We start from the raw sequence: 144,179 nt of genomic DNA, 5'->3' as shown, positions 1-144,179 counted from the left end.
TCATCTGTATATCCATACCTGCTGAGTGGCTTGTGTGTGTGTGTGTGTGTGTGTGGTTAAAGGAGTAAGGCTTTAAATGATTCTTGTGAGAACAAAAAAATTAATTGGTTTTTATTGAGCTCTACATTTTTCTCTGCTGTCCTCCCTGCCTCTCCCCTCCCCCCTTCAACCCTCCCCCAAGGCCCGCAGTTTACTTAGGAGATGTTGTCTTTTCATACTTCCCATGTGTAGGTATGTAAGCTTCTCTTAGTGTCCTCATTATTGTCTAAGTTTTCTGGGATTGTGGTTTGTAGGCTGATTTTCTGCTACGGACCAGCTCAAGGGAGCCACTCAGACCGTAAGGGAATCAGGGCGAAGGCACAGGAGAAATCAGGATACGGCAAGGAAAAGTGACACACAGACACTCTCAATGTTTTTGAGACATGCTGGTGCGATTTACTTACTTCAGTGCAGGATTATATATTATTACAAAACAAAGGACTTGGCAAAGGCATACATCATCAGATCATAAAATAGAAAAGAACGGCATAAAACAGTTTTTCAAAGAGAATCTTTAAAGATGCTTTGGCATGAGTACAAGGACTTTTGCTTTCTTACATTTGTAAAGTTACCCCTTCTTCTTTCTTGTTATTAGAGAGACCATTGTTCTTGAGTTAGCCCAACTTTATCAGCTTGTACCAGGTGGCTGACTTGGGCTCAGCTAAGTGACCTTGTGTGTCTGGGTGAGAAAGAAGAAGGCTACTATCTTCCTGGAAAACTTTCTGAGACTCATTTTGTACCATTAATCTCAACTCCTTTCCCTTCCCAACTCTCAGGGTCAGATGCTATAATTAGCCTAGGTTTTCTGGCCATAAGGAAGGTTGCATAGGCCTCCTGTTAAGTTGTACATAAATGCCTAATGCTGTTTCCCTGTAGAAGGCGTCTAAGGTTTTTTTCTGCTAAGATTAACTCCTTTTATTCTACATCATCAAGGAATCGTCCTAATGATGATTTTGGCAATTCCCAGAACTGGCTACTTTTTTAAGGCTTTAATTAATAGTGGAGCAGAATCCAAAAATGTCCTCAGCAGTCTTGTTTATATCCACAACTGCCTGGAATAGTCTGATCTGTTAGCAATATGTAAGGATCACAAAGGGAAAAGACACACATATGGCTCCAAGGACAGCCAGGTCGAGTCAGTACTAATGGCGACTCAGGTAGCATTACACCACAACTGGTTGCCAAGGGACCGCCTGGAACACACAGCTCCTTGAAGCACCAATCCCAATCCTGCCGGCAATATTTGCCCATCCAGTCAGCATTTCTGCTACACTGGCGAGACAGCCGTGGATGTAGCAGGTCCCCGTTTTTTATTTTTAAAATGCAACTCGAACACATCCTGTTTCACTTGGGCCACTGAATTGAAAAGACATTTAAGGAGACAGGGAAACAGGAAAACCAGCAACAGTATTAATAAAATCATTATTCCAATGAGGACAAAATACTGCATCCAATTTAATGGATTTAAAGCCTTAATTTTTGACTCAATTTTATTAACCAAATCTTGTAAACTTTTTATTTGTAAATGAGCTTGGCTAATAGCAGAAATATCTTTCTGTAATGTAGTTAAATATTATTATTTTGCTAGATACCTTGTAAATGTGCTTTTAACGTGTCCCATGGCTCTGAATAATTATAATTTAGTGGTGTGACACAGATTGCTTTAAAGCTTTCATGACAATGTGTGGATAGAGTAGTTTTTAAATTAGCAATGTCCTGTCCAAGAACAAGGACCACTTCTTTTGATACATTAACTTTTGCTTCCAATTCATTGTCAATTGCTGCCTGTCTCAGTAATGTAGATGTAATGTTCTTATTTAATGTATTGACATAATGAGCAATATGAATCTCTTGAATTAAAGCTGTTGTAGCTATAGCAAAAGTTATGTCTAAAATAAGTGTAGCCACAAACCTCCTAGGTTGTACCAGATAACAAAAGGTGGGCGTCTCTAACAACAAGCAAAACATTTAAATCTTTTGGTTTAGCTGAAGTAATGCAATTAGTAAGTTTACAGGAATGACAAACAACTTGATAGGACTTACTTTGGTAATATTAACAAAAGCAGGCTGAGCTAATAACAATGCATTAGGATAAGAAACACATGTCCTGAGTCCTATGGGCTCAGACTTAATATGATTAGGTTTTTTGTCCAGAAACACATATATAGGTCAGAATGTTTTTTAGTAACATTTTCTTCTTTAGCAAACCATGTAGGCTCCACAAAGCCTGGAGAAAACCATCTTTGTAAGGGCTCTCCTATTCCTACGTATTTATAGTGATGAAATTTTTCCTGATAAGTGTTTATATGATTTTTATAAAAATATTGTTGACTTGAAGATATAGAATAATCCCAATTTTTATAAGAGGAATCTTTAGGCTGATATTTAGTGGCTGCATTTGGAAAGCCACAAGTTAGCCATGTAGGGAACTTATTAATAGCTGAATCCCAAAATCGATCCTTTTTTTGATATTTTTGAATACATGGTTTAATAGGCATAGATGAGACCTGCTCATTCTCCTAAGGTCTGCATCTGAATTTTCCAAATCCATCTCTTACCAACATTTTCCTTATCTGGGCTGTCAGTAAGAAAAGTTCCATAGCCTGAACTCAAGCAAATTTTTTGGTACCTTTCCAGAGAGTGTAATGCAAATAGGCAAGGAATCAGAACGTCCCTCAAAGGTTAGTAACGAGGACGAACTAATTTTTGCGTCAGAGTCCTGAGCACCTCCCAGTCTCCTAGTATCATTAGTTAAAATCCTGATGGGCTCTTGATCTAGCCAACCAACAGGTTGTAAAACTGGGGGATTAGGAACATAGGCCCAATAAGCCATTCCCTGTACTGTAGGGGGAGCAGATATCAAAGCTAAAAAGGCAAGAAAGTACAGGCTAGGTTTTAGGGGTTATCCCTGCTGAATAAGCAGACTTTCAGCTTCCTTGACAAGGCGTTTAATTTTTGTCCAGGTGATTTTCAGAGCCTGTGACGCAGTTGCTCTCATTTTCCTCATTTGACACGTCAGATATCTCGTCTGTCTCTGTAGCTTCCTCTTTTTTCGCTGCCTCTCCTGGCGTCGGCTGGACGAGCCTGTCTGGTATCCAGATGGGGGAGTCGGCATCCTGTGGAAATACATAAGCATACCCTCGCCCCGATGTTATTAGAATGTCTGGTCCCTTCCATTGACCAGACAGAGATCTTTCCGTAGAACTTTGGCAGGACAGAGTTAAACTCACAGGTCCAATGCACCATTGCAGGTGTCAATCCTTTATCATTAGTATTTAAATGATTTAATACAAATAAGGTATGTGATAATAAATGATGAGGAGCAAAATATTCATGTGCTCTCTGAAAGTTTTCAATCTGTAATTTTAATGTTTGATGTGCTCTTTTAATAATTACTTGGCCCTGAGGGCTACATGGGATGCCTGTAGTATGTACAATGTGTCATTGTGCACAAAAAGTCTCAAAAGCTTTAGAAACATAAGTAGGACCATTATCTGTAAAGGTGTCTATAAAGAAGTTATTATTATAATTAGTTAATAATTGTTAACATTATTATGGAAAACATCCTGCTAAGAAATTTTTTCTGTCCCTTTGAGAGTAAGGGGTGAGGGTCCTATATTTCCCCAATCCTCCTGGTCCTAAGGGTCAGCTCAATCATAAGCTAGCTTTGTTAACTTTGGGCAAATTGTTTCTTATAATTACAGATTTTTAATACATCTCTTTTGACTTAGGATTTTAACCAGGGATAATTGGGCGATGTATTCTTTTAACTGCTTCCAGCTGACTTTGGGGCGACGTTGTCGAGGGTTAACAAAGGTGAAATGCTAGTAAAGAAGAGAAAATTTTAGAAACATTGGACTTTGTTGAAGAGCCAGGGGGGCATTCACATCGGCTAGACTGGTCCATATCAGTTTTTAGCAAGTCCATGGTCCACAGTCATTTAGAGCAGGTTGTAGGCAGCAATTAATGTTTGTTTGTGTCTGCCAACCAAGGAGAAACCTGTAGAGACAAATTTATACTAGGAACAGAAGTTAATACATTTAAAACTTTTAGGCCCATTATTTGTCTTTATCTGTAAAGGCATTCCTATGATTTGAAAACATAAAGTGAGATATTGAATAACATCCTTAATAGCTTCTCCTGTGTGTGCTGAGGCAACTATGGAAAAGTATCAACAGTCATATGCATATAGCATAACCTTCCAAAGGAGAGTACATGTGTTACATCCATTTGTCAGATTTTTAGAGGGAGTAGACCCCGTGGATTTATTTCAGTGCTGGGTGGATGTTGATGAGTAAGATTACCTGTCAAGCAATCTGCTCGAGAGAGATGAAATTTTTGTTATAGTGCTTTAGCATTGACATGAAAAGCTTTATGAAAAGCTCTCGCCTTCTCCAAGGTAGAACTTATTATATATATGAATATATATATTTCATTTTAGTCCATTGATCAATTATATTATTTCCTTCATTCAAAGGTCCTGGCAGAGCTGTATGGACTTTCATATGTTGAATGTAAAAACAATTTCTTCTCTGCCAAATTAAATGTTGCGATTGCTGAAATAAAAGGCACATAGGGCTGGGACTTTTAATAGGTACAGCTACTTCTAAAATTCTGAGGGTATTAACATCTGTAGAATCTGATATTAGATTAAATGTTGTCTTAGATTCGTCTGTAAATACATTTGGGGCCATGGAAATAGGCTGTGATAATGTTATTTCAGAAAATATTACAGGATGCTCCTTAAAATAACATCTAAATTAATTTATATCATCTAACAACTTTTGAAAATCCTTCAAGATCTTTAAATTATTTTTTCTCAATTTTACCTTTTGTAGAATAATTTGCTTCTCACAAATTCATGCTCCTAGATAATTTATGATTTTATCCTTTTTGTATCTATTTTCTTGCGGACTTTGAAACACTGGGTATGCTGATTGCAGCTCAGTTCTCACCTCTTTCCAAACGCTTAGATAAAATGTGCTTTCGGAGCTGCCCTGACCTCCTCCCACATAAGGTGGAGGGGTGGAGGGTGTTATGGGGCAAAGCGTCAGCGCTTTTAAACCTCCTTTCTCCTTTTTTCTCATCCTTTTTCTCAGTTTTGCCTTTTCAAATTTGCTTACAATTGCTTGCAGTTGCTTATCTGACTCTTTTAACTCAGAAAGGTCCGGGTATAACTCTCACCATTCCTGATGATTCCTTTTACTGCTTGTCTTTTCTGACTTTTTTGATCTTTCCTCTTGCAACATTTTCAGCGCTGCCTGTCCATTTTCTACTGCTTTACTGTAATATAGATCTTCCAAACAGCCTCTAATTAACTTCCAAATTGACTTGACCCCTCCCTTAAGGATCCAAACTGCCCTTGCTCTCATTTATTCCTCAAAACTTTATTAGGTAAATTAACATAAAGTAGCAGTAATAGTTGAGCAATTCTTTGTCCCTGGTTTCACCATGACCTTAATGTCATTTTCTATGTCTGCATCTATGACTCCTGACACAACCTTAGAATTCTTTTGATAGTTGAAACTTTTTCCTGTAAGTCCCACAGTTTGTGGCAACAATGTTACTTTCACTGATGTGGGTACTAAGGCAATGCCATCCTATTTAGAAGGAATCATATCCTTTGAGCTAGCCAAATCAAGGCCAGCATTACCTGGTGTTGCTCTAGGCAACTCATGTATGGTAAACTCTGGAGCCTCAGGATTTAAATTCCTGGCTCTGATTTCTTGACTGATTTTTCCTTTCCCTTAAGGATCCCTTGCTTAAATGCAAAGTCTAGGTCTCTCCCCTCCTTTCCCACAATGACATCGAGAGACTTCCTGAAACGGCGAGCCAGGGTGCAATGGCAAAAAATTTCTTTTAAGTATTTTGTCTTATCTTCCAGATTCTTTAAACATAGCAGCTCATTAAGAGCCTAAAAAAATTGAGTGCAATTGATTAGCACCCATATTTAATTGATATATATATTTTTTTTTACTTTCGTTTTGTCGACTTGCGAAACTGCTTTTTACTCATTCCTTATTTATGGAATGGGCAATAAAACTCCCGCTTTGATAGTGGCTGCTCCCCCTTCATTTCCAGGGAAAAGTAATTAACCCCCGCTTTGCCGCGGTTGCCTTCTCTCTATTTACAAAGAGAGCTCTTAATGAATTTTGCTTTAACAGCAGACGCTTTCCTTTTATTTATAGGAAAAGCAATTAATCATTCCTACTTTAGTCGTAGGATTCCCATTTATTTGAGAACTATTTTCCCCTGCTTTGGTCACAGGATCCCCAGCTTACCTGAGGACTATTTCCCCTGCTGTTTGTTCATGGTCTGGACCAGGTACTGACAGCAGGTGTTGCACTGGGGGTCATCTTACCCAGTGGTCAGCATCGTTGTTATCCAGGTGGAGACATCATGGTGTCGCATAATCTTCTTTGGAGACCTTGGGTCACTGTTAGGATCTCAGAGTCTCCGTCTAATATAAGCCTTTTAACCTTTATTTTAAATGCCATTTTGTACAGATTTTTAAAGTATTTAGGGCTATCCAGGTATCTCTGATTAGGCAAACTTTATTATTTTTATTAACTTATATTTTTAACAAACCAATAATATATACCATATCTTTGTTAAAGTAAACCTGTAAATTAATCATTTTTAGTAAAGACAATGAGGCTAAAACCTAATCATAAACAATATGAAACGTTTTATAAGTATTTGTATTGTATTTTTAAGACATAAAAATTCTCAAAAATTATATGAGTCAGAACATTTGAATATTTTACTGCAAAAAATAACTGTCAAGATATTAGAAAGTCTTTACTTAGAAAAAAGACGAATCTTAAATATAATTTCTTTGCTGAATGTGGAGAAAGCATTATTTTAGCATAAACAATTAATCAGTGATTATATTAAAGAAAACAATATATACCCAAATCAATATATGCTCAGGAAGTTTTTGGCAAGATATGGCAAAATCATATGATGTTCATAGGACAGAATTTTTGAGACCCTTACTCTGTTGAGTATACTCACCTCATATATTTTTTACTGTCATAAAGCTACACAAGCATGCATAAAAGAAATAATCATGACCTTTTCACAAGATAAATCCTTTTTAAACCAGAATTGACCATTAAACATTCAGATATAAGAAATTACAGCAAACTTCTTTTAGCCTCTTATTACCTTTTATAACATTTTATATACCTTTTGTAATTTTTAGGTTTGACTCCTTTCTTAATATTTGTTTCATTAATTAAGCCAGACACTTTTAGACAAACCCCTTTTATTATTTTTATTTATTATTATCATTATTTTAGCCCTTTTGCCCTTGGTGGTTTTTAGATAATATAGAAGCCTAATGTATCTTTAACATTTGTTTTTAAATTAATGTTTTTTAAAGTCACAAGTTGATATAATTTAAAACTTTTTATAAGCAGTATTAGGACAGGAAAGAGTTAGAAGAAACTGCTGGCCAGCGGAAGAAACCTTGAGTGTTATCACAGTGAAAAATTTAACTCAGAAAAGAGAAGAAGCATAGAAAATGTCCTTTAGCTGCTAGTGCCTTTTTAAAATTCCATATTAACTTTTCTCTGATCATAATTTTAGACTTTTTATTTTATATTTGCCTGGTTTTTATTTCTATTTTTATGTTTATTTTTATTCTTATCTAAGAGCGTTCCATCCTTATGGAACTTAGATTTACATTCATTCTTCCAGTGCTTTCCCTTTTTGCATCGGGGACAAAGTCCGGGAGTTCCCCTTTGCCCTGCTCCTTTTTGCCCTGCTCCCCTGGGCCTCCTGCAGTCTTTCTGCATGTGCCCAGGTTTCCCACAATTATAACAAGTGAGAGATGAGGTGTCTCTTACACCTCCTTCATATGTCTTTTCAATATTGGCGCTGAATTTCCAACCCTTCATTGCTGCAGCATAAGCCATTCCTTGGACTAATGCTGATAAGGCATCTCTCATAGATTGCCCCATGGTTCCTCAGGATTACTTACACTGTGACCAGCAAATCTTCCGGCGGGACTGCAGCTCCCTGGTAAGAGCCGTTCCTGAAAACTAATAAAAGGAAAAGAAAGAAAAGAGAAAGATTACCTGTCCTTCAAGTCCCTGTTCGGGCGCCACCTGCTACGGACCAGCTCAAGGGAGCCACTCAGACCGTAAGGGAATCAGGGCGAAGGCACAGGAGAAATCAGGATACGGCAAGGAAAAGTGACACACAGACACTCTCAATGTTTTTGAGACATGCTGGTGCGATTTACTTACTTCAGTGCAGGATTATATATTATTACAAAACAAAGGACTTGGCAAAGGCATACATCATCAGATCATAAAATAGAAAAGAACGGCATAAAACAGTTTTTCAAAGAGAATCTTTAAAGATGCTTTGGCATGAGTACAAGGACTTTTGCTTTCTTACATTTGTAAAGTTACCCCTTCTTCTTTCTTGTTATTAGAGAGACCATTGTTCTTGAGTTAGCCCAACTTTATCAGCTTGTACCAGGTGGCTGACTTGGGCTCAGCTAAGTGACCTTGTGTGTCTGGGTGAGAAAGAAGAAGGCTACTATCTTCCTGGAAAACTTTCTGAGACTCATTTTGTACCATTAATCTCAACTCCTTTCCCTTCCCAACTCTCAGGGTCAGATGCTATAATTAGCCTAGGTTTTCTGGCCATAAGGAAGGTTGCATAGGCCTCCTGTTAAGTTGTACATAAATGCCTAATGCTGTTTCCCTGTAGAAGGCGTCTAAGGTTTTTTTCTGCTAAGATTAACTCCTTTTATTCTACATCATCAAGGAATCGTCCTAATGATGATTTTGGCAATTCCCAGAACTGGCTACTTTTTTAAGGCTTTAATTAATAGTGGAGCAGAATCCAAAAATGTCCTCAGCAGTCTTGTTTATATCCACAACTGCCTGGAATAGTCTGATCTGTTAGCAATATGTAAGGATCACAAAGAACACACAGACAAGGGAAAAGACACACATATGGCTCCAAGGACAGCCAGGTCGAGTCAGTACTAATGGCGACTCAGGTAGCATTACACCACAACTGGTTGCCAAGGGACCGCCTGGAACACACAGCTCCTTGAAGCACCAATCCCAATCCTGCCGGCAATATTTGCCCATCCAGTCAGCATTTCTGCTACACTGGCGAGACAGCCGTGGATGTAGCAATTTTCTTTGCTTTATGTTTTAAAACCACCTATGAGTAAGTACATGTGATAATTGTCTTTCTGAGTCTGGGTTACATCACTCAAAATAATGTTTTCTAGCTCTATCCATTTTCCTGCAAAATTCAAGATGTTGATTTTTTTCTAGTGTGTATTACTCCATGGTATAAATGTACCACATTTTCCTTATCCATTCTTCGGTTGAGAGGCATTTAGGTTGTTTCCAGGTTCTGGCTATGACAAACAAAGCTGCTATGAACACAGTCTAGCACATGTCCTTGTGGGACAATTGAGCATCCTTTGGATATATACCCAATAGTGGTATTACTGGGTCTTGAGAAAAGTTGTTTCCTAATTTTCTGAGAAATCAACACACTGACATCCAAAGGGGGTGTACCAGCTTGCATTCCCACCAGAAATGTAAAAGTGAGAACAAAAATTTGTTACAATTCATTCAACTTTACACTTTTTTATTAATTACTTTCTAAGTTTTATCTTTTTCTGTTGGTACTATTAGGATTAAATATTATTTATAACAGAATTGAATGTTTCATAATTACCCAAAATATATTAATGTGTCTCTTGATACTTCCTTATAAGAAATGCTTATATTTCTATCTCTGGTTTCTGGTCAGCAACATACTATTTTCTAAACAACTAATTTCTTTATAACCTTGTTTTTGCCCCCTCTGTATTTTTCTACATAGTAGGAAATCTTTGGGGGGGCGGTTTTGAGGCAGGATTTACTCTGTAGCTTTGGAGTCTGTTCTGGAACTAGCTCTTGTAGACCAGACTGGCCTTGGACTCACAGAGATTTGACTGCCTCTGCCTCCCGAGTGCTGGGATTAAAGGTGTGTATCACCACCGCCTGACTACATAGTATGAAATCTTATTATATATAACTGACTAGAAAATATCTATATTAGGTTTAATAACATTAATAAATAAATGATTTACTTGCATGAAGGAGCCCTACAAAGGAGAAATAAAGGTCATCACATACAAATAGAATAGGGTTATTTCTAGAGACAGAAATTGAATTTATTGTTAATTTTTTTCCTCCATTTTGATCTATATTCAGTTTTCTTACATCAAACCAATACATAAATGATATTTATACATAATTTCTTCTAGATCTTTTGTTTTGATAATTTTTTGTTCATGGCACCAAATAGAAGATAACATTTTTAGAGAAATTGGAATAATTAATTATTTAAATACAAATCTATATAAGCAGATAAAACATGTTCAAATTATTTAACTAAAGAAGAATTGAAATATGAAATATACCAGAGACTGAATATTTGGCATTAAAAAACTAATTGAACAAAACATTCAAATCAATTTTCCAGAGAGAAGGAGAGTTCATATGTGGAATAAATATTTTTCAAAAGACTTACAATTGATAACAGGTTATCTGAGAAGATATTAGGCTTCACCAGCCATTGGGTATAGTGGAAAACAAAAAAATAATCCTCAATGAGGTACAATATTGTATTGATTAATATAAATATGACCCCAAAATAGTGGATCTTTATATGTTGTTTAGAACTTCTTCTGAGTTGATACTTTCCATCCTGAAGTGGGATTAGTTAAGGTCAGGATGTTATATAAGGGAGCCTCATTAAGACTAAAGAAGTAAACACCACAAAACCCTCAGGAAGTCTCTACAGCTGACAATTTTCTTGAGGATGCTTTCTCCATAAGATTATATAAGTAGTGAGACTTCTGAAAGACAGTCTCAGAGAAATTGTGCTGCCTAGAAGAAAATCGGGTCATCCATGTTTCATGGCAGACAGAGTAACCAAGCTCCCTGAAAAACAGAGACCAGTCAAGCCTCCTGAGGAGGCTCAGACCAACAGAGCAGACCAGAAGAGAAACCCTTTGACATTTTGTACTGCCTATCTTTCCTTCAGTGAACTCCAGGTTGAGATTGTATAATCACTCACACATTTAGGGTTTTGACAATGCTTTTGTCTTTGCTTCTTGCCTGGCTCTAAGGCTGATGCTTCACCCATTGTTTAATAAGTAACGATAATAAAATTACTGGTTCAATAGATAGGTTTCTGATGGTATCCATAATTTGTTCTCTAGTGTCTTTTTTAGGTTTTCTATTGCTGTGAAGAGATACTGTAACTGTGGCAACTCCTACAAAGGAAATCATTTAAAAGGGGAATGACTTACAGTATAGAGCTTTACTCTGTTATTGCTATAGTGGAAAGAATATTAGAGTTGCAGGCAGACATGGTGCTGGCACAGGTCCTACATAAGGATTCTTGGGCAGCAATGAAGAAAAATGAACTGCTGAGCCTAAGTTGAGCTTCTGAAACCTCAAAGTCCACCCCCAAGTGAGACACATGCTCTAACAAAGCTATTCCTACTCCAACAAGTAGCACCTCCCAGTAGCACCTTACCTATGAGGCTATGGGGGAGTCATTTTTATTCAACTACCCATATTCTACTTCCTGGTTTAGATATGATTATAGCCATATCATAAGAAAGCACTACATTCATTGTAGCTTCAAAACTCCCATAGTCTATAAATGTCTCAGCACTGTTCAAAAGTCCACAATTCGAAGTCTGTTCTGAGAGACTAAGAATGCCAATCTCTTAACTCTAATCCCCTGTAAAATCAAAACTAAAAATCAGATCATATACGTCTAACAAACCATGACACAAGATAGAGCTTCCACAAGGGAGGAAATGGGGAGTAGTGTGGAAATACTGGACCAAAACAAAACTGAAAACTCCAAACTCTGCATCTTGATGTCTGACATCAAAGCACTCTTTATATCTCCAAACCCTTTCAGCTTTGTTGAATGCAACACACTTCTTTCTCTTGAGCTGGTTCCACTCTCTGTTAGCAAAACTCTCTGACAGGTGTCCCACAGCTGTAGCATCTGTAACATCTTGGAGTCTCCACAGGCTGTTAGGAGCCATGAGAGTTGCAACAAATGACAACTAGTATTCAGAAGTCAAGCGACCAGACGAGTGATCCTCTGATGGGAAAGAATACAATCTAGGTAAGGCCTGTGGGACCACCAACTCCGGAAACTGTTGCTCTCATCTGAAATTTCACATGGGCAAAAGCAGCTATGGTGTCTCCTCCTGTAGTGTTTAATCTCATAAAATGTGTATATGTAATCTCATGATTGCATCTATCCTATGGGCACATATATCCATGAATGGTCAGGAAGATGACTTCTCTTTAATCTGTATAATTTTACATAGAGAAATAAACTATAATATGCTTTATAACTAAGTCTATTATCCCATAAGGACTCTACATGCTGAAAACCCTGCTTTGTTCTATCACTCAAACATAATAAACAACAATTTCTCCCCAGTCTAAGACAAGCTGTGTACAATGTCATTTTTACCTCCGATCAAGTTCCAACTAGACTAAATGTTTTTGTAAATGGATCATAAGTTAAAAACTTTACAGATATGCACAAGAACAAAGTCACAGGTGTCTAACCAACATTATTAACATAAAGTATTATAAATTACTATGCAAAATTCTCAAACTAAACTTAGATGATAACACAGGTCAGTAGCCACTCCCTACTAAATTTCTTAGCAATTATCACTCTACACAAATGTCTAATCTCAGTTTAAAATATAAAACTCAAATTTCAGCTAACTGTTTATTGTTTAGACCCCAATTAACAATTAATCAATTAACCAAGTTCAAAGAAAATTTATCTTATGCAAGGCTATTGCATGTACAATTTCACAATTAACCAGGGCTGGTCTAACCTTGTAATCAAAGTTACAAGATTTCCCCCTTTTTATGTTCTGAGGTTACATATAGGATAAGGGAGTCTTTTTTGGGGATTGAGACATGTTCATGCCACTGCCCAGACAGGTGCAAGAACTATGTCCCCACCTGTGTGTTGCCAGTGTAAATGACTTGGCTCTGCATCTTTTACCCAAGGAATGTGTTATGACCAATGAGATGTAACTCCTCTAAATTTTTTCGTATGGCCTCAAGCCTCCTACAAAAATATATTTAAGCTAGGTGAACATAGAAGCAGAGAAGAATTTGAACAGAAAATTGAAACAAAGGAGAAACTAAAAGAATTAGAACTTAGAAGAAAATGAGAAGGATGGAAAAATAAATAATAGTGCCTGAACAGCATGTGTTAGAATTTATTCCATACACCTCAGATAAAAAAAAAATTAAGTTTTTTTTTTCACTATGCAGTGGAGCCTCTCTTGTACCTGGGAGTAGCCTTGAGAGCTGGAGTTTCAGGGCTACTAATATACAGTAATTCACACTTCACCTTCACAGTTTCACTCAAGGGCTTCTCTAGGCCTCCTTTCAGGAACACCCCTGACACCTGCATGGCCCCAGTGACTTTCCTTAGTTGCAGAGAGAGATTTCACAATCCCTTTCTTGTATCCTTGAATCTAAAGCTAGAGAACCACATGGCTGAACATGCCAACTTTTAGTTAGCTTTCTGTTTTAGATTATTTTATTCACTGCCTAAACTTGACTGTCCTAGTATTCCCTCTGAAGATCAGGCTGGACATAAATTCAGAGATCCACCAGCCTCTGCCTTCAGAGTGCTGGGATTAAGAATATGCATCATCATGTATAGCCATAAGTTTTTCATTCATTCCTTTTCATTTTCTAAAAATTCTCTTTCACAAATTGCAAGATTAGCTGCGTGGGGTCTTGCTCTGAGTTCGTCATCACTCCCTTTATTTCACTTAGCATCAGTTTTTTTCTTTAATCTCCTTATATTTTCTGGTGTTACTTTTCCCTTCCAAAGGTACATATTGTAATTTTCCTTCTACAGCTTGCTCCTTTTCATCATGGATTTACATAAAACTGGCAGCTAATACCCACACAACACAGTTAATACCAGGTTGTGGTTGTGTGCTAATGTCCTTTGCAAGCCTATTAATTCACAAATCTTCAATTTAACTTCAGGCAGATTTTTTTGAACAAGAGCAGATATTAGTAATATTCTTCACGAAAATTTCAAAATAATGATCACTAGGCCACATATTAATATTCTCTTCTGAAACCTCTTGAGCTGTTGCCCCCACACACACAGTGAAAATCACCCTCACCACCACTCTCTCCCATGTTCCTAGAAATTGGCCCATTAAGGCCCTCTTAAACTGTCCATTCCCATTGCTAGTCAAAAATCCCACATTCCTTTAAACAAAAGTGTGGTCCAGTCTATTACAATAACCCAGTCCCTAGTACCAACTTCTGTGTTAGTGTTTCTATTGATAAGAAGAAATACTATGACCTTGGCAGCTTTTGTAAAAGTTCAGAGAGTTAGTCCATTGTCACCATGGCAGGAAGGTTGGTGGCATACAGGCAGACATGGTGATGGAGAGAGGCTAAGAGTTACAAACCTGGATCCTAAGGTTACAGAAGAGAACAGTGAGTCACTGGGTCTATGTTAAGCTTCTAAAATCTCACAGCCAACTCCTGGTGAGATACATCCTTCAACAAGGTCATACCTACTACAGTAAGGACAGACTTTCTAATCGTACTATTCTCTACAATCGTAAGTGTGAAGACGGACACTACAAAGAAATCCCACACTAGCTCAGAATTGAGTATAATAAAGGGTAGACTCACAGATTACAGACCTCTGCACAAAAGGGAAACAGGAACCAAATCCAGTAGCATGAACAGAGAGGGAATGCATGCCTTTCATGGGCATTTATAGTTTAAGAGTCCATGCCAAAGTGGGCAGGTAACTTAAAGGCTACTGGGTGCAGGATTTCCTACAGCATATGTGGAACATTTTCATTCAAACCACCACATGCAGTTAATTTCCTACCTGGAGATTATAGAATTTTGCTTGATTTCACATGAATAGGATCAAAGAAGAGTAAAATGGAAATAAGGAAAATTCTGGTATAACACATGTGGGGACATAAATTGATAAGATCACTATATACTGCAGTGTGAAGTTTCCTCTAAAATAGACATGGCATATAATTCATTAGTCTCTCTCTATCTCTCTGTCTGTCTCATACTCATAGTGTATCTATATGAGTAAAGTATATGCATAGTAATTATATAAATGTATATAAATCAACAAGAAATGCATTTATGAATATAGAAACTGTAAAGGAACTAGTAAAATGCATCTTCATCCTCATGGTTATTTTAGCATTATTACTCATATCAAAGTTAGGAATAAAAAATTTAGTAATTAATAGACTAATTCTGGAAAAAAGAAACAAGATATATGCTTACAAAGCCATGTTGTCATTATGACATTGGCATTTATATCACTAATTATCCACTGTAATCATATGGCTCATTAGCATAGGTGTGTTTCATTGAAGATATGATACTATTTGATTATTATCTCTCCCTACATCTTTTGAATTAAAGGTCACCTATTTAATTATTCATATTTTATTATATTATTAGTTAGTAATGACAAATATAAATCAATAATGTTTGAATAACTAAATTTTCTCCCTGGAGAATGTAGAATTTTGCTTGTCTCTACAGCAATAGTGTAAAACAATAATAAAATGGAAATAAGTAAAATGTAGAGATGAAGAAACGTGAAGTTACCACATAACACTGGTGTTCTAAGAACTTTGCAAGCAATTTGTGGAAATTTGTTTTGTTACTGATGTTTTTGCATTATCATTATTAACAATTTGCTTGTTTGTTTTCATTTTTATTTTAGTATTTTGTGTACAGGGTATTCATCCTTGCTTACTTTTTGTTTGTTTTTTATAACAGAAAATTTAGAAGAATCTAATGTTTGTTAGGTAGAAAAAGGGGCATAATCTGGAAGGAACTGGGAGAGAAACAAACCTTGCTTAAAATTCATCACATGAAAATAATTTTATGAATAAGATATATTTATTTTATAGACATAAAATAAATTCATGATTAAAATACAATTATTTTTTTAAAAAAGTTAAGTTTGAAACACTGAAATTTTTTACAGAAAGGAAGTGCATGTAAAATAGAAACAAAAAAATCATGGATGCATAAGGCATAAGAACCACTCTGAAGAGCCAAAACTTCTACAAGGACAATAGGAAGAAGGGCCCAGGGCTTCCCATGAATTAGCACAATCTGGCCAGCTCAAAGTACTTAAAGGACAGTGAAACTATAAGCAGTCTAGCTCCCTAAGATTAATTAAAAGTTTGTGTGGAATGGGCTCTATTAGGATTGGGTGAATGATAAAAGTTGAGATAAATTTGGAAAATACAGAATCACAAAATTTGTTTAAAATAAATTTAGCTGGAATACTGTCTACATTTGTAATTGATCATCTTCAAACTGAAGTGTGGATGGCTTCACATATAGTTACAAAATAATTTTAATGCAAACTAAAATATCCTTTTTCACACCACTGAAAAAATGAAAACATTGCTATTCCATATTTTTCTCTGATATAAAAATCAAATCCATTAAGAAGAAAAAAAGCACACAGGCAACATCATTAACTGCTTAAAGAAGTTGCAATAACCAGACTAGAATAGATATAAAATTACAATAAAATATAACAAAATGAATTTTTCTGAGGAAGCCAAATTTAACCTAATATTACACATTTAATAACTTTTGCAGTAACAAACTAAATAGGATAAAAACACCTTTTTTTTAATGATGCAATTAAGAGCATCCAATCTATTCCACCCATTGTAATCCAAAAGAAGGACAAACACAAAAAAATAAGAAAAGGAAATAAATAAATCTCATAAATTACATGAATAAAATTATTAATGATAATAATCTGTAAGAAACCTATTTCAGTCTTACCAATTGTTATCAACACTGATAAAGAAATAATCCATCCACTAGAAAATAAAATATTGAAAAATAGGAAAGGAGATAATAGGTGAATAAAAATAACAGAAAGTATCAGTTTTCTTGAGATATACTGTGTTTTTGAAAATAATATAATTGCCATCAACTACAAATTTGATCTTCAGGTCTTCAGGATTTCACCATTTTAATGTTAGGGACCAGATTTTCATTTGGATGTTGCTATTACATTTTACTAATGATATATCATGATGGATATCTGTCGGCTATTTGAGTATTTGCTTTGTTGAAATTCCTCCTCAAAAAACTAAAACAGCTGTTTCTTACTAATTTGACAGTCTTTTTCTGCTCTTACATAACTGAATTATGAACATTAAGAATTGCAAAGAGTTCTTTGTGTCATGCATCTGTCCTTCCATTGTTTTCGCAACAATATTCCTTTTAATCAACTTGCGGTTTGGTGGTTTATGCAAGAATGTGATTAGACAACATCAGAAAATTTTTCTCTCAGATTTTCTCCAATTGACTTTCAGCTTTACACTTATAATATATTTTTAGTGACTTATTATTACACTGACAGAATTATATTATCTTCAGGGGATTTTGAATTCTCTTTGAGTATTTTGTATATGGACTTTTCCATTTTGTCTAGAATATTGATAGACTTTTTTCTTTATTTCTGTCTTCCTTTCTGTACTTATTATTCATTTAGCATTTGTTGGTTTTTCAAGATAGGGTTTCTCTATATGTTTTACTAGCTGTCAAGAACTTTCTCCGTAGACAGGATAGCCTCAAATACAGAAATCCTCCTGCCTCTGTCTCCCGAGTGCTGGGAGTATGAAGTGTGCCGTGACTGTTCAGCTAACATTTTCCATACAGTGTATTCTAACCATATTTTCTCTTTCCCAGCTCTTCCCAGATCTTTGTACCTCTCTATCAACTAAGATTTATGGCCTTTCATTGATTTTCAAAACACAAACAAAACAAAAAATCCTAAAAAATAAAAGTAAAACAATAAGTATAAGACAAATAAGATAAATAACAAAACAAAATAAAATATTAAGAAAAACAAAAAGGGTGTGTATCTGCTTATAAGTGGATATACGTTGTGACGCAAATGACAATTGAGTTACAGTCTAGAGAAGCAGAGAGGTTAGGTAAAAAGGAGAGCTCTAGGTGAGATCCATGGATTTGTCTGAGAAGGGGAATTTAAGAGAATCTCCAGATGGAATGTGGGCTGGTAGGGACAGAAGCAGGAGGTATCAGATGTAGGATGGGGGGTTGGAGAGAGACAGTACTAGGAGACACAAGGAGTTTGGGATATTTGTGGGATGTCATAGACAACTAGTACAGTGGGGATGTTCTGGGTGGTAGAGAGGTACAAAGATCCCGGAAGAGCTGAGGTATGATAAATGTTAGCTGAGCAGTCATGAAACACTTCTGTAATCCGAGCACTTAGGAGACAGAGGCATGAGGATCTCTGTTTGAGGAGATCTTAGTGAGGAGTCCTAGTAATGGGGGACATGGAACCTCAACTGGCCGTCTCTTGCAGTGAGGCAATACTTCTAGAGGTAGGACTGGGTTACATTCAGTTGAGCTGTTGGTGGAGGGGATCCGTGGAGATCCCCCAAACAACCAAGGCTGATGCGAGCACAGAGGTGCTCTCCTGAGACAGCACCCACACAGCTCTCTTGTTTTAGTTTAACTATGTAAAAAGGTGTGTTTATTTGAATTTCACAATAATTATTTAACTACATAATGACACGTTGCATTTGTTTAACTATGTAATGATGTGTTGTTGTCTTATCTTGTCTGCCTGTTGCACCTGATTATTCTAATAACAAGCTGAATGGCCAATAACTAGGCAGAGGAAAGATGTGCAGGTGTGGCAGGCAGAGAAAAGGGGAAGCATCCAGGCATCCAAAGTCAGACAGCTGTGACCCAGGCAAACAGAATCAGGCAGCTGTGACCCAGGCAAACAGCCATGGAAACAGAAAGGATACTATGTAGATGAGGTAAATGAACCTCTCTCTGTCTCGGGAATCTTCCTCTTTTTGTGTCCAGTCTTGATATGATGTCTTGTCCTACTGTATCTTGTTTTGCTACATTGGGAAGTTTTCTCTCGGGGGGAATGTTCTTTTCTGAAGAGGAAGCTAACTGGGAATGGATTTGAGGGTGAGGGGAGGTCAGCGGAGCTAAGAGGAGTGGAGGAAGAAGAAAAAGGAAAATATGATATAAATTAACTACATCTTCACCTCACAAAAATGCCAATTTTGTTCCAAAATTATCTTTAATTTGATTTTGGTATTGTTTTTAAAATTGTAATTGTGGGTGAAAACATTGTTCTTGGGAAAAAAAACTAAACTATCCATCAAGAAACTTACTGAGTTTATTTTCTGTTGGCCAAGTATGAGTTTGCTATGGAATGTAGTTGGTTTACTCCTTGACACTACATTGGAGAATACTGAGTTTTCCCTCTGCAAATTGAAATCAATTACAAATGTTTAGTTAGGTACAGGACCCAATATTTACTCCCCTCTTCAATTTAAGGCAACTGTCTTGTTTGTCCTGTATAATTGCTCTGAGTTCATGTGAGCAACAGTCCTGCATTTCTGGAAGATACTGTTTTGTTGACATTATCTCTCACCTCTGGATTTTACAATCTTTCTTGCCTCCAAGTTTGCAAGGGTACCTGAGTATTGAGGAAAGAAGAGTGATGAATATATCCTTTATTGAACCAAGTTATCTGATCTCTCTCATTCTGTATATTTTCCAGTTGTGGGTTTGTGTCTTATTGCCGTATATTGCAAGAGGACTCTTCTTTGATGTGGGTGGAGGAGGCAACTGATCTATTTGTGTCATTAGAAATCATTTTATTGCTATGTTTCTTCTTTCGCTAAAATCATAGTATTTTGTTTTCCCCTAGGGTCCCTGACCTATTAGTCTCAACTTTTGGGCCACATTAGCAGTGTTAAGAATGGGTTCTAGCTCATGGGGTAGAGGTCAAATCAAATTTTAAAGGGTGATTTGCTACTCCCATAACATTTTGCCACTACTCCACTAGTATATCTTGCGGACAGGCCACTGTTTTAATTCACAAGCTTTGCTTGTAGATGACATTAATGATTACTTATTTTTCCTTACAGCACATAGAGTATCTTTCAGAACCATGAATGCTCATCAATGAGTAGACTCTAGCTATGTTTCAGCTCAACTTGTCTGCATTTGTTGGGATATGTAAGTGTTGTCTTCAGCAGTAGGGCATTGTCCCAGCTGGAGAGCTGTGGAGAGCAAACATTAGGCTTAGAATTAGCCCGTGCTGTTTGTGGGTTCCATAGTACCCCTTTTGTCAACAATAAGATGCAATTCTTGCTTTCCTTATATAAGGTTTTACTTGATGGCATAAGGTGTCTAGTTGGGCACTATCTTTTCCATTATTTGGTTACTTAAGATCCCTTTCAAATAGTATCCTCCACAACTAGCACTGGTCAAACTGGGTGGCCGAATGAAAACACATGCATATTTATCATCAACAACAAAATTTGACTCCAAGTGGATCAAAGACTTCAACATAAGGCCAGATACCCTGAAGATCCTAGAAAAGAAAGTGTTGAATGGACTTGAACTCATTGGTGCAGGTAAAGGACTTCCTGAACAGGACAACCATACCACAGGCATTAAGATCAACAATTAGTAAATGCTACCCCATCAAGCTGCAAAGCTTTTATATAGCAAAGAATCTCATCATTTGGACAATATAGAAACATACAAGTGGCAAAAGATCTTTATTAAGTATACATTTAAGATATTACTGGTATTGGAAATGTATAAAGAAATGAACAATGTGAATATTAAGATACCAAACAACCTAAGATTTCATGTTACCCAAGTCAGAATAGCCAAGACAATAAAACAAATGATAGCTTATACTGGTGAGATTATGGGGAAAGGGAAACATTTACTCATTATCCAAAGGCTTGTGAACTGATACGGCCACTACAGAAATTAGCATGGCACTTCTTTGACAAGTTCAGGAACTGACCAACCTCAAGATCAATTTATAGCACTCTTTGGCATATACCCAAAGCATCATAAATCCTACTACAAAGACACTTGCTCATCTACGCCCATGAATTTCTATTCGCATTAGCCAGAAACTGGAAACAGCCTAGGTGCTCATCAACTGATGAACAAATAATGAAATATAGTACATTTACACAAGATTATTATTTAGCTATTAAAATGAATTTATGATATCCACAGGTAAATGGATGGAGCTAAAAACTCATTGTGAGTGCATTAGCCAATACTTAAATAAAGACAAATATTATATGTTTTCCATTATATGTGGATATAGCTTTTATGCTTTTGATTTAGGCTAAGTGCACAGGAAGAGACCAGATTGGATTGGATCTCATAATGAAGTATTAAAAGAACATAGTTTTTTTATCAGAGTGTGTATTGCCACCTAACTTTTCAAGCATATGAATTGAATTTCTATTACTATTTTAATGGCCAGTTTCAGTTCAACCATGTATGCCATATCCTTGAGTAGACCATTCATTACCTTTGGAATATGAAGTTTACTAATTAATCTTATTAGGAAACATTGAGATTATTCTTAGATCTGTTAGTTAGTCTTGAAAACTAATCAAGAATCTTATCTGTGATAATCAGCATTTATGTATTTGAGGACATCCATATGGAGAACTGTTGAAAAAGAAAGACTATCACAAAGATTCACAACTGATTAAATACAGAAAATATGAAAACTTTTAGTAACCCTAAGGCTTATGAAAAATCACAGAAAAATGGGTGGATAGATTCTATGAGGATAAGGATTCTTGATATTAGAAAATATCTTCTAGCTACTAGAGGGAAAATGTACCCATGAAATCTCAAAAATAATCATCCAAACAATTAAAGCATGTAAATGCAAGTTAACATGCTAAGATGAACAAGAGAAGCCTCACTGAGCTCTACCTTTAGATCCAGTGCTACAGATCAATCAATGGCCCTTAACTGGAGGAATACCATACTCATCCTAGGTACAGTGAGTTGGGGAGGGCTTTGGTCCTGCCTCAAAGTCATGTGCTAGACTTTGTTGACTCCTCATGGCAATCCTTAGAGTCTCTGAGGAGTGGAGGGAGATGGAGGGGAAAGGATCTGAATTGGGAACTGGGATTGGTAAGTAAAGTGAAAGAACATTGTTTTTCTTTTTAAAGAAAAACAAATAGTTTAATATAAAAAGAAAGAAAGAGGGAGGCAATCTTTTTCAGAGGAGCCACTGACAGTTATGCAATAGGTGTATAGGAACCACACTAACATGTGTAGAACAGGTCATGAATTTGAGAGGGAGAAAGGGCACACTAGTTGTTAGGGGTAAAGAGGGAGTGGTAAAAATTCTTTATTTCTGAAATTGACAAAAATACTTTAAAAAGTCAAGTTAAAATAAAAAATCAAATGATTTCCCAGTCTGTTTCTTCAATGAGGGAAACTGTGGGGATTTCCCATGTTACTTTTTCTACTGCTTCTAGATATCACTGTGAAGTAATTAAGCTGACTGTTCAACTGTTCATTCATGACCTGAATTTGTTTTATTTCTACTTTTTAGGCATATCTTGTACATTGTTATCTAAGTACAGTTCGACACATGATTAATTTTGTAATTTTTAGTCTTTTATAATTTATAAACTAAATATATCCTACTCATATGCATATATATTTTAATTTGTTGGGACATAAATAGACCCTTAGGGTTTAATATACTTGCCTAGAATATGTAAGGAGACAGGTTCTACTCTAGATAATTACAATGTTGAGAGGAAATTATATCATGACACTACATATTGCTTCATCAAGAAAGGTCAATACAGATAAGAAATATCAACTACATTAGACATAATACTGTATTAGTGAAACATATCTATATAATTTTAGAAGATTTTAGAGTAAGTGCAAGCAATATTAACAATGATATAGCAATATTTTAGTGACTATCGGACATGGGTGTTAATGTCACCACATTAAACATGTAAGAAATTTCAGAAGATATTGTTGTAAGGGAAACCACTACTCACCCATGGAAATGATAATCTCTGGGGTCTCTAATCTCTCATGTTTCTTCAGAGGAACAACAAGAAGAATCAATTTGTGATATAGATTAATGTCACATTTATCAACTACTAAACACGTGGTTTTTGTATTTGTATTCTAGTAAGGAATCAACAGTGGACAATCTGTGATTTGATATAGCTACTTGGTATCTCAGAGCTAGGAAACTTTTGCAAATCTAGAGAACTATTGTGAATAACTCAGTCCAGAACTTTCCTAAGACTAAAGGTAACATAGTAAACCACTTTGCAACATCTAATTTCCTCTTAAGCTGCTGATTTCATTACTCTCACCACTTGTTTTTGTTGAAAGGGTTATATGCAGCCAAGAACAAACTCAAATTCCCTATACTGGCAAATATTTAGTTGATCTTATGATTGTCCAGCTTCAATTTCTCAAGTGCTTTGCTTATAGAATCCACCAATATACCTATTTTAAGAAACACTAGGGATCAAACATAACTTGCTGCATGCTGAAGTAGTGTTCTTTTAGTGGAACAATATCTCCAATCCTCATTTACACATTACTTTACAGATCTGAGTATTTTGTATCACTCTGTACATGTAAATGGGTGGGATTGCTAATATAGGTAGAAATCAGAATAGAAAATAAAAACTACTTTCCTTCTCATTCATACTTTTATGCCTTTATGGAATTCCATGTCAATGTCTTTGCAGCTAGATGTGTAGGTATGTCTCCCTCCCATAGCGGCTCTTTCTACATATTCTCAAATTGCAGAAGAATAGAAGTGTTAAATTGCTATCTACCTGTTTTTCCAGAAAATAGTGGAGCAAAAAGAGTATACGCAAACATTCTCAAGATCTGTCATGACCTGAACATGTTCCCTGTGCTTCCCATATCTTAACACATCATAATGGGAATTGTTTCCAAGTGCATTTCAATGAAGCAAACATTGAGTTTATGGCAGCTTGCAGAACTTATTGCCTACATGCTGCTGAATCTATATACAAAATATTATTTCTGGTAGACTGTAAATTCATTTGCATAATGAAGCTATTCAAAATTGAGGAAATCCAATATTTGCTATCGTGTAGTATAAGCTATCATCCTATTTGATACTTTTGTGTATCAGATCTAAAAAAAAGCAAAGAACTCAAATACTCTGCTTACCAAATGGCGTGTCATCAAATGAGACTGTATTTGTAAAAAAGCATTATAAACTTTGGTGTTCTCCTGTAATACACAGAATAAGAAAATCATTACCATGTTCCACAATTTAAAATAAATTGGAAAATTAACAATATACTATAATATTCATTTGTAATAAATTGAATAATGTATATATAAATAAGAATAGGCTATAAATTCAATTTCATAATTACTTTTGAGAAACCATTAAATAATATTTAAGAAGATGATCCAGTTTTACCTTTTAAAAATACCTAGTCATGCCTGACTTTTAAACATGTATACTTGTAATCTTTTGTTCCTCAAAATGAATTACTCTTATAGATTTACTAATCCATATTAGATATCATAATTAGCAATTAAAATAATTATTTTATAGTAATAATATTATTTTTAACAAAAATATAAAAGAGTCAATGGTTTGAGGAAAGGTAAAATAAAAAGAGCAAAAAATGCAGCCTCTATATCTTAGGAAACACTTGATATTCAATTCACACTGTCATAAAATAAAGTTTCATATTAGAAATAAAAAATTCATCATTAAATTATATTAAAGTAAAAAATGAATTAACTTCAAAGTATTTTAACTTTAAAATAATTTTAAATATAAATCAGAAGAAAATGATATTCAATTTCCATTCCTTAGGTCTTAGAGTAGAAGTTTTTCATATTCATTATAAATGACAAATCTTTTGATCCTTTAGATTCATTAGATGGTCATATCAAATTTTGTTCAACAATGATAAGGTTTTCTCATCTATTTAAATGATAAATTTATAAAATATTCACTTTAAAATTATCTATTTATGTAATTATATTTGCTTAAAAAATGTTTGTAATTTCCTATAATATTTTAGTTGACAATGTAGTAATTTTGTCTTTCATAACAAACCACAACAGGCTAAATTATTTAGTACACAAATATTAATTCATTATATTTCTGAAAGCAGAGAAATGCAAGATCAGAGTGTCAGAATATTTATAAGTGTTGAATTTTTTTCTGTTTTGATTTTTAAATTTTTGAGTTTACAATGTATCTACTTAAACAAATACTCAATTCTTGGGAAGTCACTAGAGAAAAGGCAACAAACATTAATTGTTAATTTTCTTAGAAGGGTGCTTGTCTCTTCATGAGTAACACCTAAAGCTAATGTCTAATCTCTCCACAACTCAACTCAAGTTTTCTGAAATGCCCAAATAGTGCATAAGATAGGGTATGTATCCTAAGAGCATGTATACCTTGTTTAGAGGAGGTAGAAATTAAGAAGGCAGTTAAGAAGAAAGAAGGTTTGAATCAGAGTGAACCCCCATGGGCTCAAATTTTTTGAATTTTTGGTCCCATTTAGTACAAGTACTTGAGAAGGATTAGGCACCTTGGTGGAGGAGGTATGCAATTTTGAGTAGGCTGTGAGGTCTCAAAAACCCACACCAAGCTTAGTCTTTTGCCTGCAAATCAGAGGCCACCTCTCAACTAATGTTCCAGCATTCCACCGGCATGTCTGACTGCTGCCATGTTTTATACCATAATGATCATAGACTAAGCCTCAGAAACTGTAAGCAAACCTCTAACTAATTGCTTTCTTCTCCAAGTTGTGCTGGTTATGAAGCCTCATCAAAACCATAGAACAGCAACTATGACAAGAAATATGTGTGTGTGTATGTGTGTGTGTGCAATAAGCAGAAAAATTAAATTAGTTCATTATTAAATTTCAATAATATAGGGCTAGTTTCATGATTCAGAGGATAAAGAACTTGATGCATGAATCTGGACAGAACTGACTCCAAAAGTTTGTCCTCTGTCTTCCTCATAGATACCTGGGTGGATCTGTGTTGACATATTCACAATAATGATTTGTTTAGTAATAATTTTTAAAGTTTATTAGCCCACATGACATACTTTTATTTTATTTGAGATAAAAGTATAACCTGAAATTAAGGAATTAAATATTTGGAATAATATAAAATAAATTTCAGAAATAATTAGATAAAATTATGGTTCTAAGGCATAAATCTTAATATTCTTGTATTTTAATTATACCTCAAATTTGAGAATGAATGTGTTTTTGATAGATGAACCACGTGTGAGTCAAAGGACAGAGTTAGAACTATTTAGCTTGATTTCCATTTATTTATTTCCTGTTATGGAATCATCTAGAATTACACAACTCTCTTTTTGGGGGTGAGGGGTGAAGATATCATCTAATATTTGAAAAAAATCAGTAGCACAAATATATGTTAAGTGTTGCTTACAAAAATAAAATATATTTACAAACCAAAATAATACCATTTGTGCTTAGTGTTTACATATTGTGTATGCTGTGTTGCGTACATTATAAGACAGATTTGAAACTCTTTCGTCATTTGAAACACGAGCATAATCATCATCCAGTGCTATCTCAAATGAATAATTTCATGGCAAAGCTTTTTTAAACTTGACCTCATTTTTCTGTAATGGCTCCCTGACTTTCAACATCATAATATATTCTTTGAACACTGTAGAACCCTCAAGTCCACTGCACCTATCCAGACTTTGCGAGGCCTGAATCTACCGTGCTGGTAGCTGCAATGCCGACTATTGTCATCTTTACCATTGTCATCCATCAATGTTAGCTAATCTATTAACATTACTCTTGGATTCCAAATAACTGATTTCAGCTAGGACACATGAGAGACAGCCTCTAACATTTGCTCTTCAATTTGCTTCAGTAAAACTTGCACAATGTAGGTAATGATTTCTTCACATGTTTTATTAAATTCATACAAAGTATTTTAGTTTGGTGTGAATAAAATGAAATTACTTTCTTCATATTTTTGGATTGTTCTCTGCATTATTTAGACATTGTACAAAATTTTATGTACTATGTGGATATTATATGGCAGCATTGATTAACTCATTTTTGACTTATAATTTTGGTGAATAATATAGGATTTTTCAAATAAAAGAGTATACAATTCACAAATCATATTATGTAAATCACAGACTGTGGGGCCACTGGCTAAGGCGCCAGGACTTATCCCTACTGCTTGTACTGGGTTTTTGGAAACCCATTCTATTTGTATGGATACCTTGCTCAGCCTAGATGTAGTAGGGAGGGCGTTCGACCTTCCCCAAAGCAATGTGCTTTACTTACCCTCTCTGAGTAGTGGATGGGCGGTGGGGTAGGAGGGTAGGTGGAGGGAAGAGGAGGATGGGAAGGAGTAGGAACTGGGATTGGTATGTAAAATGAAAAAAGATAGTTTGTTTTCTTTTTCTAAAAATAAAATAAATTACTAAAAGTTTAATTATTTATTTCCAAATGAAATGCCTTATTAAATCAAGATGCCCTATTTTATTTATTTATATATTAATATAAAATTATATATTATTACTATGATACACTAATAATTGATAATATAATGTTAATATATAACTATACAGCTTATTGATGAATATTATATATTTTGTAATGTATTATATAATATATAAGCACAGTTTACTTAATTAATATAGATATAAATTAGTAATAAATTAATGTATGATATATCTTAATATAATGCATTAATAATATGATGTTGAATATATATATATATATATATATATATATATATATATATATATATTAGGACGTTGGTGTAATGGAGAAGGGTAGAAGGAGAGAAGGGAGGAAGGGAAGGGAGCAGAGAAAAATGTATAGCTCAATGAAACAAAAAAGAATCATACAACTCTTAATTTCTTGACTAGAAGATATGATCACTAGGGTAAGAATAAAGGGTTAGTTTGATGAAGAAAGGAAAGGGTGATGAATGGAAAGACAAACATACATAGAGCTTCATCATTTCTAAGTCCATGTCCTTGTGTGACAAGAAAGAATAGGAAAATGACTGATTGGTATGCATCAACTTACCAGGTTACATCTTTCTTCTCTTTTATAAGACTCGGAGTCGAAATCATTTGAAAGTGCCACTGGGAATTATGACTTCTCTCTAATCTGATATGCCAGAAGTGCTATTGAATAAATTACGAAAATTGAAGTTATTTGAAGTTTTACATCAATTTTTTAAAAATTTGGAAGAGTTTCTTGAGACCTAATGAGGGCACATTTTTCCTCAAAGCAGCAGCTCTCTATCAGATATAGTTACAAAGTCTCTGTAGTTCAAGGGTATTTAAGACATGAAATGAACTTGATCACAGCTTTGAAACCATGATACTGATGTCAGATCAATTTCTAGTAGATTCATTCATTCACTTTGAACTTCATTGTATTGATTCAGTAATTGAAAAAAAGAAGAAGGCAATGTTTAGTCTTCAGAATGAACAATAATACAAATAAATTCTGGAAACATTTTGCTATCAAGGAATTCATTTTTACAAGGCATATTTCATATAGGTCAGAGTCTCACTTAGATAGTTCCTCTCAAATAGAATTGGCTTCTGCAGGAAATAGAAATATTAAAACCTTGCTGTGAATAAACAAGTGGTGAAGTGAGAGATCACTGATATTTTTTTTGCTTGGCAAAGGCAAGTTTCAGCCTCACATTCAGGAAAACAATTCCTAATTCTGGGACAAGATTTGTGACAGGCAGGATGAAAAAACGACATCACTGAACAAACCTGTGATCTGGTAATTCTGGTAGAATAAGGGGGAAGACATTATTACTATAAAAATGCTTTTAAATACTTTTTACGTCAACATCTTTTCATATTGTGTGTAAAATAATATCATTTTAAGCAGTGCTTTAAAATCGTAGCAGTCTTATTATTGAGAGCACTCACAAATACACTTTTAATTCAAAATCACTAAGAATGAAAACTTTAAATCATTTGCTTTCCTTTCCTTGTTTACGGAAGTATTCATGGGAGAAACACGTAAACATACTAGCTAGTCATTCTTTTATTTTCTCCTTTCATTTTGGCCCCAATTTAGTTCTTTCCCTATATGATTCTGAAGCTCTTGTAATCATCTTGAAGGCTAAGCATTTATTAAGGTTATTTTAATAAAGATGTATTAATAAGTAAATTTTTGTAATACAATAGTTTATATAAATTGTTCATACTTAGAAAAATTTTATAAAATAATTATGTGGAATAATATAAAACAGTCTCACTATCATTCATTTCTGTTTTATTATTAATCTGAACATATTTTATAGAACCAACACAACCTAATAGAAATTGCATGCTATGAAAGTGTGAAAAAGAATTTTACCACTACTTAAAAATAATTCCCTGGTCAAAGAAGTGTCAAAGAATGTTGATTTATGGAATGATGCTCAGTTGCAATCCCATTGTATACTGATTGTTAAAATAAATAATTAGTGAAAATTAAAAAAAAACTTATTCTTCCAAGCTTGATTTTGCTCTCTAATTGTTTACAAATTTTGTACATTTTCTTTTGCTTTTTCTTTTTGAGACAGGGTTACATTTTTTTTAATGAATTGACAAAAACCTAATAAAATGAATAAATAGTGACATGTTTTTACATTCTAAAAGATACATCTTCGTACTTCATTGAAGAATGTTCATACATTTACTGGAAGTTTACACTGTCTTAACATCTATTGCCAAATTGACACATTGTGCTGAAAATAAATATAAAAATTATTGTATAGCAGGGAAACAGTGTTGATTTCTATGAGCAAACTCATAGATGATTACTCCTTGAACAGTTGGACAAAGTATCCATGTCCAGCATTCATGCCCATTACTTGATGACCACCTCACCTTGTCTTCACATTTTCTTCTCAGTAGCTTTTAGAAAATGTTGCTACACCCCATGTGTAAACATCAAAAACTCAGAAAACTATTACATCTGTGGTTGATGAGCCTGAAGTTATCTTATAAACTCAGCAGTGGTATATATAGAATTGTTTAGAACACTGAGTTTTATGAGAAAAACACCCTCAGCCATAAAGGCTGGAGGAGGAGAATGAGGTAGAACATAGTTGTTTAATTTATAAAGAGACAAACTTCTACTAAATTACTGACAAACAATAACTAGATAAAGATTGTATTTTCTTATTTCAATATTAAACTTACTTTGAATTCATACTATTTAGTACAGAAGTATGAACAAATATGTACTGATCACTTTTCTATGAGAATTATAATACAGACAATATAAGAGAAAAACTATGTGTTTAATTTTTATTTTTTCAATAACATGCCTATTATATGTTTATTTCTAACATTATTTGATTCATACAAGAATTATGGATAACTTAAGATTCATTGTAAATATCATTAGGATTTGTGTTCTCCTTCACACTCAACATTGCCATTTGTCAATATCTGTTGACTCATTTTCTCTGCCAGTTTACCTTACTGTCACATTGGCCTCATTCAAAAATTGTTAACCATGACCTCTAAATAGAAAACCCTAAAGAGATAATTTTATTGATCTGATTTCAGTCACGGTCCATCAAGTCTTCAATCACCAATGTTCAGAATGTATGATCAGGAAAGAAAATTTTACAGGCCTAAGAGTCAAGAGAAGCACAGAAACTAGTATATATTTTGGATGCCGAATTTATAGCATTTACTCTCCATGTTTATCATAAAAGGAGCTATAATTAGTTTTTAATTATTATTCTTTATTAAAGTTATCAGTTTTGTTTGTAATTTAAAACAACAGCCCTTTCTTTTGATGATCTGTGTTCCTTGTGACTGAATTTTCCATAAGATATTTCTGTCCTTAGAGCCTGCAAACACTGGCATAAACCAGCAGAGAGAAAGGAATGGAGTCATGCCAGCAGAATCTATCTACAAGGGCATGAATGGATTCAAGCTAGCAGAATGATACATGGAGTTTCTACAAGGGGATAGAGTCAAGGTGGTAGAATGATACATGGAAGTACCTACAAGGGCACGAAAAGTTTTATTTCCTTCTCCTCAAAGAGTGTCAATAAAGCATTTCACTGAAAATATAGAAGAATAACTTTCATAATCAATAATGTATGTGTATTTCATATCATGGTCCAAAAACAAAATAGTTTTTATATCAGACCAATCCCTTTATTTACAGCCTGGCAGCCTTTTATTTTTCTAGAGATGACTTTTCTTTCTTGCAGTTACTAAAAATAGTCAATATTTGCTTTTGTATTTTTAATATACAAAATGAATTGCTACTATTAAAATTCTCTCTCCACAAAAATCAAAAAAGAAATTTACATGTTGTTCCTACATTATTTTCCCATACATTACAGGGAGCATAAAAGCATCCTGGCACACTTCCCCCCCCACATACACAAACATACACACAGTATGCTTATAATTATTTTTGTCTATTTTAAAATTAATATTCTAACATTTTAACAGCAAATCAGTTATGGCAGTGATTAATATTATTATTAGATATTTTAGGAATCTTCTTTTCCATAGCTAAGAATAAATGGAACCATAATATTCTGTTGGCATCATCAAATTTATCTTGGAAACTCAGTATGATTACGATGTGGTCTCATGTAATAAAACATCAGTGTGTGTTTCAGGCTTTACTTATCTCTTAATTCAACCCTTATATATTTAGCTCCCTCTATAGTCTCAGAACTATTTTAAGAAGTAAATACCCAGTAAAGAAAAAGAGAAACATAATTATAGAAGCTGACTCTGCGATGATAGAATTGAGGAATTACATATAACAAAATATGTAAGGAAGAGCTGTGTGAAATAATACAAGATTCAAGGAAAAAGTGTTTGATGCCAAATAATCATTGAAAATTATCAAATAAATTTATCTACTTTTGGAATTAAATTGCACTTCCAGAAATAATGTATTAATAAAAATTTTCATACAGTTAATGGAGTATAAAGAACATGGTTGCAAAAGAGTTAGGAATGAAGCATAAGTTAACTTTAATAATTTCTTAGTTATTCTCAAGGTCACATATACAAGAGATGATAACATACTTAACAGCAAACAAGTTAAATTAGCATTGGTATTAAGTACTTTAGTGAAGGTTAGTTAAGAAATAATTGGAAACAGTATTTGATGATCTTTGTGTGTTAAAGAAAATTGAGTTGGTATGCACTCATCAAGGAAAATTATCTTCTTCAGTATCTGGAATACAACAAACCTGGTACTCTCAGGGGAAAGCTCTCTTCTCTTTGGCTATAAAAAAAATTGTTTCTGAGTCTTTTTGTGTACATTGACTAACAAGTATCAAATGTGGATGGATAATATACAGGCCAGCCAAGTTTAAGTAGTTTATTAGTTTTCTATTAACATGACACCAAGCTATAACTGCTCTTTTAAATTTAATTTAAAGATCAGGTAAAAGAATTCAAATTATTTTAATATAACTTGGTTCTTTCTTTTAATTTTAGATTTAAGACATTATACTCTTTAAGGTCTTAATAAGTTTGAAATATCACTAGGAGGCTCAAAGAATTGTTTCATAGAATTTAGTCGTATCTCTTGTGTCCTGTTAGGCCATAGGTATCAATCTTCTAAAGAAATGAAAGAATAGAGATACTGTCGAAAAATAAAATGATAGTTAAAAAAGTCCTGATAGCACAGTGACTTATGACATTGTACTTTGACACAAAAAGTCATGTAATTTAACCATTAGTGTCATGTACACTTCTGTGATGTACTAATTCAGGATTGTTCCTTATGTTTCTATGCTATAATTACTTTATTCGAATTTTGCATTTTAAGAATTAAGTATTTATGCTTATATATGTTTGTGCTTACAATTCCAAACAAAATTGGCACTAACTTTCCATGTCAGCCTGTATAAGAGAGATTTTCTTGTAGTGAATAGCTTTACTTTTCCTGCAGAAATACCCCAGTGATAAGGTCATGGACTATTATCTGTGTCTCAGGCTTTTTTAGAGATACTTACAGGAGCTAGATTTCTGATATTACAAAGATGCCCTTCTCTGTCAATGTCTTATCCCTCACTGAATGCATGGGAGGGAGCAAGGCGTGGTGCTGTGTGTTCTCGGGATGGGGTCAGATATGGCTGCTCTCTCTTGAGGCTCCACAAAGAATGTCTTTTTCTCAAGATGGTTTTATCCTTGGAGTCATCCATTATCATTAACACAATAGAAATACTGTGGGCTAAGACACATGTAAAAGAGTTGCTTTTCAAACCCTTTCTATGGCAGCATTTAGGTCCACTCTGTACCAGAAATTTAATGAAGGCATCCATTAGCAGGAACAAATCATCCCACATTGTCCCAGGAAGTCAAACCAGACTTTAGCTTGTGACCTTGTTCTCTGTATATATTGCTATTTCCTGCAGAATGGAATGATTAGTAAAGTGAAATGGTGTGATGGGAACCCAGTCACATCTAGATTATTACATTTAGGGTCTTTTCTTTCATTTGCCATTTAATCCTCTCAGATATTAGTTATCACTACTTCCTTGTTATTATTTAATATGCACTGTGTTCTCCATTTTCATACTGAGGAAGTGTGGTTATTTACCACACTGCCTCTGTATTCTTGCATTTAAAATCACTAGTACTCTCCACTTTTAAATAGATCTGTATTCAAATCACTTTCAAGCTAAAAATTAAATTTTATTGCTCTTGTATACTTTGACACTGACCTGTTTATACTTTTTATTTGTAAAATATCAAGTAAATAAAAGTTGTAGATCCTTTAGTCATGTTTTGTTGTTTGAGAATTGTATATGTACGTACAAATAATATATGCTAATTGAATCCATGCCCTCACTTTCAACTTCTACACTAACTCCCATCTCTTTTCTTCCATCTTTATGTCCGCGTGCTCTCTTTTTCTTTTTAAATCTCAGTGAGTCTACCAGGTGCTGCCTGAATCTACACGGAGGTAGGGACCTTTACTGAAGCACAGCTACTGCATTCTTTAAAAAAAAAACTGATTCCTTCTTTCTGGGATGCCTTCGATTGCCAAGAACTAGGGCTATAATTTTACAAACTACTTCGGCTCTCATGCTAGGATTTTGAGTGACTTGATCTCAAAGTCCAATACCCACAGTCATATCCTCTGTGAGTCTGTGTATGCAACAACTGTGTTCTGTCTAGTGTATGCTGTGGAAAGAGTTGGGTTTCATTACTCCCACAGCACTAGTGCTGCTGTCATACCCAGGCAAACCCTGTCGCTCAGTCACTATTGTAGCACACAGCACCTTCCAGCACTAGGATTACTAGTGGATAGAAATGGGCTTCCCAGATGAGGGTCAGCTTAATCTTTCATGTTCTTTGATTCAGTTATATTATGTTGTCAGCAACATTCATTCCTTTGAGTTGTAGGGTAACCAAGAACAAAAGCAATAGCCTGTAATATTTAGGAAGGACTATGATGTCCCATTCTATAACAAGAAAAAAGAATTAACCATATCTGCCACTGACTTTTTAATTGATAAGTTTATAGTGTCTGAGAGAAATGCTGCCCTCTCATCGTAAGGTAACTCCAGGTAAATGAGCCAGGGCATCTGATGCCATCTTCTGTGGGCACCAGACAGTCATGTGGTGTACAGACATATATGTAGATAAAACACTTATACACATAAAACAAAGAACAAAAAACATTGGAGTTCTGTAGATAGTTCAGTGGTGGAAAGCAGTTGCATTTCCAGAAGGGCAGAGTTTGACTCCAGCACCAACACGGTATTTCATAAGTATCTATAACTCTGGATCCTGGGGAACTATTCTTCTCTTCTCTTCTCTTCTCTTCTCTTCTCTTCTCTTCTCTTCTCTTCTCTTCTCTTCTCTTCTCTTCTCTTCTCTTCTCTTCTCTTCTCTTCTCTGACCACTGGAGGCATGACACATACACATGAACCCATAAAAACACTCTGGCAAAACACTGCTGCATAAAATAATGTTTATAAACCTAATAAAATTGAAAAATTATGAATACTTCTGTGGCATTCATTTTATTAGAGAAACTTCCAAGACAGAGTAATATTATTTAAAATGAAAAGACATAGACAATTTCATGAATATAATTTCAGCAAATTTGTTTGAACATCAATGTAATTACAATAATTCATTTGTGAATATGAATAAAACATTTTGTTTTTTCTTGTGTATTAACTCAATATCAATCCAAAATTTAGTGGACAGCAACATATCATTGACACATAAACTATTTTTCCTAATTTTTTGCTTGTAATAATGGATACTTTAGGAAAAAATGATAGAATCTATGGTTATATTTTATGTTAGGATATATATCACATAGTTTTAAATATCAATCTAAGAAAGGGAATGTTTCTCTGTATATATAAATGCATGACATATTCATTTGCTTAAAATAGTAGATTTTTTTACCAAAGCTAAAAAAATAAATAAGAAGGAAAATACAACAGTGCTTACTACTTCTGAAATATTAAAATTCAGGCAAGCATCATATTGAGTTAATTTATATTGCCTATAAGATTTTTAAATAGTGTTACAGCCTCAATTTTAAACGCTTGTATATGTTATTTTAAAGACTGATTCTCTTATCATGATGATAGAAAGAGACTTCCTCTGAAACTATGTCTCAGTCTATTAAAAATATAAATTAAGGCATATTTAATTTTCTCTTGTTCAGAAGAAAAAAAGCGCAGACATGAAGGTCAACTGCAAACTGAGCATCAGCAGGAATGACCCCCATCTAACCACTGAGGTTTTTGTCTTGATATAAATGAGCACCTTAAACCATAAATTGGTGCTTTTCAGCGAGGTGCTGAAAAATAAACTGTTATGGAATTGTCAGCAGCTGCCAAGCAGAGAACTGATTCTGTAATTTAGTGAGAAACTAAAAAGATCAAAATCACATTTCTGCCTTTTAACAGGCCTTTGGCTGTTGCACAGAACCTGCTAATAGCATCGTAGAAGCAAAGGAGGAAGTAGAGGTCACAGGCTTGCATCGCTGGAAAAATGGATGTGCTTGTTCTTAGGCAGCTCTGAATCCCAAGAACAAAAGGCCTAAAAATTGTGCTGGCTTTGCTTGGAGAGAAGTAAGCAGATGACTTCAAATGAAGCATCTTGCTATGTAAAGAACCATTAATGAGACTGCTAATAATTATGATGTGATCAGCTTACCTAATTCTTTATCATGAGACACAAACCAACATAGACTGGCAAGCTTAACCTTGGAAGCAGATTCAGGAGAATGAGCTCACTCCAGGACTTATATATTCATTTTGTTTTTGTTTTACTGTTAGGCTATGATAGTAATATGTATCCCCGTCTATTGCATACTACACAATAATCTCTTCTGTATTCCTGTGCTGTCCATTGAGTACACTGAGGACAGATTTGTGTGTGTGTGAGCTCACGCATGCTCATGAGTGTCTCTGTGTGTGTATGAGCGTATGGAGTGAGGATGAAGGGGCCAGAGTTCAAGGTTGTTGACTTTGTCTATTTCTATATTTCTCCCTTTTTGTTGTTTTTGTTTTGTTTTGTTTTGAAACAAGATCTCTCATGACCTGAAGATCACTGAATCTGATCGATTGGCAGACCATCTAAACCCTGGGGAACTCCTAGGTATCAGTGTTATGATCATCATTTCTGTTTCCTTTGTTACCATTTTAGGTGGGTACAGGGGATCCTAACTCATAACCTCACGATTGTAAAGCAAACATTTTACCCGCTGAAGTATCTCCCAAACGCTAAATAATTATTATCATTCTTCTCTAGGCTTTCGATAGCTCCCTGAGAAAGAATATTTTTTCCATTCATCTGTTGACTTTGTAGAGGAGTTATTAGACTTACACAAATAAGCTACCAGTGCTGAAGAATAATATCAAATTTATGTGGAGTTAAACATTGTGTATGAAATACACAAAATTGTACATATTTCCCAAAGAGCTAAGACTTTGACAGTAGTTACAAGTTTACCAAAAGCAAGGAGTAGTCATTACACTGAGATACAGTCTGCCGTATATCTATGGGTACGATGACGAACCCTCAAAAGCCAAAATATCAGAGTAGCCTAAAGTCTTTTCTCTATGGGTCTCCAAGTGCTGATTATTGTTTTGCTTTAATTACTAATGTTTTTATGTTAACATGACAGTTCATCACCCCATATTACACTTACTGCTCAATATGCCAAATTTCCTTAAACTCACTTTCCTTTATTGCTATTTTGTCTTGAATTTGAGACTTGCTCTAATTTGCTAATAATGAATATAGTTTGGTTTTATCTTTCCAAACAAAATATTAAATATTTTTTATTTATTAATAACTGAAAACACCACAGATATAAATTAAGTATATAATACCATGTTGTACAGCTCGTAGTAAATGAGAAAGGAGATTAAAAATTGAGGGAAAAATGTTGCCCAAAAAAATAAGTATGATTTTATTTTAATAATAAAAATTATGTAAGTGTTCCTTTTTCTAATTCGCATAATATTAAGTTATTCAGATAGCTGCTGACCACATCGTGTTTATTCACACTGCCCTTAAGTAAAGTGCATAATGCTTGTGTGTACACTTTAAGTGTGCGTATGCCAGTCTGTCTTTTCCATTTTGGTCATATTATAAAAGGAAGTTCATAACTTACAAAGTGTTGTGTCAGGTCTTATAAAGAAGAAATGTGATTCGCTCTCTTAATTAATAAGGATGTGCTTATGCATGCATGTATATCAACACTGCTGTCCACTGCTATTTCCATTTGCTAAATATAAACTTAAAAATAATTAATATTCATCACAGCATTTTCCATGTTAGCAGGGTGAATAGTCATCTGAATATACGCTAAAAATTAATATAGGTTTCTGTATGTTTTTCTATTTTTAGTTCTTTCAGCAATCCTCATATTGGACTTAATGCATTTGTTTATATTTTAGAGATTTTTCAGAAATTTTGATCATTTTTCCCCCTTACCTACTCTCCCCACATCTACTCTTCCCCACCTTGTCCTTTCCACCAAACCTCTGCCACTATTTCTCTAAAGAAAAGCATGTACACACACATGCACACTGGTACACACATACACACACAAAGATAAGAAAAAGAAGCAACAATGGACACAACAAAGACTCTAATTTGTATTTTCCAACTGCTTCTGCGTGGATTGGTGGCCTGCTGTGGAGTGTGGAAAATATACACAATATCACTTCATTTAAGATAACTGATTTTCATTCTAACAGCTATCAGTTTCAAATAGCTTCTTGGTTAACGTTGGATTTTGTTCTCACTTCCATTCTTCCTGTTAAACTTTTGTCTATCTTAAGCTTGGTTAGGTCTGTACATGCTGTCCCAGTCTCTCTGTGTTCATATGTACATCCTTCCTATGGTGTCTGGAAAGCACTCTGTCTTGGAGTTATATATGTATCTGGCTCATCAAATATTCTTCTTATTCATGGACCTCTGAACTGTGAGGTAAAGGGTGTGATGAAGATATTTACTATACAGATGAGTGTTCCAAAGTCTCTCACTCTCTGAAAGTGTACAGTTGTGTGTCTCCTTGATAACTATCATCTACCGAAAAAGTCATTCTTTAAAAACGGTTGAGTTATTCAATTATCTGTCAGTATAACAGCATGTCATTAGGAGTAATTTTATATATGTGTTCTTTAGGAGAACAATAGTAACAGAATTTCACCTGGGTCCATGGCCTGTCAATGCTCAGGTTCTTGACATCATTTAACAGTATCACTTATGGAACATACCTTAAACTCTATCACAAAATGTGACTTGTCAGTCTAATGAATGATTGTCTCAATTACAGTTTCAAGCAATTTATATTACTTAGACTTTCAGAGACAGTTTAATGTTAGCCTAAAACATTAAAGACACATTTTCATTGATTTTAAATTGGTACCAAGTTTTTAAAGCAATAAGAACAACTTTCAGTCTCTTTGAAAGAATGAAATTATGTAATGTAACAAAAGGAAGAGATGGACAAACACAGTTATAGTCTTCTGAAATATGATGTAAAGAAAATTGTCCATTGTCAACACTCATGTGTAATGTGTTCTCTATACTCAATAATTAGTCAGGACATGAAAGCAATTGACCATACAATGCACCTCTTTATTCCCTCTTCAAATTCAATTTTTATATGTGGACAGGTTATGAACTTTTAGCAAAGTGTTTTGGTCATGTCTATATCATTCTACAGTAACTCTAGTCAAGGATTATTACTCATCTCTTCAGTAACCCAAGTCTAAGCCACTCTTCCTTCCCTGAATACAGAACTGCCTTATTCTTCTATGAGAAAATAAAACTGAGTGGTCATGACATTAATCATGTGTAACTCGCCAACAACTCAAAAAATTATGATCATGTTCATATGGCTTCTTGTTAACGCAGAATACATTGTGACATTAAACACATCAGCCAAATAACCACACCTATTGCCACATGTATAACTCTGCATTATTATAACCAAGGTGTCTAGAGACTTAACAGGGGACCTCAGTGACTGCCACTTATGTATCTCTACATTATATCAGAGTTTCTCAGAGTTTATCCAACAAGCTAGATGAAAGGAAATGCTAGATGTTAGATCACAGTACTTACAGAAAGAGAAATATACTTAGAACAGAGCTCTTATAATAAAATATATAATAAAAGAGAAGAGAAGAACCATAGAGGTATGTGTCAAATATATGTTCTAGTACTTAAACTTCCTTCTTGAGACTTCATCTAATACTCATTTAAGTGCTGTCTCCATTCTTGAAAACCTCAAAGTACTTGTATTTCTTGTTTAACTAAATATACCCCTCTCTCTGTTCACACATACACATACATATGTGTGTACAGACACTCACAGGATATATATGTATATGTGTGTATGTATACATGTATACAGATATACATACACACACATACACACACACACACACACATATATATACATATATGAGAGAGAGAGAGAGAGAGAGAGAGAGAGAGGGAGAGGGAGAGAATCGTGACCATCTATTTCCCAAAGGGATTTTCAAATGTTTTTTGTTTTCCTTTTAAAATTATACTGTAAATTCTTTGCACACTCCTAATGACGTGAGCAAATGTTACGTACTCTTTTGTAGTAAAGTTGCACCCTTCCTGCTCAGTGTTCTACATAGCAATGTAGTAATGAAAGAATCTTAAAAATATTGCCACATGAATGGCCAGCCTATGTTTAGCATACAACACATGTTGTTTATATGTCTTATCACTCTTCAGGATCCAGCAAGTCACTTTAATTCTCAGTGAATCTGTTGTCACTAGGGATCAGGCAATATATTTCTATTCCACAAAACAAGAGCAGAAAATGTGTACTATTCTACATAGTTGATCTATAACATTTCTCACAGTGTGTTCTTTGCTTTCTCTGCTTGCAATTATAGATACAGGGAATTCATGAGGAGGGTCCACAAACTCTTTACTTCTGAGAGAAATAGATATGAACCTGAGTTCTATTGAAATTTCTAGATTTAAAGAATACAAAAATACCTGAAACAGTTTGCCCTGGATGTGTCTGAGCAGCCCTGGCTCTGCTAGGAGTCATTAGAAACAAATTGGAAAAGGATACTCGCACATCTGCGTGGGGCAACTTGCCGTGGGTAGGTATGAGCAACCATGAACCCGTCTGGCTCATTTTGATGCTGGGCAATTAGATGCCATTATATGAGGGAGTATAAGAGAGAGAGAGGGAGAGAGATAGATAGATAGATAGAGAGAGAGAGAGAGAGAGAGAGAGAATGGTTCATGTCATCTGGAAAGAGGTATATCTGAAGAGGCAAAGGTGGAGAGGAGCAGGCTGAACTGGGTGGCCTTCTTGTCACCAGAGGTCATCCTGCAGTCCAGGCCTGGGTTGCTGCCAACGGCCAGTTTTGAGTCCATTACCCTGTTGTAGTCTTGGTCTATGTTGATCTCCCTGGCTTCTGTGACTGAAGGCTCTGGGGATAGGGTTGCACAGAGTTGGTCCTACCCCTTACTGATGCAGCACTGGAGAGAGTTGGACCTGCCGCTCTACACCTGTTGGAAAGTGGGAAAGCTGGCCCTGATGACCCTCCCTGACAGCATCGCTTGGGAGAGCTGGCCCTGAACCTGTTCTGGGCAGCACAGTAGAGCTAACCCTGATGAAGGGACCTAAGTGAGCTGGTCGGGAGAATGTGAGCATAGGAGAGCTGGACTCACCACTCATCCACCATATGATTTGGCACAGATGAAGGAGAGATTCCAACACTAACCCATAGCCCCGCCCAAAAAAAGGCCTGTGGCAGGTGGTCATAAGAATGGGAGAGCTGTTTCTGTCTTTTGTTATCTGCAGCACTCGGGAGAGAGAGCCATGTGCCCAGCCTGGGCAGCAGGTGAGTTGGCCCTCAGAGCCGGAGAGCAGGAGAGCTGACCCTGTCCCACACTGTTTGCGGTGAGATAAGTGTGGGTGAGGGAAAGATACCGTACCCACTCGCCCCTTGTCACCTGCGGCAGGCAGAAGAGCTGGCCTTAGAGACATGAGAGCATGAGAGCTGATTCTGCCCTGAGCCAGCTGCAGCACTTGAAGAGTGGGAGAGTGGGCTCCACACCATGCCTGAGAGCTGGGTCTGCTGGTGCAGGTGATCCGGTCCGGAGGGCATCATTGCAAGAAAAGTGGCACTGCTCCTTGCTGCCTGGTGCATTGGCTGGACTAGCCTGGGCAATGCCTGAAAGCTAACCCTGGAAGTGAAGATGAGGGGACTTGGAACGTTGGCCAACCCAGCTCCCACCCAGGTCCAAGAACTAGGGCTATGATTTGACCCACCTCATCTATGATTTGTTGGAACATGTGAAGGAGCCAGTCCTTCAGATAAAAAACTGCAGGATCTCCATAACACAAAGCAAAAATAGGATATCCAGGAGAAGGTCCAGTGAGGGCACAGGATGCAGTATAGCAGAAGCCAGAGGCATTGAGCAAGACCAATGTTTCATTGCAGTGAACACTTGAAAGTAAAGATGTATGGACTAAAGGGTAAACTGTGTGACTCACTTTGCCACACAACTTACACAACATTTTGTTTCTTTTAATTTCTTATTTTTGGGGGTGTTGTCAGGGTAGCGAAAGGATATGAAGAGAAAAGAAGATTAATGGGATAGGGAAGCATGATGTGAAATCCACAATGAACTAATAAAAAGTTAAAAAATACAATAATGCCATTATTGCTATCATTTTTCAACTAGTTATACCATCAATTTTTAAGACAGTATATTTTCTTTTATGACAGAGTGAGAGAGCCTTGTCATTAATAGAGTATTGTATTCTTTTATTTTGTTTGATTTGAACATTTTTTATGTATGTTGTCACATGAGTTTATGTATGTGTATCGGTTTGTCAGTATGTATATGTGAATGCTTGTGGTGTACATGCTTAAGCAATCCTGTTTGTATGCAGATTTGTGGGGTTCTGAACATTTTTGTGCATGTATATAGACACCAGTATCATTATCCTGCATTTCTCTTTAGCTGTTTGTCTTCTTTTTGAGACACGATCTGTCTAAGTCTTAAGCTCATCCATTTAGTCATACTAAACGATCAGTGAACCTCAGGAACCTGGATTTCTCTTCCTCTGCAGTGCTAGGATCATACTTATGCAGCACCGAGGTATGGGGCGCACAACCTTAACCTGATTGCTGGGATCTGACCTCTGGACCTGCTGTCTGCCTAGCTCCACTACCCACAGTGAGTTTTTCCCCAGTTCTATATGAATTCCTTTTCTTCCTCTGCCACTCAGAGGGATAGAAGCTCAAACTAAGCACTTTCTTCAATCTCAGTTATTTCCCTGAGTTGGGGCATTCCTTCCTAGAGGCAGGGGTCGATGAAACTCATGGCAGTTAGAAGGCTGAGGAAGCTCAAACATTTACAAACATGAAAACACCCAGAGCTGATTATCAGTAATACTTGCTGGGAGGACAATTCTACTAACCGATCAGCCTGCAGTAGCCCACTGATCTTCAGGAATGCGGCTTCTCTGAGTCATCAACCTGCTGGTATGAGATTTACAGAGATGCAGATATTTCTAAATCAGCCTTACACACTTACGTACCACCTTACTCCTGCCCTTATACATATGGTAAACTCAGTAATCCATTAAGCTAAATTTGAGTGGAATCATTTAACTGGTTGTCTAAGATCCCAATCTGGAGTGAACAAACATTTGCTCTGTCTCCCCAAGACACTTAAGGCACCATAGACGTAGAATTTTTCCCATCTTTGGGCTTTTATATTGTATTGTTTTTATTTGTGTTATAAATCAGAACACATGGTTGTACTTTCTTAAATTTCTCTTGTTACTAAAACCAGATAAATTAATTTACATTTACAATAAAGAACTCATGGGAACATTATGCTGCCTTATAAATTTTTTTTATAATTTAAGAAAATGATGATGAACATGGACTTCAGAGAAATATCTTAGATGAACTTTAAATAACAGGAAATGTACAATTGAGAGACATAGGGTTAGAACTCCAGGCTCATTTAACAAACATGAGTATGGCCCAGTGGGGAAACAGTATCCATTGCATTTATTGACCTTGACTTATGGTCAATTCTGTAACAATATTTTTACAGGACTAACTATTAATTTGAATACATATCAGTTAAAATCTGTAGAGAACTTCATGATTATATGTCCACAAAGATCTATATAAATGTACTGATCATTATGATCATTTACATTTCACAATGTTAATATGTAAACTACCACAGGTATTCTTTGTCAAATAAACACCATGCAAAAGATTTTAGCTTTCTTGTTTATCATATTGACTTATAAACTTTCTTTTTTATTTATTTTTTATTGCTTTATAAATAATACCATTCAAAATTTCCACTTCCTTCCCTCCTCCCACTTCCTTCCAGCACCTCCACTCACCCTTCTGGGGAGGAGGAAGTTGATTCCTCCCACTCCTGCCCAGATCACCGAAGCAGCAGGATGTGATCTGCCACACTGAAAAAGGTACTAAGCCATATAGCTAACATAGATCAGAAAAATGGGTTAATCAAGATGTGAGAGTTAGCTAATAAGTAGCCTGACCTAATGGGCCAATCAGCTTTATAACTTACAGAGATCTATGTGTGATTTTATTTGGGGCTAAACAGCTGTGGGAACTGGGAAGGACAGAAAACCCCAATAAGCAGGCCCCCCTCATGTTACACACCCTAAGACCCTCCTCCAGTCCTAAGAGAGGGCAGTGTAACCTGTCCTGTGGGAAGTCCAAGGCCCTCCCCCTCCATCCAGGCTTAGGAAGGTATGCAACCAAATAGACTAGGATCCCAAAAAGCCAGTACATGCAGTAGAGAGAAATCCCAGTGCCATGATCTTTGGCTTCTCAGTCTGCCCCAATTGTCAGTCACATTCAGAGTCCGATTTGATCCCATGCTCATTCAATCCCAGTCCAGCTGGATTTGGTGAGCTCCCACTAGATCAGGCACACCGTCTCAGTGGGTGGAGCAATCCCTCATGGGATTTTAACTTTGATCACTCTGCCACAGAGACAGAAAGTTACTAGGCATTCCTATGCACATGCTTTAGTTTCTGGACTAGAGCTTTCTACTCTATTGATTTTCAATATCAAAAGAATGCTGTAGTCAACCTTGCTCAAAATTTAATCTTTTAAATACTTCAAAAACTGTCTTTTATAGCCACATAGTCAATTGAAAGAATCACTAAGTTAGAAAGTAGGTGTCATTGTTTGATGTTTGTGAGGTCTATCCCAGATTTAAGCATTATTTATATATTCATCACTAGAATTACCTAGAAACTTTAAAAGGATCTTGGAAAATACTATAAACTTCCCAAGGGTGCAGGGAGATTCATCTTAATATATTTTTAATTTCATTTTAGTCATTATTATTTTTAATGAAATAGATCAGACATTCAAAATGTATGCCAAAATGTTTTATAACAAAATTTGACTAGTTCCTAATGTGTTTTAAATTAATTTAGAATAAGCATTTGGGATTTTCATAAGAATTTAATTGTATTGTACAAAACGTATATGGCATGATAGCATTTTTTTATCAGAAAGGGACCTGAACATTGTAAAGTTAGGCAAAATTACATCAATAGCCATAATTATAACACTGACAACAAAAACATTATGTCTCCATTTCAGATGTAGTAGCACTTTTGCCTTGTGTTTCTAAGTTGTTACATTGTCAGAATAATCTCAGAAGTAATGGTCTCTATCAAATCAGTTTAGAGATTATCATATCAGAATTGCTATTTAAAGTTGTTGATATATTTTAATGTAGGAGGCATCCTGTGGAATGTATTTAGTATAAAATGGTAGTGATTATTATTTTATCATAATCTCAGTTTCATTTACATGGTAGCTTCCAAGTAAATGCAATGTGGTTTGCATCAGAAGCACATGTGACAAACAACAGAAAATCTACTTCTATACCTATTAAGCCCAATTGGTATTACATTTGCATGTGAAGTAACTATCAGCAGTCAGAGCAGAGTACCTTAACCCTGAAGAAGGCTAATCTATTATGTAGCTATCATATTCTTGTCATTCTATTGCATTGGCCACAGCAAATTAGACATAGGATGGCTAAAAATGTATAACCAAAATTTAATAATTTATAGCAGAAAATTACTTGAGAGAACTCTATGTGATCTTTTTAGTAATGCTGATGTTTAAGTGACTTGAATATGCAAAAATCAAGGAAAAGTAATAAACGTTCTCAAATACATTTTTTTTCAGTGTGAGGACATATTTTGTATTATTTTGAAATTGTGATATCAATATTAATTAAAAGGTATCATTGCTACAATGTTTGTATTTAATATAAATGAATAAAATATATACTGTGCGACAGTACAACTAACGCCATAAGTCTGGTTAACAACCTAGCGCCTGTAGTATAACTCAGATGGTCCAGGAGCTATGTGCACAGACTCTACTCTGCAGAAAAGTTTATCATCCTTCTCTAAGTGCAATGTTTTAGTCCTATCTAACAATTTATAAACACTGTTTAAAAATCAAGTTATATCTTTAAATGACCATCATCTAACACAGAATTAAATATCTGTCATTTCCAGGACAAAGAAGAAATTTGAAAAACAAAACCATTTAGACAGATTAATATAACAAATAGGGGAGAAGGTGTGAGACCTTCTTGTTCCAATAAACAAACAACAACAACAAACACTGGCTAACAATCCTCCAAAAAAATACACTTCAAGCCAAACAGTGCACAAATGCTACATTATGTCCAACCAAGAGGGAATTGTTGTTGCTGAAAATAGACTCTTCTCTCATACAATACATCTCAAACACATTTTCCCCTGCCTCCACTCTTCCCAAATCTCATCTATGGCCCCCTCTCCCCCATATCCACTATCCCTAAAGGAAGCCTTCAAGACGTAATGAAAAAACACTACATGTTGCATGGAGAGGAGCAGGCTTCTTAGCCACTTGTTCATTTCCTGGACGCCCAGACCCCCAAAATAATCACACAGCAACTGTATTAATTAAATACTGCTTGGCCCATTAGCTCTAGCTTCTTACCTGCTAACTCCTATATCTTAATTTAATCCATTTCTATTAATCTGTATATCACCACGAGGTCATGGCCTACCGTCAAAGTTTCAGCCTTTCTACCCCTGGCCACAGATCCATGGGTTTCCTTCTCTGTCAAAACAAGGCACTATAAGACAAGGTAAGAGCCCTGATATCAAGGTTGGACAAAGCAACCCAATAAGAGGCAATGAATCCCAGGAGCAGATGAAGAAGTCAGAAACCCACTTGTTCTTATAGTCTGGGGTCCCACAAATAGCTCAAATATATATATGCAGAGGACCTGGTGCAGCCCTGTGCTTGCTGCTTCAGTGAGCTCAGGTGCAACTTGATTAGTTGATTCAGAAGTCCTTGTTCTCTTGGTTCCTCCACCCCTTCTAGCTCTTGCAATCTTTTCAACTCCTCTTCTTCCGAGTTCCCTCTCCTTTAAGGGAAGGGAATAGATGGAGATCTCCCATTTAGACTCTCTCCCCACATAATATCTGGATGTGTTTATTTCCACCTGCTTCCATTTGCTGCCGAAGGAAGCCTCTCAAATGAACACTGGATATAGCAGAAGATTGATAGGAAATATTTCATTTATTGCTATTTTAGACCAGCCATATTTGTTCTACCCTAGATCTCAGGGCTATTCAGTATCTAGTTTCTAGTCATCCAGGGAGTATCATGCATGGGTTCCCTCTTGTGACTTGGGCCAAAAGACAAACCCAAACATGTGTTGGCCACTCCAACAAGTTTTGCAACAAAACTACCCCAGCACATATTGTAAGAAAGACAGATTGTAAGTCAAAGATTTTGTGGCATGGTTAGCGTCCAGGTTTCCCTTTGTATAGGCTGTAGATTACCTTCCTGTGCCAAAGAAACTTGAATGAGGGGTTAAGACTACATGCAGGCATCAGGTCAGTCTTCATAAGTTCAATGAGCTGTGTGGATGTTGTCTTTGGCAATGGGGGCCCTACTGTCAATTCTCAGAAAGCAGTCCTCTGCACTGTTATCAACCTGGGATGTTTGAGGATCTGCACAGAACCCTCTTGGTCAACAACTAAACTGGATGCAACCTCCTGCCCACCATGGAAAGCCTTTTATGGCTGCAAGATAGATATACCAATTGTGATTCCATATACTCCGTTACTAGGGGTTCTCACTGGGGTTATCATCATTAATTCCAGAAAGTTTACACAGCATTGGGCTTCCACACATCCCCCAAATACCCCTAATTCTAACTGTCTCTCTCTCGTTCCACTCCCTCCCTCTGATATTCCTCCCTTCTGCTCCTGTCCCCACACTTCCCAAAAAAATCTATTGTATTTCCCCTCCTCAAAAAGATCCACGTGCTCTTCCTAGTTTCTTCTTCTATACTTGACCTCCCTGGGTCTGTAATTGCAGCATGATTATCATTTATTAACAACTAATAATACACTTATGAGTGAAAACATACCATATTTGTCTTCCTGGGTCTGGGTTATCTCACTCAGGATGATTCTTTTCCTAGTTGTCTCCACTTACCTACAATTTTCATGATGTCATAGTTTTAACAGTTAAATATGTCTCCATTTTGTAAATGTTCCACATTTTATTTATCTATTCTTAAGTCCAGCTATGTTCATTGTTGTGCTATTCATTGTTGCTATCTGGGAACTTTTGAAGTATACTTATAGTAAAAAAAATTGAAACTTCCCAGTGTTTATATCCTAATACTCAGTTTCACATTTATATTCTCTTCACAGGTTGAGAATCACGACTAAAGAGGCCATAATTAAGTAACAGTACATGATTTACAAGTAGGAAAACCACGTGGGAGCATCAGGCACAGGATTTCCATTGCTGGACATGGCAATATGTTGATACAAAGAACAGGTGATATTCATCATTTATTTCATTCTAAGAATTATGCAAAATATTTTATGTATGTTTTTAAAGTTATCTCTCACTAAACTTAAAATTTATCTTTATTTAAGCTTGAAGAATGAAAGAGAGGAGGATTAGCTTGACTAGATATGTATGTATCATATAAAACAAAGACTATATTCAGTGATAATCTGTGGCATTAAATTCTTACCCACATTTCTCCTCCAAGCATATGAAAGAGGAACAAGTTACAAGCTTATACCAAATGCTGTCTATTTTGCTGTATATTAAAAATTACAAATGGTCACACCTGACTTTTATGTGTGACTATGAACTAACAAATTATCGGGAAAATTTAACTGGTTGTCATTAGATACATAAATTTCAGGGCAGGTCCATTCAGTGAGTAATTGGAAAGAAAAAAAAAACAGACTTTTTCCAGTATAGTCATGTTATTTAAAAGAATTTTAAATTTAAGCATATTTTGATCATATTCTTCCCTTTCTCCAAGTCCTTCCAGATCCGTTACTCATCCCTACCCATTCAACTTTATGTTCTTTTTCAAAAAACAAATGAAAACTCACTATGTCAAAACTCTCCAAAGTAAAGGAAAAAAATACAGCCATGCCTAAAAAGAACAACAAAACAACAAAAAAATTAGAAACTACCAATCTTTAACCAAATAAAAGCACACACACAAAAAGAGGCGTTTTAGAGTCCATTATATGTTTGTCTACTACTACTGAGCATGGAGCCTGTTTTTGTTGTGAGAACTCCTTTAGCCGATAGTCTTTAAGATACCAGCCCACTTGGGCATGGTCTCTTGTACTATAAATGTAGACATAAAGCATTTGTGACCTCTCTCTTGGCTGCTGGATTTGATGTTTGTTCGGCAGAAAAGGGGTGATGATAGAATTCCCCTCTATAGACTATGAATATATTTTGTTACCATTTGTTAATGAATAAAGCTGTTTTGGACTATGGCAGGGTAGGATAGACCCAGATGGAAATTCCAAACAGAGATAGAGTTGAAAAGAAGTCCACGTCAGGGAGACACCATGTAACCACTGAGGGAGACAGATGCTGCACAGAATCTTATTGGTAGGCCACAGCCAAATGGTGATACACAGATTAGTAGATATAGGTGATGGAGGAAGGTCTTCTGTTTATATGTTACTTTCATTGGTTAATAAAGAGACTGCCTTGGTCTTTTTGATAGGCCAGCCCTTAGGTGGGTGGAGTAGACAGAACAGAATTGTAGAAAAAAGAAAGCAGAGGCAAGCAGTCGCCATAGCTCTTCTTTCTAAGATGGACACAGGTTAAGATCCTTCCTGGTAAGCCACCACCTCGTGGTGCTACACAGATTATGAAAAATGGGTTAGATCAATATGTAAGAGTCAGCCAATAAGAGGCTACAGATAATGGGCCAGGCAGTGTTTAAGAGCACTGTTGTAACTATTATAATTTCTGTGTGATTATTTTGGGTCTGGGCAGCTGGCAAACAAACAAGCAGCCTCTGACTACATGTCTTAGACTGAAAGATATACACAGTGTCATTCTAGGGGGAAAAAATGATTTTCCCTCTTCCAACAGGTGTAAAGTGACACTTAAGTTGTTGGTCTTTCTTTACTCTAGAATCTAGGTTTTCATTTATATTCATTCATTACTTTAAAAATTATAAAATATAGTATAATAAAAGAAAAGAAAAACTCCCACATTGGAGTTGGGAAAGACAAAACTTCAGACAGAAAAGAGCCCAAGAGATGGCAGGTACTCAATTTTTATTGAGGGCTTTTTGTTTCATTTTGTTTTGTTTTGCTATATTTTTGTTATATTCCTTTTTGTTTCTTAGTTGGCTTGTTTAAAAATTTTGTTTGTGTTTGAGAGAAAGAGCAGAGAAGTTGAGAGAGAGAAGAGGGGATAGAAAGAGGAAGAGAATGATGTTGGGAAGAGAGAATGTAAAATTGTGCAGGCATGGGGGTGAGGAGCACCCAAGAAGTGTTAAAAGAGGGGAAATAGGGTCAAAATATACTACATGAAAAAGTTAAATACTATTTTAAGTGGGTTTCTGTATATGGCAGTAGAAATAATATGATTTAATTCATGGTTATGTTGGCTCATTCAATTTAATTTTTTCAGTTCTTCCCAATTATCTGAAAACTGCATGATTTTATTTTAGCGTTTCCTAAATTCCATTGTTTATATACTTCATTGTACACGGAAACGTTCATCTCTTGGTGGCCGTCTGTGTTGGTTCTGTTTTCTAGCTGCTGTGAGTAAGACAGGAATCAACATGGATGTGCATGTATCTTTTTACACATGAATTTTTGAAGTAAATGTGGAGTATGATGCAACTGGGTATTGTGGTAGTTCTATTTCCAGTTTTCTGAGAAAAGTCCAGACTAATTTCTAAAATGGTTGCGGAAACTATATAACAGGGGGCAGGATTTCAAGTCTAAGTCATAAAAACTCCAAACAGGAACAAGTTGCACATTCAAACTTTTGACTAGTGACAAATTTCTACCACCTAGGCTTCATTGTCTAAGATCTCTATAGCCTTCAAATTAATGCCACAACCTAGAGACCAATTGCTTGAAACCTGAACCTCTGGTATTACATTTTATGTTCAAACCACAGTGCTTAAAAGTTGGGAACAGTTTAGAACTAATTTGACCTCAAGTGCTCTCGTGACATATCCTCTCTTCTTTGATATCTTCCCTTTGCTCTCGTTTTTTTTGTTGTGCCCAGAGCACGCACGCCCCTCCCCCAGAGGGAGACCACCAGAACGCAGAGTGGACCAGACTGCAAAATGCAAGGTTAACTCTTTTATTGCAAGTAAAAGCAAGTACAGACAATTTCTGGCTGGCCAGGAACTTCCTCTACGTTACCCTGAAACAACAAGGTAGAGAGAGAAGTTAAAAATTCTTTTGCAGGGTTAGTTTTTTTAAAAGGTGAAATCTACTAAGAGGCTTTTTGATGTGGCAGGGTGCAAGGCCTTCTGCCCCCTCCTATTCTGATCAGTCAGCTTACTCCTTGTTTTACTTGTTATCACCAGGTGGCTGGCTGGCTAAGTGACTTTGTGCTTGGAATCTCCCTGGTGGGAGGGGAAAAGGAAAGTGCTGCTAATCTATGTTTCTAATTTTAAAACATTTTGCTAGGAAATTCTTGTCCCTTTGAAAATAAGGGGTGAGGATCTCTCAGGTTTGTGCTTCTTATTTCATGCCTATTACCTGAAATAATTATTCAAGCACATATTATGTACCTTTTCTCCTGTTATATTCTCACTAATAGTGCATTATTTCATTAAACATATAACATATATTGACGGTAGGAGGAGATATCTAATTTGGATAAAACAGAAACTGCCGTACATGAGATTCATGGTGTCAGCTCCTGTCATAGTTAAGAAATTCTGAAAATCTGTATTTTATTTCTTTTCTAAACTTAAAAGCATTTGTGAAACAATTAACTAAAAGTTTTGATGATGTACTATTTATTAAAGACTATATTGTGAATCTGGAAATGCATCTAACCTAATCCTATCTTGACCCATGAAAACCTAAAAAAAAAATAATAATAATAAATAAATGTGACCTAACTACAAAAGCTGTCAGAACCATCAGTGTAAAGAAGGAGACAAAGTTAACTTAAAGCTACTTCAAGCTTCATTCCCAGAACATTGTTATCACTTAATGTGTGTCAACAGCTCTGGGAAGCTCCCAGCCTAGCCTAGGTCTTGTCTTTATGTGGCAAGCTCCCTCCTGTACACAAAGCATTGCTCAAGGGAATTTGTCAAATAACGATTAGTGGCATATTTTTTTTTTAACAGTGCAGTTATCTAAGAAAGTAATACAAGTCGGTCTAAAAACAGGCAAGGGAAAAATCACAAAGTACAAGATTAAGTAAGGCAAAATTGGACAAATGAGATACTCATAAGAAAAATTGAAAAACTTTAACACATCCATTAGAAATCTCCAAAGCAAATCTACATTCGGAATGGAGCACAAGTCAGATAGAGACAGTGAAAATCCCATATATTCTATTAAACTTTTAACTGGCTAAATTTGAAAAGAAAAATTAAGTCTAAATAAGAGTTGTAATATGTCAACCAAAGCAGTGAGATATATTAAGCCATGATAAAACTTTTAGTTAAGGCTGAAAAAAAATATTGTAAAGAGTATAAGAAAATCATTACAGTCATTAGCTTGTCCACTGTGCTGAGTGAAAAGAAAGGTGGTATCCTCACCTGAACCTGATTGGTGCCAGTACCTGGTTAAATAAATCACTAATCAGGCCAATATTAACACCAAATCCTCATAGATCAGGAAAAAGTCTTCTGTGAGCACCCATTCTTACATATAAGGCCATGATTTCCTGATAGTATCAAAGAAAATTAAATTAGACCAATTGGAGGGGTCACAGAAAGACTAAGGTCATGACGATTTTATTGAGAGCAAAAGACTTTTTATATGCTTATCAGAAGTAGACTAGAGCAGTGATTGTCAGAATCAATGCAATAATGCCTGCCAGTATTCAATGATGTTTGCAAACTTCACAGGGTATACAAGAATAATGTCTAAGAACAGTTGTCCTGTCAGGTCTCCATGTTCCCCTAACTTCTAAAGGAACATATAGAGAAACTCAAAGTGGCTTGAATGCTTCACTGCCTGAGAAAGTGTATCAGTCTCTCAGGAACTGGAAGTAACATTGTGTTCCAGTAGTCCTGGCTGAGAAAGTGTAGCAGTCTCTCAGGAACTTGAAGAAACATTGTGTTCCAGTAGTCATGGCCTCTAACCTGAAAAACCTAAGACACATGCCTCTCAAACAAAGCAGTTAGACCAGGTTAACTCCATGGTTTCTGTCTTCTGCAATGGAAGGGAGACTGAATTCTAGAATCAGAGTATAAATTTCAGTATTTAAAGTGTTCTAAAAATAAAAGGAAATGTGGTCATACATAAGAAAATATAGACAAGCAAACAAAACCAAACAGACAAAGCCCACTCTTTACAAACACTTCCTGGAGGATCTTGCTACAAATGTAAGCAAATCTGGGAACAAAAGCAGCAATATTTGCAAACTGTCAAAGAAAATCCAGAAAGACTCTCATTTTAAGAGGAGATGAAAATACATAAAGCAATTAAAAACAATCATAAATTAGTTATGTAATAATACAGCATAGAAAAATAAATGAAATAGAAAATATAAAATAAAATAAAGTTATACAAAACATTCATGTTTAAATGTATTTAGAAAATTACAGGTTTGCTTAGTTTAATGAAGAAATAACAAAATGTTCAAATTAATAAATCTTGAATGCATGAGGTTATGTTAACTAAATATTCTCATTATATTTGAGAAAATCATATGACTAATGCATGGTAAATTATAAAGTTTAAGAAATAGATTCCTAGAGTATATAAAAAGATATTTCAATGGAAATTAAATAAATTTATTATATAATAAAACTTCACAAAACTGGTATAGCAAGAAAACATAACCTAATAGTATAGTAAATTCTATAAAACACCCAAAAAATTTAACTTCAATCTTTCAAAGCTATTTTAAAAACCGCAATAGAATCTATATGGTGGCTGAGTACTGTATACCAACACCGTGGAAGTTGAGGCAAGATGACCTTTACTCCAAAAACGACAGGAGTAACAGTGATTTCTGTAACAATGTGGGACAAAAAGTAAAACTGCAGAGAATACTCATAAACTTATTTCTTATTTTTGTTTATTTTCCTGTTGATGTAGCAAAATATTCAGTCCATCAGCAAAAGTCGGAGGAGTCAGGGACTTGAGGTAACTGGTATCATCACTTTTCTATCCAGCAACAGAAGGAATTGAATGTAAGTATGCTAATTTCTGCTGGGTTTCTCTATTTTATTTAGTCAATGAATATTTATTTAGGTATATTTATTTTATGTCTAAGATACATTCCTGCCCACCATTAAAATGAATGGACACACAAAATTAATAACTGTCTCCCAAGTATTTTAGATTCTTTTGAATTAAAAATAAACATCACATTTCTTTAGATATAATTACTTGATAAAATATCCTCATTTTATCAACAAATAACACATTCCAAAGAAGTTATAGAAGTTAACTATCTTCACCTGATATAGTTGGAATGCATCAAAAGACACTAACACAACACTTTTTTATTTTTAATGATCTCTGAATTTTTCTCTGCTCTCCTCCCCCCCTCCCCTCCTCTTCAACCCTCTCCCAAGATCCCCATGCTCCAAATTTACTCAGGAGATCTTTTTCTACTTTCTACTTTCCATGTAGATTAGGTTTATGTATGTCTCTCTTAGTGTCCTCATTGTTGTCTAGGTTCTCTAGAATTGTGACTTGTCGGCTATTTTTCTTTGTTTTATGTTTAAAAACCACTTATGAGTGAGCCCATATGATAATTGTCTTTCTGTGTCTGAGTTACCTCACTCAAAATGATGTTTTCTAGCTCCATCCATTTGCTTGCAAAATTCAGATATCATTAGGTTTTTTTCTGCTCCATTGTGTAAATGTACCACATTGTTCTTATTCATTCTTTGGTCGAGGGGCATTTAGGTTGTTTCCAGCTTCTGGCTATGACAAACAATGCTGCTATGAACATAGTTGAGTACATGCTCTTGTGGCACGATTGAGCATTATTTGGATATATAGCCAAAAGTGGTATTACTGAGTCTTGAGTAAGGTTGTTTCCTAATTTTCTGAGAAATTGCCACACTGACATCCAAAGGGACTGTACCAACTTGCATTCCCACCAGCAATGCAGGAGTATTCCCTTTACCCCACAACCTCTCCAGCAAAAGTTGTCATCAGTGTTTTTGATCTTGGTCATTCTTATAGGTATAAGATGAAGTCTCAGAATTGTTTTGACTTGCATTTCTCTGATGACTAAGGATGTTGAGCATTTTCTTAAGTGTTTTTCAGCCATTTAGTTTCCCCTGTTGAGAGTTCTGTCTAGGTCTGTACTCCATTATTTTTATTGGATGATTTCTTCTTTTGATAACCAATTTCTTGAGTTCTTTGTATATTTTGGACATCAGACCTCTGTCTCATGTGGGGTTAGTGAAGCTCTGTAGACTAGCACCATACTTAATATGAAGGTTAAATGTTTCCTCTAACACCAAGAGAGAAAAGAGGACTGAGGGCAAGTCCCAAGTCTATTCAACATTTTTTGGAGGTTCCAGCCAGCACAGAGTTAGGAGAGAAAAAGAAATTCAAAGTATATAGAATGGAAATTGAGAAGGATTTTTTTTTCTGTATTCTCAGAAAGCACTTCTACTTTGAGAAATATGCATATAGAAAATATACAATTAAATGTTAATAACATACATAGTAGCAATATTCAGAGAAAATGTGCAAAGAAAGCTTCATCAGATACATAATTAATAAGCAATTCCTACAAAAACATCAAATTACATAACTTGGAAGTAAATTTAGCACAATATTTATAATATTATTAAGGATTGAGAATGATAAAAAGTGATAAAAATGAATGGATTGGTTTTCTGCAGTGTTGGTTACATACCAGCAACATTTTTTGTTGTTGCTCTTCTTCTTTGTTTATTTCTTTGCTTTTCTAAACAAACATTCTCTGTGTAGCAATGGCTGTCCTGGAACTCATTCTTTAGACCAGGCTGACTTTTACTCAAAGATCTGCCTATCTCTATCTCCAGAGTACTGGGATTAAAGGTATATGTCAGCACCCATTTTTAACACAATGAAGCCAACACTTTAAAACAACTTAGAACAACCACATTAAATGTTGAAAGAGGGGCCACTTGATGGTTCCCAATCACTTAGCCTTGAAATAATCGCTCAGAAACTGTAATAATTAAATCACTGCTTGGCCCATTAAGTCTAGCTTTTATTAGCTAGCTCATATATTAATTTAACCCATTTCTATTAATGTGTGTATCGCCACATGGCTATGGCTTACCGGCTAAAGATTCAGGATGTCTGTCTCCGTCATTGACTCCATGGCTTCTCCCTGACTCCACCTTTCTTTCTCCCAGCATTCAGTTTTGTTTTCCTTGCCTACCTAAGTTCTGCCCTATCAACAGGCCAAGGCAGTTTTCTTTATTAGTTATTCAATCATTTTCACAGCATACAGATGGGAATTCCACACCAATTAAATTCTTAACTGTGGTTTATATTGGTTGGTTTTGTTTTCTTTATGAAATAAGCTTCTTGATCCTTTAAAAAGTGCAAATAAGGTAGAACAAATAAATATCATGATAAGAATAAGGAAGACCTACTTGCCAAATTTTAGTGATACAGCAAGAAGTTTTAGCTCATTAGCCAAACTGAAATAGTTCTGACACATAATTAAAGTATTAAGGGATAGAGGAAAATACAGCAAAATAAATTGAGACAGAGATATGAGAAAAAACCTTACTTACAGAACTAAGATTATTTGAGAATTTATTTAAAAATAACACATTATTTACTTGTTAATTTATTTTTAAAAATTAATTAAAAGCTAATTTATTAAAAAGAAAAACTATGTTGTTACAATTACAGGTGAATGGGTCAAGGATAATATTCACTATTATGAGATATACTCATTTCTGTATTTCATAATTTTTAAAGTGATATATTTACATATAAAATATACATATTAATTAATGATAAATTAGCTATGATATACATTTGTTGAAAATTAAGCCTAAATTGAAATTGTAGTAAGAACTAGTAGTTCATAGAATCAGAAGGAATGTAGATCTGGAGGGCAAAAATGGAGATCTTTTAACAACACAAATATCAGCCTGTATTCCAGTTATTAGAAAGACAGGTGGATCTCTGAGTGAAGTCAGCCTGGTCTACAGAGTGAGTTCCAACACAGCCAGGGATACACAAATGCACCCTGCTCTAGAAAAACAAAAAGAAAAAAAATTCCTACAAATATTTTACGTTATGACCAATAAAAAAATAAATAACACTGTAGTACTGAGATTATAAATTCTGGGGGTAGAGTTGACAGAGGGAAAGGTGGGAAGGTATGATTTCTATACAATGTGTACTTGCAGGAAATTCTTAAAATTAAAACAATACATATATTTAAAATAAATAAAAAAATGAAAAAGAGTTTAGTTGAAAGCAAAGAGGATCAACCATTTCTCATGATGTGTCTAGCTGAAAATATACTAGACACAGAACTAAATTGTGGTCTTACTGTTTTAGTAATCAACATGTCTACTTAGAAAAAAATCTGTAAAAGATTAGCACAGATTATGTAAAGATCAAAGATGATGATGGCTGTATTGCTGTATTTTATGAGCACACACATACATATATTGTCTTATGTATAAGACAAAAATCTAATTTTATGTTAAACTTACTGTCTTGGTGAATTTAAGTTAAACAATTAAAAAGAAAAACAGAAGAAGTGTAAAGCGTGAATTATCTTAATTGTCCAATTTAATTGACAATTGTCAATTTAATGTGATTAAAGCATGATCACAAGATATTGGACCCTTGTGATAGCAGGCTTAATAGATCTGTGTCATTTGAATATTTTAAAGACTATTCGAAGAGCAGTGACAGCATGTCTTCATCATCTTTCCCTAATTTTGTAGGATAAAACTATTTTTATCTTCAGCATTAAATGCTTAAATATTTCCTATCTTGCTTTAAGGTGATCTCAGATAATTTGGTCTACAATAAAATTTAGATGTGCTGTTAATGAACTGTTAATACGCAGTCTTATTTTAACCAGCGTATTTCACTCTCCTCTCATTCCCCAGGGCTCAGCACACGGTTATTTATGTAAACCCTTATTACGGATTTTTTTCTACAACCTTGAAACATTAACACTCCTCTTTTTAATCAAATATATCATTTGCTCTTCATATGTTAAAGTTAAAAAATGTACTTTAAGTAGATATCACTTTGAAATGGACTACTTTAATGATCAGTGTACATATGAATTGAACTGCCATGCTTATATAAAGAAATAATACTGTACTAGACAATCCTAGCTGGGTTACCTTCTTATAAAGTTTAAAAATGGAAACCATGAAAATTATTGGTATTTTTCTACACAGAAATGTGTGAAAAATAAGAGGCTATAAAAATGTGGATGGGAAAATTAAGATCTCAAGGTTATTCACCTGTAAGTGCAAAAACATATATAAATTAGCATTTATGGTAGTTCTCTATTTTTCCATAACAAATATCAAGCATTACTTATATGGCTGTGGATACAAAACAGAGTTAGTTTATTTGGGGTTCTTTTGGATCATCTTAGGATTAACTTTTTTCTCTCGAATTGATCTGTGTAGAAGGAAACACAGAGTAGACACAGAAACATCTATAACCTACTGTGGTATGTAATATTGGTCATAAAAACAGATGCTGTGATGCGCCTGAGATGATGAATGTAAATCTTAATTCCAACAGATTTGGAGACAATCTTAGAAGCTGGTAATTGTAAGTTCTTTCTATGAAATAAATAGTAGGAAAATACAGACAAATATTCTAAATAAATTTAGAAACAATATTGAGGGGCTGAAAATACGACTTTCCAGTAAAGAACAACTGCAGTTTCTCCAGAAGACCAGAGTCTGTTCCTAGCATTCATGTCACGGGCTGCACATCTGTGTAACTCTGAGGACTATGATAACTTCCGCTGGCCTGAGAACACCAAACATCAGCCTTTGGACTCGGGCAAGTCCAGACACACACACACACACACGTAATTGTTTTTATTAAAGAATCAATACTTGAAATTTTTTTCCTCAGAAGAGAAAACTCCAAGTGTAAATTGTGAAAAATAAAAGAATGTAAATAATAAATAGTTTGAGTAGGAGGACTTTTCATAAGAGGATCTAGCAAATTCCTCAGTGGGGAGTGAATAATAATTTCATTACTTCTTTATTGCTGGTAGTCTAGTAAAAGGAACTACACTATACAATTTACAGTTTAAAATTTACTGTATTAAAAGGTTTTTTTTTTTTGGTCATCACTTCATATTGATGAGTCGACAATTAATTTAAACAATATACAGACTTTTGCCATTTTTTGAAGGCGGGTGGTTGTAACATAGCTTTTGCTAACCCTGAAGGTTGAAATTCTCCTGAACGTGTTGGGGTTTCAGGTCTTTGCCACCAATCTGGCCCTGGCCATTTCATTGCTTTTTTGTTGTTGTTGTTCATGCATGTTTTTGGTCTTACCTCTTTGTTCTACAAGCAATATCATTGTGAATATTTTATAAGAAATTCTGTGTATTTAAGTATTTTGAATTCTCTCAGGCAGATTCCAAGAGGGAAGAATTCTTGACTATATAGAAACCCAACTATTACCCTATTAAGAACGTTCACCACTTTTGCAACGAAAGTACAACTGCTCTACATTCTAATGTACAGTAAATGGTTTCTTTTGAAATTGTTATATTGTTGTAATAATAAAAACACATTTAAGTTTTCTATGTTGATTTTCTGTTATGTTTTGGATCTTGGATCTTACTGAAAAATTGCATGGTTTAACGTCCTGATTCTCAGCTGGTTGTGCTTGTGAGTCTGTGACCGTGAAAAAGTTAGGAGGATGTCGTAGGATTTCTATTGCTGTGATAAAACACCATAACCAAATTCAACTTTGGTAGGAAAACATTTATTTCCTCTTACAGTTTGTAGTACATCGTCTGTGCAAGTCAGGGCAGGAACTCAAGCCAGGCAGAAACATGGTTGCAGTAACTGATAGAGAAATCCTGTAGAAATTCTGTTTTTCTTGCCTTTTTCAGCTCCTTTCAGAGGGAGCAATGAGGAAAGGGTTGGAGGGAGTGTTGTGATCCAGCTGTCCTCACTTCCCCCTGACCTGCAGGGGAACTTCCTTGTGGTCTGTAATTGACAAGGATGTTTGTGTTCTCTCTGGTCAGTGGGTCTCCACAGAAGGAGTAGAGGTTGTGAAAGGTTGCTGGACAAAATCAAGGTTGCTGTTCTTACACCTGAAAAGAGGCGTCCGTATCTCAATCCCGGCATCCCCAGCCAGTCTTGGCTATCCAGGCTGCGCTGGTTGCAGCAGGGAGGACAGGGTAGTGGGGAAATTGATGCAATTATATCTTAAATAAAAACATGTATACCAATTGCTCATCAAAACTTAAATGATCAGCTCTGAAAATATGTACAAAGTGGTAATATATTAACTGAATGGGCTGTATTTAGATATTGAGGAATGAATGTGTGTGTGTGTGTGTGTGTGTGTGTGTGTGTGTGTGTATGGATGGATGGATGTCAACATTTATATATATCAACAACTGAAGAAAAGGTGACCATTATTTTGAAAGATAGAAAGAGGACTGTTATAAGGGACTATGTGGAAAAAGGAGAAAGAAGGAGGAAAATAAGTAATTATTTTATCATCTCAAAAATATAGAAAGAAAAAGATATGACATACAAATTTCAAATTGACTTAATGTGATACATAGTGTTTATTTTTATTTCTTAAACCAAGTTCCATTATGCATGTGAAATTCCATTTATACTATATTTATTCTTTTATATATTTCAAAGTTTTGATTTCTTTAATTTTCAGTAGTGTTTGAATGTACAATTTTCAGAAATATCATTTTCAGTGCTCATTTTCTGGTATTTTGTATATGCAATTCTTTTCTCCGTGTTTCACAGACTGGGTTGAACTCACAGTATATGTTTAAAAGTATTATTTCATTTTTGGTCATTTAGAGGAGTATGTGGTTATGGAAAGTCTATTTAATGTTTGAAACAACTGAACACTGTAGCCTGAAATTTATTTATTATTATTATTTTTTGTAATTTTTTAATTTTAATTATTTAAAAACAATCTTTTCTCATTTTACATACTTATCCCAGTTCCTACTCTTTCCTCTCCTCCTCCTTTCCGCCCCTTTCCCAATCTGCCATCTACTCCTTAAAGAGGGAATCAAGAAAGTCCGGTACTTCACTTTGAGGCAGGACCAAGGCCCTTACCCCTTTATTTACACCGAGTAAGGTATCCCTCCAGAAAGAATGGGCTCCAAAAAGCCAGTTCAAGCACTAAGGATAGATCCTGGTCACACTACCAGTGACCCAAAGAATGCCCAAGCTACACAACTATCACCCACTTTCAGACGACCTAGTTTGGTCCAATGCATGTTCCCCCACAATCGGTCTGGAGTCTGTGAGTTCCCGCTAGCTCAGAGCAGCTGTTTCTGTGTGTATCCCTATCATGGTCTTGACCACTTTGCTCATATTGTTGCTGCTCTCTCTTTTTGACTGGTCTCCAGAAGGTTGGCCCAGTGCTTAACCTGTGGATCTCTGCATCCAGTTCTATCAGGTGCTGGATGAAGGGCCTATGATGACAACTAAGGTAGTGATCAATCTGAATAGAGGGTAAGGCCCGTTCAAACACCCTCTCCACTATTGCTTAGGATCTTAACTGGAGTCATTCTTGTGGATTTCTGAGAATTCTCCTGCTGCCAGGTTTCATGCTGATCCCATGGTGACTCCCACAATCAAGATGGCTCTTTCCTTATTCTCCTTTTCTGTCCTTCCCCTCTCTAACCTCCCAAATTATATTTTCAAAAAATATTTTCAAAAACCATAATGACCTATAACAATTATATACTGATATAGGTTTCTTTGCTTCTGCTTTTTTTTTTACTATACTCACTATGCAGCAATAATGCATTATATGCTATGATTGCTACCATCCTTTCAATTCTGTCATGACATGCTAAGTACATTCTAGAGAGGTCGTGGGTCTGAGACTACACATTCAAACTGGACAGATAACTTCTAATTTAATTACACCTCTCTCATTTCTTTCTTTATGTGAAAAATGGATATTAAAAAAGAAAGAAGAGATATCATAACACCTCAGAAAATAACATTTACCAGTGTCTGGTTGCTGCTGTTTGTGATTTACTGGAAAAGCAGCTAAATAATGCCCAATTAAATTTGGGCCACCAAATTAAATTTGCTCACCATTCCTATTCAGAGCTGGGATTTTATATAAATGTGCTTATTGTGAGAAGGCAGTCTTGATACACAGATATTATTGTTTCAAGTTTCTGTGTTTGTCTTTAGAGATGACTTATGAATGCTCCATAATAATGCACTCATAATTAATTAATAATTAATACTGTGACCATTGCCTCCTACATCCATAAAATGATGCTTATTTTACTTTCTGATTATGCTAGCTGTGGCTACCATGTCTATGATAAAAAGAATGCTAGAAAGAGGCAAGCCGATAGTTCTAACAGTGTTTGGAGAAAACACGTCATCTTTTAGTTTATTCAGAGTGCCAGCTCTTCCAATGACACTATTTACCAACTTAAGGATTTCCCACTTATTCTTATTTTTTAATATTTTTTAATCATGAATCAGTTTATACTTTTCAAAAACTTGTCAGTATCAATTGACGAGATCATATGATTTTCCCTTTTTAAGCATTTTAGTATATATATTTGAATGATAGGCTTTAAAATATTGAATAATTCTTAGACTTTGATAATACACTTCATTTGAGGATATTGTATAGATTTATTTTTAGGTTATGGGCTATAAATCTATGTTAAAAAGTGTGTGTGTGTGTGTGTGTGTGTGTGTGTGTTTGGGTTCAGTTTATTTGGCTTTCTAGTTTTCTTTTGGGTGTGCACAATACTTTTTCTCCTTTGGCATCAGAAGGAGCTCAGTCCTCCAGCAGCATCTGGGAAGTGTGCCTGGAACATTCTGCATTCATCAGGTATTAATTATTACTAGGATTTTTAATGTCTCCTGAGCTTGTGTTTATAGGGACTACTGCACTTAAATTATGAATTCAATTACTTTCTGTGTATATAACAAAGAAAAACATGTATTTCAATTTGAACATTTTGAGAAACTTGGCTTTTTTATATAAGTGCTGTTCTTGGCACTGTAGTCAGAGTAGCTGTTACACAACCACAGATCTTAACTCTTCCTTCAGAACTTCCAAACAAATCCCCCATCTTATCCACAGCTCTTCAGCAGATCAACTAGTGCAGCCCCCAGTCCCCTTCCCCAGGGTATAACACAGATCTTCCCCTCTGTTTACCTGTTCAGTTCATCCCCATTACTAAGTGTCAGCTCCCAATTCATAGAAAAACATTTTACCAGAAGTCCCAGTGACATACCTAATCAGGATCCTAAAAGAATTGTTCACTATGCAACAGACATACACCATATTCTTCTAAGACCAAAGAGGGCAGCAGAAACCAAGGGTAAAAACATTCACCCAAGACCAGGTATCAGCACTCAGAACTACAGTCTTTACAATCCAGATATCTAAAGGTAAGAATAAGAATATAATCAACAACAGTCATGCCCAGCCATTATCTGAGAAGTTAGGACCCAAGATCAAATACAGAGACCCATACCAAAACATTGTACAGAGTGTGAGAGACTTTGGAACACTCAGTGATTGTAGGATGTCTCCCTAAATCCCAAGTCTCAAGGAACCCTGCAGAGCAAAAGAGACAAACAGAGAACAAAAACTAGAGGGGATGGGGGGATCAAGAAAACATGATCCTTTAAATCAACATAATCCAAACTCAGAGAACCTCAGAGACTGACATAATATGCACAGAGCCCAAACAGTCTGTCCCAGGTCCTCTGCATATGTTATATGGCCTCTAATTTGTATAAAATCCCTAAGAGAGGAAATAACAGGGTCTCTGATTCTTGTGCCTTCTCATGAGCTCTTTTCCTTTGTGTGTGTGTGTATTCCAATTTCAATTCCTTAGTTTTTGCTTTACCTTATTATATTTTATTTTGCAATTTTGATTATTTTAAGAAAAGACAGTCTCTTCCAATAGTGTAATTTATGAATATGTATCTTCAAACAACCTTCTACTGCAGATCATTAGTTAAATAAACTCTAAGTGCACCTTTTTTTTTTTGCATGTGCACACACATGAGGCTGAACATGGTAGAGGTCAGAAGACAAAATATTAAGCAGTTCTTTCCTTCTACCCTGTGTGTTTTGGGGAGAAAAAAACAGGTTGTCAGTTAGGCTTGGTGGCAAACACTTTCACCAGCTGTACCCTTTCACCAGCCCTCATTTGTATTATTTTTCTTCATGCTCTGATCTCTAATAGTGTCCACAGATAATTCCTAGAATTAATGATACCCATGTTCTCTTCTGTAGATTTGCTCTGCTGATATGTATCACTTGACACTTTTTCAAAGAAGTCTTCCTGATTTACATTATATTTTCTCCATTTCAATTCCACCCTGAGTCCTTATTTTAATATGCTGACTCTGTGCTTCCATATAGAAAACCTTACAGAAAAAAATTAGAATACTAACTGAGAAATTTCCTCATCTGAAACGTCAGCATTTCCTTCTACATCTTACCTGCCCACACTGTCTTGCTATGTCCTGCTTATTGCTTATTCTAATGTCCTCCTTTTCATTCCACTTTCTATAATGTTTTTTCTAAGCTTTCAGGGCCTGAAGGATGTCTCATTGGTTTAGATTATTACTTTTGCAGAGAATCTAAATTAAGCTGCCAATATCAAATTAGGTAACATTGTTAAAAATGCTGCAAGTGGCAGTAGGCAGCTGGCCACAGAGCAGCTAGTCCCAGGAAGAGACAGCTGCTGGTCAGGAGCTGTGGCTGGTTCCTGGAGGATTGTCCCAGCCCAGCGAGCTGGGGGTATGAGCAGGCAGCGGGTGAAGGCACATGGACAGACACATTGTACAGAATAGAATTAGATATTTATTACTTTGAGGAGGGGAGAGAGGAAGAGAGAGACAGAGAAGGGAGCGGAAGACAGGGAGCGCATGCTCGCCAAAAGGGAACAGTGAGAATCAAGATGGCAAGAGAAGGGCAGGGGTCACCAGGAGTGGGTGTGGCTTGTCTCTTAAAGTGACAATTAACCATAACAAAAATACAAATGTTGGGGGAGGGGTTCACTTGTTTGTCCTGGCCACTCAGCCACAAACTAACCACTCAGAAAATCATATTATTAGCAATACTGTTTGGCCAATAGCTTAAGTGTATTTCTGGCTAATTCATATCTTAAACTAGCCATTCTCTATTAATCTGTGTATCAACACAAGGTCGTGGCCTACTTGCAAAATTTCAGCGGATCCATGAAGTCTCTTTTCTACCTTCCTTCTCCCAGCATTCAGTCCAGTTTTCTCACCTACCTAAGCTCTGCCCTATCAACAGGCCGAGGCAGTTTCTTTATTCATTAACCAATAAAAGCAACACATAGAAGGACCTCCCACACCATACAACCTCTTGTAATTCTAGCTTCAAGATATATGCTCACATTCTCTCTCTCTCTCTCTCTCTCTCTCTCTCTCTCTCTCTCTCTCTCTCTTTCTACCAACACACTCATCTAGAAATGAAGTAAATCTTTAAAAATTTTCCCATTCATGCACGTATTATTTGGAATGTGCTTTTTATACACCTTAATAAATTTTCCAATTTTTTTCTACTCTCAGGTGACATGTGAGGCTTCATGGTTTCAAACATAGTTTAATATTGGTTAAAGTAATAACTGGCAAATAACATGTAGCTAAACATAAAATTATATAACTTTGTATGTGCAAATATCTAAATAGAGACATATATGTTGTACAGATATCTTTTTGTGAATGTGTTTACTTGTTGCAGAATGAATTTTCTATGTATATTAGTTTAAATTTTCAGATTTATCAAATTATTCACTTCTTCTAGACTCATAGTTGTGTGATAAAGTTTTATAGTGAATTCCATGAATATCTGGCACTTTAATAGACATAATTAGAGCATTTAAATTTAAGGTTATTATTGAGATGCTAATGCTTATGTGTGCATGTTGTAATTAGTTTTTCTATTTCCTCTACAGAAAGTTCATGCAGTCTTTGAACATAACCTGCCTATGGTTCACCCTGGTTTTAACACATATAAGAAGTTTCCAATAGCAATTATTTGTGTTATTTTTCTTTATGTACCCTGTTACTCCAGTAGCAGAAATTATGATTAAAACTTTGCTTCACACTAAGTTTTGGAGGAATTTGTTTTTATTGTCTCCTACTCTCTTGCAATTGGGTAAATTTGTTGTTCCTGTCTACTTTTGTCTCCATTACAAGTCTAAGATAATAGAGTGAGATTTGTTAAACTATTATTTTTCCATTATATTGTGTCCAATTATGTATTGTATAACTTTCATTACTGTGCTGAGATTTTCTCATTTTCTTTTATTTGTAACCTTGTGTGCTATTTATTAATGTGTCTACTGTGGAGTGTATTTTAGAACATTACAATGTTAGAATCATTTCAGATTTTATATCCAGTGACAACTTCTGTCTTTCAAGTTGTAATATTCCTAAACTCTGCTGTGGCAGAAAGATTTCTTTTTTACCCTACAGATGCTTTTCTTTCCTCACTTTCTAGGATACTCCTGATCCTATTTAAATTTTTTATTTGGCAAGCCAGCAATTTAGTTTTGTTCGGGAGCTTCAGTCTCTTCTTTTGGATTTTACTTTCAAGTTTTGTGAATTTTAGAATCCCTGCAGTGTTGTGTTGGTGTGTGGGGTGGTTTGAATGAGGAAGACCAGCATAGACTCATATGTTTGCATACTGAGTCCCCAGGAGGCATAACTGTTTGAAAAGGATTAGACAATGAAGTCTCTTTGAAGGAGGTGTGTCGCTAGAGTCAGCTCCCAGTGTGCTTTCTGCCTCGAGATAGGAAATTTCAGCTGCTGTTCCAGCTGCCTGCTTCCAGGTCCCAATGCTGACACCATGCCACAATGAATTCTAGTACCCTTGAACCATATACCCAAATGAAATTTTTCTTTTATGAGTTGCCTTGGTCACAGTGTTTTATCACAGCAATAGAAAAGTGACTAATTTAAGGTCCTCATCAGTCTGATTACAGCAAGATCAGGTAGCCTCTCTACTATCGCCTAGAGTTTAAGCTAGCGGTCATCCTTGTGGATTCATAGGAATTTCCCTAGTGCCTAGTTTCTTGCTAACTTCTTAATGGCTCCCTCTATCAAGTTATCTCTTTCCTTGCTCTCACTCTCTATCCCTCACCCAACTCTGCCAACCCAATGCCTCTTTTCTCCCCCTCCTCCCCTTCTCTTCTTTTTCCCTTCTCTCCTTTCCCCACTCCTCCAATCTCCCAATTTACCCAGGAGATCTGGTCCATTTCCCCTTCCCAGTAAAATTCATGTATGCCTCTCTTAGGGTCCTTCTTGTTACCTAGCGCCTCTGGGGTTGTGGACAGTAGACTGGTTATCCTTTGATTAATGTATAATATCCACTTATGAGTGAGAACATAATTTTGCTTTTCTTTCTGGGTCTGGCTTAGTTTACCCAGAATGGATTTTTCTAATTCCATCCATTTGCCTGCAATTTTCAAGATACAATTGTTTTTTCCACCGAGTATTACTCTATTATATAATACATATGTTTTTGTTTATCCATTCTTTGGTTGAGGGACAGCTAGGTTGTTTCCAGGTTTTGGTTATTACAAATAATGTTACTATGAACACAGTTGAGCAAGTGTTCTTGTGGTATGGTTGAACATTCTTTGGGTATATGCCCAATTGTAGTATTGCTGGGTCTTCAGTTAGATTGATTCCCAATTTTCTGAGAAACTGGTATACTTAATCCCAAAGTGGCTGTACAAGTTTGCACTTTCCACAGTAATGAGGAAGTGCTTCCCCTTATTCCACATCATGTCCAGCATAAGCTCTCATCAGTGTTTTGAATCTTAGCCATTCAGACAGGTTTAAGAAGATGCCAGAGTTGTTTTGATTTGCATTTCCCTGTTGACTAAAAATGTTGAGCAATTCCTCGCATGTCTTTTGGCCATTTGAGTTTCCTCTGTTGAGAATTCTCTGTTTAGATCTGTACCCCATTTTTAAATTGGATTATTTGGTCTTTTGATGTTTAGTTTCTTGAGTTCTTTGTATATGACAGAGATCAACCCTCTGTCAGATGTAGGGCTGGTAACTGTTGGAAGCAGATGCAGAGATCCACAGCTAAGCACTGGGCCTGTTTTAGGAGACTAGTCAAAGACAGGGAGAGACAATAATATGAATGAAGGGATGGGATCAAGACAAGGATGGGGAACCCCATAGAAACAGCTGGCCAGAGCTTGTGGGAGCTCGCTGGCTCTGAACTGACAGCTGGGGGACCTGCACAGGATTGAAGGAGGCCTGATGAATGTTGATAACTGTTGTGTGACATGGGAAGTTTGTGGGGTCACTGGCAGTTGAATCAGAATTTAGTCCTAGTAGAGGAATAACTTGTTCAGCCTAGATACATGGGATAAGGGGTGGGGGAGTGTTGGTCAACTCATTGTGATGGACTTTGTTGACTCCCCATGGAGGCTTTTACCCTCTCTGAGGAGTGGATGGGGGTGGGCTGGCAAGAAGATGTAAGGAGTAGGAGGAGGTGAGAGAGGGGGAACTGGGATTGGTATGTAAAATAAATAAAATATTTAAGTATATGTAAAAAAGAATAAAAGATTTGAGAAATGAAAAGAAACAGCAACTAATCAGTTTGTTTATCTTATCTGGTTCCATTAAGGCTCCTGAGAAACTCACCAACACTACAGAACAGAGGCTATGTGATTTCCTTCAGCAAGGTTTTCCTGTTGTCTCCCAAAGGAAGTGGCTGTTAGACCTTATGGAGAGGAGAATACCCACAGGCCTGGAGGAGTCTTTGAAGTTGACTTTCACCTGCCAGTGGAGCTTCTACCCCTGCTTTCATTCTGGAAAAGGAAGATAATATGAGTTGTACAGTTTTTCAATTAGTACTTTTTTTAGGGGTAGAGATATTGATCCTCTTAGTAGAAATTGATGTGCAGGACCAATATTTTGGGAACAGCTGTGGTTTACACTATTAAGATTTCTTAGAATTTTTAATTTTTCATCAGACAGAACTGGAATGCATGTTGTCATATATATATTCATATATAGTGTGCAATATATGCTTACAAATTTAACAATATATAAAGTGCAATATATATTTACAGATTTAACAATGATGGTAAACATATAAATCTGTATCTCTATATGTATCAACTACTTATAGACTTTACACAGGATTTATAATTATGTCTCTGCATGCTTCTGTCTCTCTGTCTCTTTCATGTATTGATAAGAACAACAAAGATGCACTCTAGCTTCAATTGAACAATAGAAGATTTGGCATACCTGCATTTCCTACATATTTTCATTTGTTTTCTGCTGCAAAGTATAACTTACTTTGACTCATTTTCTCAATTCACCTACATGTTCACTATAGTTTCAGAAATTCTAGAACCCTATTTAACACATATAAATAAGCACAGAAATACAACTAGACTCTTTGCAGGTGTTCTCAAATGAGAGGGTTTAGTTTAAGATTATGTACAAATTTATCTTATGTTAGCAATGAAATATAAAGAGATAAATTCCATCTCAAGTTACAGTTTAACAAACTGAATTTTCTGTATGGTCTCACCATAAGTTTATAAAAATCTTGGTTTCTGACTCTATTCTAAATTTTTTTAATTATTTAATGTTTTTATTGTACATATTTTCATATGATTGCATGATTAAATATACATATATATTCTTATATCTACACACACACACATATATATATATATTTGATTATAAGTATCATAAAAATTATGCACAACTTCCCTTCAGCAAAATACACAGTTGCATCTGTTTACAGAGTGCAGTAGAGAGCTGATTGAGATATTTTACACATTAAATATTACATAAAAGATTACACACTAAAGACTTCCAAACTTTGATGAAAGTCTCTAATAATTTCTCATCCTTCCTTTTCTTTTTCTGTTTTATTCTGTTCTAAAATCAAGATTATTGATTGCGTGTTTAAATTGAGAAAAAAATTGTTTTGGCTTTTGTTTTGTTTTTGTTTTTTTTGAGACAGGGTTTCTCTGTAGCTTTGGAGCCTGTCCTAAAACTAGCTCTTGTATACCAAGCTGGCCTCGAACTCGCTACGATCCACTTGATTCTGCCTCAAGAGTGCTGTGATTAAACTACAAGGCCCTTTCTTAATCAATCAAACAAGCAAAAAAACAAGTAAACCTTTTTGTAATTAGGATAAGTATATAAATTTGTTTTGAATCATCATCTTGAAGAGAAAATAAGATACTGGCCTAGTTACCAACATTATCTGCAGTAGCTTCAAGCTGTTTTGTTTTGTTTTATTTTTTCTTACATGATTAAAGAGGTAGACTTTCCTTGTGGACAGGCTGGGTTTTATCTGCTTAGTAAAGCTTGTGTCACGCTGCTGAGACAAATCAGGGTTGCACATTGCTGACAGATTTAATTCCAGGTGCTCTTGCTCCCCACTCACCTTTGTCTCTGGTATCTTATTTAATTGAGGCAAACATAAAACCTCCTGAATATTTTGATTGCAGCAATTAGAATGTAGTGCTTTAATGTAAACAAAGAGATGATAAAAACCATGGGAACAGAACTTCTGTAGAGATACTTAATTCTTTGTTTCTCCTTGGTGCTGAGCTACATAATTAATTGGTGCAGACTTCTCAAAAAAGGGAGAGAGGAGCAGAGAGCAGTCAGGACTCCAGTGTCTCCATTCTCAGTATCTTACTCAGTTTGATCCAGTCATAAAGTGCTCTATTTTTCCTTTAAAGTACAAAGCTCTTTCCTTCAGTCAAATACTGTGCTGTAAAATAACTTGTCTACATCCTCATATTTTGTTGAAGATACAGTGTTAACATGAGCTTTCTCCAGAGAAAAGTTTTTAATAACCCCAAATGACAGCAAACCACATCCATCATCACTCCATTAATAATTTCTTGCAATGATAAAATAAAATTCACTAAGTAGACACATATCCTTTAGCCCACTCTGCTACGCTCTTCTTACTCAGAAGGAGTATTCCACAAAAGCCTGGCTCCTTGCTTGGATTGTCTCTTTTTACCTAAGTCCTTACAAAAATGCCTTCCATGTAAGTATCCATTTGATAAATATTGACTATATCAAATATGTAAAACATGAAAATGAATTTTGTGTAGGTAACAACAATTTTGTAATAAAAATTTTGCCTCAGTTAATACAGATGATAAGCATTTATATTTTTACTTATTACATTGGGGGGTTTTCATGGTAATTATCAGGAGTAAAAATGGCTTTGCAATAAAAAGGACAAAGGTAGTAAAAAAATGGTCTTTGTTTGAAAATTAGTGTAATTGGCATGTTGTTTCTGTCTTTTGAAATTTAAAGTTTTATATTTGCATAAACTGCTCAGCCAAAGAGTAATTGCCTTACACAAATAAGGTACTAGGTTTCGGTTCCAGCAGCAACAATTGAATAAACAGAATACAAAATATGAAATGAACATTTCATCCTCAAGTCAAAAGGGTCCTTGTAAATCAACACGCTGTATTACAAAGCAGAAGTAAGTCTCTTGTAATCCTTTTCAAGAAAGACACAGGTTGAATGTACAAGACTGAATGATGGATGCAGATGCAAGGTTTAGAACAGAAAGACTGAAAGTGAATATAGCAATGTTTTATTTTCTCTTGTACTCATTAAATACTCCCTGATATCATAAGAAGTAGCTTTCCAAAGGCTAGAAAGTTATATACAACAGCTATCATAGCTATGTGATTGCGAATAGTTACTAAAAATAGAAAGAATTCCCATTCCAATTTTGGATGTTAGAATGAGTCAGATGCAAATGGCCTTTCCCTATACAAAGTTCTCTGGCATACACCATATGTATTTGGAGAATGCTGCATATTTGGACTAGGCAACACATTTGAAATTTGTTATAACACCCATATCCCTAATGAATGAGACCTTACTTTGAGGTTAACCTGTAGTACTTAATGATATCTTGCAGAAAAAGAAAAAAAAAGTAGCAAAACTGAAAATATATATATATTAGGAATGTACAATATATTTACAGAATTATGTTTTCAGATTTAATATAATTATATTTTTCTCTCTTTTTTCCTTCTTTTTAACTCTCCCAGTAGTGTTTTCATGTTTTCCTTCAAGTTCCTAGCTATTTGTCCATGAATTATTATTCCCTGAATATATGTATATACTTATACACTCATCAATATAATGTACATTTTTATTAATTGCCTTTTGGCTTTAAGAGCTTAACACATATAAACACTGAAATATTCACATATTTCCTATAACACCCCAAATGTGATGCATAATTTTATTTTTTATACACAAGCATAGTAAGGTCACCACCCTCCATCAAACAAGCTTCACGTTAACAGTGAATGGAGACTATCTCAGGAACCCCCAAATGGACAGAATGCAGAAACCAAAGGATCACATGGAGCCTAGTCCCTGTTGGTTCATCTGTATCACAGCTCCTGCATCCATGGCTCAGTGAGCACTGGAGAAAAGGGGTAGAAAAACGGTAAGATAGAATCCCAGGACGTCTTCTTTGAGACTGTTTCTCTTAAAAATTGGTGTGTAAACAAAATAAAATCAATTACAGTATCAACAGACATGCTAACACAGGAGGGGAATAATCTCATGGGGTTCAAATCCAGACAGAGCTATACAGAGTGGATGTCTGCAGAGAAATAGAAGAGGAAAAATTAACCTCTCCCAGGGATGAACTCCTAAATAGCTATATAATACATGAAATAGAAATAACAGAATAGACTCAGTAGGAAATAATTTTCTCTCTCCTCTTTCCCTGACTCCCTCATAATAATAAAATAATAATAATAATAATAATAATAATAATTAAAGAGACTATATGGGAGCGGAAGCATGAGATAGGCCAGAGGAAGAACAAAAAAGATGGGAAGTAATGCAATTATATTTCTATTAAATTTCATTAAAAGAAGCAAGAATGATTAAACATATATTATATGTTTAACATTATATGTATATGTATGTGTGTGACATATTTATGCACTCAGTATTTATTAAAGACAATTGTGTATGAGTTAGTACTTTCCTTGTACTGTGGGCTCCATGTTTTAAAACTCTCACAGTCAGCATATTAACACACTGTGAAACTTCTCATTTACCCTAAAATACAATTTAAAAATCTTAAAACGTGGATCCTTTTGCATTGCAATAGATTAGATATTAAAGTATGAATGAATATACTCACTATGTAGTCTATATATATTACTTGCCATAAATTCAATGTCTTAGAACTAGACGGTGATAGAATTTTTTAAGATGTGATCTGTGACCTTCAGAATATTAGAGTTGTATCACAAAATTGGAAAATATAAAACTGTCTATTGCATTATTGAAAGACCAGTATGCACTAGTGAATATTTATTTTGTCTGATTAATTCTTATGGGATTATTTAATATTTGAACTGTTCTCCATTGTGTCAAAGAGAATGGAAGACAAAAAAGAAAAATAAAAAAAAATTCAACAAAGAACCTTCTGATTCAATAGTATAGAACTAAAGTCATGTGTCTGATGTGTAGAATTCAAGCTTTTATTTCAGAGGCAAAGCTCTGTAAGTCCTTGTCATTCCTAACACCAAGTCAGTGTCCGAGAAGGGTGTTGCAGGAATCAAGCATTCTGCATGAAGAGATGCAAAGGTACTGTGTCTTCTTGCCAGCCATAGAAGGTTTATTGTGAAAAAAAAATGTAACATAAAAAAAAATTCCAAACTTTATAAATCATTCTTCCAATGCATGCAATGACTCATTTTTTTTCAACTTAGGTATTTCAGTGTTACAGACTTTAGCTTCATACAATAACATTGGAGTTGAAACAACTACAATTATCAAATGAACAAATATTATGAATAGTGTGATTATTTTGGGGCTGAGCAGTCAGATACCAATTGCAATACCTCTAGAAGTTCCTTTATTGTATAGGATTGTTTTGGATATCCTGGGTTTTTTGCTTTTCCATATAAAGTTGAGTATTGTTCTTTCAAGGTACATGAAGAATTTTGCTAGTATTTTGATGGGCATTGTATTGAATCTGTAGATTCCTTTGGTAAGACTGCCATTTTTACTATGTTAATTCTACCAACCTATTTTCTGGTGTCTTTTTCGTTTCTTTCTTCAATGATTTAAAGTTCTTGTCATATAGGTCATCACTTGTTTGGTTAGAGTTACTCCAAGATATGTTATTTGTGGCTATTATGAAGGGCGATGTTTCTCTTATTTCTTTCTCAGACCTTTATCATCTGTGTAAAGGTGGGCTACTGATTTGTTCAAGTTAATCTTGTATCCTGCTACATTAGTGAAGGTGTTTATAGGTTGTAGAGGTTCCTTTGTAGAATTTTTGGGGTCACGTATGTAAACTATTATATCATCAGCAAATAGTAAGAGTTTGAATACTTCTTTTCCGATTTGTATCCCCTTGATCTCCTTTTATTATTCTATTGCTCTAGCTAGAACCTCAAGAACTATTTTAAATAGATATGGAGTGAATGGACAACCTTGTCTTGTTCCTGATTTCAGTGGAGTCACCTTGGATGGTGTGAGTGCAAACTGGTTCAGCCACTTTAGAAATAACTATGGTGATTTCTTAGAAAATTAAAAAACAAGCTACCTCAAGATCTAGAAATACCACTTTTATGTATACACCTAAAGGATGCTCAATCATACCACTAGTACATATGATCAACTCTGTTCATAGCAGCATTATTTATCATAACCGTAATCTGGAAACAACCTGTATGCTCCTCAACCAAAAAATAGATAAAGAAGATGTGGTACATTTAATCAATGAACTATTACACAGCAGAAAAAAATAATGATATCTTGAAATTTATGGACAGATGGATGTGTCTAGAAAACATCATATTGAGTGAGGTAACCCAGATCCAGAAAGACAAATATCATATGTACTCACTCATAAGTGGATTTTAGACATAAGTCTAAGAAAAACCAGCCTACAATTTACAATCCCAGAAAACTAAACAAAGGGGATCTTAAGAGAGACACACATGGATCTAATCTACACAGGAAGTAGAAAAAGACAAGATCTCCTTGGTAAATTGAGAGAGTGGGGATCATGGGAGAGGGCAAAAGATGAAGGGGGATGAATGGAGGAGAACGGAGAAAAATATATAGCTGAATTAAAAACAATTTAAAAGACTGATAAAAAACTTAAACAATACAAAGTAATACTTCTTAAAATTCCCTGTTCAATAATCAATTTGTTTATTGGTATTTTATACTTGTACTTTTGTTTCCAAGGTTGATTATTTCTGTTACAGTGTATATACTATGAAAATTATGTAATAAAATGAGTTAAAATCTATGACTCACAAACTTAGATGAATATTTAATCTTTTGTTAAATTTTAAAAATAAAGTTATTAGGTTTTGGAAAATGTTGCATTATTGCCAGAGAGAAAGTTGTTTAATTAGACTGGGTTGTCTTTTTGGAAGTTTATTCCAACTGGTGTTAGAAAAACTTAAACCTTTAAATTCCACATAAATAAAACTAGAAATGCCATACTGATGATAAGAAGTATTAAACAGTGATTGATTTTCTGATTTAGGTTACATGTTTATAATCAGAGGAATGCTAATTGAAATGAGAAACATACGAGTAAACAGTTGAAATGCTAGTTGCAAATATTGGTCAGTTGAATCTGTCATTTTTAGTAGCTAATAGAGTATCCAGGCAATTTTAGATTTTGTTAATTGGGATTCAGTACAATCAACTTGTCATTTCAAAAGTGATGGTTGTAACATCATGGAGTTTATGTTTTAATTACTTCAGTTTCTCCCTGACATTAAAATCATTCTACTGGCAATGGATAAGAATTTAGGGATATATGATTCGCTGGTGCTGATTGGTCCACCAGCTGCAGAGCCTGTAGTGGGCAGATGTTAGTTAGTAAGAATGGATGCTCTGTAGTTCTCAGTGAAAGAACAAAGTGATTCTCCTGAACTGCTTTCCACTTTGTCCAATAGCCTACAGAGAACTTATCAAAATCTAAATCTAAATTTCTTTATTATGAGGTTCATCTATTTGAGACTGATTATCTGTAAATATTAAGAGTGGGGGGAGTACAGAAAATATTCAGTTGTTGACATCTTGAAGAAGAACCATATTCAGTTCCCTCACCCACATGGTAACACAGAATCTTCCATAAACACTTCCAGAGGATCTAACAACTGTTAGGAGGAATCCTTGTGCAACTGTTTTAAGGAAATCAAGGATTACTAAGATATGAAAGAGAGTGGATACACTCACGAATACAGGACATGGTAAATCCAGTTGCAGAATCTTTGGAAAGCCATGGAGCTATCACAAGCTGCTTCATGCTGCCTGACTCAGTCATAAGGAGCTCAAACTCCTCCCATCTTCCTTATAAGTGGCAGATAAGTCACATAGACTCTGTCAGGCCAGATAGGTCAAGGTCATTGGCAGAGTGAATACCCAGTATTCTTCCCATTCTTGCCTAAATAATAAGGTTCTAAACCTAATACAAAACTATATACAGTAAGAATGAATATCTAGTATTTTCCAGGAGAAAAAATTTATAGTAATGCAAGCAAAAATGGAACTACAATGAACAAGAATAACATCAAGTAAGAAAGAGACTAAATGTCCAGATTTTAGGTAAAAGACAAATTACAGAGATTAGTCCAATAGCTGTCCTGTTCCTGAAGCATCTGAAACTTAGTTACGATATGAGTGTATATTAACTGTGACTATCTAGTCTACAACCCCATCAAAGATCTGAAAAGGAATATAATATTACCTGCGTAAGCAGAAAGTGTAAGCAAGCAAATTTCCTAAAAATTCAAGAAATTACAGAGACAGTTGGATGCCTGGACAGTCACATAAAGTTTCTCTGCAACTTTAGGGTATTGACCTTTGGCCACAGGCCTAGAATATCTGATGGATCATTTTCAGAAGTAAGAGTTTTTGAAAGATTGCCCTACCCTGTCTTGAAAAGGTTCAGCAGTGACTTTTCTTTGTATCCTACTTGTCCAGAATGGACAGTATGTTTACTGTCAGCAACCAAGGTGAGGGCAGTTCTTTACCCAACAGGCCATTTGCCAAGAAGACAAATTCCTTATGGAGTGTCTTTGACGCTCAAAAGCCTCTTGAGAGTAGAACAGTGCTGCCAGTAGCAACCGTGTCTCACATCAGTGGAATTCTAAGTCATTAAAATATTTAAATGTCATATTCTCTAGATCTATGAAATGTTTAAAGATTACTTATCCATTCTAAATATATATCTATAGTACTAGAAAACCTAACAAACACGGCTGTTAAGGATAACAACCATGGGTGACTATTAACCTTTAATTCTTATTAACATAAATAGCTTAAAGACTAAATCTTCACATATAATAATAAACCATCTGTAAACAGATGTACAGTGTAATGACAATGACCTCAGAACTGTATTACTAAATAGCTTTTACAAGTTAATCTATAACTCTTATAAATATTTAGCCATGTGACTTGGCACATTTTCTCAGTAAGGCATTTTCATCTTGCTTTCTCTACATCTGACTTGCGACTGCATTTCTCCTTTTCCTCTTCCTAGAATTCTCATAGCCTGTTTGCCCCACCTATGTTTTCTTCCTGGCTAATGGCCACTCATCATTTCATTAATTCAAGATGAGTCACAAATCTTTATAGTATACAAGAGCATTATCACACACCAAATGTCTTCTCTAGTATCTAGGAATACTAAACAATCATATTGTGTACCCACATATATGCTGGGAAAACATACATACACATATATTCTTTAAATGTTAGACGGAAATAACTTAGTGTTTATAGAATCCAGTACTCAAGGTGTGACAAGGGCACTGATACTGGAAATCAGAACATCTATGAATATCTGCTGGAGATTATGATGAGATTTGACACATCAATGCCTCAAATTAAAGGAAGGAATAACATATAAAGTAGTGCAAATGATTTAATGTAGTGTCCCGCTCAAATCTGCGAAACCCTACTCTTCGATACGAGGCGTGCCTCCCATATCGAACCGTGAGACTGGATCAATATCCTAGGAGTTGAAACAGACACACACAGAGACCAGGAACATTTGCCCAAAGGGTAAATGTCAACTTTATTTAGCACATGTCAGGTTTATATACTTGGGGGCAAAAGGACGAGAGCCCCCTCCCACCTGGTAGTGAGATCATAGTGTTGGCCGCCTGGTGTCAGTGGCTAGAGCTTCCATGTAGGGAGTATGTAACTGGGAACCCTGACAGACAGATGGGAGGAGATTTAGGGTGCCTTTGAGGACCCTCCTTAGCAGGTGAAATTATCATAGCAATGACAGAAACAAGGCTCTGAACTAATTTCCTCCAGCTGGCAGAATCGAGCAGGGGAAGCTAAGCTGGTTAGCGTAAACATTTCTTGCATCCTGTGTTTTGGCCTCAAGGAACAGGGAAGACAGGGCACAACAATGTAGTCAAAATTTCTCAAGTGAAACTGCAGAAGAGATGCCTAATGAAGTGGTTAATATAGTAAGTAATTGCAACTGTGTGTGTTACTATTTTAGATTAAGTCTATTTATAGGAAAAAGAACACTATTATATTAGAACAATTTATAGGCAAAATAATCTTCCATAGGACAGATCAATATTTTCCTATTTTTTAAATTTTTTTAAATTTTAGAACCTTATACAATGTTATTTGATCATATTCTTTCCCCTTCCGCAGTTTTTTTTTCTAAATAGTGCTTCTTCTCTAGCCAGCCACTCAATTTTATTCCCATTTTTACTTATTTTAAATCCCTCGAGATGAATTTGTGCTTCTCACATGTTCTTCAGAATGTGGTCTTACACTGTACCTTTTTCAAACTTACTAAACACCACATTTTTAAATAAAATTATTTTCCCTCTCCCAGAAGCTAACAATTGTAAATAACTCAATAGCCATTGGTCAGGTTGTATGCTTAGTTCCTACATCCATGATAGGATTCGGTCTGACTTAGATTTGCGTAGAATTTGTGTATGCTGTACCATTACTGAGGTAAGAAACTATGATTAGACATGTCATAGGCCCTTGGAGAGAAAATGCTACTATTACACTGCTAAACAAACATAGTATTAAATTAATCCTGATGATTTCCTGATATATCCTTTCTTGATTAGGGTTTCTATTGCTGTGAAGAGGCATCATGAGTATGGTAATTCTTATAAAGGAAAATATTTAAATGTATCTCCTTATAGGTACAAAGGCTTATTCCATTATCATCACGGCAGGAAGGATGGAGGCACATAGATAGACATGATATTGGACAAGGAGCCGATAATTTTACATCTGTATTGTAAGACAACACGAAGTGAGAGAGAGCCACTGGGCCTTGCTTTTGCCTCTGAAATCTCAGAGGCCAACCCTAGTGTCATACTTCTTACAACAAGGCCAAACCTACTCCTAGAAAGCCACAGCTTTTAATAGGGACACTTCCTAAGAAGCAGGCATTCAAATATATATGAGTCATTGGTGTCTCATCCAAACCACCACATATCAATAGACCAATTTAACTCTCAGTACTAATCTGAGAGTATTCACTTTGTAACGTGAGCAATTTCAATAGAAACTCCTATTGTCTAACATACAGAAAATGAGACACTGTATAATGCTCAACCTTAAATGGGACAACCATAAAGTTCTCATTTCCCTGGAGGTTCAGAGATTACTGTAGAAAAGAAGGCATGGAAAGTGTGTAAGAGGCAGGAGTATTGCATGATAACAAGGAGATACTGAATCTAGACTCATCCTGGAATCTACACATATGATCCCACAGGATATAATCTTTTTAAGCTATATTGCTAACCAGAAGTACATCCTATATCTCAAAATAATACCAACTAAATACACTAATTCACCAATCTACAGTTGGGAATGCTGGTTACTTATTCAGTGTCAGTTCCCTGTCTGGAGAGGACAGGGGCTTCTCATCATCTTTTTAGGAAGAGTTGACTTGGCTGGGAAGGTAAATCTTATTTACTAGTTTGTTGGACAAATCACTGATGACCAAAGGGAGTTGGTGAAATTTATACCATATTCCACTTAACAAATGCTCTATGTTTATGCCCTCTGAGTACTGACCAATATTCTTACTAAATACCCCATACTAACAACTTCTGAGAACAGTTGTCAAGTAATATTTCAGTATTAAATGCTTGTATTTTTGTTAGTATTGAATTCTTATTGGTGACTTTAAATAACAACCCTCATGTTTTACCAAGTGCCCATTTTCAAAGACAGTAATTATAATTTACATATTTTATGTATATTATTACTTCCATTACCTAGTCATTTTCATTTGAGAACATTTTAGGTGTATCCTGTCAATTGTCAATGAGTTTCCAGTCTCATGAAGAACATCTTCTCTGCCAGGAAATATTTTCATATAATTCACATTAAATGAATCTGTACCCCATTAATAACCAGAAGCAGTGCTCTCTATGGCTTTATTCATGATGAATACTTTTCTCATATGTCCTGTATGCCTATTGAGTAAATTCATGTTAAATTTATCGCCTTACTGTTTTATCTGTTCCTTTCACCTTCTACTCATTTTACTATCCCTTAATATTCATTTCTTCTGTTTTCCTGTATTAATGACTGGGTCTAGTAAGTGTAATTTTAATATCATTATTAATAACTGAACATTTGTGCTTGATTTAGTATTTAATCTACATAAATAATTTATCATATCATGAGCATTTAAAAATGTGAGAAGTTTATTCTCAAAGCCTCCTAACTTTTCTCAGAATGGAAACAGTGTGTTGATCTTACCCATTTCCACACCTAATCACCACTAAATTCAGAGAACATATTTTCCTATGTTAAAATTTTTGAAATTCATATTTTACTTATTTCTAAAATATTTTAATGCTTTATGAGAAGTCTGTAAGATAAGATATGACCATTGGTGCAATAGTGGTACAGATATCTTGGTGGGGCTAACCACTAGTCTTTCTGATTTTAATTAAGGACCAGTTACTAAGAGGCAAGTAATGCTTGGTGTGGGAAACATGCATGAGACTCCCTATGGGACAACATGGAGCTATCAGTTTTCAAAACTGATATGCTAGAGAACTGCTTTCTGAATGTTTACATGTATGCATTTACACTAGTCTAGTTCATAGTGCTCAGAGTGAAGCTTCACATGATGCTGGCAGATATAAACAAAAAGAACCAGGAAAATCAAATTACAGAGACTAAGTTACCATCAAGTTCTCTCCCCAGTAGGAGAACTATATCATACCACTTCCCCTCAATGTTCAAGTCATGTTGCTGAAGATGAAACAGAACAATTTCAGAGGACAGAACTTAAGAATCAGAGGGCATGGAGGGGAGCTGTGAAACTGTGTCTTCTAGACAGACAGAATTTGCACTAATAGATTATTAATAACTGGGAATGCCTACAAAAGTTCTGAACAAAATCAAGCTATTCAATACCACAGCCTAGATAATGAATGGCTCACAAGGTGCCAGTTCTAAATGTGAAGTTACAGGCAGCTCACAGATGCCCAAAGAACCTCATCTTTCCTTAAGAATGGACTCTGCACTAGTGTGCCGATGCTACAGTACACAGTCCCGCACTCATATTCATATGTCTGTATAAACAAGATGGAGTTTGGATGCTGAAATGTGGAGAAACAACAGGGAAGGACTGGAGGAGAAAATGAGGGTGGATTAGTTGAAAATTAAATGCATGATGCATGAGTGGAAATAGAGAATAATATGCATAGTAATTATAAACATATTGCAGAAATCTTTTTTTTATTCTGTTGAAATGATAGGCATATAGGAGAATCAAGTCTCATGTCAAAATACACCACTCTATATAGTTTAGAAATTTTTTTCTAACATATCCATAATGATTGGAAGCATCACCCCACTCCCTAGCACCCATCCTAGGAGTGCCAATGGAGCTCCAGTGGAGCAGAATGCTCCATCTAAAGTCCCTTACCCTGGGAGTTGTCCTGAGCCAGACTCTACCTCTGGATTCCAATTCTCAGCTTGCCAGGTGCTTGGACTCCAACTCCTAGCCTGCCAAGCACTGGCTCCAGGCTATTTAGGCTTGCACCGGAAAGAAGAACTTGTGGTTTTGGGGTTTAAGTGGGTCCCCACTCTGTTTCTCTCTCTCCCTCGCCGTGTACTCCCAGCCACCCGAGAGTGCAGCATTTATTAAACATGGGCATTTGATATGTATTAATCTGGTCTGATTGGATTTCTTTGAGCAGTCTCGTCTTAAGATCTTTTGATCAAATAATAGAATGAAAATTAACTGAAATATTTTCTTTTCGCAAATAGGAATTTACAAAATAAATAGTGATATACAATATGATCTCATGCCCAGAAATTGCTGCCTTTTTGTGTACTTCTGAAATACTGACTTCCTAGATGTGTAACAATGCCAGAAAATTCTGTTTGCCAATACTACCTCAAAACAAAATGAGAGAATTACACATTTTAAGTATTAAATACCATAAAAACAAATTAGAATGTTTATAAAATAATAAATTAGGAGTAAATAAATCTAAATGAAAATCATTAATTGCTAATTCTATGGTTTGACATTAACAAAATTATATTTCTTGATTTTTGACAAATACATAATTACAAAAAAACTGAGTTTTTTTAACTGAGTAGTTATGAGTTTAATTTTGATACTAAATTCTTTCATACACCAATATCTACATATTTATCTACATATATCTCAGAAATATCTTATGTACTTATTTAAAAATAAATAACTAAAGGTCTATTATTAAAAATTTTTGGACAAAGATACTTACTATAGAATTCTTTGTAGCACTAATGAACATAAACTTTAAATGTCATAAAACTTTATTTGACTTTTGGCTATAGAATGGACATAGCGTAGAGTAGTCCTCAACTCTTATTAATGATATCAAAGGAAAGATTAATAAACTATTAAATTACCAAAAATATGTAATTATAATTTTTAATTGAATGTAACATCATTAAAGTAACATATTATTAGAACATATGATAAATCATATTAGAATATATTATATTATTAGAAACTATAAAGAGATACAATGACAAAGACTAATAACAACAAATAGGAAATTAAAATCTCTTAACTTTCTACCCCATGTAATTTTCTAAATGAATTATCAGTAAAAGGTACAGATATAGAATACAATGGATTGAATAAAGAAACAGTCCCTATAATTCATCTATTTGGACACTTTCTCTCAGAAAGTAGTATTACTTGAAAAGGTTATAGAACGCAGTGTTTATTAGGAGTTTATAAAACAAGTAGATCAGGCCTGGTACTACAAATCTAATCTCCGTAGCGGTGAAGTTACAAAAATTGAAAGATAATTTACAACCTCTACTTCACTAAACCAGTATAATCCCTAGGGAACATTCAGAGATTGCCCTTGTACCCAAAAATAATTTGGAGACACTTACTAAGAAAACTTCTCTTAACAGATAGTGAACAGTCCAGAAAACCACAACCAATCAAAATGTAGAGCTATGGAGCACAGAACCAATGGATATATGTAAAAGACATCCCTGCTTCTAAAGCTCAGGTTAAATTCAAGAAAGGAAAACGGGGGCAATTGTAAGAGCCAGAAGATCAGGGCGTGTGCTGTAAGATTGTGTCTTCTCCTAATAGCACAAATCACACCCCTGAAGTCTCATCATGTGATTGCCAAAATGTGAGCTGAATGAGGAGGACACCTTTAGACATCTGAAAGTGGGTGGGGAGGCTCATGTGTGGGACAAGCACAGGCATTTCTCATCATTGTCGGGGGTCAGGGAATTTGAGAGACGAACAGGTTCAGTTTGCACCTCCAGCACAGGGTGTGCTCTTCTGGCTCTTTTGAAGTTAAGTCAACGCTTTGCCATCATCACAGGTGGTCAGAATGTGCCAATGTACCTCTGCTCCTTCCACTGTAACTATGAGGTCACCTGGGGAGGAGGTGTTTTCTGCCTATGTGACCACTTGCTGACCAAGTGTATCTAACTTGAGTTATCACTCTACCTAGGCAAGAGAATGCTGATAATGAAAAGATTCCTGCTGTTATGCTAATGAAGCCTTTTGTTACCTTCTCCCCCCCCCCCTCCCGGTTTATGTTTTGTATAAGAGATGTGGAAAATAAACAATGGTGATTTCAGGATTTGAATAATCCCTAAAACTCCCTCTCGACACTCTCTTATGGGTTGTGTTTTTATTTTTCCCATGCCTCTACTCTGGCAAGTGGGTTTTTTTGTTTTTTGTTTTTTGTTTTTTTTTTTTGTTGAGGCCCATCCTCACCACCCATGGGACCTCAACACTATACAGAGATCTACAGACAACTAAGGAGTTCTGAGAGTGGATTAAAACATCTTCCCCTGGGAAAAGCTATCTAAAACCAAATGCTCAGGCCTGAAAACATACACAGAAAAAATATTATACAGACTAAGCATGTTAAATTTGGAATATGCATGTACATACCTAAAGATAAATGCATATAATATCAATTAATGATAAAAGATACCAAAAAGTTGAAAGAGAAGAAGAAAGGGTGTATGGAAAATTTTAAGAGGAGAATGAAAGAGATAAATATTATAATTCTCAAAAATAAAAACAAATTGGAAAAAAATCATTAAAAGAGAGCACATCCTGATAAGTCTTCAGTTAAGATTTTTTATTTTCAGTCATTGAAAGATTGAATGACTTTTGAAGATAAAAATTATCCAATGCTTAAATATAAATCACTATCTATTTCCTGTGTATAATTAGGGAAGACACCAGAAGAAAAGAGTGTCCCTTTTAGATACTGCATACTAAATTCTAGAACAATGTTTTTCAATTTTTCTGATGTTGTGACCCTTTAATATGGTTACTCATGTTGTGGTGACCCAAAACAATATAATTATTTTTCATTGCTTTATTATGTCAGTAATTTTTATACTGTTATGAATTGTAACGCAAATATTTTTGGAGACCGAGTTTTGCCAAGAGATCATGAAGCACAGGTTGATAACTACTGTCCTAGCAAGATCATTGGCATCATGTGGGAGGGCAAGCGAAGGTTAGAGTGGAGGGAGGAAAGGAAAAGGGAAACATGATGTAATTATAGTTTTTATTTTTTTCAAAAAGTTGTGAAAAAACTAAAAGAGGGGCAGTTGGTGGTGGTGCACGTCTTTAATCCCAGCACTTGGGAGGCAGAGGCAGGCAGATCTCTGTGAGTTTGTGACTAGCCTGGTCTACAGAGCTAGTTCCAGGACAGGCTCCAAAGCTACAGAGAAACCATGTCTCCAAAATTAAAAAAAAAAAAAAAAGGAAAAGAAAGAAAAAAAGAAAAAGAAGAAAAATATAAAAGGACATAATAATATCATAGATATAGATAGATAGATAGATAGATAGATAGATAGATAGATAGATAGATGATAGAGTGTGAGAGATGTAAGTACAGACTAGGAGAGAGAAGAGAGTAAAAGTAGGCTAAAAGGGTTTATGTTTGACACCATAGTACAATTACCTAGCTCTCAGTATCTTCAACCTCAGGTAATGGGTGAAAAATAATGAGTATTAGAATAAGTTATCTGTACTGTTAGTTTTCTAGTTTCAATTAAACAAACTTTTATATGAAGAAATACAGCTTGCTTATTTTATGTAGAAAGTCATAATTTTCATATTTGAAACATTAATTATATGGAAAATGAAGAGAAGATTATAAAAATGTAGGCTGGTATGTTAGACAGAAAGCACAGAATGCAGCTATCAGGAGAGTGGAAAAACAGCCACGACTATTATTTTATTTTCTGTTTGTAAGAAAATCATAGCAGTAAAATTCAAATAAATATATAATCAAGTTCTCCGAGTCATTTCTATGGTTACCTAATAATTGGAACCACATTCCTAACTGATTCACTGAGCTGGAAATAAAATATACTGAACTTAATTAGAAACAACTCAAGTCACTTGTTTCATTTTGAAATAATTTCAGTCCTATAAAAAAACTGCCTTGTACACAGAAATCACATCAATTTTGACTGCATTCAGAAGACCTACACAGGATCCACACCACAAAATTCCCAGCACAGAGGAGATGCAGAGACATAAAATTATAGCTCTGACTGAGGTAATATTGCAACCTGTTTGCTCCAGTAGAATGTCCCATACCCATGTACATAAAAGCAATACTAAATGGAATCAGTGCATTTTACACAGAGTTCTCATCAAGTTCGGAGGAAAAAGAACATTTGTAGTACAGGGAATTGGTTGGTGTGATGGAGGGTGAATTTATCAACTCACTATATGCATATATGAAATCTCAAACAATATTTTAAATAATAATATTGTAAATGTCTTTGTATTTTTAATTCAGATTACCCTTGTAATATTAAGTACTGAAGTAATAAAGAAATTAAAAGATATCTTTGAAATTTGAGATAACAAGAAATAACTATTCACAAGAGTTGTGGTTACTTTTCTATCACTGTGCAAAACAATACAAAAGGAAATTTATAAAAGACAGTGTTTGATTGGACTTACAGTCTCAGAGGGTTAGAGTCCATGAGTATGTAGCAAAACATAGATGAAGAAACAGCTGAGCATTTACATTTTGAACAACAAATAGTAGGCAGAGAATGGCACACTGATCATGGTCTTAGATGGTTTTTGAAAATGTGATAGCCTATTCCCGGGGACACACCTTCTCCAATGAGGCCACACTTCCTGATATTCCACAGCGCTCTGTCAACTGGAGTCAAATAAGCCAGTATATGATGCTATAGAGATGGATACTTTGCATTGCTATGGGTCTTGGTTTATTGATACAAATTTAAGGTCAATTTTGTAATATGTGTATTTCTGTTCTTGGTTAAAGTATTCTGTTTGTGTAGCTCATTTGAAAATATAATGCCTAATTAAGAAATATAGGTTAATAAAGAGTCAGCTATAATAGTCAAGCTTGTAGTCTTGTTAATAGGGTTTTGAGATGTACAGAGATGTATTACAGATAGATAGATAGTCTTTAGATCTTTCAAAAACTACAAACTATGGTATTTGAAATGTTTTAATTACTTAGGTCTTAGTGGGGTGATGGTAGTACAGGCCTCTAATCACAGCTCTTGGGAGGCAGAGGCAGGCAGATCTCTGTGAGTTCAAGGCCAGCTTGCTCTCAAGAGCTGGTTCCAAGACAGGCACCTAAGTCACACAGAGAAAACCTATCTTGGAAAAACCAAAAAAGAAAAAATAGGTCTTTTCATGACAATGAGACTCATATGCTCCTGTCAGTACCAATCTACTTCAAGAGGATGATGGACACTGAAGAGGCTCCTTACAGAGTTTGCTAGCCATTTGGGCCAGAAACTGCTTTGGTCTGTCATAGGGTATAATATAATAAAGCTAGGTTGGGAAAATACAGCTGAATGCTGGTAGAAAGAAGACAGAGTCAGGAAGGCACTATGGAGTCACCAGAGGAGAAAGAGCCACTAGCCAAAACCTTGCCAGTAGGCCACGAACTCATGATAAAACATAAAATAATAGAAATGGGTTAACCAAAGATATAAGAGCTAGCTTAAGTGATTGGCCAAACAGTGATTAAGTAATATAGTTTCTGTGTGATTATTTTGTAGTCTGGGCAGTAGGGAACAAACAAACGGCCTCCCACGACAGATTGGCACCTAAGAGAGACAGAAATCTCCCCCAACAATATGAGGCTACAGGACAATTATTATTCAAACCTCCACAAATTCATAGTAAATATAGAATTCTTTAGCAAATGAGAAAAACAAACATCTCTCATAAAAATTTCAGACAAACTAGAAAGAATCAAGGAAAATAGCCATCTTAGAAATTAACTGAAATGTTATTCAGTACTCAACATGCTATTTTATCAAGTTCTTAGTTTCCATGTATTTTTTAATAATTTTATTTACTTGGAATTTAATTTAACTCCACATATATTTTGATGAATAGGATTCATGATGACTCAATGGACAAAAGACCTTGAAGTTTAAACTCGAGGATAAAGAAGCATGAATATGATCATTGTGAACGCTATTAGCTGATCAATAACCTTTCATTAGTAAAATACTGAGACAGGAAATATGACCACAATTGTGAGGAAATAATGACAAAGCCTCAAACCTAACATTGTCATACAGAACTCTCAGGATTACAAAAAGAAGGAAAGATTTGGAATAGTGCTAACCATGAAAGAAACAAAGGGTCCATAGTTTAGGATGGCCTGTACAAATTATTATAGGATGACAAAAAAAAGAAGGGGGGGAGTGATAGCAATGGAAACAAAATCAAAGGATGAAGTCAAATATAGTCAAGTTTCTATCATTTTTGAGCATTAATCTCTTAGGTTTGAATAACATATCATATTAATATAGATATTTATAGGGATGAATAAAGTTATGTTAAGATAAATTAACAAATTCATGAGCTAGTATTATGATTCTATTTTGTTTTCATTTGTCTGGGAATCTTCACCAAGACATTTCTCTCTTCCACATTTGCTTATACACTCAGTACTTTTTATTAATTTGAAGTCATAAACATTAAATTTTGGTTAGTTCAAGTTTTGTCACTGAAAACTCTAGTCCTTTCTTGTTATTCACTAAATAATTATATACTTGTTTTGAGGGGGGTACATTGAACTATTTCATTCCTATCATGCGTTTGCTTGAAGTTTTTGATATCCAGATAGTTTTCTCATAATCTTGGTTGTTAAAATTTATTTTTCTGTGTTCTTCTGTGTTTTCTTCTAAAATTATATAATGTTTTGTTTCTATTGAAATGGAAACTAAATTCAGTTAGTTTTGCACAAATTGAGAAAGATATACTAAAGTTTTTTTTGTTTGTACATTTTTTCCTCTATGGGGTATTAGGTGTCCTTTCCAAAGTTAAATATATTACTTTTTAAGAAAAATTTATTGGTAAAAAGTTTAATCTTGACAAATAATACTTGTTTCTATTTTTTGAGATGACTGCATAATTGTGCTTGACATAGAAAATTACTTGGTGCACTGAATAACTTCAAAATTTTGAAGTTGCTTTGTAATTTGTGTTCAAGAAATAATATAAATATGTCTATATCACGTTCATCAATTTATATCTTTCTTGACTCTGCTTCCAATATTTAAAGAACATAGGCTTTGTCTGAACTCATGTGTTTGTTTTCAGAATCTGTTTTTTTTCTATTTCTTTTCTTGTATGTCCTACTACAGATTGAATTTTCAGCTTGCTAAGCTACTTTATTGTTATAAGGTCAGGAGCAGTTGTCTCACACCTACAAATCAGATGCACTTATTGAATGTATGATTCTCTATGGCATAATAACATTGGATTTGAACAGTGTATCAATAAAAATGTAATAATTTATTCTCAGTATATCATGTCATATTTTGGATACATTATTCTAGTGTGAGAATTTACTTTCCAAAGCCAAAAAAAGTGGTATCAAGAAATTAAGTTCCACCCACTTTATTTGTGTTAGGACTCTTGCGTTAACATTACTAAGTTCAATATTTTATCAATATTCCAAAGAAAAGAGAGAAAAGAGTATGTATATAAGATTTCAAGGCTAATTGCTTTGTATTGTATAACCGATTCCATGGGTTCATCTCGCAGGAAAGTTAAATCTCCACTCTTGGCAGGCATTATTTGCCCATAATTCTTAGTCAGGGACTCAAAAATGAAGCTAACTTTACACAATTATGTATTTTTAACCAAGAAACATAATGGAAATTTATTGTTTGCTAGATTTTGACATAGGAAAAGGTCACTATTAGAAAAATGGTACACTTGTTTTAGACACAGCAATTCAAGCTCTCATTTCTAATATCTCAAGTGATAGCTAGCTGAACAGAAAAGCCCATACTAAGAAGGCTGAGTGTTCCTTATTTGGACCTTGGGAGCTCAGTCCAGTGCTCCAATGTGGGTCTCTGTCTCTATCTCCATCCATCACCAGATGAAGGTTCTATGGTGATATGCAAGATATTCATCAGTGTAGCTATAGGATAGGGTCAGTTCAGGCACCCTCTCCTCAGCTGCCCAAGGAACAAGCTGGGGACATCTCCTTGGACCTGGGAACCCCTCTAAAGTCAAGTCTCTTGCCAACCCTAAAATAGCTCCCTTAATTAAGATATCTACTTCCCTGTTCCCATATCCACCCTTCCTCCATCCCAACCATCCCATTCCCCCAAGCTCTTCCCATCCTCCCCTTCTCACTTCTCTCTCCCCCTTTCCCCTTACCTCCATCCCACCTCCAACCCCAAGCTCCCAATTTTTGCTTGGCAATCTTGTCTACTTCCAATATTCAGGAAGATAACTACATGTTTTTCTTTGAGTTCACCTTCTTCTTTAGCTTTTCTAGGATCACGAATTATAGGCTAAATGCCCTTTAATTATCACTTATGAGTGAGTACATACCATATTCATCTTTTTGGGTCTGGGTTACCTCGCACAGGAGGGAGAATATGAGCAAAAAGTCAGTACCGCGAGGGGTGCGCCCACCCACTGAGACGGCAGGACTGATCTAATGGGCCATCAAGTTCATCAAGGCCAGCTGGACTGGGACTGATGGAGCATGTGATCAAACCAACTCTCTGAACGTGGCTGACAATGAGGACTCACTGAGAAGCCAAGAATAATGGCACTGGGCTTTGATTCTACTGCATGGACGGGCTTTGTGGGAGCCTAGTCTGTTTGGAAACTCACCTTCCTAGACCTGGATGGAGCAGGGAGGACCTTGGACTTCTCACAGGGTAGGGAACCCTGATTGCTCTTTGGACTGAAGAGAGAGGGGGAGGCAAGTCGGGGAGGGGAAGGAAAATGGGAGGAGGTGTAAATTTTTAATAAAAAATAAAATATTTGCTGGAAAAAAAGAATGGTACAGGTTCAATGCCTATCACCAGAAGACAAGAGTGGGAACCATAAACAAAGGTTCTCTTAGCAGGTATTGTAGTACATGTCCATAATTTCAACTCTCTGAAGGATGAGGATCTAGAATTTAAGTGCCTTGAGACCATCTTTAAGCATAAACAAATAAAAATAAACAAATATTAAAAAAAAGAATGTTGAGTGTTCCATGGAGAAGGTGAAAAGCAATGCATCAGAGTGAATTGTCAGTGGTTTGTCATTGTCTGCACTTCCGTTATTTAAGTAGCAGAGTACCATGCATTTCATATTGCTATAAAGTATTAACCAGAATAGAAATACAAATTTGTGCTCAGTATTTTCAGAAACATAGGCACTACTTAAAAAACACCTTTGGAAATTATGCTACTACATATATAACAAGGGCCTTTGGGGTCCACTCCTCAGGTCCTCTTCAGATTCCAGATTGGATGCTACAGCAAGTGAAAACTCATAGGGTATCTGAGGTGAATGCACTGTCTCACACCATGCTGTTCCAAACAACTATCTTTATATTTCTCCTCTATTCTAATTTTCCTATCCTAATTGCAATTCCTCCTAGATTTTTTCCTCTAGTTTAAAAACTCTCTCCCCCACATGGGACTTGAAGCAATTAAAAAAAATTCTAAGAGTGACCTCTCATTGGTCAAAAGTACATTTCTTGGGTAAGCAATAGGGAGACCAGCCATTCACCATGAAAATACGAGGTTTCATGGTTTCAGGAGTAAGACTGTAATCAGAGTCCAGTGGTACAGTGTCCTTAGGTCTTTTATCATCTAGACATGGCAAGAAAAACATTGGCATGCTTTCTTAGATTGCTTTGTGTGGCAACCTTGGTTACCTGTAATGTTGACCTTATGCATAACTGTGAAGTTCTAACCTCATAATCTGTTTACAAAAAGACTTTAGTCTAGTTTGAACTTACTAAGAGTTAAATGTGAGCTAATTATGTGCAGTTAGTCTGAAAAAAGGGACAAAGGGACTTAAGGGTCTACAGTGTTTGTGAGACAATAGTTGTGAAGCATGTTCTAGTATATTTTCTATATTTTAAAATTATACAGCTAAATGAAATCTTACTGATCACCCACAGATTTATGTACCTATAAGATTGAGATGTAATCTTGACATTACACATACACATCACATGGGATTATATACTACAATGAAGGTATGGGGAGATACTAAGCTGCCTTTGTAAATATGAGCAGCAGTTTCCAGAATCGATGGTCCTGCAGGTCTTGAATGGACAGGTTTAGCCTCCATCAGAGAATCTCCTCTGTTGGCTTGACATCTGAACACTAGTTGTCACCCGCTGTGACTCTCAAAGCCTCAGACAAATATATAGTTGTTATATCATAATACATTTTGGTTATAAATCACATTATAGCAAAACAATTTTAAACAAACCATTAAAGAACTTCTACCATGAGGAAAATAGAATTCTTAATACAAATGTATATTTTGGTTCTGTAATAAATTAAACATCTGAAAAAAAATTAAATGTGACATTTTTTTCTGTTTTGAGTGCTAGTTTCAAATTCAATCTGGTGCAACCCTAATTCTCCATTAATTCTGGTTTTTATCTTGCACAATATAGTTCACTTCTTGTTCCCAACACCATAGAATAATAAATAGTCAGTCTCATAAAGCTGTCTCACCACTCTTGGCCAATATTTGCTTGAGTTTTTGGTCTGGGAAACTAATCGAATTAAAAAAAGTAGTTATATCCAATTGTCTTATTGTGACTTCATATCTACAGGTAAGTGAATCTTTGTGTATTATTCTGACCACTAGCTTACATCTCTGAAGCAACAAATCCACAACAACCAACTGAGAGAAACAACATCGCTTTTTGTGTGGATTTGCTTCTCACAACTCATGAAGACATCTTTCCTAGTTTTAGAAATATAAATTTTTTGTGGAATGTTAGTTGAAGATGTGTTACAATTGTTTATGCTGCGGGATATTAGTTTAATAATGCAAAGATGTGTTGTATTAGTTTATGTTGCATTTGTTTAACTTGGTGAAGCTGTGTTACTTCTTTGCATGAAGCACATGACTGTTCTAATAAAGAACTGAATGGCCAATAGCAAGGAAGGAGAGAGAAATAGGTGGGTCTGGTGGGCAGGGAGGATAGAGAGAGGAAAGAGAAGGAAGAGCATGAAAAGGAGAAGAAGAGGAGGACATCAGAGACCAGCCACCCAGACACACAGTCAGACGTGGAATAAAGAACAAAGAAAACATACACAGAAAGAGAGAAAGGTAAAACACCAAAATTAAAAAGTAGATGGGATAATTTATGTTAAGAAAAACTAATTAGAAATAAGCCACGTTAAGGCCAGGAAATAATTTTAAAAAGTCTCCATGTCATTATTTGGGAGTTGGGTAGAGGGTTCCCCAAAGAGCTAAAGAGTAAAAGAAAACACACACACACAGACACACACACACACAGACACAGACACACACAGACACAGACACACACACAGACACACACACACACACAGACACACACACACACAGACACACACACACACAGACACAGACACACACACACACACATCACATCACCACAACCACCACCACCACCAGAATCTTCACATGATGTTTAATTTCTAGATTTATAACATGAAAAATAATTTATTTAGGTTTGTATGTGTTCCTGTCTCTGTGTCTATGTGTGTGTGTGTGTGTGTGTGTTTATCTCTTTCTTCTGTTCACTGTTTTGTCCTTTTCCATTTTTTAATTTTATTTTATTATTATTACTTAGATGAATATTGGTTTTTCTAGTGTGAAATAGAAAGGACATGGAGTCATTGGTAGAAATGATGTGCAGGAACTCAGAGGAGTTGGTGGAGGAGAAACCATAATCAGAATATGTAATATAGAAAAAAATCTATATTTTTCAACAAAAGAAGGAATTGAAATAATAATAAAATAGAAGAAAAATGGTGTTACTGAAGAAAAACAGCAACCACTTATCTATTGCCTTGGGGTATTGTTAAGTGTTAAATCAGTAAAAATATAGTTACTAAGATTTCAGTCACTGTGTTGAAGTGATTTGAACAGGGTCAATCACTGGAAAAGCATGTATTACAGTAGAATGTAGAGTCAAGACTGAAGAAATGTACCTTAAAAATTAATCACATAAAATGCATATCAATAAGGACTCAACACTGGCAAAGATTCCCCTTCCCTATTACCATCTATCCCCACAAATGTAGATCCAGATGCTTGATTAGATATGCCTCTTTATTTGACAGGTAATTTGCCTGTTCTCTTTTCCCAATATGTACACTCATTCAACATCAACACACCCACAAGCCTATCTATAAACATAGCCCTTTTTGTTCAAGAAGTACATTTGTTTTATAAGTACTTCTTTTCCCATCTCTTGTAGAAGAATATAATAAACAGAATAATAAACAGAAAATTCACACATTAATACAAATACATACTACTATTCATTATTTGTCAACCAACCAAAAATATATATTCACATTAGTTGAGAAGAAAAAAGTGTGATTTTGTGAGAATCTCATGGAATCACAGTTATCAACAGCAGTAATATAATATGACTTTGGGGTGAGATCTGAGATGTTTCATGTTGATATTGGGGGTAAGAATTGTATACATATTGTTAAAACAAAACACTAGCAATATTCACCATACAAACAGAATACAGTGTTTTAGGGGATCCAAGTTCAGAATAAGAAAGAAATGATGGCTGTCAGTGGTGGCACATGTCTTTAATCCAAGCATGTGGGAGGCAGAAGAAGGGGGATCTCTGTGAGTTCCAGAACAGGCTCCAAAGCAACACAGAGAAACCCTGTTGAATAAAAAAAGGAATTCCAAAAAATTCATGGCAGGCTTATCCTCACATTCTACACAGTTAAAAAATGAATGTCTTCCATTGCATACTTTCAGTACAACATATCAGTTGATAGATTTTAGAAGCTGTGTCCAAAGGAAGTCATCGTAGCAGCATTATAAATTCTCAAGCCTAATTCAACAACCATTTTGCATATATTAGTTCAGCAAAAGAAGTTTGGGTTTTCACAAACACACTGACTTATAATGATCAATTTCATAATGCATAACCAGCAAAGGGGCTTGAATAGCTGTAAATGGAAGCTGGCAGATGGTGTGGGCATATCACACAGGCACGGGAAATAGCAAAACAGATAGCCATGCTTACTATGATGATAGATTGACTGACTAGAAGAAGCTTGGATGCACTTGTAGTATTTTCTGTAGTAATTTAATTGGAGATATGAAAATCACAACAATGTCCATATTATTTAGAAATGGTAAAACAAATTGATTTTTTTCCAGGCTTCATATATCTGGGCACCACTTTGGAAAGTACAATGTTCTACATATTGGCTAAATAGTATAGTAAATTAACTTTTTTCTCTTACTATCAATCTAATGATTTTAGAAGATGCCCTTTGAAACAAAGTAAAGTGACTTTAGAAAATACGACTCTTGCACTGCTCTATATAATGGATAATATGATATATTATCCATAATAAGATAATATGTCTAATTATGTTTAAGAAAATATAATCAGTAATACAATAGAGTAGAAGTATTATTCACTATTAGTTTACTTCTAGAAGTTGGCTTATATCATCCAAAGATAGTTATCTTTCTACCAAAATGATGTAGTAAACTAGCCCGTAAGGGAAGAATTCAACAGTCCTCAGTTATGAAAACATCATGTTACCTGAATTTAAACAACCAATAACTTGCTAAATACGTCAACAACACAAGGACATATCTCTCCCAAATCATAGAATAGAATGACCTGAGAATATAAAATGAAGAAGCAGAAATGTGAGCTTATTATTTACACGCCATCACAATTCTTTGAAACTGTTATTGAAAAAATTATGTAAAAAGTTATTAGCTTTATGCAATGACTGTGGCTATTTTTACCCATACAGATAAACTTCAAAAAAATGGAGAAAGGATCTTCAAGTATTTCCACAGAGAACATGCTAAAATTCAGTATTAGATAAACTGTAATTGAGAGTGAAGGGTTCAACCTATAGAAGAACCAATAACCCCTCTCCTCAGACGGAACACATTCTCAACCATTGACAAATTCATTAGCATGTGGGTGCTGAGTAGATACATTTTAAAATATAATTTGACAATTGTATAGAAGTGAGTCAGTTTCAAGAGATCTTTATAATGCATTATTAATCCTGTATTTCTCTTTGTTTGATGAATTAATAAAAGGCCTTGAATTTCAGCAACAAATCTAGTGGGATTGCTTGTATACTGGGGATAAATGCACTTTTGAGAAATCTATAGATTATTTGTCAAGATTTTTCTCTTTTGAAGTTATGGTGATATATTTTTGTATTTTATTAACAAAATCAAGCCAAAAATCAGAAAAGTAATGCAGTCAAGCCACTAAAGAAGTCTTATTTCTACCAAGGCTAGGCAAACACAAACTAGATGAAGTCTCTCCTCTCATTTCATATTCCCTAGTGCTGGGAATAAAGGCATGACTCCTTAGTACTGGTGATGTGGGATCACCATTGGTGAATGAAGAAACTGGCTTTACCTCTTGATAGGGCAGATCTTAGGTAGATGGGAGGAAAACTAAACTAAATGCTGGGAGAAAAGAGGCAGATTCAGAGAAAAGCCATGTAGCCACAAAGGAGGCAGACACTGGAACTTGAGCCGGTAAGCCACAGCCATGTGGTGATACACAAGATTAATAGAAATGGGTTTAATTAATATGTAAAAGTTAGCGAATGAGAAGCTGGAGCTAATGGCCAAAGCTGTGATTTAAATGATGTAGTTTCTGTGTAATTACTTCGGGTCTGAAAGGCCAGGCAGCGGGGAACTAACAAGTGCCCTTCTTACAACATACTGGGATTAAAGGTGAGTCTCCACTACCTGGATTTGTTTATATATTATTCTTGTATAGCCTAGAGTAGATTGAATTCACAGAGACCTGCCTCTATCTCTATGTCTCAAATCCCGGGATTAAAGGTGTATGCCACCATTACCTGACCTCTAGTGGCTTTAACTTTTCTTCTGGCCTTCAGGGAAGATTTATTTATTAAAATACAAATAATATACCACTAAACATGGTGAAAATTCAAAAATATGTTTCATCATCCCAAATGATAGGTGTTCAGTTGACCAGTTCATTTGTCTGGGGCACAGTTTTGTGATTTTCTGGACTCCACAAATTTAATTACATGGCTTGAATAAATCTACAAAATCTTTTAAGAAACATAGCAAGATTGCTTCGTGCTCCAGCTTGATTCCTTTTCCTGTGGTTATGGACCTCAGTCTGTGACCTGTACTTTACAGCCAACGCATTTGAAGCTGACCATGTAAGAGGAACCTCTGATGGTCTTTAAAATACAGCACAGCATTTCAAATAATTAGTCAATCTGATGGGGAACCAGAACTAAGAGTGTGCAGTGCGCACTCTTAAATGTGAGAGGTAAAATTTGTAATCACATATAACTACTATGTAATCAATTTATGCTTCATTTTTAAAAATTCACTTTTTGAGATTGTAATATAGTAACATCATTTTCCCTTCTTTCTTCCTTATACCTGTCATTGATTTCTTTCAAATTTCATCTTCATTATTTGTTGTTACATATATATGTATGTTTGTATGTATTCCTAAATACATAATGACAACCAACTAAGTTGTTTGGTGTTACTTGTATGTATATTTTCAAAGATAACACTTTGGTTCAGATAAATATCTGGTGTAATCTTCCGTAGGGAAGACTGTTTCACTGGTTCTTAGCATTTCTTCATTGCTTGTAATCCCTGTAGATCTGAAACCATGTGGGCTTTTCCCTTGTCCGTCTTGGCATAGCTATTGTTACCATCTTTGTTCAGCTCATGTTACAACATTCTGTGAGACTGACCTTTCTGGGAGGCAACTGCATAGGAAATTCCCTAATTTCTCTTACAGTCTTTCCAACCTCTTTCCTGAAATGTGCCCCTAGCCTTAGTTTCAGGAGTGATTTGTACATGTTTCCATTGGAACTGGGCTACACAACTCTACATTTTGATTGGTTGGAGTTTTCTGTACTAATCTCCATCTGTTACATAGAGAAATTTGCAAATAATTCTTACTGTAAAACTTCCTGGTTTTCTTTGCATCAGTTACCATTTTCCAATGACATTTATGTCTGTCACTGTCTTTGGCTGATCACATAATTGAGTCAACAGCAACATGTACTTTATTTCATTTCAAAATTATATCAGGTGCCACAGAGCTTTAGTGTGCTTGAGAAATTTCTTGTATTTTAAAAAAATCAATCTAACATAATCTCTAAGTCTTTTATGGATATAGGAAGAATAGTTAGACAAATTACTAAGAAAATTTGCTAAGAAAGTCATTAAGTAAAACATCTCTTCTGATTATTAGAATTATAAAATAGCAGTGCGATTAAGGGATCATGTCCTAAACTGAAATCAAATGACTTCATTTTGAAAGTAACACCATCTTTTAGGAAATAGATCAACCTTAGAATTGACTATTCAATCAATTCTCAACTCAAAAGTAGCATCTACCTCCTCTAGTAGAACAAGAAATAATAATAATAATAAATGAAAAGAAAAAGAAAAGGAGTAAAAGAGAATGAATATATAGAATATTTTGAGTATACTCAATCTTAAGGAAGTAATAAATCCTATCTTTCATGAAAGAAAAACTAAGAAAATACTAAAGTACATATATACTGGTCCAGGCACTTCAAATGGTAAGTAGATGTTTCCTGAAAGTGAATACTCATTTATCAAGAAGCAATAATTCCACACAGAATATTATACCCCCTTAATGATTAGATTATATATTTCCCAATTAAATACCCAAAGTGTTGACTACATTAAGGTTCATAGATCCCAACATTTATGTTGTAGTGAATTAAACTGGAAAAACACAAATTTCAATTAAGACCATGCTCAAACAGCTGTATCATGTTCAATAACTGCTCAATGATCACACTGAAGGTGCAGCACCTACATCAGAGGGAGGTGGAAACCAGTATCATAGATGTTTAGACACAAGTTTATTAATTCAGTAAGTTCATATTATCATCATTAATATAAAATGGATCAGTGAGGGTTTGATTTGCTATCATCATATATCACATCACTTAGAAACATGAGTAAAAAAATCAGAACATGATTAAATTTAACTGATTTGTCACGTGTCCTCACTCTGTGTTACTTTCTAAATAAACATATTGCAGTTTGAGGAATGGTCTCCTGATCTCATTGCTATTTTGAAATTCCGATAATCTAAAGGACATTGTACTTCATAACCTTCTTAGTAATTTCGTAATAATTTGTGTTCATATTCAGAAATGGCTTGGTCATGATTATGCTAAATTGAAGTTTTTTTTGTTTCATTTTTTTACTAAATGCTAAAATTGTGTGTAATGTGATTGAGTAGATATTTAAATTTATTAAAATGTTTAAATATTTCCACAGTGCTTTGTAAACTGCTGTTTTCTGGCAAACCTCAAGTACTTCCCAAAAAGTCAAACCAGTATCACATTATGTCTGGTAAACTGTACCCTAAGATCCTTTGAACTCCTGCTTTCCCAGGGACAGATTAATGTGACATAAATCATGCTTTGCTGACATTTGGACACTCATTCACAATAACACACATGAAAAAACACAAAAAAAGAAATAATCACACCAATTTAAAAGTGACAATTTTCTCTAAGAAAAAGAGAAATGGATTTAATTCTGAATGAATATGTAAGGATTGTCAAATATTCTGATACTATTTTATGCCTTTAAATAAACTGTTTACCATGTTAAGCATTCAACATTGCTCTTTAAATTGTACTTGGACAATGTGATGTTTCATAAATATGTGATAATAAATAATGTATTATATAAATACTGTAAATAATGATAAAATATGTATTAACAAGATGTAAGTTAAGGTAAAATAGTTTATTATATATAAGCTTCTGGCCAATGCATATCAAAATGAGTATTTTGGCATTAATGTATGAGTTCTAAATGCCTGACTTAAATGAAGTATCAAAGTGACAAGTTAACTGTTATTTATGAGTAGAGAAAGCATTCTTACGTCAGGAGAATTTCCTGTTTACCTTTATGCAATCATTATTTATTCTCATAGAAAAAATATTTTTAAGTCACCACAACTTAATTTATACTTTTACAGTGGAAACTTTTCCCAAAAAAAAGGTTTATATAGGCTACTTATTGAAAACACCAAACTAGAAAAATCCCAAAGCTAATGTGCATGAATCTGTGGGATGGCCTTGAAAAAATTAATATTTAATAAGATTTCTTTGTGATTCTATCTGATACCTAGGTATGAAATCTTTATTTTGTGAAACATATTTATTCTCTCTAATTCTACTATTATGAATTTTCCTATTGGGTTATAAGTCTCTGTATTTCAATTTTAATATAATGTAATATAAATCATATCATTCTAAATTTTAAAATTTGGAACTTAGTATGCTACACATTACTTACAGACTGATACGGAAATGGACTATGCACTCATAGTATTTCTCAAATGTTCCAAACAGTAAGCACAATACAAAATATCATGTACTATAATTGTCTACAAAATTATTATCACTGCTTTTGTCATGTTGCATACATCACACACTAGAACTAATTTACCATCTTCATTACAAGAGTATATTCAGTTCATACATTGAGATTCTCTTGATTACAAAATTATATTATAGGGTGATGAACAGAACTGAAATATAAAGGTATCAAAAAAGCATATAGACTTTTTACCTTTCATTCATTAGAAAATAAATTAAATGTTTATTACTTTGACCCTGAAGGTTGGCACAATTCTGATGAATATCTTAGTGATTACAGGTTTATCCTGAGAAGCTCTACTGAATTTTATATAAGATTTTTCAGCTGGGTTTGTTGGTGCACACCTTTAATCCCAAGACTCAGGTGGCAGAGGCAAATGGATATCTATGAGTTTCAGGCCAGCCTGGTCTAGAAAAGTGGGTTCCAGAACAGCCAGAGCTATTACATAGAGGAGCCCTGTCTCAAAAAACAAAAACAAAAAAAATATGTTGCTTTATGTATAACTGCAATAAATTAACATTCTTATTAATAAATTGCAAATGTTTGTTATGTAACTATACACTCTTCAAAAACTATGAAAATAGTTGATTGTGTAGTTATTACCAAAAATTATAATTGAAAATGGATTATATTCTCATACAATACAACTGGATCACCCTTCCCCTTCCTGCACTCCTCCTAGCTCCCACACAATTACCACTTCTTTACCCCAGATCCACTCTCCTTCAATTTCATCTTCAGAAAAGAATAGGCCACCAAGGGATAGCAACAAAATGAAAAATTCAATATAGATTAAGACAAGGCAACAGTCTTTATATAAAGATTGGCAAGGCAATCCAAAAGGAGGAAAGAGTCCCAAGAGCAGGCAAAAGACACACATATTCACATTGATGGAAGTCCCACAAAAATACCAAGCTAACAGCAATAACATATACACAGAGAACCTAGTACAAATCCATGGAGGTCTCCTTCCTGCCAAATTCAGTCTCCGTGAACAAATGTGGGTCCTGCTTAGTTGATTTAGTGCATCATCCATATTCAACTTCCATCCCTCTGACTCCTACAACCTTTCCAATGCTTCTACCCTTTTAACATAGGGCTGCTTCATCTCTGAGCAGTGGACTCCATTAAGTCTTCCAATTTAGGCTCTCTCTCTGCATAACGTCTAACTGTGGGTCTTTGCATCTGATTCCATCTGATTACATAGGAAGCCTCTTTGATGACAACTGGACAAGGCACCCATCTGTGAATACAGCAGAACATAATTAGAAATCGTATTGCTTTTGTTTTGGGCCTTGTTGTGGGAGACTTGTCTGCATTCTGTCAATCATGTTTTAAATAAATGCTGATTAGCCAGGCAGGAGTTATAGGCGGGAAACCAGACACAAAGTGGAAATGATGCAAGGAGAGCAGGAGAATTCTGGGGAAGAGGAAGTTGATTCCTCCCACTCCTACCAAGATCACTGAAGCAGCAGTATGTGATCTACCCCACTGAAAAAGATCCTGAGCCACATGGTTAAAATAGATCAAAATAATGGGTTAATATATGCTACAAGAGTGGACAGGAAGCCTGAGCAAATGGGCCAGTCAGCTTTATAACTTATAAAACTCTCTGTGTGGTTGATTTTCTCTGGGGCTTGCTGGCTGCGGGGTACCAGGCGAGGACAGAAACCCCCAACAAACAGGACCCTTCATGTTACAGGGCCTCTACTGTTTGCTTCTACACTGGGTCTCTATCCAGTCTGTTTGCTTACAATCCAGGCAATGGTGAACAATTGCTCTCTCTTCATTTGGGCCTCAATTTAAACCAGAGTATGTTTGGACATTCCCAGTAGTTCAGTGTCCCCATGACCCTAACACATCCAACAGGCATGACAGATTATAGATTCAGGGTTTGGAAGGTGGGTTGATGTTCAGATTTTTCTTTCTATAAACTTCAGAGTGCCTTCCTGCGAGGTAGAGACTACTTAGAGGTAAAGCCTCCATCCAGGCACAAACTTAACCTCTCTACCTTCAAAGAGTTCTGTCCATGTACTCTGTAATGGTGAATCACTGTCAGTTTTTGGAAAATAACCCTCAGTTCCAGCTTTAGCCTGCGATGTTTAGGGATCTCAATGAATACCACTGGTCAACAACTCACTGAATGAACCGCAGTTGAACCACAGAAAATCTTGCTGAGCTAAACAAGATTGCCAGTCCTGACTCTATATCCTCCATTACTAAGAGTTTTCACTGGGGTCACCCTCATAGATTCCAAGAATCTCCACTGAAATAGGCTTTCACCCTGCCCCATATTTCCATCTGTTTCAATCATCTTTTCCTGCAATCTCCCTCCATTACTTCTCACCCACCCCTGATTCTTCCCATTTCAGTTCCCATCATCTCCAGTCCACCAGAAGAATCTATTTCTCCTTCCCAGGGAGATCCATGTGTTTACCATAGAGCTCTCTCCCTTACTAACAACTCTGGGACTGTAGATGGTATCTTGAACAACATTTACTTAACAACTAATATCCACTCATAAGTGAGTAATACCATCCTTGCCTTTCTGGGCCTGGATTACCTCAATCAGGATGTGTTCTTCTACCTGCCTCCATTTTGGCTGCAAATTTTATGATGTCATTATTTTAAGTAACTGAACAATACTTCAGTGTATAATTGTACCACATTTTCTTCATTCCTTTTTTGGTTGAGGAAAATCCAGGTTTTGTTTTACAATTTTTGGTTATTATGAATAAAGCTACTGTGACCATGGTTGAGCAAGTGTCCTTGAGGTGGGATGAAGTGTCCTTTGGGTATTTGCACAAGAGTGGTATAACTGGATCAGTAGGAAAATTGATGCCCAATTTTCTGAGGAACCACCATATTGATTTCTATAGTGGCTGTACATGTTTTTACTCCCACCAGCAAAAAAGGAGTGTTTCCCTTGATTCAAATCCTCCCCAGAATGGGCTGTGACTTGTGTTAATGATCTAAACCATTCTGACAAGTGAAAGCTGGAATCTCAAGGCAGTTTTCATTTGTAATTCCATGATGATTATAGAAGTTTCTAGGCCATCTGAGGTTCCTCTATTGAGAATTCTCTATTTAGATCTGCACCCCATTTTAATTGAGCTATTCTATTTTTCGAGTCCTTATATATTTTGCATATTAGAGATGTATCAGGTGTGGAGTTACTAAATCTTTTTTCCCAATACTATAGGTTGCCACTTTGTCTGATTAACTGTGTCCTTTGCCTTACAGAACTTTTTCAGTTTCATGAGGTTCAATTTATTAATTAAAAATCTTTGAGTTTTGAAATTTCTGTACAGAAAATTGTCTCTGCCAATGCATTCAAGGATATCACCCACTTTCTCTAGTATGAGGATCAGTGTGTCTGGTTTTATGTTGATATCTTTGACTGATTTTGAACTGGATTTTGTACATGGTGATAAATATGGATTTATTTGCATTTTTCTACATGCATATTTTCAATTTGACCAGCACTATTTGTTCCAGATGCCTTCTTTTTTCTAGTGTGTATTTCTGGACTTTTTTAAATCAAAAATCAGGTGTATATATGTGTGTGGGTTTACATCTGGGTTTTCTATTTTATTCCATTGTTCAATGTTTCTGTTTTGTGACAATGTCTTGATTTTTTGTTTGCATTTTTGCTTTACTATTACTCTATAGTACATCTTGACAGCAGGGATGGTGATACCTCTAATAATTCTTTTATTGTTTTATTTTTCTGGATTGTTTCAGCTATTCTAAGTTTTCTGTTTTTGCAGATAAAGTTGAGAATTGTCATCTCAAGGTCTGCGAAGAATTTTCTTGGTATATTGATGGGGATTGCACTGACTCTGTAAATTGTTTTTGGTAGATTGGCCATTTTTACTATGTTAATCCTAATGATCTATGAACATGCAAAATTTTTACCTTCTGAAATCTTCCTCAATTTCCTTCCTCAAATACTTGAAGTTTTTAAAAAATGCCTTTACTCCAGTTCCAATGGGCTCCAACACCTCTTGCCTCCTAAGGCACCTGAATTCATATACATAGCCCCACAAGATTAATAATAATAATTTTTAAAAATAACAATAAATCTTTAAAAACAAGACAACCCTAATTGTAGGAAGCTTTGAACTTAAACTTCAGAATATAACATTTTATACCTATACAAAATAGTGAGCAATGAAATGTTATGAAAAATCTAACATTGCCTAAGGAAAATTAATACACATCTAACAGACTACAAGGAGAGGGCAGAGTGCACTAACAGTGGCTTAAGTTCTTTACCAGTAGAGATAGAATCAGTTTTTCTTCACTTAAGTCTAGTTTAGGCTGGTTCTGGTTCTGTTACCGTATTGATCATAGGAAAGTGACAGATTGACATTTTGTAACGGATGAGAATAGATTTCAAGAAATCCACAACCTCTATACTTAAGTCAACCAACAGTTTATTCCATACTTTGAGAAAAGACAGCTCATGCCACAGGGTTTTTCAAAGATGAGTGTTATCTATAACTATATTTATTTTTAGCTTATAAAGTACATTTGTATTTGCAAATATAAAAAACAGATAAAAATATGTCCATGATTATCACTGATGTTCTGTATACCACAGTAAGGAAGAAAACAGCTTACTATCTGCTGATAAAGACATGGTTCTGTAAAATATATAATTTCTGTGCAGGTAAACCACTGCTAATACTTCAGTGTAGAAAGTGCTTGCTATATTGCCCACTGTGATGACAATGCTCTGGAAATGGAGACAGAACACCTGATTTTTCACTTGCTTGGTTAGAATTTATTCAAGGTATTACTTATTATTTGAATCTATAGAAAAGAGTGTTGTTTCCCTGGTTTCTTTTTTTCTTGGTTTGTCATTTGTATATAGGAGAATGACTTGTTTTTTTGAGTTTTTTTTCAAACATTTTGTTGAAAATGTTCATCAGCTGTGGCATTACCTGGAAGAATTTTTAGGGTCACTTATGGATGCTATTGTATCATCTGCTAATAACTATACATTGATATATTCCTTTCTAAATTATATCACTTGATCTCTTTCTGTTGTCTTATTGCTCTAGTTACAATTTTAAGTACTGTATTGAACAGCTATGGACAGAGTAGGCAGTCTTGATTTGTTCCTGATTTTAGTGGAATTGCTTTGATTGTCTCTCTGTTTAATTTGATTTTCAATACAGTTTTGTTGTAAATTGTGTTTATTATGTATAGATATGTCTATGTCTGTTTTCCTAATTGCTCAAGTACTTTTATCATGAAGGGGTGTTGTTAAAGGTTTTTTTAACATCTAATGAGATCCTGTGTTTTTTATTTCAATTTATTTATAAAGAGCATTACACAAGCTGATTTTTGTATGTTGAGTCAACCCCACATTTATGAGTTGAAACTTACTTAATCATGGTAGGTGATATTGTTGATGCATTCTTGCATGCATTTTGTAAGTATTTTATTGAGTATTGTTGCATCATGTAAGATGACTACACCACTTTGCTTCCTAGGTCTCTTTGCTTGAAACATTTTTCCCAACCATTTACCCCAAAACAATGTAGATCCTTGATGTTGAAGTGTTTTTCTTGGATGTAGCAGAGGCATGGGACCTGTGTTCCCTTTGATTATGTTAGTGTGTCATTTTATTTGGGAATTAAGGCCAAAGATTTTGAGAGGCATCAATGATCAATAATTGTTAATTTCCTTTCATTTTTGTTGATGGTCATGGTAGGGTGTGTGCACTAGCACATTTGTGTGTGCTTGGTGTGTGTGTGAATTTTCCTTCTTTTGATTTTGTTGGTGTGGCATTATGTATTTCCTGTTTTAATGGGTATATTTAAACTCATTGGTTGGAGTTTTCCTTCTAGCACTTCTTGAGAACTCTATTTGTAGATAGATATTATTTAAATGTGATTTTTCTAATGGAATTTTTTTCCATTTATTGTGATTGGAAATTTTTCTGAAGATAGTAATCTAGGCTCTCATCTGTGCTCTCTTGGAGTCTGCTACACATATGCCTAGGACCTTCTGGCTTTAGAGTCTCCATAGAAAGGTAAGTTGTAATTCTACCTTTATATGGTACTAGATTTTTTCACTTGCTGGTTTTAATATTGTTTCTTTGTTTAGTATGTTTAGAGTTTTGATTATTATTTGGTGATGGCATATTCTCTTTTGGTCCAATTTATTTGATGTAATATATGTTTCTTGTACCTTTATAGGTATCTCCTTCTTTGGTTAGGAAAATTTTCTTATATGATTCTGTTTTAAATATTTTCTGGACTTTAAGCTGGGATTCTGCTCCTACCTCCATTACTATTATTCTCTGGTTCGGTCTTTTCATAGTGTACTAAATTTCCTGGATGTTATGGTTTTTTGTTCATATTTTTAAGTTTTCATTTTCAGAATTCTATTTTGCTTTAAGTATTTTATTGCTTCTATTTTCATTTTCAGGTCTTGAAAACTGTCCTTGACCTGTTTTTTGTCTTTTTTTTTGATGTTCTTTAAAAGATTTATTCATTCTTCCATTTTTTTGTTTGTGTTTTCCTAGATTTCTTAAAGGAATTCATTCATTTCCTTTTTAAGGAACTCTCATCTTCATGTACTTGGTTTTAAGGGTTTGTTTGTTCTTCTTGTGCTTCAGCTAATTAGAAATATTCATGTCCTGTTCTGGTTGGGATAGCTGGGCTTTGGTGGAGACATATTGACCTTGCTGTTATTAACTCTGTTCTTATGCAGATATCTAGGCACCAGTTCTTGAAGCAAATATAGTGTCTAGATGTTGATTTATGGGTTTTTCTTGGTTGGATTGGTGTGTTCCTTGGTTCTATTTCCTCTCTGCATTTTCAGAGACTTTGTTGGCTGTGTGTTAACTGTTTTACTGACCTGCTAGACTAGTTTACTCATCTGAAATGCTTCTTGTGTTAGGGCTGGGTGAGGATGAAGTCAGTGGGTGATGGTCTGTTGCATTGCCAGATTTGAACCCGAGGATTGGGTCTGGGAGACCAGAGAGTGGAGATGGTTCGTTGGCACCCTACCTGCTCATTTGACAGGTGTGGCCTGTTTTTGAATAGGGGTTGTCAGACCGAATTGGGAACTGGGACACAGCAGAGAAGTACTGGAGGTCAGGTGGGGAAGATCTGTGGGATAAACAATAGGCATGGATCAGGGAAGAGAAGCTTGCAGCTGGTAATCTGCAGCACTCAGGGCAATCCCGACATTTACTTCTGTGGGAATAGAGAGTGTCTATTATCAAAATCTTAATCTGTATACTTGTACATGCAGTGCACCAAATGTATTGAGAACTTTGTGGGTTGTTCTGCTATCTTCTGAGCACTCTAAGAATCTATGAGAAAGAGATATTAATACATATATATAAAGCAGCAGTAGAGAGTCATTGAAGCTCTGCAGCATTCATTCTCACCTGGAACTATCTTTAGTGATGTAATTATACTGCGATGTAGGTACTTGATGACTTGTCAGTTCAGGGGACGACAGTCTGTTCTCCAAGAAAAAGAATCTCAATCCATTTTGATTACAAGTGACAGTGTTCAGCAAATTCTCTTGGGAATATACAGACTGAATGGCAGAAATTAGAGATGTTGTTGTTGCATTGATTATTTTGAGGAGGAAGGTAAGAGAAAGGAAATATTTACCTTGCCTCAAATTTCATCTTTCACTCTCAAAGGTAGCAGTGGCAAATAGTGCTCTCCAGAGGGACAAAACTGGTAAAATGCCATATATCATCATTAGGGATTAATATAAGCCAAGGAACAATACTAGTTTAAGAGTAAGAATGGTCCTCTACACCTGAAGAGACTGTGAATATTTAACACTATGGCTTCTTCGACTACATGGCTGGACACCTCAACAGTTGTAAGCAGAAAATAAGAATTCTAAGGACAGCAGAAGTAACAAAGTAGACACTCACTGAAATAGAAGCCTTCAGTGAGAAATGAGGGCAAACAGAAAGTATTGGTTTGGTTTCATTTTATGATTTAAGTTATTAATTTTTTGAAAATTTCTGATATGAGTAATGTTTTATTCAGCCTTATCTTTGCTCTGTCTCTCCTATTCTCCTTCTGCTCTCACATCTCCCACTCAAATTCATTGCCTTTTCGTTAATTTTATTAACATTTTAATTAGTTTAATTATTATACACACATGAAACACACACATATACATGCTTGTGACTTCTCTCCTTCCCTCCTCCTCCTCCCCTCTGTGTGTGTGTGTGTGCGTGTGTGTTTCTATGTGTCCCTAACTGAAATAATTTAGTATTGCTCACACCTACATAAGGTTGTCCACTCAGTACCAGAGGCTCATCCTTGAAGATTAATTATTCCTCTCTTAGCAGGTAGTGAGTGACAGAAGGTTTTGGAGCTGTTCACATCTGAGCCTCCTACTCACTGTCCAATCAGAAGAGGTATCTCTCCTTGGCTGACCCTTTCAGAAAAGCCCTCATTGACTTTTCCTTAGTTGATTCCTGAACCAATCAAGGTAACTCTTAGTATTAATGATCACAGAAGTTAATTTTAGAAAAGAGAAAAAAATAACCTTAATTTCCTAAGAAATAGAGATAATGACAGACATTAAAAATACTGTTCATGAAGGGAATTATAGTTCAATGAATTAATCAGATAGTTTAAAATTATATCTGTTGTCTTCAAGAATTCCTTATCGTATAAGATTGTTGTAGAGAGCATTTACAACTTCCATAGGAAATTAAGAAAATTTCAGAGGAAGTATAAATGTACATGACCAAATTTAACTTTTAATTAGTAACATTTCTATATTACTGTAAAATGAATTTGAAAGGAAATAAGGTAGTTTTGACATTTTGGTAGCTTTTACCTGTTACTATAAAAATAAATTAAAAGTAATACTATATTTATATTAAAGTATTTTGAAAGTATACCCTCACACACAACTACTTTAAATTTTTACTTAAGTAGCAACATAGAATGGTTCAAACAACTACCTTGTTTTTGTTCTTATGATAGGAACACAGCAGTTTTCTTTGCCTTAGGTCACACACACACACTCTGGAATAAAATAAATCATGTAAAAATTCTTGTGATATGAGTAAATCAAGCACCATTTTCTAGGTGCTCTCTGTTTCTAGACAGCATTGTAAGCAATGTCTCAAATATCAATTATACCAACAGTTTACAAGTTCATGTTGAAGAAATTAATTAATATGGAAATGGACTAGGCAATCCATGCTTTTTACATTCCATAGATAATTACTAATAGAGACACCAAACAGATTAGGTAACCAATTTAATGTAAAAAGTGCCAAATTGACATTCATATTATAACTGACAAATTTATATAAATCAGTACCTAACAGAATTCTAACAATTGTTGTTGCATTTGTTTTAAAAAATGAATTCATACCTAAATAATTATGAACTAACTGGTTCAAGATTCTAAGAACTGTTTATTAGAAAAGAGTGTTCTCAATTCTCTCACTCAATTTTCTAGTTATAGATCTCTGAATTAATTTTCAGTTACTACAAGAACAAGCTTCTCTGTTATGGTTTGTCTAAGGCACAAATCTATGAGTGTATCAATAGAATTATTTTATTTTTTGGTTTCTTTAGCAGAACAATAGTATTAGTATTTCTCACAGGCCTATGATCTTCATAGTCTCAAGATATCTGTCATTTTAGTAGTGTGATAAAAGTATTCCATTCCAAGTATTATTCTCTAAATCCAATAAAAGGGGGTGAGGGTTGGTTACTTCCATATCATATGTACCTTTTGGTACAGTTAAGGTCACTGTTGTTGGTAACTGACTTTGTGGCTGTGTAGTGTGGATGATTGCCTTTTTCTTTCAGAGAGTGTGACCTAAACTGGAGCTTAATTTACATGATCATTAGCACTTCATTTAAAAACAAGATTTGGTTTTTTTATTTGTTTGTTGGTTCATTTCCCGTGGGCATCAGTTCCACATGGCTTTTTGGTTAGAAGCAGGACATCGTATCTTCTTCCCCTTGGCAGTACTAGAATCCTCTTCTGTGTGAAACTGTGAATGTTGGCTCCACAGTCCAGAGCAAAATACATGCTCAGGAGTAGCTGGATAACAAAATATAAACTCTATTGTATTTTTGTGTTATTTTGTTTTATTTAGAGTATTTCTTCTTATTGGTTTTAAGCTTATTTGTTTGGATTTTTATGTATTTTATGCTTCCTGGTTTATTTTTTTTAAAACATAACTGGCTTGGAAGGGAAGTATAAGGGATGTTTGAGGAGTTGGATGAGAAGAAAACATGGTAAATACATTATGTACAAATGTTTTGAATAAAAATTTACTAGAATCATAACTAGGCATTGAGCCTTAGGATTTCTTTAATTAAGGTACTGTGAAAGTACTTTATTATAAAGATACAAAGGAAATGGGATTCAATGAGATCACTGAACTGGGAGGAAACTGATCTGCTACAGGGAGATGTGAAACAGCTTGATTCTGCTCTGATCTCTCAAGAGAACAAGCATGCTTCTTCTCTCTGCTTATCAGTGCACACATAGCACCTCAGATTATGTCCAAAGGACCAATACCCCAAAAGCTATTGACTAATTGAATTTCTGCAACATTTTCCTCCTTTGTATAAATAAAAGGGTTCTAAACCTAATACAAAATTATATACAATAAAATATCAAATATTTCCCAGGGGAAAGAAAGGGCAAAAACATACACAAAGATAGAACTGCAGCCAGTATGAGCAATATCAAGCAAGAAACACATGCCAAAAGTCCAGTAATTAGCAAAAAAATAAAGAGATTATTTTAATAATTGTCCTATCCTGAGGAATCTAAGTCTTGTACCAGAAATGTCTTAGTTAATTTATGAGAGGAAACTAGTGACTGTCTAGCCTTCAACCCCATCAAAAACATAAGTAGGAAAATAATATTACCTGAGTAAACAGGAAATGGAAGCAAGTGATTTCTAAAAGGTGCAAGAAATGAAAGAGACATCTGGCTACCTGGATAGTCTGATAAGTCTCATTTGCAATGTTGGGGCAACTAACTTTGACTAGGCCTAGAATATCTGACAGATCATTTTCAAAACCAGGAAAATTCAGAAGACTGGCCTACTTTGTCTTGGCAAGTTTTGGCAGTGACTTCTATTTGTATCTTGCTTATCCAGTTTGGACTACATGCATATTGTCAGTAGGCAAGGCAAGAACAGTTCTTTGCATAGAAGGTCAGTTTTTCCAAGGAGAAAACAAACTTTTTGTGCAATGTCTTTGGTACCCAAAATTCTGTCAGGAACAGATTGGTGCTGCCAGAAGCAATCCTGTTTCATGTCAACAGAACCCTGAATTATTTAAATGTCATATTTTATAGGTCCTTGCAGTTTTTGAAGATTATCTATGCAGGGTACACCTCTGTGAATCTAAAGAAACTGACTAACATAATTGAAAGTATGACAAATGTTGGTGACCATAAATCTTAAATTCTTAAATAACCTATATAGTAAAAAGACTAAGCTTTTATATGAACATAAACAATGTTTAAGCAAGCATGCAGCATGAAAACAATAACCTCGATATTATAACAATATAGAAGAGGTATAAATGTATAGGGCAATATGACAATCAAATTATAGAATATCTAAGATGAGGTAGAAACATGTATACATACAGTATACAAAATAGCTTTACATTTGTGTACAAAATATTACAAACAACATGAACATACAACATATAATAAATATAAATATAACGTGTGTCAATATACAAGAATCTATATCAATGTAAATTGTCTATAACTAATAATTCACAAGTATATATACTAATTTACCTATTATCCCATCCCATTCATTGCCCCTTTTGATTTAAAAAAAAAAAGATTCCTGAGTCTAAACTTAGCTATTTCACCCCAAACCCTATACAACTTATAAACAACCCCTAACAGATAACAATTATGCACAGCTCTGAGAAGAAAAAAATCTTTTGGGAGAGAGGACATTGTTTTCTAGAACAACTTACAGCTGTCATGGGGGCAATAGTATCTCTATAAGATCCTGTAAAAACTAATACGATAGTTAAGTCTCAAGAGTACTGTCTGAAACAATTGTAGACAGTCTCTAAGTAGTGAATAGGGTTTTTTTTTTCTTCTGAAGTTTTCATGTGAAATTCTAACTAGAGTATAATAAGAAGGTGTACTCTCTCAGCTAGCAAAATTGAAATGGTCTTGAGGAGTTTGTAGGCAATGATCAGTCTTTGAGTAGTGTTTAACAGTTTGATATAATCATATGAACAAGGCAGAATCATTGTTGATGGGCCCTAATTTTTTCTGGAGACTTTAGAAGTTACTGTAGGAAAATTTATTTTTAATATGAAGAACTTCAACATTATTGATATCAAAACAGAAAGTTTATGTTTTAAGATAGACTTTTATCCAAGGAAAGGTACCAGTGAGTCAGAAACAAGTATGAGGAGAAATAGAATTTTTGAGAAGATAACAGAGTTTTGACAACAGTAGTCTCTAGACTTTTGGAGGCTCTTTTGACATGAGACAGAAGTTGTGAATTTTCTTTTAGCAACATGCTTGGATTTAGAAATGGAGAAAGTCATACTCCAACTCAAAAGCCAGCTTTGATTTTTAGTTAAGTTGTGACTACAACTTTTCTGAGAAGTAAAGAGTAGTAGATGTTTAGGTAATGAAATTTTTACCCTACAGAGAATATTGGTACCATAGATGAGGTTTTCTTTGCTTGGTAACATGTTTTGGATAGTTTTCTTTCTTTTTAGATGTCTAGATGTCCAAGGTCTTTTATTTATTTAGGGTGGATATCTCTATCTTCCTGTAGAGACAAAAAAAAAATGAAATCCTTCCCCAACCCTTCAGAGTTTTCCTTGAAACTAGTAGGAATGCCACATCGGTGGATGATCTATTATTTCTTTTTATCAAGATATTTCTCCAGTTCAAATCAAATCCTAATTAATTTTGATGGCGTCCATAGTTTTTCTTCTACTGCAGAAACAAAAGTGAAACACCTTCCCCAACATAGCACATCTACTGGTTTCCAATCTGAGGTCAATGCATCTTTGAAATACATTGGCTGATTTAACTCAGAAGTTTTTTTCTATTGTACACTGCCTTGCTGCTGCTCTTCTTCTTTCTTATTAGCATTAAGGAAGTTCAAGTTTAATATGCAATCTGTCTCTGGGGGGTCCTAGTTTCCCCTGCCAGTTTATTAAGCATTTCTTTTAAGGTACAATTAGATCTCTCAATGACAACTTGTCCTGTAAGATTGTGTGTTATGCCTGTAATATATTTTATGGTAAAATATGCAAAAAGCTGTTTCATCATATTAGAGACATATGTTGGAGCATTGTCAGTTCTAATTTGTGCAGGTATACCCATAATTTCACACTTCTAATAGGTGTGTAATTCTGTAATTACAGAATCAGACCTTTCAGAACTGAAAATATTTGCCAATTGAAATCCTGTAAATGTGTCTATTATATGGTGTTCATATTTTAATTTTTCAAATTTTACAAAATGAAACACATCCATTTGCCAAATTTCTTCCTTTTCATACCTTTAGGGTTGCTTCATACAGGTAAAGGAGTTTGGTTAAACAAGGTGTAGCAGGGTTAATAAAAGCCCAGAGACAGTTATTGGGTTCAACTTTAATGTGGGAAATGCAAAACAGTCAAGCCACTAGGCAACTCTTACCTCTAAGTAATACTCAGACTGAAAAAGAATGAGTTCCTGTCTCATCCCTATTTATATTCCTCTCTAGTGCTAAGATTAAAGACATGAGCTACTACCACTCAATTCCTATGGCACCACTATCGTCTGGTTCCTATGGTACACTAGTGTGGCTACTTTGATTAAAGGTGTGCTTCACCACTGTCTGGTCAGGATGGCTGACAAATGTGGCTGTTTTAATCTCTGAACATCAGGTAAGTTCATCTGTGCAGGTATAGCTAAATATTCATTCATCGTGGGTGAAAATTTTCTGTGTTGCTGTTAATTTGTGAGGTGACACCTTACCTGTACTCTGTAAGGAATCCCCTTGCTCTCCTCATCTTCCCACATTGGACTTTGTTGAAATCATACCTTGGACTGTCATGGGTACCTAATCTGAAATGGGTAGATTCTTATTTTCATATCTCTAGAGAAAGCAAAATTGCTGAATTAAGTATTAGGGTTTCAATACCAACCCTCAAATGCCCTGTATTGTTTCTGTAGTTCTCTCTCTCTGCATTCTCTCTTTCGATCCTACTTCCCCTTCCATTCCCCACATGATCCTCTGAATTGCCTCCCATCCCACCCATAGTCCACACATAAGTTATTCTTTCTTCCCCTGACAGGGAGATCCCTGTGCCTCCACTACACACTTCCTCAATACCAAACCTCTTTAGATCTACAGATTGTATGTTGGTTATCATTCATTTAATGGCTAATATCCACATATAAATGAATATATACCATATTTATTTATATGGGCCTGAATTAAGTCCTTCATGATGATTATTTTCTAGTTCCATCCATTTGCCTGTAAATTTCATGGTGGTAGCTTTTATCTTTTTAATAGTTGATGCATCCTTCATTAGATAAATGTACCCCAAATGTTCTTTATACATTCTCCTGTTGAAGGACATCTGTCTTGTTTCTAATTACTGGCTATTATGAATAGAGCAGCAATAGACAAGATTATCAAAGTGCCCTTGAGGTAGGGTGGAGCATCACATGTACCCAATGCTGATCTTGCTGGGTCTTGAAACAGATCAATCCCCAAATTCCCGAGAAATGACCATATTGAGTTCCATAGTGGCTAAACAAGTTTGTACTTCTGCCATCAGTGGAGGAGTATTCCCCTTGCTCTACATTTTCTCCAACATGAGCTAGCACTTGTGTTATTGAACATAGCCATTCTACTAGGTGTAAAATACAATCTCAAAGTAGGTTTTATTTTATTTTCCCTGATGGCTGAAAGTGCTGAACACTTCCTTAAGTTTTTTCAGCCATTCTATTTTTCTCTAAATAGAATTATTGATTGAGAGCTGTACCTCATTTTTAAATTAGATGTTGTGTTTTTTTGTTAAATATCTAGTTTATTGAGTTCATTATATGTTTTGGATATTAACTTTCTATCTGATGTGGAGTAGGTAAAAACATTTTTCTGTTCTGTAGGTTTTAGCATAGTCATACTTACAGTGTCCTTTGCTTTACAGAAGCTTTTCAGTTTTATTACTTCTCATTTATTAATTTCCGATCTTAGTGCCAATACTATTGGTGTTCTGTCCAAGAAGTTGCCTCCTATGCCAATGAGTACCAGGCTGTTCCCTACTCTCTTTTCTATCAGGTTCAGTGTGTCAGAATGTATGCTGATATCTTAGATTCATTTGAAGTTGAATTTTGTGCAAGGTGATAAACATGGGTCTATTTACATTCTTCTACATGCAGACAAGCAGTCTGCTCAAGAGGCTTTCTTTTTTTCGTTGTGTATTTTGGTGTCTTTTTCATAAATCAGGTTTTCATAGGTGTACGTATATATGTCTGAGTTTTCTAATCAATTAAATCGATCATTTTTTTTCTGTTTTTATGCGAATACAGTATTTATTACTATAGCTTTGTTGTATAGCTTGTAATCAGGAATGCGTGGCTCCTCAAGCAGTTCGTTTTTTTTTGTTGTTGTTCAGAACATTTTTGCTATCCTCATTATTTTGTTTTTAATTTAAAATTGAGAAATATTCTTCCAAGGTCTTCAAAGTATTGTGTTAGAATTTTGATATAGATTACATTGAATTTGTAGATTTATTTTGGATGGGTGACCATTTTTACTTTGCTAAACATATTGATACATGAGCATGGGAAATTGTTCTATTTTCTGATATCTTCAATTTTTATTATCAAAGTATTGAACTTTTAATCATACTCATCTCTTATCTTCTTGATTAGAGTAACTCCAAGCTGTTCAATATTGTTTGACTTTTGGAAATGGCATTGTTTCCCTATTTTTTTCACACTCTGTATGTAATTTGTATATAAAAGAGCTACTGATTTTTGTGAGTTAATCTCATATTCAGCTATTTTGCTGAAGGAGTTTACCAGCCAGCTGAAGTCCCTGGTGATACTTTCAGAGTGACTCATGTATACTATCAATCTTTTGCAGATAATGACACTTAGACTTGATTCTTTCAAGTTTGTATTCTCTTTATCTTCAGTTGTCTTATATTCCTGCTAGCACTTCAAGTACTGTATTGAGTAGATATGGAGAGAGTGTGCAGATTTGTCTTGTTCCAGATTTTAGTGGAATTCCTTTGCATTTCTCCCCTTTTAATTTAATGTTAGATACATGCTTGCTTTAAATTTTCTTTATGATGTTTAGATGTGTCCCTTGTATTCAGAATCTCTCCAGGACTTTTTATCATGAATGGGGTGTTGGATTTTATCAAAGGACTTTTCTGCATCTAATAAAGTGATCCTTTGTTTTTCCTTTCAGTTTTTTATACAGATGCATCTTTTGGATAAGGTCTACTTGAACATTCTGTTTTATCTTTTTTTAATGTGTTTTTGAATTCAGTTTGCAAGTATTTTATTGAGTATTTTTGCATTAGGTTTATAAGAGAAATTGGCCTGTAACTATTTTCTTGTTAGGACTTCATGTGATTTGGTTACTTTTAAAATTATTTAGTTTTTTACAGAAAGAATAAAAATACATACAAACAAGAATTTAGGATATCTATTTAAAAAATCTGCTACCACTTATGAAAATAACCCTCTATAATGTGACTGAATTTAGAAATAAAAAGATGCATGTAAACCATGGCTTGTTACTGCAAATTAGGCAGCAGAACATTTCATTAATTATATATTACTATTTAAGAGTTGATAGTTTATTATCAAAAATCATTACAGACATGGTTTATCTTAGGAGTGACTTTTCTTTCATATCCTCTTTCTCTTGGGTGCTGCAATGGTTTTCAGGTACTCTGGGCTTTCTTATTCTTTCTCTTACTCTTTCTCTGCTTCCTAATTCTCCTGTTGGATAGTTTTCCATATGGCTAACTGAAAATCTATGGCTTTCTCTTTTCTTCTCTGGCTGGTTTCTCTAATGTGTTCCTGAGCTATACAGCTTGGTGGCTTTGGGTTTTTTTCTTTTAAATTCTAATAAGCCTTTCCATGAGTTCTGGAAAATGTTTCTAAAGCTTGTCATTGTAATAAAAAGTGCCACAAGGTCATTCTTCCTTAGGCTAATGTACCAAATCATAGTAACACTCTCTGAAGTGTTTGATGTCTGGTATTGACTTCAAAGTGAGAAATATGTATCATAATTACTAGTGCAAATATTCTGTGGTTCCCAGGTTCTGTCTTCACACACACTGCAGACACCACATGTCACTGTGCTCATTACATGACAATGCAATATGATTTATCTGTTTGTGTTTTAGTTTTCACTCTGAATTAAATTTTCTTTTCCCATCCAGTCTCTCTCCAGCTCAATTTCTTAGGGTGAAACAACCCAGCTCAATTGGTTGCTGACTCTTTTAATTTCTTCTGAGTAATCTGCAAAAACTTTAATGGAAATCCCTTCTGGAGATTTGTGAAGCATTTATCTAATTAATATTTATCAATAAAAATCTCAGGAGTCATATATTTGGTTAAGAACCTGAATGATCAGAGAAGAGGTGGAGAAGTAACCAGTGACCTGCTCTCTATCCAGTTCTCGATCTAAAAAGGTCAAGACTCTCTCTAAGGCTTACCCTACTTCTTGCTATGTCTCTATAGCTGTCCTCTAGTCTCCAAAACTGCTGCGGGAGCTACTTCTGCTCCTTCAACCAATAGCCTTTGAGGTACAAGTCCACTGGGGTGTGGTGTCTTTCGCTTTAAAAATAAGTGGCTGAAGCCCTCTCGCTCTCTTGCTTACTTCGGATTCCGCTTCTGACTATCAGACGCTTTTCCTGTTCCTGCAGGAGGCTGTTGCCTAGGACGGTGATCTGTAAGTTTTTCCTTTTAAATAAATAACCCTTTTATTAATCTTAATTCTGAGTTTGCATGGGATTTCTTTGTTTTGTGACTTACTCCATTACAAAACCTCTATGGCTGATTTGAAAGAGTTAGTAGCCAACACCACACTCTGATTCAACGAAACTTTATTGGCAGTCTTAGGAGCATCAGGATACAATCAAATTTTCCTACAATGACTATGCATTCATTTAACTCAGATTTCTAATTATATTGGTGGTTTTTCCATTGTAAGCATGTCCCTTTGTAAGTTTGACACACATATGTTGTGCTGTAAGTGATAACATCACTAAGGCTTTAGAAAATAAGTTACACATTTTCAAGTCAGCAGAAAAGCTTAGAAGACCATAATTTCTATCCAAAGCTTACTGCAGATAATGTATGAATAAATAGAAATGGGAAGATGACAAATATAATTCTGGAAAAATTCACTTAATGATAGAAACTTTAAAAGTGTTCTAAGTGTGTACTTAGGAAATTATTATTTATAATAAGAAGTTTGATGACTTATTTTCTATTGTGGTAGAAAAATATAAAAATGTCATCTCTAACATGTTTTGGATATATTTGATTTTTACATTAAAACAATAAAAATAATTTCATCATTTTGAAGACTCTTTTTCAACATGATTTATGAAAATCTGCAATAAAAGTTCTTCCTCCTTGAGCAGATCTGTATGTTCAAATTATTGAGTATGAGAAGAATGCCATTATAACTTTTATTTTTAAAGTAGCAAAGTCAACAATTTTTTTCTGTACACATTGACTCAAGGAGAATGAATGATACAAATATCATCATTATGACTGCTAAGGGAAACTTTCATTCACACCAATTATTATATTCAAGTATTCACTTATTTATATTTATATTATAGAAAAACCTCCAGTGTATGCCAAAATTCCATTCCTATAACATTCCAGGAAAAATTATTTTATATAATAAAACCTATTTTATTGTATTCTTGGAATATATACATATAAAATATACTTATTATTTAGCAAAAGGTAATGAATAATAATTTGTTTCCACAAACAATGTGAAAATATTTAATAACAGATCTTACCAAAAATTCTTGTTCCTATTTACTGCACAAAAATAGATTTTATATTTCTATATTTTTCCATTTCTTTTATTGACATGATTTTTGCATTTATCTGCCTTTTTAATGTACAATTTAGAAACAGAGAATTAAGTTACAAATATATTTAATCTCTCATGTGCCATAGCACCTACCTTTATTGAATATCAATACCTGTTCAATAACTAAGTACTTAAGGGTACACTAAGCATTTTTAAAGAAATTCAACAGATATTATAAAGAGAAATACTTTGAAATATTTTGTTAGAGATGCTTTTATAAAGTACAATAATCATACTAATGAAATGTGATGCATTAATTCTTAATATAAAATTAATTACTACAATCACTATGGAAAATATATAAATAATTATAAGTATAACAAACATTTGTTCTTATGTTATGTTTATACGCAAAATTAATTTAGATTCTATAACTTATATAGTCCTTTGAAATTTACTGAGTGAAATATCCAATTTTTGGCTCAATTTTTTCCATTTAAAGAGTCACTTCATGTTTCAAAGGCCAACTTAAAGAAATGTGCATTCAGTTTTCAGCAAAATTCTACAGCTCTCCCGGTAAGAAGTGTTTAGATGGAGATTGTTAAATGAGAAGGAAGCAGCAATCATTTACCTTATTCCATATCAGGAGAGTTTAAAAAAATATAAAAACAAGGAGAGTTTCACTGAAAATAAACTTCACACAATCTTTCAATTTGTTAGATATTGTGCTAAAGAACTGTGAGAACAAAAACAGAGAAGCACATAAGTATTAATCCTGAAATTTGCCAGAAAAAGTGTTTCACCATTTTGGATAATTTTAAACAAGCTTTTATAGAAAAAAAAATATTAAATACTGACCACGATAGAATATGACCAGGATCATTACCTGGAAAATGTCTAGCTTAGTAGGGTCAAAACACATGTCAATGGAGTTTATATAGGTGAAACCCGTAGGTCACCAAACTTTCCCATGAGTTTTGTTCTGTGGGATAAAGGTCTTGAACACTGTAAAGATTTGTCACTCATATTGGTTTAATATAATTCTGATTGGCCAGTAGCCAGGCAGGAAGTACAGGTGGGAAAACCAGACTAGGAGATTTCTGGGAGGAGGAAAGGCAGAGGATAAGTCACCAACCAGACACAGAGTGTTGGGGCCCACAAGAGTATATAGTAAATGTCCAGCTGACAGATTCATAAAGGCAGACCCACAAGTGTACAAATTATGGGGCAATCCATTGTGCAGAGCTGCGGGAACAGTTGTCTTTTGGAAAAGCCACTATAATATCTATAAGAACCTTGTGAAGCAATGATTCTCCCTTCAAAATGGGATTCATTCCCAAAACACTTCAGCAATGTAACTTCTGCACAGGCAACATAATGACCTTGCTCCATTCCTTCACACTCTGAGTCTTAAAGTGCTGCCGTCCACTCTTTGCTCTAAAAGTTAAATTTATATAGAGTTAGAGTCCCACAAAATGACTTGCTAATAGACAACATAGAAATTTCTAAAGAAGACAGACACTGTGCAGGAACACAGCATGCCCCGTGTTTGCTAGCAAACAAATCTGGGCATCCCTAAAGCTGGTTAACACAAATGAGATTAGATAAGGAGAGTGGGTGAATTCAGGAGTCAGGGATGTTTAGTAACTTTATCTAATGGTTTGGAATGTCAGGTATTCCCTTGAATGCGGGCTCATTCCTGGGTGGTGTTGTTACAAAGTATAGCTTTGTCAGGTTCTACCTGCCTTTTTGTGAATTTGATATGCATATTATTATTGTCTTTGCCTATGGGCTTTTCCAACTATGTTTGTAATAGCTAGACCCTTGTGGAGATCTCCTCTTACTCTCCTCCTCCTCCTTCTTCTTCTTCTACTCATTATTATCATTATTCTCCTCCTTAGTCTTCTTTTTCTCCACGACCCTTAACTTCACTTTCTTCCCTCAACTGAAAAATAAAGAACATGCAGACATAATGTCCTTGAGTTAATCTTTTTTAACCTCACATCCTCATCCCCAATAGAAATCCTATTCTGAGCTCTGAGTGGGTACTGAAGGTGCTACTCAAGACCCCTGATAATAGAGGAAGCAAGAAGAGAATGCTGTACAGATAAAAGGTACCAAGCCACATGCCTAAACATAGACAAGAATTATGGTTAGTCCTGTGGCTAGGTTCCCCCCCAAACCCAAACCCATCCAGTGGTCATCCAAACTACTAGCCACACTCTGCCCCCAAACCTGCCTATCCTCCTGCAACCTCAATGGAACACTGAAACATAGCTTACTCCAATACTGAGGGAAATAAGAGGTGAGTAAATAGCCACATGGGAGGACACCCCCCTCTCTAGGACCTACAGAGTGGAACAAATCCCTGGGCCCCTCCCCCAACTTGCTTGGCTTTTCTAGCCAGCCAGCAGGGAGTTTCCTCTGGCTAGGCTCCCCCAAAACCCAAACCCATTCTCTGGACAACCCAAGCTTCTAGCCACACCCCACACAAGAGCTGAGAGCTTACTCTAATACTGAGGGGACCAAGAGTTTGGTACAACACTGAAGGGAATAAGAGAGAGCACCAAGAGATCAAACCAGGAGAGAAGACCAAGAGAGCAGGCTTACAGAGACCTCAGAGGCTTTCTGAGACAGACAATAACAGTATAGAGCAGATCAAGAAAAACGCACAAATACTCAGACAGCCACTGCAAGGATTAGAGCAAGATGCAAAGACACTGCAGCCTTATTTGAAGGAAGAGATGGGTAGGTGCCAAGGCAAGAATTACTCCAACAACCTAAAAGTAAGGTAGTAACATTGGAAACCACGTGGTCATTTAGCAGAAAGATTTGATCATCCTAACCCAGAAGAAGTAGAAAAAAATGAAATCCACAAGGATGACCCTACCTAAGACCCTAAACAGTAAAGGAGAGAGCCTCTGATCTTGATTTGCCCTATTGTCAGACTGATGATTATCTTTTTAAAAAAAAAAAAATTAAAGATTTCCACCTCCTCCCCTCCTCCCACTTCCCTCCACTCCCCTGCTTCCACTCCTTCTCCCCCTCCTTCTCCAGGCCAAAGAGCAGTCAGGGTTCCCTACCCTATGGGAAGTCCAAGGTCTTCCCCGTTCCCCCCAGGTCCAGGAAGATGAGCATCCAAACAGACAAGGCTCCCAGAAAGCCCATCCATGCAGTAGAATCAAAGCCCAGCACCACTGTCCTTGGCTTCTCATTCAGCCTCCACCATCAGACACATTCAAAGAGTCCGGTTTGATCACATGCTCCATCAGTCCCATTCCAACTGTCCTTGGTGATCTCCCATTAGATCTTTCCCACCGTCTCAGTGGGTGAACGCACCCCTCGCGGTCCTGACTTCCTTGCTCATGTTCTCCCTCCTTCTGCTCCTCATTAGGACCTTGGGAGCTCAGCTCAGTGCTCCAATGTGGGTCTTTGTCTCTATCTCCATCCATCACCAGATGAAGGTTCTATGGTAATATGCAAGATATTCATCAGTGTGGCTATAGGAGAAGGCCAGTTCAGGCACCCTTTCCTGTGCTGCTCAAGGAACAAGCTGGGGACATCTTCATTCCCTGAAGCTCTCCCCATCCTCTCCTTCTCCCTTCTCTCCCCCCATCTCTCCTTATCCCCACCTCACCCCCAACCCCATGTTTCCAAACCCTGCCCGGCAATTTTGTCAACTTCCAATATCCAGGAGGATAACTATATGTTTTTATTTAGGTTCACCTTCTTATTTAGCTTCTCTAGGATCACGAATTATAAGCTCAATGTCTTTTATTTATGGCTAGAATCCACATATGAGTGATTACATACCATATTCCTCTTTTTGGGTCTGGGTTACCTCACTCAGTAAAGTGTTTGCTATTTCCATACATTTGCATGCAAAATTCAAGATGTCATTGGTTTTTTACCGCTGAGTAAAACTCTAATGTGTGTATGTGCCACACCTTCTTTATCCATTCTTCTATTGAGGGGCACCTAGGTTGTTTCCATGTTCTGGCTATTACAAATAGTGCTGCTATGAACATAGTAGAACAAATGCTTTTGTAGTATGATTGGGCATCTCTTGGGTATATTCCCAAGAGTGGAATTGCTGGGTCCTAAGGTAGGTTGACTCCCAGTTTCCTGAGAAACCACCACACTGATTTCCAAAGTGGTTGCACAAGTTTGCATTCCCACCAACAATGGATGAGTGTTCCCCTCATTCCACATCCTCTCCAGCATAGGCTATCATTGGTGTTTTTGAGTTTAGTTATTCTGACAGGTGTAAGATGGGATCTCAAAGTTGTTTTGATTTGCATTTCCCTGATCACTAAGGAGGTTGAGCATGACCTTAAGTGTCCTTTGGCCATTCAAAGTTCTTCTGTTGAGAATTCTCTGTTCAGTTCAGTACCCCATTTTTTAATTGGGTTAATTAGAGTTTTAAAGTCTAGTTTCTTGAGTTCTTTATATATTTTGGAGATCAGACCTTTGTCTGATTTGGGGTTGGTGAAGGTCTTTTCCCAATCCGTAGGCTGCCTTTTTGTCTTTATGACAGTGTCCTTTGCTTTATAGAAGCTTCTCAGTGTCAGGAGGTCCCATTTATTAATTGTTGCTCTTATTATCTGTGCTACTGGGGTTCTACATAGGAAGAGGTCTCCTGTGCCCATGTGTTGTAAACTACTTACCACTTTCTCTTCTATCAGATTCAGTGTGGTCTGATTAATATTGAGGTCTTTAATCTATTTGGACTTGAGTTTTGTGCATGTTGATAGAAATGAATCTACTTTCATTCTCCTACAGGTTGACACCCAGTTATGCCAGCACCATTTGTTAAAGATGCTTTCTTTCTTCCATTGTATACCTTTAGCTCCTTGGTCGAAAATCAGGTGTTCATCATAGGTTTTTGGATAAATATCTGGGTCTTTGATTCAATTCCATTGGTCAACAACCCTGTTGTTTTGCCAATAGCAAGCTGTTTTCATTACTGTAGCTCTGTAATAGAGTTTGAAGTCAGGGATGGTAATGCCTCCAGAAGTACTTTTATTGTATAGGATTATTTTGGCTATCCTGGGTTTTTTTTGTTTTTCCATATAAAGTTGATTATTATTCTCTCAAATCTGTGAAGAAATTTGTTGGGCTTTTTGATGGAGATTGCATTGAATCTATAGATTGTTTTTGGTAGAATTGCCATTTTTACTATATTGCTCCTCCCAATCCAAGGGAGATCCTTCCATTTTCTGGTATCCTCTTCAATTTCTTTCTTCAAAGACTTAAAGTTCTTGTCAAATAGATCTTTTACTTCCTTGGTTTGAGTTACCCCAAGATACTTTATACTATTTGTGGCTATCATGAAAGGTGATATTTCTCTGATTTCCCTCTCTGCTTCTTTGTTCTTTGTGTATAGGAGGACAACTAATTTTTTGGAGGTGATCTTGTATCCTCCCACATTGCTAAAGGTGTTTATTAGCTGTAGGAGTTCTTTGATAGAGTTTTTGGGGTTGCTTATGTACACTATTATGTCATCTGCAAGTAACAAAAGTTTAACTTCATCCTTTACAATTCGAATCCCCTTGATCTCCTTATGTTGTCTTATTGCTATTGCTAGAACTTGAAGCACTATATTGAAGAGGTATGGAGAGAGTGAATAGCCTTGTCTTGTTCCTGATTTTAGTGGAATGGCTTTGAGTTTCTCTCCATTTAATTTAATATTAGCTGTCAGCTTGCTATATATTGCTTTTATTATATTTAAGAATGAATATTGTATCCCTAATCTCTCCAAGAGCTTTATAATAAAGGGGTGTTGAATTTTATCAAATGCTTTTTCAGTATCTAATGAAATGATCATATTTTTTTTCCTTCAGTTTATTTATATGATGGATTACATTGATAGATTTTTGTATGTTGAACCAGCCCTGCCTCTCTGGGACGAAGCCTACTTGATCATAATGTATAATTTTTTGGATGTGTTCTTCAATTCGGATTGTCAGTATTTTATTGAGAATTTTTGTGTCAATGTTCATGAGTGAGATTGGTCTGTAATTTTCTTTCTTGGTTAAGTCTTTGTGTGGTTTTGGTATCAGGGTGACTGTAGCTTCATTAAAGGAGTTTGGCAATGACTCTTCTGTTTCTATTTTGTGAAACACATTAAGGAGTGTAGGTATAAGCTCCTCTTGGAAGTTCTGGTAGAATTCTGCATTGAAACCATCTGGTCCAGGGCTTTTTTGATAGGGAGGTTCCTGATGACAGCTTCTTATTCCTTGCAACCTACAGGTCTATTTAAACTGCTCAACTGGTCTTGACTTAATTTTGGTTTATGGTATTTATCTAAAAAAGTGCCCATTTCTTCCACATTTTCCAATTTTGTGGCATACAGGCTTTTGTAGTAAGATCTAATGATTCTCTGAATGTCCTCTGTGTCTGTGGTTATGTCCCCCTTTTCATTTCTGATCTTGTTAATTTGCGTGTTCTCTCTCTGCCTTTTGATTAGTTTGGCTAGGGGTTTGTCAATTATGTTGATTTTCTCCAGGAACCAGCTTTTTGATTCATTAATTCTTTGGATTGTTTTCTGTGTTTCTATTTTGTTGATTTCAGCTCTCAGTTTGATTATTTCCAGTCTTCTACTCCTCCTGGGTGAATCTGATTCTTTTTTTTTTCTAGAGATTTCAGGTGTGCTGTTAAGTCTTTAATGTGTGCTTTCTCCATTTTCTTTATGTGGGCACTTAGTGCTATGAACTTTCCTCTTAGCACTGCTTTTATAGTGTCCCATAGGTTTGGGTATGATGTGTCTTTGTTTTCATTGAATTCAAGGAAGACTTTAATTTCTTTCTTTATTTCTTCCTTGACCCAGGGTTGGTTCAGTAGTTGACTGATCAAGTTCCATGAGTTTGCAGGTTTTCTGGGGTTAGAATTGTTGTTGAATTTTTAGCTTTATTCCATGGTGATCCCATAGTACACAGGGGGTTTACTACAATTTCTTTGTATCTATGAATGTTTGCTTTGTTACCAATTATGTGATCAACTTTTGAGAAGGTTCCATGAGATACTGAGAAGAAGTTATATTCTTTTCTGTTTGGGTGGAATGTTCTATAGATGTCTGTTAGATCCATTTAGTTCATTACATCTGATAGTTCTCTTATTTCTCTGTTAAGTTTCTGTCTGGTTGACCTATCCATTGGTGAGAGTGGAGTGTTGAAATCTCCTACTATTAGAGTGTGTGGTTTGATGTACGCTTTGAGTTCTAGTATTGTTTCTTTTACATATGTGGGCACTTTTATATTAGGGGCATAGATATTCAGGATAGAGACTTACTCCTGATGAATTGTTCTTGTTATAAGTATAAAGTGTTCATCTCCATCTCTTCTGATTGATTTTAGTTTGAAATCAATTTTGTTAGATATTAGTATAGCCACACCCGCTTGTTTCTTTGGTCCATTTGATTGGAAAACCTTTACCAACCCTTTACTCTGAGGTAGTGTCTTTATTTGAGTTTGAGTTTCTTGTAAACAGCAGAATGTTGGATCATGATTTTGTATCCATTCTCTTAACCTGTGCCTTTTTATAAGTGAATTGAGTCCATTGATATTAAGTGATATTAATGACCAGTGGTTGTTAACTCCTGTTATATTTCTGGTGGTAGAGTTTGTTTGTTTCCTTTCTTTGAGCTGTGCTGGTGGAGGGTTGTCAGATGCTGGTCTTATTATGGATGTTGTTTGCTTCCTTGGCTTGTGATTTTCTTTCTAATATTTTCAGTAAGGCTGGGTTTGTGGCTACGTATTGTTTAAATTTGTTTTTGTCCTGGAATATCTTGTTTTCTCCATTGATGGTGAATGCAAGCTTTGCTGGATATAGTAGTCTGGGCTTGCATCCATGGTCTCTTAGTGTCTGCAGCACATCTATCCAAGACCTTCTGGCTTTCATGTTTTCCATTGAGAAGTCGGGTGTAATTCTGATAGGTTTCCCTTTATATGTTACTTGACCTTTTTCCTTTGCAGCTCTTAATATTTGTTCTTTATTCTGTATGTTTGTTTTGTGTTTTGATTATTATATGACGAGGGGAGGCTTTTTTGATCCAGTCTATTTGGTGTTCTGTATACTTCTTGTACCTTCACAGGTATATCCTTCTTTAGGTTGGTAAAGTTTTCTTCTATAATTTTGTTGAATACATTTTCTGGGCCTTTGAACTGTAATTCTTCTCCTTCTTCTACCCCTATTATTCTTAGTTTTGGTCTTTTCATGGTGTCACAGATTTCCTGGATGTTTTGTGTTAAGAATTTGTTGGATTTGTTTTGTTCTTTAATCAGTGAGTACATTTCCTCTATAGTATCTTCAGTGTTTGAGATTCTTTCTTCTATCTCTTGTATTCTGTTGGTAATACTTGTCTCAGTTGTTCCTGTTCATTTACCCAGATTTTCCATATCCAGCCTTCCTTTGGTTTGTGTTTTCCTCACTACCTCCTTTTCATTTTTCAAGTCTTGAACTGTTTCCCTTACCTGTTTGATTGCTTTCTTGTTTTCCTTGGTTTTCTTGGGAATCTTTGAGAGATTTATTCATTTTGTCCACCTTTTTGTTTGTCATCTCTATTCCTTTATGGTAGTTTTTCACCTCCTGTTGAAGTTCCTCTATTATTTTCATAATGTTCTGTTTAAAGTCGATTTCTTCTATTTCTTCTGGGTTAGGGTGTTCAATTCTTCTTGTTTCGTGATCCCTGGATTCTGGTGATGTCATGTTGCCTTTCAGGTTGTTGGAGGAATTCTTGCATTGGCGCCTGCCCATCTCTTCCTTCAAATGGAGCCAGGAGAGTCTTGGTGTCTTGGTTCAGTCTTTGTTGTGACTGACTCTCTGGGTGGATCTCTTCAGTGCAGGAGTAGGAACTGTTCCTGTCTGGATGGAACTCCTTAGCACAGACACAGGGTCTCCCCTCTGGATGGAACTCCTCAGCACTGAAACAAGGAAAGCTGGTAGTCCAAGGACAATGCAGACAAAAGGTCCCTGATGATTATCTTTAATATTATCATAGAACCTTCTTCCAACAACTGATAGAAACAGAGGCAGAGACTCACATTGAAGCACTAGACTGAGCTTCTTAAAGTCCAGTTGAAGAGTGGAAAGAATGAGCATATGAGCAAAGAGGTCAAGACCATGAAGGGTTCACCCACTGATACAGTTTACTTCAGGTAATAGGAGCTCACCAACTCCAGCCAGGCTGGGAAGTAACAAGCATAGGACCAAACTAGTCCCTGTGAATATAATCAACAGATGCATGGCTGGGGCAAACTTAGGGGCCACTGGTTGTGGTACCAGGATTTATTCCTATTGCATGTACTGGCTTTTTTGGTATCCTATTATTTTTGGATATATACCTTGCTCAGCCTAGATATAGTAGGGAGGGCCTTGGAGCTTTCAAAAAGCAAAGTGCCTTACCCTCTTTGAGGATTAGATGGGATAGCATGGGAGGGTGAGTGGAGGGAATGGGAGAAAGGGAGGGAGTGGGAACTTGGATTGGTATTTTGTTTAAAATATCTAATAAATTAAAAAAAATAAAAAAGTTATGGTTTAATTTATGTTGTAAGAGCAAGTAAATAATAAGCCTGAGCTAATAGGCCAAGCAGCTTATAATTAATATAAGCCTCTGTGTGTTTCTTTGGGATTGAATGGCTGTTGGACCAGGCAGAACAGAAAGGTCTATCTACAGCTTTGTTGTTTTTTCTCAAGAATTCAAATTACCAGAATCCCAGGAAGGTGCCATTTCATTAGGCAGGTGTTTCCTTTTAATAACTACAGTTCCTAGAACCACAAGAAGTCACCTGGTCCTTGGGAAAGTAGGGTTTCTAACTTAAGTTTGGGTCTAACATTCCCCCCTGTAGTTGTATCGTGGGTCAAATCTTTCAGTCTATGATGGGCACTGGTTTTCATTTAGATATAATAACAGTACCCAGAAAGGAATTATGATTTAGTTACTGTATTAATGATGTAAAAGTCAACAGCAATTAAAAGAAACAGGAGAGCTTAAGGCATGTGGTGGATTTCTGGTTTTTTTTTTTTTTTTTTTTTTTTTTTTGCATAGAGAAGAAATAGCAAACATTTTTAATGGAGATCCACTTCTCATTTTTGGTAAAACAGAGAAAACTTTTTTAAATTCTACAATACTTTTCTGTCTAGCTTTTGGATTCTGGTTTAGGGGTACCCTACTAGAGAGGGGTGAGTCTGATTAGACACACAGAAAGCTTAATCTAGAGCACAGGGAGATGTCCCAGGGTTCTCTGGTTACTTTCCATTAATTGGGAGTTCAACTATAGTTGCCAGATTTTTTCTGACCTGCCTTGGACCTGTGATTGCATGTCCTGGTAGTGCTAGGGACCAGGTCAAACTCAGCTAGGCCCACACCTTAGCATTATCAGGCATTATCAGCATATTTCCAATGCTAGGCTGCACAAAGGCATCAAGGATGCACCCAGGACATTGGGGGCTAGATTTAGAGTTAAGAGAGGCCCAGTGTTGGGGCTTCAGAAAGTACAGTGGAAGTGCACAGCCTTCTAACCATTATGGTAGTTCCACAATACTGGAGTACAGCCCCACCATGGATTTGGGGGTTGGGGAAAGCTGAAGTAGCTCAACTAGATGGATACCTTCTGCCTGGGTTGTAAGACAAAAAAAAAAAAAACAAAAAAACAAAAAAAAAACAACTAAAAGCTCTGGAACCAAGAACTCCAATTAAATGTCATAATTAAATGTCATTGTCCTGTTGTTGGCTTTGTTTTTCTTTTGCTTATGTCTTGTCCTGTGTCTGGTCTTTTTGTATTAAGACTTGGGGCAGACAATGTGGAGCTGTTGAGCAATGTGGACCTGCAGATTCCACAGACAAGTGACTGATGTAATCCCACCTCTTGCTAAGGAAATCTGAATTCAGAAGCTCACAAGAAACTCATTCTCTGAAATTGCAACACAAGAGAAGTAAGAAATGTTTATATATATATACACTAGTACATATATATACATTAACATGTACTAGTGTATATGTATCTGTGACTGTATATTTTTGTTTCAGCCACAGAGTTGTATAGAATTGTCTCAGGCTAAACTTAATATGTGAATATATGTGGCCACTGTATGTTTCTTTCTGACTGGTCTTAAATGAGTAAATATACTATGTTCTATATATCTTGTTTGTAGATTAATGACATTGGATATGGTTAAAAGTCTGTAGCATCTGTAACAAAAGTTAACTAAAACTTGTAATCAATGCTGGGGCCGCTCTGGGAAACAAATGGCTTCCTGATGTCTTAACTTAGGGAAGCCCCATGGGTGACTGCTATTTTGACTAAGGATGAAAAGGATGAATGAAGCCTAAACTAATTAATCTTATCAATGAAAAGCAGTATTCAGAAATCAGGCTAAAAACCTGAAAAATCAGAGAAAGAGAAGAGCAGACACAAACCCTTTCTACCACCCCATTCCTCCATCCAAACAATGCAAGATCCTCTCTCTGCCCCACCTAATCATTTCCTGTCTCCTCTCTGTATATACCGATAGACCTCTATGGTTAAGTCGTGGCTAGCTCTGCCTCCCTCTGACTTCAAGAAAGCTTTATTTGTCACAACACAGACAAAATATCACAGAACATTTCCCCCCTTTTCTCTAAAGAAAAAGCAAAGGTTCTAACTAACATAGATAAACTAATTCCAATAAGTGCAATAACCATATATATATATATATAGGCAATATTTGCATTAACAATGTCTAGTCCATTTGCATTTTACAAGTTCAGAGTAAACACTCTGGAATGAGAACCTACAAATGTCTATTAAACGATTTATTAAGGGGTACAATGTAAAAACAAACTTACAAATACAGAACAAAGTAGAAGCCGCCGCTGTTCCAGCTACTGCTGTCCCATCAATCCCCCAAGAGCATTGGTGATCAACCACATGGCTTGTTCCAGCTCTGGTCACCCAAAAGCGTGCATGCAACCTTTCTCCTCCATTTAATCAGCTCCTGTCTCCAGAGAAAACCATACTCATGACAAGTCACCCCAAAAGTCATTGGGTAAATGGACTGATGCTTCACAATATTTCCCCATTATCTCTGTTATGTTGATGAATCCAAACTGTTGTACCTAGTTCACTTTCTATCCTAACTTGTATTCCAATCCAAAACTATCTTTTTACGTCTCTCAACCTTATATATTTTACACTTTTTTAAAGTTTCTTTTCTGAATTTGTTAACAAGGAAAACTAGTTATAATTATTTAGTCTTGAGCTCCATCAGAGACCTGAGATGGAAATAATATTACCTGAGTAAAAAGGAAGTATAGAACAAACAATGTCCAAAATTAAGAAATGACAAAGTGAGTCACTCAAATTTACTCTGTAATGTTAGGGCATTCCTGTTTAGCCTACAGGCCTAGAATATCTGACAGACTTTTCTATGAAGCAGGAATTTTGAAGGATCCCTGCTTGAAGATCAGCAGTCACTTTCTTCAGCGTTCTGCTTGTTCAATTTGAACATCTGGTCAGCAGTCCAGACAAGGGCAGTTTCTTGCACCATGGCTAGCTTTTGCCCCAAAGAAAGTAAACACTGCTTAGATTTTCTTCAGTGCCCCTTGTATTCTCTGAAGTAGATTTGTGCTGCCAAGCAAAGACTTGTCTCATAGTCATAAAAAGCTTCTTGTTATTCAAACATCTTAAATGCCATTTTATGTATATCTCTAAGTATTTGAAGACCACCAGTTTATCTAAAATTTATCTATGTTTGACCTTCAAAACATACTTAGCATGACTACAAGTTTGAATGTAATAGGTGACTAACTACTAACCTACATTTTCTTATTATTCTAAATAGTTTATAATAATAATATTAGTTAGAGTCACTAGGTCTCTTGTTAAGAAAAGACAGACAGGATTGTGTAGTTTGAAGTTTCTGTTCCATAATCCTTCTCCTAAATAAGCACATAGAAGCTTGTCATTAATTATAAATGCTCACTCAATAGGTTAAGTTTGTAATTTACCAGACTTTCAACTTAAACTTACCCATATTTTTTCTTTATTCTCTACCACAGAGTGATAACCTTTTTTTCAGCCTGGCATGTTTATCTACATGCTTCTTTTGAGCTGCATTGGTGACTCTATTCTTCTTCTTTTCTAAGCTCTATTTATGACTACAAGTCCCACCTAACCTCTATCTGCGTAGTTATTGGACATTTAGCCCTTTATTAAACAATGCAGTGACAAATCTTCACAGTGTACAAAAGGATTATTGTGCATCAGGCTTGCCTTACTCACAGGCTTCATATTAAACCATAAACAGGTTTCAAATATAACTTTCCACTGTATGAACATGCTTTCAATGACTGTTCTCAGTAATAACTACTTATATCTCTAATAAATGATTGAATGAAAAAAGTACTATGATATAAAAGTCTATATAAGGTCTGAGAGACAAGAAAAGTATTCTAATGTATATAAGCATCGGAAGATGTAAAAACTTAAGTTCTAAGATTCTCAAAAATTATTTAAGATCTATAACTACAAACTAAATATATATTGTTATTCAGAGGTATCAAAAATTCAAATTTTAACATAAACAGTTGAGTTCTGATGAATTGGCAGAACTCTGACTACTTACTCTTCAGTCACAAGCTGAAGATTTTAAATTCCCTTTAAATGTTTCCTCAACATAGACTTGGAGGTACTTTCTATTGGATTAAAATTTATATCAGGCTTTCTAGAAAATGGAAAAATATTCAAGCTTTTTAACTGAAAGCCATAGCATTTACTATGGTACCAGGGGTAAATCCGTTGTAGCTGATTTACAGACGCCTGTTAACTGAGTTTTCTACAGTGCTAATTTCAATACAATGGCAATGCTAAGATATCTAAAACTTTTATTTCCTTTTATAAACTAAGATTCACACAAGCTTCAAAAAACCATAAGCTTTGGATACACCAGTGACAAAGTCAAACAAAAAAAATTTCAAAATTTAAGGTTTCTCTTTAAATCCCTGAATTTTTTTTTACCTCTGTTCTTAGTCTATATCCCAACAGGTTTCTACCTGGCCGACAGACTCACTACTGTCCAGGGAGGACATACAAACTAGAATCTGCTCAGTTCTTGTTCTAGACGTGCTGAGAGCTGATGTGAACCAGTCCGGTCAATTTGCTGCTCCCTGTTCCTTCATGTGGATCAGCTAACCCATATGCTTCTCATAAATGCTGCATTGCCAAGCTTTTGACTAGACTGTCAACCTTTCTGGGCCCTCACAATTGACACCCCTTCTCAGCTGGAATCATCTACAAGATAGAGCACATCATCCCTGCTGTTTTAACAGGCTGAAAAAGGCTAAGTCACAAGGAAACTACTTGACATAGGGACCAAAATGACTACCTATAATGCCAATTGATATACCAGAAAAAGTGGACTCAGATTTATTAACAGGTAGATTCATTAACTAACATTGTTCTGGATAAGTGTCCTAGAGACATATGTTGGTGGAGTTAGGATCCAGAAGCCTCTGTACTTTCCCACAAATCTTTGTTATTATTTTCGAAGAGCTCCAATTTCCAGAAGTTACCAAGTCGTTGGGTAGGCAGGGCTTAACCCTTAAATTTGGATCTAGTAATAACTATGAATGGGAACTATGAGTGTAATCCAAAGCATAATGACAAAAGGATATTAATATTAAAAAGCATTTATCCTTTGCTTTCCCCTGAGAAAAGAAGTATCCTTTAAAAGAAAATATATAAAACGTCATTTTAATAGTTGCTAATTAAGATATAAAAGATGGCTTTCTTTTTTTCCCTACTACAATTGCGAGGTTAAAATTATAGGGCATCTCTGGGTGAGTGTTCACAAAAGAAAATTAGCATTTGGTTGTGGTGATATTTTGAATGTCATCTAATAAATAGAGTTTGCCTGACTACCAGAGTGCAGAGCTAGTCACTAGTTAGCTGCAGAGACCAGGCAGTGGTGGCATATTCCTTTAATCTCAGTACTTGAAAGGCAGAGGCGATAGGATCTCTGTGAGTTCAAGGCCACCATGAGACTGACCCAGTCTAAAAGAGAAACACAGCCAGGTGGTGGTGGCTGACATCATTAATCCCAATACTTGAGAGTCACAGGCCTTTAATTCCAAATTAGGGAGGTGGAGACAGAAAGGAATATGGATGGGCAGAGAGGAATAAAAGAGGAAGAGACCAGAGCTCAAGCCCATTCAGTCTGAGGACTTGTAGAGAAGGGATATCCTTTTTCGTCTGAGGATTTCATAGAAGTAAGAACTAGTGGCTGGCTGTTTTGCTTCTCTGATCTTTCAGCTCTCCCTTTAACCCCCAGCCCGCTCTCCAATATCTAACTCCGAGTTGTTATTATTAAGACCAATTAAAATCACTGGACATCAAAGGCAAATAAAAATTACACCTTGTAGAAACAAGTAACTATGATGTATCAATGCTATAGCCAGGGAGTTCAGCTCCCAAGACTGTACTCAGGGTAGGGAAAAGAAAGCTTCAGAGTAACGAGGAGTGCAGAAAAGTTTTCTCTATCTAAAGGAAAAAGACTCACATACGTGTTCTGAGGGCCATGTTCTGTGTATTTCTTGTTCTCTTTTCCTGGTTCCAATTCTCTAGTTCTAAATAGATCAGGGTGGCACACAAAAGGATTACAGACAAGGACAGAAAATATTACAGGCAATATTTTCATAAGCTTTACCTATGAATTTCCTCCATCAGATTAGCTGATCATCTGATGATTCAGCCTTATAAATATCAGCTGTCATTACTACATATTTTTGTGAACACCCACATATCAATATTTTCCTTAATTAAAGAGGCTGAAGATTAATCACTTATATTTCAAGATATGTTGCTGATAATGAAGTCTAAACAATGCAATAAAACTAGAAATAACTACAGCAAGGAAATATAAAGAGCTCACCTGTTCATCAATACATGAATGCATCATGAAAACCTGGTACATAAACAAAATTGAATATTATTCAGCAGTAAAGAAAATGTATTAAAAATTTATAGGAAAATGGATGAGTTTAGAGATGTATTAAGTGAGGTCACAAAACTCAGAAATAAAAATCACTGCCTGTTTTGCTTTAGATTCTGATGAGAAAGGATAATGCATAAAATGGAAAGATGAGCAATAAAATAAGCATAAAACTAATTGTTTTTCAGTTTTAATCAGGTCGTGGATTTGTCTTTGTGTGTGCTGGTTAAGTACATTACGTATATTGGTAGCAAAATATGAAACCTAATGTGAACGCCCAGCGGTCCGTAGCGGCTCTGCAACTGCATAGACATTCATCGAGATGAATAGATTTGGGTTTAATCTCTGTATGTGATAATTTTTATTTATAAATTTTAACATTTAAAATTATATTTATATTAAAAAATAAACTTGGCAAGTTTCAAACGAATTAATATATAATTACTTATAGTTACAATATCATAAGCACTTGATTTCTCCTTTTTTCTTTGAACAGACTATCAAGGTGGATTAGAACTAACTTGTTGAATGACAAATAAAGTCGGAGAACTGACAAAAAAGAAAAAAAGAAGTTAAGAGATTCAAGAAAATGTAAGGAATATATTCAGAGAAGCAGTCTCATAAGTTACCTAATTTTTGCTGCCTCCTATTTGAGTGTGCTACATCTCTCTTGCCTGCTGAAGGGCAATGAAGTCTTCTATCACATCGTAACATTTGGTAAATGTAGTTTTCAGTTCAGGGTCTCTGTCTCATACTTTCATTGTTTATGTCTTTTTGTATTTCTGTCAGACATTGCATTTTCCCTCTAAAATATCATGAAATCCATTGCTTCTCCTTTAAGCAGATATTTTAAATTTCAAATCTACCAGTTCATGATTAACAAAGAGCTTCTCTCATTTGAGTTTCTGTTAGGTGGGGTCATGGTTCTCTGAAAGTGCATTGGAATTGAACCTTCCAATAATAAGGAAATAATAAAACTAAGGGCTAGTCTATGAAAGTCTCGTTGCTCAATGGAAAATGTATTATATCTCAGGCCAGAGGATGAATGAAACCTGCTACTTTCAACTTACTGTGAAGCCAATAATAATAACTATCTAAACTGTCTTAAGATTCCTAACCTTTATAAGATCACTACTCATCAAGTAGTAAATACAAAGCAAAACAAACAGAAAAAAAACCAAAATGGCCATTTGCACTCTTCTAAGAGATAATCAAAACAGGCCTAACAACTACCCAGACAAAATCAACTCCCCCAGGAAAATTAACTTGCTCTGTACAGTGAAGATATAATATGAAGTTGCCCAGCATGTAGATTAAGGGGTTGAAGTAATGCCTTAGTAGTTTATGCTGTTTTTGCAGGCAACTCTAGTTCAGTTACCAGAGCCCACATCAGGCAATTTACAACCACCTTAAAAGATCAGATACAGCTTTCCCAGCAACAAGGGCACCTGTGTTCATAGGCACATATCCCGCTCACATGCACTCACATACAAATACACATAATTTAAATAAACCAACAAACTGTAGATAAGGAAAAGAGCCATTGGGCCATTATGTTCCCTGTTTCACACTGAAACAAACACAGTTTGTCTCTGTCTTGTGTGAATTCTTCCAATTAAAAATTAGGTCAGCGATCTGCGGGATTTCAAACTAAGATTGCAGTTGCAGTTCTAGTCATGTTATTGGGGGAAAAAAAACCTTACTAACAACAGACAGTAATTCGTGGATTTTTTTTAATTTTAGAATTATGATCATGCATGTGTAAATAAATATATGAAGGTATATATGTAAATTCATTTTATCTATTTTCTTAAAGATTTAAAGTATTATTATTTTAATTACATGTCTGTGCAGATGTCTGTGTGTGGTTATATGTATGTGGGTGCAGATGCCCCCAGAAGTCAGAAGTGTGGGATTTCCACATAGCATTGTTGCTAGGAACTGCACTCCTGTCCTTCAATAGAACAACAAGTGGTTTAAATGTACCACAATACCAACACAATTTTCTGTATTTTGACTTTTCTGTATCTTTTTCCTTTCAATTGTCATTCTACACTGGCTCTCTGGAATATGTTTCTGTGAAAATCTTTGCAATCAGGGACTATGCAGCATAAAAAAGCAAAACAGTAACTACACATGTGTCTGAACAGTCAATTCTATAAAATGTATATGAATAAAGCAAATACATTCACGCTGCATGGTGTCTTGATGCCTGTGGTATGGAAGAGCTGGGATGGACTTTTCGTATAAAAGTAAGCAAACTAATAAACAAACATATAAAGAAAACACAAGAGAACTTCCTAGAAAGTTTATGATAATATTCTGCTATTTTTCAAAATACTGTTATGCATACATAATACCGTAATGATAGCAGACAAAGGAGGGATAATCATCCTTCATTGTTGAGCAAATGGTTACCCCTCACAGAGATGGAATAGTAAGTGAGACTAGTGACTAAGGGAACAGATGTTGTCATGGGAATAGATGGAACTTCTCACCAGCAATTCATTTCTAATACTAAAATTATACTGAATTGGGAGAGTCTAATTTTGGTTTGGGGGCATCTTCTCTCTCCTCGCTGCTTGCATTAATTTTTCTAGATGCATTGGTTTTATTTAGCTGTCATGAGAGATTACTTTGTTGCAACAACATCTTGCCGAAAGCCCTATGGAATATGAACTTGGAAAATGTTTACCTACTTATTGGTTAGTAGAAATGATATGTGAAATGTTAAATATTCAGTCAGTAAAAAAAAACAAGGTATTAATATTCTGTAAGAATACATCCAAAATTTTAGGCAGAAAATTAAAAGCTATGTTTATTGGAGGAAATGTTTCAGATACATATTTTTTTGTGTGGATCAGCATTAGTGAATACAGATAGCAGGAAACGTTTCCTTGGGAAGTGGTATACAAACAATTGCACTTTTTCATAGCAGTTAAGTTGGTCTTTTCAGTGTCTACATATAATATGTTCTACATATAGTTTATTAATAATGCAGTAATATGTTGAGGGATATGAGAAAAAAAAATCACACTTTCTTCAGTGGGGGAACCTTTTTCAGAGACAAAGATGAAATGACAATACCTGATTTATTTTAGCTAGTTTTAAATTTGAAAACTAAAAGCTGCATTTTGAAGAACAAGATCTCAGTTCTGTAGTCTTTAGGGTCGGTCTGCCCAGTCCCACACAGACTATTATCCACCCTGAGTTTGTTTCTTACTTCCCAGCATGTATTTCTCTTTTGTTGGTTTAAAAGAAAGAGATCCCATGAAACGTAAGTTCCAACTGATATGATTGTATGATCAAAAAACCATTAACTGCACAAAAGTTTTATAAAGAGAAATGTGGGTTTGCTCATTGGTATTATATTGTTGAAGTAAAATTTCTTTGACACACAGACTATTTTTGGTGATATATCTGTTTGTTATTTAAAAACTGCTACTGCTCCTTTTTACAAGAGGGTTGTAGTCTGATTTTCCTTTCTGCTGCCAGCTCCAAATAATGACATGGATACTTATTATTAATTATAAAAACTGAGCCTTCACTTAGGCTTGCGTCTAACTAGCTCTTAGAACTTAAAATAACACAGTTTTATTCTTCTATATCCTGTCGTGTGGCTTGAGGTGGTTACCTCTCCTCCTGCATGTCCTGTTTCCTCTGCATCCAGCTGGCAACTTTCCCTTTCTTCTTCCTAGAATCCTCTCTGTCTGGAAGTCCCACTTATACCCTCTGCTGACCATTTAGCTCTTTTCTTACACCAATAACAGTTACATATCTTTGCACACTGTGATCAAATATCTTGCAACACATGGCCTCCAGTCTCATCCAAATTTACTTTGTTAAATAATAGTGTAATAGAAAACTATTATGCATTAATTTGTTATGTCTCCCTGAACTGCTTTTATTCTGTACACAGCAGTTTGAGATGTAAACTAAATTCTTCTGTAGTATATTATTTCATTTGTTAATAAAGACATAGATTGGAGCTAAGCAGCTTAGTTGTAGGTGAAAAGTAAAGAGAATTCAAGAGCTAGTCATGTTTAATTTACTCCAAACACTGTAAAATTATTGCTCTAGTCCACTTTCAGTGAGGTTTAGTATAGACTGACACATACCGAGGGACTCAGAAAAGACCACGGTTTCTCAGCTTTCAAATGCCTCTTACTCACTTTTGCTTTCAATATGTAGGAAGCTTTTGTCTACATGTCTTTGAAAAAAATATTCTTTTCTTTCTAATCAGAGTTTGGTCAGGAATTAAAAGAACTAATCATTCAAGAATATGTACATCCAAGATTGTCGGCTTTATTCTTTATAAAACGTTAAAATAACATTCAGATAAATAGAACAATGCATGTTCTGAGATGCTTGCTTGCTTTGTTTAATTTGGGGGTTAAGACTGCATAAATAATAATAGTCAGTTTCTATGTTGGTGAGCCTTGCCACTGCCATTCATTTGTTCATCCCTCAGGAAAATGGCCGCCTTGTTAACAAAGTGTCAACCTACAGTGGTTAATCTGAAAGCTTTTAATATTGCACGTAACTAAAAATCTTTAGTGGGCCCATGACTAAGTGGTGAGAGAAGGCGGCCCCCCTCTCTCCTGGCCCGGCCATCTTGTGGGAAGAGCTGAGGCAGGCACTTTTGGCTCGGTGAGGTCCACTGCAATCCGTGAAGGAATGCGCCGCCGAGCCACCATCGTGCCTGGGCACCTACAGGAAGGCTGCGTGGTCACCACCCGATTCGACCAGCTATTTGACGAGGAATCGGACCCTTTCGAGGTACTGAAGGAAGCAGAGAACAAGACAAAAGAAGCCAGCGGGGGCGGCATAGGGGACCCCCGGGCCAAGAGCGTGGCTCAGGCCGCGGCCCAGACCAACTCTAGCGCAGCGGGCAAACAGTTGCGGTTACATGAAATACATGTAAGTTTATGTCCCTGTCATCTTGCATCCTAGTGAGGCTATCAGGTGTCATATCCTTTTAATCCATTTATTCATCTTTGTTTGATCTAAGATCACAATCAGGATTAAATGTTCACTGTTTTTAATATTTTTCAACGTATTTAATAATAGTTTTCAAAGAGAGGAAATTGGAAACAGAAAGCATAAGGAAAATAGAAGGAATCGAGTCAGCTAAAGCTTGAAGTAAATGCCCTGAAAACATTAAAATAAATACATTTTAGATTATATTTATTTTAATATTATTTCTTAATTTTATGTATTTATCTGCAAACATATTTGAGACAAGTGTTTATCATTCAGTCTTTAATGTGTTTGTGAAATGTAAATGTTTATACTTTTATTTACCGTAGACTATTTGACCATATCTGGGTTTTATGGGATATTAATCATAAATATAAAATTCTATGGCAAAATTCTATGAAGTATAAATGCTTCATTTTCCTAGAATAAAATTTTCAAAAGAGCTAAACATTAAACTGGGGGGGGGCAAAAAAAGAAGAAAAAAGTAAACAAAAATGTCAAAATAAGATAAATAACTCTTAATTGGTGAGAAAAACGTACAAGATGAAGATCTTTGTGGTACTGACCTTATATCAAACATAAAGTGAAAGATATTATAGTAGAATATGAAGTCTCTCACAGCAATTCAGCCCCCTGAGTTGTTACTGAAGGCAGACATCAGTTTACCTTCTAAACTGAACATTTTGTGAGTTTCTTTTGTGTGAGTTTGGCTTGTTTGTGTGAAGTGCCAGAGTGGAGGGCCCTGGGCTTCATATCAGCATTCAGAGAGCTACTTGACCCCTTGCTAATGAAATTTTAGAAAAATTGAAAATATTCTTAGCTCTGAGAGTCAAGAGCAAGATGAATTTTGCAAATAAAACTATATGGATTCAATTGTCCAAGGGAAGATCAGAGAGCATCAAATTGCTTTCAATGTTAGCAAACTATGTTCTCTTTGAAAATATTAAATTTATGAAAGTTGCATCAGGGACATATAAAAGAGGGTTCATTGAACCTTCTTCAGTACCAAAGAAAGAATTTATAATTCTGTAAATTTCATCTATGTCTGTATTTTTTTTTCTGAAAGAGAAGAAAACAGAGCTATGCTGAAATCATCACTATGTCTCCAGAAAAACAGCTTTACTCATGTATTCCTGCACATTCAGAAAACCATCAACTGTGTATCATGACAAATACTCCTTTGCTAACTTGCATTATATTATTAAAGTAAATTTTAATGATTTTGCTTAGCAAATATCTACTCCTGTTTTTGTTAGGGTTTCTATTACCTCACTGAAACACCATGACCAAAACCCTGTGAAAGAGGAAGGGTTTTATCTGGCTTACATCTTCATACCATAGTTAATCAAAGAAGGAACTCAGGGTAGGGATCTCAAGACAAGAGCTGATGTATAGGCCACAGTGGTGCTGCTTAATGACTTGCTTCCTGTAACATGAGGGGCTGCTCGTTGGGGCTTCTGTCCTGTCCAGTACCCCACAGCTAGCAATTCCAAGAGAAAATCACACAGAGATCTCTATAAGTTATAAAACTGATTGGTCAATTAGCTCTTGTTAACTCTTGTAGCTTATATTAATCCATTGTTCTAATTTATGTTAGCCACATGGTTTGGTACCTTTCTCAGCTGGGCAGATTACATCTTGCTTCTTTCATGGTCTGGGCAGGACTGTGGAGGGAGCTTCCTGCTTCCCAGAATACTCCTGTTCTCATCGCCCTGACTCTATTTCCTCTCTGGTTGACCTACCTATACTTTCTCCCTGGGCAATCAGTGTTTATTTAAAATATGACTGACAGAATACAAACAATTCTCCTGCAACACTTCCACCTTTTTTTTTTTAACAAAGGAAAATACCCATAGTCCAATTTTCGGAATGTGGGCATAGTTTTTCAGGCTACTTCCTGCTGGTTGGGGGCACTGATAATCTTATAGGGACCTAAAGAAAATTTAGAGTTATGATCAAGTCCTGTGAGTCTTGATCATCTCGGGCAGCAGTCTTGAATCTGTTCTGGATGTAGAACTCAAACATCTGGGCCATCTGTTCCTATCGGAGATTTCTCAGGTTGTCTTCCTTGATTGAACCTGATTTTTCTTAAGTCAGAATGAATCCACAGTCTCTCATTTCCTGTGGAAACAAAAACAAAATCTCTTCTCCAAAGTAACATACATTTTGACTTCAACTTTGAAGTCAAGGTATTTTCAAAATACCTATCTTGGATTAATTCAGCATCATTTATAAGCAAATATCTTTTAGCAGCTGTTGCTCCTTCCTCAGCATTCAAACAATTCAAAGATAACATAATAACATACAGTATCAAGATTCTCTGTGAATTTTCATATTTACGTAGCTTTATTTTAACCTCTATTTCTTTTATTTTTACTTTTAACTTTTAGCTTTTTAAGACAGGTTCTCTGTGTATCTTTGTCCTGGAACTCCCTCGGTAGACCAGGCTGTCCTTGAACTCACAGAGACCTACTATCTCTACCTCCCCAGTGCTGGGATTAAAGGTGTGTGCTAACGCACCTTGAACTCACAGAGATCTATCTGTCTCTGCCTCCCAGGCATTTGAATTAAAGGTGTGTGTTACCACACATTGAAGTCACAGAGGTCAATATACCTCTGCCTCCCAAGTGTTGGGATTAAAGGTGTGTACTACCACGTCTAACTACTCTTTCTTTCTTTCTTTCTTTCTTTCTTTCTTTCTTCCTTCCTTCCTTCCTTCCTTCCTTCCTTCCTTCCTTCCTTCCTTCCTTTCCTTCTTTCTTTCTTTCTTTCTTTTTCTTTTTTTAAAAGATTTATTTATCACATATACAATGTTCTGCCTGCATGCAGTCCAGAAGAGAGCCTCAGATCTCATTACAGATGGATGTGACTTACCATGTGGGTGCTGGGAATTGAACTCAAGACATCTGGAAGAGCAGCTAGTGCTCTTAACTTCTGAGCCACCTCTCCAGCCCCCTATTTTTTTTTAAAAAAAGGAAAATATTCATAGTCCATTTTATTGGGAATGTAGACATAGTTGTCCATGCTACTTCCTGTTTGTTGGGGGCGCTGATAATCTTATGGGGACCTAAAGAAAATTTAGAGCTATGATCAAGTCTTGTGAGTCTTGATCATCTCAGGCAGCAGTCTTGAATCTGTTCTGGATGCAGAACTCAGACATCTGGGCCAGCCCAGATCACAGAAGAAGCAAGATGTAATCTGCCCAGCTGAGAAAGGTACCGAACCATGTGGCTAACGTAGATAAGAACAATGGGTTAATATAAGCTACAAGAGTTAACAAGAAGAATGAGC

Source organism: Myodes glareolus, chromosome 13 (genome assembly GCF_982192425.1).
Source record: "Myodes glareolus chromosome 13, mMyoGla1.1, whole genome shotgun sequence".
Taxonomy (NCBI): Eukaryota; Metazoa; Chordata; class Mammalia; order Rodentia; family Cricetidae; genus Myodes; species Myodes glareolus.
This window is presented reverse-complemented; position numbering follows the sequence as displayed.